This window comes from Mercurialis annua, linkage group LG2 (genome assembly GCF_937616625.2).
Source record: "Mercurialis annua linkage group LG2, ddMerAnnu1.2, whole genome shotgun sequence".
Taxonomy (NCBI): Eukaryota; Viridiplantae; Streptophyta; class Magnoliopsida; order Malpighiales; family Euphorbiaceae; genus Mercurialis; species Mercurialis annua.
Window position 1 is genome coordinate 50,347,671 of NC_065571.1, and position 139,158 is coordinate 50,486,828.

The 139,158-nt window shown below is 34.1% G+C and overlaps 14 protein-coding genes, 1 long non-coding RNA gene, 1 other non-coding gene and 3 pseudogenes across 23 annotated transcripts; 8 read left to right on the forward strand and 11 right to left on the reverse strand.

Moving 5' to 3' along the window:
- The first annotated feature begins 1,870 nt into the window (after nt 1-1,870).
- On the forward strand, nt 1,871-7,707 carry LOC126670451 (uncharacterized). Its single transcript, XM_050364183.2, has 18 exons — nt 1,871-2,032; nt 2,372-2,555; nt 2,633-2,792; nt 3,196-3,332; nt 3,559-3,662; nt 3,775-3,870; nt 4,035-4,128; nt 4,236-4,356; nt 4,446-4,645; nt 4,940-5,028; nt 5,093-5,148; nt 5,358-5,447; nt 5,550-5,649; nt 5,823-5,927; nt 6,547-6,619; nt 6,783-6,946; nt 7,164-7,218; nt 7,316-7,707. Exons 1-18 carry the CDS (start codon nt 2,024-2,026, stop codon nt 7,375-7,377), a joined length of 1,899 nt encoding a protein of 632 aa, XP_050220140.1. The 5' UTR covers nt 1,871-2,023; the 3' UTR covers nt 7,378-7,707.
- Nucleotides 7,708-15,415: 7,708 nt separating this feature from the next.
- LOC126670216 (calcium uptake protein, mitochondrial) lies at nt 15,416-19,304 on the forward strand. The gene is made up of 7 exons (XM_050363894.2): nt 15,416-15,892; nt 15,960-16,027; nt 16,125-16,348; nt 16,446-16,529; nt 16,643-16,856; nt 17,805-18,101; nt 18,562-19,304. The coding sequence occupies exons 1-7, from the start codon at nt 15,421-15,423 to the stop codon at nt 18,775-18,777; spliced, it is 1,575 nt and encodes a 524-aa protein (XP_050219851.1). The 5' UTR covers nt 15,416-15,420; the 3' UTR covers nt 18,778-19,304.
- Nucleotides 19,305-19,707: 403 nt separating this feature from the next.
- LOC126670214 (protein PHOX1-like) lies at nt 19,708-23,448 on the forward strand. Its single transcript, XM_050363892.2, has 3 exons — nt 19,708-22,041; nt 22,138-22,361; nt 23,039-23,448. The coding sequence occupies exons 1-2, from the start codon at nt 20,019-20,021 to the stop codon at nt 22,284-22,286; spliced, it is 2,172 nt and encodes a 723-aa protein (XP_050219849.1). The 5' UTR covers nt 19,708-20,018; the 3' UTR covers nt 22,287-22,361; nt 23,039-23,448.
- Nucleotides 23,449-24,737: 1,289 nt separating this feature from the next.
- LOC126670218 (uncharacterized) lies at nt 24,738-27,699 on the forward strand. 2 transcript variants are annotated; one of them, XM_050363896.2, is made up of 9 exons: nt 24,738-24,939; nt 25,101-25,185; nt 25,288-25,356; nt 25,527-25,639; nt 26,053-26,164; nt 26,241-26,384; nt 26,702-26,876; nt 27,197-27,346; nt 27,509-27,699. In XM_050363896.2, exons 1-8 carry the CDS (start codon nt 24,888-24,890, stop codon nt 27,320-27,322), a joined length of 876 nt encoding a protein of 291 aa, XP_050219853.1. In that variant the 5' UTR covers nt 24,738-24,887; the 3' UTR covers nt 27,323-27,346; nt 27,509-27,699. The 2 variants fall into 2 exon arrangements, with proteins under 2 accessions (XP_050219853.1, XP_050219852.1); XM_050363895.2 differs by lacking the exon at nt 27,509-27,699 and having other exon boundaries at nt 27,197-27,410.
- On the reverse strand, nt 27,429-31,630 carry LOC126670215 (protein TPR3-like). The gene is made up of 16 exons (XM_050363893.2): nt 31,483-31,630; nt 31,147-31,255; nt 30,824-31,003; nt 30,625-30,738; nt 30,265-30,414; nt 30,118-30,185; nt 29,685-29,731; nt 29,475-29,619; nt 29,265-29,374; nt 29,105-29,174; nt 28,929-29,008; nt 28,759-28,854; nt 28,559-28,654; nt 28,273-28,424; nt 27,975-28,191; nt 27,429-27,557 (listed from the first exon to the last, which is right to left on the reverse strand). The coding sequence occupies exons 2-16, from the start codon at nt 31,224-31,226 to the stop codon at nt 27,429-27,431; spliced, it is 1,734 nt and encodes a 577-aa protein (XP_050219850.1). The 5' UTR covers nt 31,227-31,255; nt 31,483-31,630.
- A 4,684-nt stretch (nt 31,631-36,314) lies between these two features.
- LOC130015171 (uncharacterized) lies at nt 36,315-36,959 on the reverse strand. Its single transcript, XM_056104844.1, has 2 exons — nt 36,657-36,959; nt 36,315-36,584 (listed from the first exon to the last, which is right to left on the reverse strand). The coding sequence occupies exons 1-2, from the start codon at nt 36,925-36,927 to the stop codon at nt 36,394-36,396; spliced, it is 462 nt and encodes a 153-aa protein (XP_055960819.1). The 5' UTR covers nt 36,928-36,959; the 3' UTR covers nt 36,315-36,393.
- Nucleotides 36,960-43,841: 6,882 nt separating this feature from the next.
- On the forward strand, nt 43,842-46,919 carry LOC126667989 (heparanase-like protein 3). Of its 2 annotated transcripts, XM_050361152.2 has the most exons (9): nt 43,842-44,468; nt 44,548-44,584; nt 44,867-45,044; nt 45,139-45,287; nt 45,421-45,651; nt 45,740-45,929; nt 46,005-46,130; nt 46,206-46,305; nt 46,391-46,919. In XM_050361152.2, exons 1-9 carry the CDS (start codon nt 44,181-44,183, stop codon nt 46,769-46,771), a joined length of 1,680 nt encoding a protein of 559 aa, XP_050217109.1. In that variant the 5' UTR covers nt 43,842-44,180; the 3' UTR covers nt 46,772-46,919. The 2 variants fall into 2 exon arrangements, with proteins under 2 accessions (XP_050217109.1, XP_050217110.1); XM_050361153.2 differs by lacking the exon at nt 44,548-44,584 and having other exon boundaries at nt 44,384-44,468.
- LOC126667991 (cysteine--tRNA ligase CPS1 homolog, chloroplastic/mitochondrial-like) lies at nt 45,457-56,129 on the reverse strand. Of its 3 annotated transcripts, XR_008790045.1 has the most exons (8): nt 56,037-56,129; nt 55,893-55,924; nt 49,213-49,351; nt 48,215-48,340; nt 47,692-47,895; nt 47,385-47,486; nt 46,605-46,757; nt 45,457-45,992 (listed from the first exon to the last, which is right to left on the reverse strand). XR_008790045.1 is itself a non-coding variant. In XM_056104448.1 (7 exons), the coding sequence occupies exons 1-7, from the start codon at nt 56,124-56,126 to the stop codon at nt 47,152-47,154; spliced, it is 849 nt and encodes a 282-aa protein (XP_055960423.1). In that variant the 5' UTR covers nt 56,127-56,129; the 3' UTR covers nt 46,891-47,151. The 3 variants fall into 3 exon arrangements, 2 of the variants coding, with proteins under 2 accessions (XP_055960423.1, XP_055960424.1); XM_056104448.1 differs by lacking the exons at nt 45,457-45,992; nt 46,605-46,757 and adding an exon at nt 46,891-47,307; XM_056104449.1 differs by lacking the exons at nt 45,457-45,992; nt 46,605-46,757 and adding an exon at nt 46,891-47,314.
- LOC126670798 (small nucleolar RNA R71) lies at nt 53,766-53,872 on the forward strand. Its single transcript, XR_007638795.1, has one exon. It is a non-coding gene; the product is annotated as a small nucleolar RNA R71 (small nucleolar RNA).
- A 151-nt stretch (nt 56,130-56,280) lies between the features above and the next one.
- Nucleotides 56,281-63,656, reverse strand: LOC126667992 (pentatricopeptide repeat-containing protein At1g31430-like; annotated as a pseudogene).
- Nucleotides 63,657-69,178: 5,522 nt separating this feature from the next.
- Nucleotides 69,179-74,725, reverse strand: LOC126667990 (BURP domain-containing protein 9-like). Of its 2 annotated transcripts, none has more exons than XM_050361155.2 (3): nt 74,626-74,725; nt 74,278-74,386; nt 69,179-70,726 (listed from the first exon to the last, which is right to left on the reverse strand). In XM_050361155.2, the coding sequence occupies exons 1-3, from the start codon at nt 74,680-74,682 to the stop codon at nt 69,339-69,341; spliced, it is 1,554 nt and encodes a 517-aa protein (XP_050217112.1). In that variant the 5' UTR covers nt 74,683-74,725; the 3' UTR covers nt 69,179-69,338. The 2 variants fall into 2 exon arrangements, with proteins under 2 accessions (XP_050217112.1, XP_050217111.1); XM_050361154.2 differs by having other exon boundaries at nt 69,179-70,729.
- A 743-nt stretch (nt 74,726-75,468) lies between these two features.
- On the forward strand, nt 75,469-76,887 carry LOC126667993 (uncharacterized). Its single transcript, XR_007638321.2, has 5 exons — nt 75,469-75,562; nt 75,667-75,712; nt 75,802-76,304; nt 76,528-76,571; nt 76,670-76,887. It is a non-coding gene; the product is annotated as an uncharacterized LOC126667993 (long non-coding RNA).
- A 1,564-nt stretch (nt 76,888-78,451) lies between these two features.
- On the forward strand, nt 78,452-79,318 carry LOC126668680 (uncharacterized). Its single transcript, XM_050361865.1, has one exon. It carries the CDS (start codon nt 78,452-78,454, stop codon nt 79,316-79,318), a length of 867 nt encoding a protein of 288 aa, XP_050217822.1.
- An 18,819-nt stretch (nt 79,319-98,137) lies between these two features.
- On the reverse strand, nt 98,138-101,212 carry LOC126668681 (pentatricopeptide repeat-containing protein At1g31430-like; annotated as a pseudogene).
- Nucleotides 101,213-101,933: 721 nt separating this feature from the next.
- Nucleotides 101,934-105,667, reverse strand: LOC126667988 (cysteine--tRNA ligase, chloroplastic/mitochondrial). 3 transcript variants are annotated; one of them, XM_050361151.2, is made up of 9 exons: nt 105,266-105,667; nt 105,118-105,181; nt 104,673-104,834; nt 104,395-104,565; nt 103,604-103,885; nt 103,375-103,500; nt 102,852-103,055; nt 102,523-102,624; nt 101,934-102,419 (listed from the first exon to the last, which is right to left on the reverse strand). In XM_050361151.2, exons 1-9 carry the CDS (start codon nt 105,643-105,645, stop codon nt 102,183-102,185), a joined length of 1,728 nt encoding a protein of 575 aa, XP_050217108.1. In that variant the 5' UTR covers nt 105,646-105,667; the 3' UTR covers nt 101,934-102,182. The 3 variants fall into 3 exon arrangements, with proteins under 3 accessions (XP_050217108.1, XP_055960425.1, XP_055960426.1); XM_056104450.1 differs by having other exon boundaries at nt 105,118-105,185; nt 105,266-105,433; XM_056104451.1 differs by lacking the exon at nt 105,266-105,667 and having other exon boundaries at nt 104,673-104,866; nt 105,118-105,185.
- An 839-nt stretch (nt 105,668-106,506) lies between these two features.
- Nucleotides 106,507-110,185, reverse strand: LOC126670447 (hydroxyproline O-galactosyltransferase HPGT3-like). Its single transcript, XM_050364180.1, has 12 exons — nt 109,840-110,185; nt 109,571-109,634; nt 109,423-109,472; nt 109,127-109,308; nt 108,888-108,948; nt 108,682-108,754; nt 108,276-108,399; nt 108,087-108,174; nt 107,658-107,708; nt 107,500-107,571; nt 106,897-107,009; nt 106,507-106,807 (listed from the first exon to the last, which is right to left on the reverse strand). The coding sequence occupies exons 1-12, from the start codon at nt 109,974-109,976 to the stop codon at nt 106,785-106,787; spliced, it is 1,038 nt and encodes a 345-aa protein (XP_050220137.1). The 5' UTR covers nt 109,977-110,185; the 3' UTR covers nt 106,507-106,784.
- Nucleotides 110,186-110,843: 658 nt separating this feature from the next.
- Nucleotides 110,844-113,418, reverse strand: LOC126670425 (ER membrane protein complex subunit 7 homolog). The gene is made up of 7 exons (XM_050364148.2): nt 113,202-113,418; nt 112,907-112,950; nt 112,568-112,676; nt 112,282-112,345; nt 112,074-112,190; nt 111,882-111,990; nt 110,844-111,231 (listed from the first exon to the last, which is right to left on the reverse strand). The coding sequence occupies exons 1-7, from the start codon at nt 113,297-113,299 to the stop codon at nt 111,140-111,142; spliced, it is 633 nt and encodes a 210-aa protein (XP_050220105.1). The 5' UTR covers nt 113,300-113,418; the 3' UTR covers nt 110,844-111,139.
- A 4,427-nt stretch (nt 113,419-117,845) lies between these two features.
- Nucleotides 117,846-123,928, reverse strand: LOC126668682 (uncharacterized). Its single transcript, XM_050361866.2, has 6 exons — nt 123,316-123,928; nt 122,836-122,879; nt 120,653-120,802; nt 120,545-120,549; nt 120,317-120,444; nt 117,846-118,631 (listed from the first exon to the last, which is right to left on the reverse strand). The coding sequence occupies exons 1-6, from the start codon at nt 123,852-123,854 to the stop codon at nt 117,941-117,943; spliced, it is 1,557 nt and encodes a 518-aa protein (XP_050217823.1). The 5' UTR covers nt 123,855-123,928; the 3' UTR covers nt 117,846-117,940.
- Nucleotides 123,929-125,969: 2,041 nt separating this feature from the next.
- On the reverse strand, nt 125,970-129,142 carry LOC126668683 (dehydration-responsive element-binding protein 1A-like; annotated as a pseudogene).
- Between the last annotated feature and the right edge of the window lie 10,016 nt (nt 129,143-139,158).

Here is a 139,158-nt window from a genome sequence, read left to right on the forward strand (position 1 = left end):
CCACAAAGGTTGGGGGGTTTAGGGATGCTTTTGAAAGGTTGGGGGGTTTACGGAAGGTTAGGGTAAAAGTCGAGGACCGTCGGTGATTATTAGCCTAACTTTTATGTAAGTGAGCATGTAGGCTAGAAATTAAGAGAAAATTAGGATAAATACTCCATTTTTAAAAATAATTTAATTTCTACCTCAATAAAGAAAAGATAAAGAAAATACCTCACTTTTTATTGTTTTTATTTTTTTTACTCTATTATATATTTATATTATAATTATACCTAACTTTTATTATTTTTTATTCTAATCATATTTTATTTACGTACTCTCAAGTGACAATTGTCATTTTTTTCTCTCTCTTTTTCTTCTTCTTCTTCTTCTTCTTCTTCTTCTTCTTTGTTTGGCTTTTTTACACCATTTTTTTTCTTTTTTTTATTTCTTCTCTTCTTCTTCGTTGTCTCTTCATCAGTCTGTCGTCGTTCCACCATCATTCAACCGTCACTCCGCTGTTTTTTTCATATTTGATTTTAGTGATTTTTTTAATTCGTGATGATTAATACGATTTATGTCAACTTTCATATCTAAATAAATTACTCTTTGAATTTTTCAATTTCAAATCTAAAAATCTGCATGAAAAACGATTCTATGATGAAAAAAACAATTTTCTTCACAAAAATAATTTTCTGCAAAAAAATAGCATTTGATTATCACTGCATTATCATAATATGATCATAACACTGCATAAAAAATGATTTTTTATTAGAAAACAACCTCTGATTATCATATGAGTATCACTATATTATAATGTTGTTATAATAGCAATGCAGAAAAAAATATATGCAGAAAATAATGTTAATTATCATATTTCTATCATAACATTATCAATGCCGTTATCATAACATCATCATATGATATTGAGATGATAATGTCATGATAATATATATGATAATGTTATGATAATATCTATAATAATGTATTATAACACAGTTTCTGATTATCATGTCAATATTACTATATTATCATGTCGTTATCATAACACTGCAGTATGATAACTAGATGATAATGAAGTATGATAAGGTTATGATAAAAGTGTGATAGCCTACGTAAAAAATAAATTATAGAAGGATTTATGATAATCAGATGATAATGGAGTAAAATCATAAATATTTTAATATGCAGAGTAAAAATATAAATCTGAAAAAAATATGAGATATTTTCTGTAATTTTTCCATGTTGAAGTAAAAAGAGAAAATATTTTTATTTTTGAGTAAATACCTAAATTTTCTAGAAATTAAAGCCCAAATACTATTGGGTTTTCATAAATTAGTAATGGACCTAGGGGTGTAAACGAGTTGGGCTACTCGTGAGTTACTCGAGATCGACTCGAAAAGAATTCGAGATCGGCTCGAAAAATTCGAGCCGAGCTCGAGCTCTAGCTACTCGAGCTTCATCTCGAGCCGAGCTCGAGTATTAATTGTTGAGGCTCGTGAGGTTCGCGAGTCTAAACGGGCCTAAACGAGCTTGATATTAAAAAATAATAATAATTTTTATTATAATTATATTATATTTTTTAGCTTTAAATTTAAATATATATCATATAAATAGGTCAAATTGTATATCATAAAGTGAAAATAATTAAAATGTATCAAATATGATCATTTTTTAATAATTATTTTTAATTTTATTAAATTCAAGTCGGGCTCGAGCTCGAGCTCGAGTAGTTCGAATATTGCTCGAGCTCGAGCTCGAGCTTAAGAATTTAAGCTCGTTCGAGCTCGAGCTCGAGCCTGCAAAACACACTCGAGCTCGAGCTCGAGCTTGGCAGTACTTGGGCTCGGCCCGGCCCGCCGACTCAACCGAGTGTTAAAATTCCCCTTCTCTATTACCGTCGTCACGGCAGCGTCACTTACCATTCTCACTCTCTTTCTTCTGGTACTTTCTTCGCGCACCGCCGCTCCGTACTCTTCTTCAAAGCAAACCCACAAACTTTGTTTCACTGATTGGAACAAGTGTCGGTTCACGGGCTTGCCTGAAAATGATGGAGGTGAGGAAGTAGTTCAAATTCTTAGTGTTGATAATGATTTTAACTATAGTGAAAATGGGTTTTTAGCAGAGCAATGTCAATATTTTGAATATGATGAGGGTTTTGTTTTTGGTGCTTGTAATGGCATTTGAACCATTGTTTCACTAAAATGAAAGCTTAAAAAATCCTGATAATTATCTACGTGAAACCCCAAATAGACCCAAGTAATTAAATTTTGTTTATACAGCCGATTTTTTTGATAAAATTTAATTTTGGAAGCAGAGCTGTAATAGAAATTGAGGAATCTTTGTTTCAATTCCATAAAAAAATTCTCACTCAATTACTTATCTTCCCTTGCAGTCACATAAAGAGCAGTCTCCCTCACTTGAAGATTGCTTAAAGCTGTTAAAAGGCGAGAGAGACGAGCAACGCCTTGCTGGATTGCTTCTCGTCACCAAATTTTGCAAAGGCGATGACTCTGATTCTCTTCGTCGTGTTTATGACGCTGTCGGCTTTCGCTTTCTTGATAGGCTCTTGAGGACTGGTACTCTCTCTCTTGCTCTAATCTCTTTCACAAGCTTATTTTGGTGTTGTTTGTAATACTTTTTAATTTGTTGGTAGGTATGGGTAAAGGAGCTGAGAATGAGGATGGAGCTAGCAACCGTGATGCGTATTTGCAGTTATCGATTACAGTTCTTGCAGCGTTTTGTCGTGTTCCTGAAATAGCGTCATCAGAAGATATGGCTGTCAAGATTCCTTTGATTCTGGAAATAATGTCCAAGTGAGGTTCCTGGCCTTCAAATCATTCTGAACTAAGTATATAAATTAAGTCAAAAGAAAGGGATAAATGCATATTTAGATAATTACTTTCTCGTCTTCTAACTCCTTATTACTTGATTTTTTTGGATGAAGTATTAGCTTAGCTCGGCAGCTAGAATTTTTCATGTATGAACTAACTCTGTATAGTAAATCTTTCGAGTAATATTTGACATTTTAGACTTTAGTTAAGGCTTTAGATGTAGTATCAGGCAGTGCAATCTTTGCATAAACAACGGTTATTTGGATGACAAAATTAGAAGGTTGTGGTTGATTTTATAAATAATTTGTTTCGATCAATACTTACTTTTATAATGCTGATTTTTCCTATGCCTCTGAGCCTCTGACTAATTTTGGCGCTTTTACAGATCCAATTCACCTATTTTGGAAGAATGCTATGAATTCTTGTATCTGGTAACAGTGTCTTCTGAGCATGGAGCCAGAATCTTGTATGAATCCGGAGGCTTGAAAATCGTAGCTTCCCAAATGTGTTCTCTTCCTGACGGTGAGCTATCTTACTGTTTTGTGTATATTGGATATTATGCATATGCGTTTATTACTTTATGAATAATGTGAATGGTAAATTTTTTTATTGATATTCCATTAATAATATTTATTCTGTTCGGTAACTCTTATGGCGCTTTTACAGCCATTAGTTTTTGAAGAAGATGCAAGTTTTGTAGACCATCTTTGACCTTATAGTGATGCCACACAATGTGAATTTACTGCAGGATGTCAGATGATGGAGCTTGCTATGAAAATAATACAATCTATACTGAATAAAGTACTTCAGGAATCCATTGCCACTGTCAACCCATCAGAGCTGTCAATGGTGGTAAGTTCAAAATTTTGCATGTCACACAAGTGTGTAGTCTACTATTCAGGTTTCTACTTGTTATATTGGGTTATAACATTTGATAATGTTTGTCTGATATTTTCTTTTCCAGGTGGTTGCAATATCAAGACAGTTTGCTGTATTACACAGTCAATTGAAGTTTGACGCACTTCACCTGCTCTCTGGTATCTTCTCATCAAAGTGCTCGGTATGATGTTACTATCCTGATGATGAATTAGAAAGAATGGGGTGGCGGCATTGTAAAATTGATGTAGCCACATGGGACAGGGTAGGGTATAACTTGCTTTTGACATATAGTTATTGATATTTGCTAGTTCTGAAACTCACTTTGATACTTTCTTCTTGTTTTAGCAATCGGTTCAAGATGCACTGCTCACAATTGCTAAAAACAGCTGGCCAGATTACATGCGTGTTGGAATTATGGCTATTTTGCAGAATCGTGTTGGTAAATAAGTCAAATATTATCTTCTTTTAACTAAATTCTGTTTCCAGAGTACATAACTTCAATATTTATTGAAACTTTCCACATTTTATTTTTCCATTTATCCACAGCACCTGGTGAAAAGCTTCACGCCCTTATTTTGGCTGAATCTACTATGTCTATATTGGGGGAAAGCTGGCTTATTGGTCAGTCTAACTTGCCTGATTTACAAGACCCCATGCCGGCTGACAGGTAACAATACATGCAGTTTTTGCGGTCTTTATCTATAGCCCTTTTTTGTTAATGAATTACGATATCATTTTCTTAGCATTCATTTGCAGATGTCTATTGCTTGTCTTGGAGTCATCAAGGGTTGAAATTGCTGTTTTGCTTAATGAGCTAGCCTATTTGAAATATGAAGCCTCCAAGAATATTTCAACTACTGCAGAAACTATATTTTTAAAGCAAAGAAATGTGGCTATTGCTTTTTCATTGGTGGAGAGGATAATCAAATTAGTATCAACGATGGCTGGAAATGAGGGTAAAATAATAGAATTTAACTACGATTCATGTTATTCCTAGCTCTAGTAATTGGCAAGAAAAGCACTGTGATATCTTGATTTTTGCTGAAATTTTTGTTTATGTAAACTTTATATGAATTGGATATCTACGCTCTTCATGCTGAAGCTTCTCTCTTACGCACCACATGTTTGTCACATAAATCTGTTTCTTATCTGATTTTATTCACTTGTATTTTGACACGTGCTTCCGCTCCTTCTGGATTTATCATTATAATCATCCTTAGATATATAACTTTTGGTTAAATCGTGTGCAGGACTCATTGGTGAAAGTACTTTTATAAAGGTGATCAATGGAATTAATGAGACAGTTAACGTAGTGCTAGAGTATCTACAAGATGCAAAGGTAATACTTTTCCTATTGTTAAATGTATTATGCTTCAGTTATATTGACCATTTTAAGTCTACAGGAACATGGGCAAAATAAGGGAAATGATCTTCTCGCTTCAGTTAGGATTGTTGGAAGGTATGTTGTATACTTCCTACTTACTTTATTATGGAGAGTAATCAAGATTTATGTTATTATGAAAAAAGTTATGTGCAGAGAGAGAAAATATTATTCCACATTCCACTCCAGTATTCCGAGGAAATTCTGGAAGCATATTTTATGAACTTCCTGATTCTTCTCGCCTCCTTAAATTTGATTTATTGGATTAATAATTTGGTTTGTAACAGTTATCTTGCTGAAACACCTGATGCGTGCAAAGACAAGGTCAGAGAACTTTTGGGGTATATGCTATCAGTTGAAGCTGAAGATGAACCAAGGTTTGTACTGGGACACTTTTAACATTTTGATAAAATATGCCTTTTTTTTTCCCAATATTTTTATATGCGAATGCTTTGTTACCCTTTTCTTTCAACTGGCAGCCCCTTTTACTCTATATGCTTTTTACTTCCAATGTTGTGTCAAATTACAATGGAGACCGAAGGATGTAAAGCTTTAGTTTCTTCTGGTGGTTATAAAGCTGTAAGTTCTCATCTAATGGTGTCAGTTCAGTTGGTTTTTCATATTGTACCTGATGCGGTTTCTAATTAACTAACTGACCATTTTCCCTCGGCATAGCACTTTGCAATATTTTGTACTCTGACGAGGCAGTAAAGGAGAGTTTATCTTGATCTCTGATTCTTTTCATTTTACAGGTTGTTCAATGCCTAATAAAAATGATTGGACCAAGTCGCTGTACAATTGAAGATAATAGCGGCATCTTTTTGGCATGTGATACAATAATGAGTTTGCTTTTGAAGGTAGATTTTCCTTAGACCATGTTTGGTTTAATGTATGGAACTTAATGGTGATCAAGTTTCATTATAAATTCAATAACCCATGTTTGGTTCACCGTAAATACAATATGTTGTAATCGTTTATATAAGGTTAAAGTTTTTTGTGGTTATTAAACTGTAGATATTTTATAGAAAGAGTTACCATCATTTTATTTGTTACATTTTGTTAACTGAAATTTTATTTCTTCATCCACGGGTGGTTACTATAGCAATTTAGGTCAAAAATTGCTTATATGGCAACGGAAATTTGTGTTGTTATAACCTCCCCTTAAAGTAAAAATGAAAGTTAAATTATCAAAATATAACAATTGAAACGATTGTAAATGTTTTGTAAAAGCCTATATAGTTCAGTAACCACAATTTTTTTAAACCCGTTTAAGTAATTGTATCACATATATAAGTAATTAAATTGCATTCCATTATGGGGAACCAGCAATGGCCTTATTTGTATTATGTTTACAGAGGTGATTACATTACATTACTATGAACCAAACACAGACCTTCGTGTTTAGCAATTTGATACTTTTTGACAATCCAAGATGTTAACAGCTTTTCTTCTTTTCTACATTTTTTCAATCAATAGAGGGAGCAAATACGATTTTCAATGGACGAATCAAGTGCGGTCGATCTTTTAACAGCATTGGGATATTGGGCAGGTACTCGAGTAACATCTTGCCTTTGTCTCGCTTATTTAATATGATTACTGAAATTGGAATTTCATGTGTCTCTCCATGGATTCTATCTTCTGAAAAAAAAAATACCCTTTGTAATTTTTGATACTCTTTAAGTTGTCAATTTCTTTTTCCGGTTGCCCCGCAGAGAATGCTGATGACCTATCTGTTACAACGATGGCTTCAAGTATTTGTGCTCTGATATTTGATTCTACATCAGAGCAGGCTCTTCTCCGTCATTCTAACTTTAACAGCAGCTCTCTTGATAGTCTATCACGGCTCATTGCAAGAAGTCTAGCTTTTCTTAAGCAGGTGATTTGTGAAAATGATAGTTGTTCGAAAAGTAGAGTGCATTTTATGCGTGATGTGCAGAGTAGATTTTGCTATTTTATTTCTTCAATCTATTTTGTAATGTTTGATTGGAGAAATCATTTGCACAATTTTATTCTCTGGCATTGGTTAGAAATCTGTAATTGTCTCATGTTGATGACGTAACTCACGAGTTCCTTCTCCATTGAATTCATTATAGGACATGTCTGATGCTGTTAAATCAGAAATGGATCTTCTTGAGATCGTTAGTTCAGGTTTGTCAGTTAATTCAATATATTGTATGATGAAGTTGTTTGCATTTGCCTAAGATTAATCTTTATGTACAAGATGATTCATTCTAAACTGATGCAGGATTTTCACGGTGGGCTCGTCGGTTTCCACATGTAAAGGAGGCAGTGGAGAGAATTTCATAGCTGATGTGGGATTAGTATTTTAGCCATCTGTAATAAGTTTATAAGTGTTTACACTGGCCCAAAAAGAGCTCATATGGGCTAATTCGGGTTTTTGAGCCCAAAAGCCATCAACTATCCTTTTATTCTTATCTTAACTTAGTAGTTATCTTTTTGTGTCATTATCTTATTTTTAGTCATTATCTTAGTTATTTATCTTAGTATTTATCTAAATAAGAGATTGCATCTCACTAGACTAGGTTTTCTATTTTAGGGTTTGTCCCCTATAAATAGCTAGCTTTAAGTTTGTAATAGTCACAACTCAAATCAATCAAAAAACAAACTTTAAAGCCTTGTGCTTTTCTATCCCCAACCTCCGCGGTTGGTTAATTTAGGAGTAGGAGTAGTTCAAACAATAATCTCGCCTGGGTTTCTTAACCTCCAGATTAATGTTTTAATTTAGATAAATCAACCCTGTTCAACTTTTTGGACCGAACCGGTTAAAGCATCGATCCACACAGTACCCATCTATAAATTCAAAGATTCGAGTTTGGAAATATTTTCCTGCGAACATCTTTTGGCGACTCCACTGGGGACGCGTTTATGGTGAGCACAAAAACCGGAACGATGAAGGAAAGTTACAGGTGCACTTGTTAACATAGCCGAGTCCAAACCGAAGTAGGTCGCACATCGTCAGGCGATTCAAACTCAGGCTTGGAGGCGATCATGACAAAGGGTGACAAGTCAGGGTTACAGTTGCCTGGGGACCTACGCACCCCCCGCTAGAACAATGACCGTCGAGTTACAGCCGCATGGGGACCTACGCACCCCCCGCTGGGACAAAGACCGCCGACCTCGTAGTCAAGCATCCGAACCAAGTACATGAGGAGCAAACAAATGACTATGTCCGCGACCTACCTCCCACTCGCCCCTTAAGGTCACGTGCCGATTTCACAAGTGTGATGAGATAGCCCAAAAATCGGCGGGTACTTGATGGGCGATGCATCAGATGGGTGAGGCCATCAAAACAGTGATGAATGGTCACACGGTCATTCAAAGGGAGATAAAGGTGGATTTTGGTAGTTTAACATGTGTTTATGAAATCATTGGCAAAAATTTTATGAAGGCGACGTATTGTCGAGAATACCAATACAAGGGCCGAGTTTCTCCAAACACTAAATGGACTCGGAGTCCATGGGGTATTGGCCGAGCAAGGGTGACAATCTAAAATTGGACGATCATGGGCGATTACATTGGGTGATTAAATTGGGCGATCTCTCTAAAATTATTGCGAAAGGAAAAGGATGGCGCAATCACGGTGTGCTAAGATTGAGATTTTTACGTCAAATGGGCGATCAAGGTAATTTAAATGAATTCATAGACAAATGTTGCCGATTTATTTAAAGAATTTTAGTGAAATGGTTGGGCCAGTCTATAATTTGTCTCGTCCATGTATGAGTATATATGGGGATCACATGGCCGATCCAAATAATCTTTATTGGTGATGGTATAAATCGGCTGCTTATATATTGTGCTGTGACCAATTAGTGCTACTAGTCAATTATGGTATTGAATTGGAAAATTTAATGACAAATAAGATGGCCATTCAAAATGAAAAGAGTGGACGAATGTTCGTGGATTGACTTTTCATGCAAAGGTGATTGATGAATATGGCTTTTACCATGCAACTTGGCCATTATATTCTATAATAGGTTACATGCTCACGTGATCGCCATGCACCTGGACATTAACCTGTTATCTGATCCAGACATGTTATTAAAGGCTCCAATTGATACAAAAGATATTAATCGCCAACATGACGATTTTTATAAAACCGATTGATTATACGTCATGGCAAAAGAAAATCGGCCGAAGTGAAACATTCAGGATACACGAGAAAAATTCGGTCTAAGCGGCCGATTATTAATAAAAAATTGGGGACTAGTATTACGTGACAAAAATTCAAAGTTGGAAGCACATCGTCAGGCGATTCAAACTCAAACTTGGAAACGATCATGACAAAGGGTGACAAGTCAGGGTTACAGCTGCATGGGGACCTACGCACCCCCCGTTGGGACAATGACTGTCGTGTTACAGCTGCAAAAGGGGACCAATGCACCCCCCGCTGAGACAACGACCGTCGACTTTAAAGTTGGGCATCTGAACCGAGTGCATGAGAAGAAGCCAAATGACTATATCCGCGACCTACCTTTCATTCGCCCCTCAAGGTCACATACCAATTTCATAACCATATGCAGAGGTGATCTAAATCGGCGTACAATTGAAGGACGAGTCAAAATATGCCGATTAAATGACTTAAAGAGAGAGTTCATGGAATTTGTGATATATGTCACAGTTTAAAGTGGAAAACTCGTCGACAAGCAGAGTACAATATTCATGACTGATTAAAGAGTGGAGATTAATTTTTGTCAAATTTACACGGCCAAATTGCGAAGTGGTGTCAGATGGTTATAATCGGCCAAAATGCATTCCTTGGTTAAATCAGAAAAAGTTGTTATGGCTTTCAAGGTCCACTAAGTGTCCACATGTCAAGATGAAAATCTTATGTGATGAAAACAGAGAAGAAAATAAGCATCCTTGACCTTCTAAATAAACAACCGAATAGAAATATCTTGGAAGCAATTTGGATTGATCGGCTACACACATTTACTCACAACTGAATGAAATTGGCCGATTGGATAATTAGTTGTCCATATTCTACATTATGATCGGTCAAACATTTAATTCTCAAATTTTATGACACCAAGACCGATCAATTTTCATATAGTTACAATCGCTCAAGACAAATGCCGATAATTTAATTTAATTTTCGGTTTAGGAGACCGATTATTAAATGATTTATGACATGTGATAAACTACGTCTTTTCACCTTTCTTGACATTCAGCTAAAAAGACGTGGAGGGCATTGTTTACACTGGCCCAAAAAGAGCTCATATGGGCTAATTCGGGTTTTTGAGCCCAAAAGCCATCAACTATCCTTTTATTCTTATCTTAACTTAGTAGTTATCTTTTTGTGTCATTATCTTATTTTTAGTCATTATCTTAGTTATTTATCTTAGTATTTATCTAAATAAGAGATTGCATCTCACTAGACTAGGTTTTCTATTTTAGGGTTTGTCCCCTATAAATAGCTAGCTTTAAGTTTGTAATAGTCACAACTCAAATCAATCAAAAAACAAACTTTAAAGCCCTGTGCTTTTCTATCCCCAACCTCCGCGGTTGGTTAATTTAGGAGTAGGAGTAGTTCAAACAATAATCTCGCCTGGGTTTCTTAACCTCCAGATTAATGTTTTAATTTAGATAAATCAAACCCTGTTCAACTTTTTGGACCGAACCGGTTAAAGCATCGATCCACACAGTACCCATCTATAAATTCAAAGATTCGAGTTTGGAAATATTTTCCTGCGAACAATAAGATAGCTTTTTTTTAATCATAGATTAAAATTATTGTATCTTTTTTGTAAAATATAAAATTAATTTTGTGATATTTTAGTTTTATTTAATCTCCTGAAGTAAAATTATGAATATTTAAATTTAGTAACGTAATACACATTTTTTTTTGGTATGAGCATGGGGTGTCCTAAACGGGTTCCAACTATGAAAGGGCACCTTTAAGCATTCCACATTCAAACCATTCGAGCCGGATAGGTCTCTTGTGGGAGGCAAATCTCTGGCCTCAAATTTAAAACGGCTGCATACATGAGTAATACACATATTTTAGGGGGGTGATTTTTCAAGTTTTTAATATTTATTATTAATTTAGGTACAATACTTGCATGTATGTATATTTTTTAATCAGAAAATAACATTGTAGTCAGAGGCGGCCCATAAATTTTATATAAGATGGGCAAAATTGTATCGAAAATTTATAAGATGAGTGATATAAAAAATTTAAGGTGGCCAGTGTTATAAATTTAAGCTCGTAAAATTATACTACTAAACGTAGCTATTCATATTTTTTTAGTGATTTAAAAAATAAGGTGGTGAATTGCCCACTATAAATTTTTTCTAGGTCCGTCTCTGATTGTAGTGCTCACAGGAAGAAGATGTATGTAAATGGTTTTAAATAATTATCATGTAAATGTTCTCAAACTTTTTTTTTACCGCAATAGATAAATACAAAATGGCAAAGAAAAACAAGGCAATAAAAGAAACATATTAAAACAAGTAAACTAAACTGGAGCCTGCTGAATTTGATATAGCACTGACGCTTTAGTTAATTGAGCCCATTGATGCGCCAGGAAATTGTCGTTGCATGGCATTGGAACCTTGTCGTATTGAAGGATTTTTGGAGATGCCAAATATCATCGCAAATACCCTGACATGATATTATAGATCAATGATGTGCTATAATATTTGAGGTTACTTGGAGTGCATCACCTTCGAAAATGACATTTTTCCAGCCATTCATCAGCGCCCAGTTCATGGCTTCTTTTAATGCCAAAAATTCTAGGATTCCTGGGTCCCAAATGTGTCTAAATGTTGCTGAAAATTTCTGAAGCCGTGCTTGTGTGGCATTTGTAACCACAACACTAATACACTCAAATTTGTACTTATTGTGAATAGCTGTATCATAGTTGAATTTGTAAAACTCTGGTGGGATGGTGGAATTTATGCCGCCAGTGTTATGATTGTGTGTACTGCGGTCATGATTGCTGTTGTCAACACGGATTGCTTCTTGAAACTTGGAAATCTTGCATGGCTGAGGACAAAAGAAGAATGGCCTCTGTGTCTTGCTGTTGAAAAATCTTCTTGTTACTAGACTTCCAAATATGTCACATGATGTAACAAAATTTTGCGATATACTACCCCGAGGGACCTTGTTGTTGGAGATGGTCTGTAATTTCCTTCCACAACATTGAAAATGAAAATATTGCTACAAATGACCTGAAATTTAGAAGGGAAACAAACCATATTTGTATTTTACCAATTCTATTTATGGGGTTCTTACCATTTTATATTTAATTTTTTTGGTCCATCTACTACTATTATTTTGGTTTAGTTGTCCTTTTTTTTTAGGAAGTTTAGTTGTTCTTATTTGGACGAAATTTTGCAAATTCGTCACTCCCGTTAGCGAGAGTGAGAAAAAAAAAACAATTGCATAATTGATGTCCTAAAAAAACTTTTCAAATGAAATTGGTATAGTTTAGAAATTCCTATAGTGAGTTTTATTTATATTTCTTTTAAGTTTTGATAAACAATAATCTGGTACGTGAATGATAAATATCTAATTAATAAAAATGATGTACGAGAACTTGAAATGAGTTTAGCCTTTTTCTTCTTTATCCAAACGAATTAAAACTAGGCATCCGAACAAGTAAAACGGCGTAATACAATGTTATGATATATAGGGGTGTGCATGGATCCTGGATAATTGAGCTAAAAACCGGATTGAAAATATCCAGAACTGAAAAATATCCGTTGACCATTAACTTTTCCCGAACCGAAGCGTATCAAAAATTTTATTGGTATGGTTCTGGATCCTTTATAAATAACCGTACCGAGAACCGAACCGAACCGTACCGAACTTATACTCGAAGAACCGAGATTATATATTATAGGGTTAATTGCAAATTCATACACGAATTTTACCCTAATTTGCAATTACAACATAAATTTTAAAACTTTGCAACGTTAGTAACCAACTTTACACTTTTGGCAAATCGATACACCAAACGCGAAAAACACTAACGTGGACATTATAATATACCGCCATGTGTCGTTGCGTAATTGGTCGGTGTGCCAATTTGCCAAAAAATGAAAGTTGGTTACTGATATTGTCAAGTTTCAAAGTTTATGTTGTAATTGCAAATTAGGGTAAAGTTCGTGTATGCATTTGCAATTAACCCTATATTATATATATATATATATATATATATATATATTATTTTATTTTTAATTTGATTATTATATTTGTATTAACTTTAAATACTAAACATTAAAATTATTTTATAAAATTATATGAATTTATCAAATATTTAATAATTATTCAAAGTATTTTTAAAAAATTGATATGAACAATTTACATATTCATTATTTTTTATTATTGACAAAATTACATAATTTTAACAAAAATGATATAGTTTAAACTTGAAAATAGATAAAAGTATTTTTACAGCTTTCTTTATCTTTTCTAAAATAGTTGACTCAATGTGTTGAGAAACCGTTCATATAATTTGCGTTATTATTAATGAAAATTTTAGCCTTTGAAAAAAAGAGAATGGATAAAAGTATCCTTATCATATAATTAAAAATTTAATTTTAAATCGAACGATAATATACATGTTGTATCCTTTTATTTTATTGGTAATTATTTATTTGTGATAATTGAAAATATATAAAAAAATAAACGAGTAGCTAATTAATTTTAAAAGTCAAAATAATATAGGGAACCGATTTTCGCGCTCCAAAATGTATAACTGCGCTCCAAAATATTTTCATATAGGCTAATATACCCTCATAGAATATCATTACTCATACCGCAACAATCTCGATTCAAGAATTTGAGGCTAATTACATGACCCACACCTTTTGCTTATTTATATACTTTTTTTTTTATTAAAAATGACCCACTAGTTTGTTTTTTCAACCCCTATTACTCTCACACATATTAAAAATATCTTAAATAGAATAAGTATATTTTTTTCATGTTTCTCATTTTTATCTTAAATCTATGATATAGTCTTACATTAATTTTAAATATCAAACCTATTACTATTAAGAATAAAAAAATGCGTTAAAAAAGATTTTCTTTAAGACATCAAAAAATTTAAAAATGACATATAAAATAGGACGGAGGAAGAGAATGTGGCATTTTAATTAAATTCAAATGAATCTTTTAAAATATTTAATTATATTGCATATCAATGTAATATAAAATATTAAAACTAATATTATATAATATGTTCAAAAATAAATAGGCTGTATTTTAAAATGTAGTATAAAATATATTTCTTCGGTCCCAAATTGATAGACTATTTATTTATAATTTTTGTATTTAATTATATGAATCTAAAGTTTATTATTTTATAAACAATTTATTGTTAAAATGAAAAATATAGTTTCAAATCATTATAGTGTTATATTTTATAATTAATGTAAAGTTCAAATCACTAAAAATTAGATTCTCGCTAATGGTAAGTTCACCAAATTTTTTTGATCTAATTAATTATGTACAAAAGAAAATCAAAACTTTAAAAAATCTCAAATGAAGGATTATTGTATACACAAAATTACAGTTTAATTTAACAATATACTAGTTTAGTTAAGAAATAAAATAATATAAAAGACTTATTTCCCATTGTAATAACATAAATGAAAAGTTCATGAAAGATATAAAATTTGGTGAATTGATTGCATTTGAGGGGTGAAACAAAATAAAGGAAATATAGACACCACACCAGCAAGGATACATGAGTCCTTTGACCTAAGTGGCAATATGCCCCCTAAACTTGTAAGCAATGGGCAGTTAACACATAAATTAACTTTGTGGGCAAATCAGTACACGAACTTGGTAATTATGAGCAATTTGCCCCATTTTGACAATTTACCCCTTTAATTTATAAGTAATTGTATCATAAATTGGCAATTTGCCCCCCTAAACTTGTAAGTTAATTTGCTAAAATGGGCTAATTGCCCATAATCACCAAATTCGTGTATTGATTTACCAACAAAATTAATTTATGTGTCAATTGCCCATTGCTTACAAGTTGAATGGGCAAATTACTACTTAAGTCTGAGTCCTTTTGTCAAAATGTGGAGTGTGGTTATAATTTGTTGGAGTGCGAAAATCGCCTCCCAATAATATATTATAATATAATAGAGATCATATTTTAAATAAAACAATATTCATAGTTCTAGTGATATCCGTACCGAACCATTAGAACCGAATTCCCGTACCGAACCGTACCGAAAAATAGAATCTCCAAACCGAATTGAACCGATTATTCGTACGGATTTGGAGATTCAATTTTCGATATCCTAGACTTTTAATTTGGTTTTGGAAATTTGTCAATCCCCGAATCCCCTGAACCGTGCTCACCCCTAATGACAACACGCACGCGTGAATTAACAGTCGTTTCTTCTCTCTTTCCGAAATTCTGTTTTGTTTTTCATCTGTTTCAGTGTGCCCAAACTACCACTAAGAAATTCCCCGCCATCATGTCTCCCACATTACCACATCTCAGCAGATCACAACCGTCCATCCGCCTAATCCAACGCCTCCAATCTCGTCAATACTCCTCCCCTACACAATCCCCCGCTTCTTCTGCTCCTTTGCTCCAAGAACCTCACTCTCATCATCACCGTCAATCCTCCACCATCACCAAATGGCTCACCGGAACCACTTTACTCTCCGGCCTAGGGTTATTCTACTGGCACGCCAATTCGAATAACTACCATGAATTTTTCAACAATTCAGTATTCTCTCTCGCTGAATCTACGGTCAAGGAATGGTTTCATACTTCAACATTCGGCAAAATTTCCTTACCTGATTATAGTTCAAACTTCATCTTCGGAGGTAAGTATTTTTTAATTTTACGGTTTCGTTTAGGTAAGGAACGGTAAATTAAATTGATGATTTGCAGATGCGTATAGGAGAAAAGTTTTCTTTAACTATGAGAAGAGAATTAGGCTACGAAGTCCTCCTGAGAAGGTAATTATTTACTCATTAAGTTAGAATTAATTGATTTTTGAGTTGTAATTTGACTTTTTTTAGGGTTTTGAAAAGTTAACTGTTTACATACAAACAGATTTTTGAGTACTTTGCAACAGTGGAAGGAACAAATGGAGAGTTACTAATGAAAGCAGCAGATTTAATGAGAGCAGTAGTACCTGTTTTCCCTCCATCGGAATCGCACCTTGTTAGAGAAGGTTATTTGAGTGGTGAACGCAGACCTGGTGATCTAAGATGTGCTCCTTCAGAATTTTTTATGTTATTTGATGTTAACTGTGACGGCCATATATCTTTTAAGGAGTAAGTTAATTTGAGAATTGTTTTCAGAGTGAGAAGGTTATTTGAGTGGTGAAAAGAGTAATGAGTAATGACTTCCCTATATCTTTCATTGTAACAGGTATATCTTTTTCGTAACACTACTTAGTATACCAGAATCAAGCTTCTCAGTGGCTTTCAAAATGTTCGATATTGATAACAATGGGTATGTATATTATGAAAACCTTGAACTGTGAGGAATAGAACGTAAGTATAGTTGCATGGGCAAGTTGATCTGTTTGCACTTCTCTTATGTGTTCTGTTTACCTTTTTATGAAGGGAGATTAATATGGAAGAGTTTAAGAAAGTGATGGCTTTAATGCGAGCTAATAATAGACAAGGGGCTGTTCATAGGGATGGACATCGCACTGGGTTAAAAGTCAGCGGTACAGTGGAGGATGGAGGTTTAATGGAGTACTTCTTTGGTAAAGATGGAAAGGGCTGCCTTCATCATGATAAGTTTGTTCAATTTTTGAGAGATTTGGATAATGAGGTAACCCCTCTTTTTTTCCCTCCCTAAATTTAGAAAAGATGCATGCCCAAATGCGCATTGACATTACTGTTGCATACTTTTAGGTGCATAAAAAAATTCAATTGTTGTTCCCTGTGTCTTTCTTAAGTTTCGGAATTCCTGTGGTTGATCATTGTTGTCTATCAACAATCAATGAAATTGAGCAGGAAATAGATACATTAATCCATTAATGAGGCTGTGCTCTTGTTTTTAAGTGACACTAATGCAACATTAGGTAACTGAGCAATAGTTTTGGTCTTTTTTATGGCTTGGTGTATCCATGATGGGTCAATTATGACCGATTTACTACAATGATGAGTAGAATATTAGTGTATATCTGTTAACTTAGATGAAAATTTCTCCTTTGAATTTATATAGTTTGTCGACGTGTTTGCAATCATCCACACAGTGATATGATTTGACAGTTGTCAGTCGGTTTCAAGGAAGTGAAATTAGATAGAAAAATAGAACTTTCCAGTTTTGTGTTGCTATTAGGCATGCTTTTGCATTTTATTGTGGTGGTTGTTCAAATTGGGGTGGACTGCCTAGATTTTAGATTCAGTGGCTGAAAAATATTTTATCCGATTATTATCATTCTCGTTCTCGTCCTATTTTCTAGGGAGTCTTTTGTAATAGGGTAAGTTTCGTGCAGAATATGTTGTTCATCTATAGGAGTGAAAAATGTAGTAATAAGGTAGCCTTCTCTACCCAACCTGTCCAGCTGCATACAACTCCTCCTGTTACCTGTAGGGGCTGGGCTAGGCTTATGACAGTTTGATGTCATTTTGAAATGCTTGTTTTGACTTATGGTATGTACATGCAGTTGAATATGCTGATGTGAAGCATAACTTCATTTTCGGACTTTAACATAACCTAGTTTTATCATGATTCCTAATTTCCTATGTCATGGTTTTGTACCGTTGTTTGCAGATGTTGAGGTTGGAATTTGCCCATTATGACTATAAATCACGAAAAACGATATCTGCAAAGGATTTTGCATTGTCTATGGTCGCTTCTGCTGACTTGAGTCACCTGGATAATTTGATTGATCGGGTTGATGAAGTAAATAATGCAGCAGACCTTAGGGATATACGAATAACATTCCAAGAATTCAAAAAATTTGCAGAATTGCGTAAAAAGTTGCTGCCATTTTCTTTGGCCCTTTTTAGTTATGGGGAAATGAATGGCTTGTTAACAAAGGATGACTTTCAGAGAGCTGCATCCCATGTAAGATTCTTGGCCCTGCTTCATTTGTTAGCTATTTCTTTTTTTGTATTTACACCATGTTCTCTCTCTCAATCTTTGTGTTTATGTATTTTGAGATTTGTATAGATAGTGGTGTAGAGGATTATAAATGGGTAGCATGTTGCACACACCATTTTAACCAGGTTCTGGTGGAGTTTTGGCTCTAGTTAGAGATCATTTTTGTGATGTTACATATTTTTTTAATTTTCTTCATTCAGATTTGGGTTCTAAAGAGAATTTAAATTCTTAAAGAACTGTATAGCAGTCCGAACCCAAATTATCAGGATAAGGAACTGTTTGAGTAGATTTGAATTGACTATAGAGTTTGCATTTATCATCTTTATGAAGTTCCTATGACAAGCTTGCATATTTTGTGTTCTGGAGCCTATTCCAAAATTATATAGCGTTTAACTATTATTCTTGCATGATATTTTTGCTTTAGGTATGCGGCGTCTCACTCACCAACAATGTGGTGGATATCATTTTCCATGTGTTTGACACAAATTCTGATGGACATTTAAGCTTAGATGAGTTCGTAAGAGTCTTGCACAGGCGAGAACGAGACATTGCTCAACCAGCACATTCGGGAGCACTTGGATTTTTGTCGTGCTGCTTTAACTGTTCAAATGACCACTCCCTTGGACGGTTTCTCGGTTAATCTATGTAATTTTACTCAACCCTTGAAGGTTTCAAAGCAAATATGCTACATACATCTAATTCAAACATGTTAGAATCAAGTTCAGGGTGATTTTTACCATCAGAAAATGTGATCAGGAAGTCTTAAAAGCCAGAAAAATCAACAAACGTGCAAAATTATGCAATCGGAGGAGAAGGCACTGCCTGATATGCGGGGATGGAGACCAACAGTCTCTTCATTTGATTTCCACCATAACCTTTTGGTTTTGTTCTGGCAAACATGATACTTACGACAGGAGAAAGTAGCGACACTAATCAAATTACTTGTAATAGTTAGACTTGTAGATTACATCATTATACTCGACAACAGGAAGAGAAGTTCATAAGTTGTATAAAATTTGTATTCATTTTCTTAGTTTAGAAAAAAGTTGTCTGTCTTGTATAAGAACAGTGGAGTGTGTTTAATGTAATATTTTGTGATTGAAGAACGAAGATGACAATTGAACAATCTTGGAGTTTAATACAGTTTCTAAGGTAACATTGACTAAATTGGATTATTCTTATAAGTTGCTGCCTCGCTTTTATTGAATCTTCGACTTAATTTATTTTAATTTAAGAGAGGAATAATACAGGTTGGAATTAGAATGTCTATCTTTTCTTGCCGGTTAAGAGCTGGCCACTAGGTCCCATTGCTGCCATGGCGTGTACAAGGCGCGTATCTTCTTAATTCACATTAAACGACACCGTTGAATGAATTGATTGTATAACTAGATATCCGTTATCTAAAAGGATCAAATTATTCCCCATTTGGATCAATTCAATTGCCATCTTAATTAAGAAAAATGACATTTATAGCTCAACCATAAAGATTCCAAAGAATAAGGCATTTATGCCCTTCAAATTTAGTCTAGCTTTAATGACCAGTTGCCCAAAATGATAGGCCATAGCCAGCCAGCCAGCACCAACCAACCCACCAAAAAGTCACCCGCGTCTGTAAACCACGCTCTCCTATGCGGTAGGTCTTATCATTTCTCCTGAAAAACGTTGACCTTCTTCTTCTCGAAACCCTAATTTAATTTTCTTACATTTCTCTCCACGACAAAAATCCTCCATGAATAAGGTTTTATTATCTGTGTCCATTTTAGTTTGAAAAATTTGTAACAGCTATATATATCTGTACAGGTTCCATTTTCAATATTTTTCTTCTGTTCCAATACCTCATTTTCTTCTGTAATCATTTTTAATCATTTGTAAATTTATCAAATGGGAAAGCCAACCGGGAAAAAGAAGACTAATCTGGCCTCCCCAAGAGCAGGAGATGCTCACCTAAGACAAAGCAAAACGACGACGGATCGAACATCAAAGGCTTTCGATGAAGACACAGCAATTTTCATCAACATGTCGCAAGAACTCAAAGAAGAAGGTAACAAACTATTTCAAAAACGTGACCATGAAGGGGCTCTATTAAAGTATGAGAAAGCTGTCAAATTACTTCCAAGAAACCACATAGATGGTGCTTATATACGTAGTAATATGGCTGCTTGCTATATGCAAATGGGCTTAGGTGAGTACCCTCGTGCTATTAATGAGTGTAATTTAGCTTTAGAGATTTCCCCTAAGTATAGCAAAGCTTTGTTGAAACGAGCCAAGTGTTATGAGGCTTTGAATAGATTAGATTTGGCTTTTAGGGATGTTAGTAGTGTTTTGAGTATGGAGCCGAATAATTTGACGGGGTTGGAGTTGTTGGAGAGTGTTAGGAAGGGTATGGCTGAGAAGGGTGTTGATTTTGATGAGAGGTTGGTTAATTTGGGTGATGAAGAGGAGAACGGTGTTGCGCGGTTGCGGAAGGTGGTGAAGGAGAAGGTGAAGAAGAAGAAAAAGGGGGATAGAACGGTGGAGAAGAAGCCGGAGGAGAAGGAGAAGGAGAAGAGTAGAGTTGTTTTGGAAGAGAAGAAGAAGGTGAATGTTGTTGTTAAGGATAAAGAGATGGTGATGAAAACTAGTAAGGAAGAGAAAGTTGTTACGAAGGATGTTCAAGAGGAGAAGGTGATTGCGAAGACGGTGAAGTTAGTGTTTGGGGAAGATATTAGGTGGGCGCAGTTGCCTTTTAATTGTAGTATTGGTTTGTTGAGGGATATTGTTCGAGATAGGTATCCTGGCTTGAAGGGTGTTCTTGTGAAATATAAGGATCCTGAAGGGGACTTGATTACAATTACTACTACGGAGGAGCTAAGGATGGCTGATTCGTCAGGTGATTCTCAAGGGTCGCTTAGGTTCTATGTTGTTGAAGTTAGTCTTGATCAAGAACCAGCTTATGAGGGGATGAAAATTGAAGAGGTGGTGCATACTACTGATAGGAAGCCGAGTGATACAGTTGAGAATGGAGTAGAGGAAATTGTAGAAGTTGAAAGGGGACCAATTTGTGTTGATGAATGGGTTGTTCAGTTTGCACGGTTATTCAAAAACCATGTTGGGTTTGATTCTGACTCGTATTTGGATCTTCATGAACTAGGGATGAAACTATACTCAGAGGCAATGGAGGACACTGTGACGAGTGTAGAGGCGCAAGAACTTTTTGATATTGCAGCAGATAAGTTCCAAGAAATGGCAGCGTTAGCTTTGTTTAATTGGGGAAATGTTCATTTGTCCCGGGCAAGGAAACGGGTGTTCTTTTCTGAGGAAGGTTCAAGGGAGTCTATACTTGCAATGATTAAGAATGCATATGAGTGGGCCAAAATAGAGTATGCGAAGGCAGGGATGAGATATCATGAAGCTCTGAAAATCAAACCTGACTTCTACGAAAGTTATCTCGCACTTGGTCAGCAACAGTTTGAGCAAGCAAAGCTTTGTTGGTATCATGCTATAGGAAGCAAGTTGGATTTGGAAGCTGGGCCTTCTGAGGAGGTTCTGGATCTTTATAACAAGGCTGAGGACTGTATGGAGAAAGGCATGCAGATGTGGGAAGAGATGGAGGAGCAGCGTCTGAATGGGCTTTCCAAGTTTGACAAATACAAAGAGCAGTTACAGAAATTTGGGCTGGATACGCTATTAAAAGACTTACCTGCTGAAGAAGCTGCAGAGCAGGCAGCCAATATGAGTTCACAAATTTATCTTTTATGGGGTACCATGCTGTATGAGCGGTCCGTTGTTGAATATAGGCTAGAGCTACCAACTTGGGAAGAATGTTTAGAGGTTGCTGTCGAGAAGTTTGAGCTTGCTGGTGCTTCACCAACTGATATAGCTGTTATGATAAAGAACCATTGTTCCAATGAAACGGCACTTGAAGGTAATATACAACCAATAAATGTCCACACACATATGTTATTGTTTAGATATTTGAACACATCAAGATGATAAGCGTTACCTTTTTGCATTTTCACAGGTTTGGGGTTCAAAATTGATGAGATCGTACAGGCATGGAATGAGATGTATGATGTTAAGAGGTGGGAGAGCGGTATTCCATCTTTCAGGCTGGAGCCATTATTTCGTCGGAGGGTTCCAAAACTTCATTCCATGTTGGAGAATGTTTGATTTTTTGTCGCTGGTTGTCGGTTATTCCTTAAGAGCATTGGCAATGCTTCAGTTTTCAAATTCATTTTAATATAGGTAAGACTACAATTCTCAGCTCTTTGTACTTAGGAATCACATTACTATCCATAATTAAGTTTGTTTGACATAATAGAGTTTGGGACCTTTAGGACAACCTAATGGGCATTATAATATTTAGAAGGGGCATTACGTTGTTCACTTGTTATGCTGAGCTATTCTTTTTAATTCAGTCCGTGTCGGTTGATGTTCTCACTCTGGAGTCTGGATAAAGCTTTCAGTTTTGGATGAAGAATCTGAATTGTGATTTTTCATGGGTTGGGTCTGACCTTCTAGAATGCCACTAATAGAGTTGAATTGGGGTGAGAAATCAGAATGATCTTCCAGCCTTTTGAGTCCAGGATCATCTCATCTAGGCGTCCTCTCTATATTAGACGACTTTCAAGATTTTGTATGAGGAGACAATTTTTCTCGAGAGTCAAAACTGTAGCTAGGTATTGAATCCTTGGAATTGATATTACCACGTTAGTTTGTTACTATTCTCAATTTTCCTACTCCCTGTTTCTGTAATCTCTAAGCTGTAATTTAGCATATTTGCCGAGAAAAAAAACTTTTCTTGGCCGTAGCTTACTGTTTTTTTAGAAGGGTCAATATAGTCATTTATGAAACAACAAAAAAGCTCAGATATGCTGTGTTAATGCCGGCTGGACTGACGTTCTGGTTTCCTCTGGTTGCAGGTCATTCTTTTTTTCCTTTGAATTGTTGTGTATTTTGCGATTGTTGTCTGCTTCTGAAGCAAATAGCGGAAGCTTGCGTCGAGCATTGTCAGTTTCGGATTGAAACTGAAAGCTGATTGTCAAAGTGTAAGCAAATAGCGAGTTGTGAAGCTGGTTGGTTTGATACATCAGATTTTTGTTTTGATAGTGTAGTTTACACAGTTGAGAAAGTGAGAATATGATTGATTTGTTCATCCTATAGAATACGTCTGGGTTTGCATGCAGGCTATAGGTTTAGCCTGCCTCTTATAGATTGTTAGCTTTGGCCTTTTCTTTTATAACAATTTGTTGGGTTTGTTGTATCTATCATCTTTGAATGCTCTTTTATCCTACATTTTTTTATATTGAAATACATTAAATTCTTTGTGTAAGGTCAAGTTTGTACTAGCATTTAATTATTTTTCATCATTACAATTTTTTTTTACTCCTATGTGCTATATTGATGAAAAATAATAATAATTTAAGTTTAGAGCAAGTTGGTCTAACATTTATCACAATTCATTTTTTATTTTTTGATAATCGGGGAGGGAGAGTGCTTGTGGGAGGAAATGATTCCACGACCTTGATAGTTACTGTTGAGCGCTTATACCATTTGAGTTATAGCTTGTTAAGTACAATTCATTTATTTTAAGAATGAATGATGCGATTTCTTAATTTTGATAATATAATTAAACCACTCTAGTAGCATTTTTTGATTGTATTGTTAATATATATAAAAATTAAAAATTAAACTATTGATTATTATTTTTAAATAAAGGAGATTAGACTATCGAATAAGATAAAATAAAGAATCAAATTATGAATTATACTTTTAAATTTTAACATAGTTGAGATTAAGAATAGATGGAACAAAAGGAATACAAATATAAATTATGATAAATATGAGGATTGTTTAAAATATTTTTTCTTAATTTTATATCTTAGAGTTCAAACTTCAGATTATAAGGTCCATTTTTGGAAATTTATCGAAATACTGTAAAATTTCTTTGAACAAAGGGTCAACACGCTTTTAAACTTGTGACACGGAGTTATCTAACCCAATTTATATTTTTTTGATCAACTAACCCCAAAACTCTTCATTTTTTGGTCAAATAACCCCATAATTATATTTTTAAAACGCGTAAAATACAAATCGGAGGTTAGGGATGCAAAAAAATAATTAAATACTTTCATAATTGTTGCTATATAATTATCCTAAATATATTTTTTGAAATAAAAATATAAATTATGGAGTTATTTGACCCAAAAATAAATAGTTTTGGGATTAATTGGTTAAAAAAGTATAAATTAGATTAGATGACCTCGTGTTACAAATTTTGGGGGCACGTTGACCCTTTGTTCAAATTTCTTTGTTTGTTAATAAGGTTTAAAAAGTGTTTATCTCATACAACCGTTGCGCCACGTCATTTTTACAACAAGCCAATGAGAGTTTGCGATAGGAGATTTTTTAATTATCATTAATTTTTCCACATGGCTAGCGCATGATTGGTTTGTTGCACGAATGATATGGCGCAATATCCAATAATTATTCTAAAACTAGAGTCTCTAGTAACAAAAAAAACGAAACGTGGCAGAATCTCAGGTATGAGGTCCAGGAGAAAGAATGGAACTGCACTCCACACTGTATAATCCACCAGCATAGCAAATAGAGAATTTTGATTTCTTCATCAGTAGCTCACACTACACACTCCTCTCTATTATTTCATCACAAAATCAAGATTCCTTGTCTTCAATTCAAACTTTAAAAATTCATAATCAAAATCCTCTCAATTCAATCTCAAATTGAAGAATTTTTACAAAGATCGCACAAATGGAGAGAATCAGAAGAGCTTCACATGCCGGTTCATGGTACACCGATAATCGTAAGTCTAATTCTAAATTAGATTATTTTTCCAGCTCAATAGGTAGCACGGACGCGGCGAAACGGTGTTATTTTAAGGTTTCTTATGTAAAATTGAAGTTTCTTGTTCGAAATATTTATTGATCTGTTTTGTAATTGTGTTTTTGTGTTCCATTTTTTCAGCTAAGAAATTGAATGAAGAGCTTGAAGGATGGCTTACCACTGCTGCCTTGGAGAAATCTCCTGATGTTCGAGGTGTTATTGCTCCGTATGTATAATTATCTTCATTATTCAATTTTTATTTTTCGCCTCCATTATATAGATATTTAAATTCCAGTGTATTTCTTTTTGGCGGCTCTGGAACTTTCAGGCATGCAGGTTACTCGTATTCGGGTCGTGCTGCTGCTTATGCTTTTGGAAATATAGACCCTACTAACATGTGTGTTTCCTATCTTCTATTTTCCTTTTTGTTAAAACTGCAGTTTGTTTTCGCCAACTGAAAAGCTGTCGAAAATAGGTTATGTTTTCATGGTTGTTTTTTATTACTACTATTTTATCATTTCAGCTGGGTAATATGTTGCTGACATGTGATACGAAATTTCAATTCAGCTCGCGAATATTCCTGCTTGGTCCTTCTCATCATTACTATACTCCGAAATGTGCTCTTTCAACTGCCACAGTTTACAAGACACCAATAGGGGACTTACCTATTGATTTGGAAGGTACTGGATCAAACAATAAGAGTGAGCTTAGAGATGGATCCCGTTTTTAGACTTACGAAAAAATTATTGGTTTTACTCTTTTGTTGTTTGTACGATTGTTTTATTCTCTTGTATCCTTGAGGAAAGCCTTATAGGGCATTATAATGAATGTGATGTGAGCAGATGGGCTGTCGCTTGCACTCACTCAACCACTTATAATATTTGCCTATAATAGGTGGTAAGATATGGGAATGGCTGCAATAGTGGAATCATGAGTTCCTCAAATGGTGTATGTTAGTTTGCATTGGGTTGATGCCCAGTGCAGAGATATCTAAAATGATTTTTTTCAGAATTAAAGCATTTAATTTAGAATTTATGAATACCTTTTTGATAGTTGTTACGATCAAATTCTTAATCATCTTTGCATCTTTCAGTCATTGAAGAACTGAAAGCTACAGGAAAATTTGAGTTGATGGATCTTCGCGTGGATGAAGCTGAACATAGCATGGAAATGCATTTGCCATATCTTGCTAAAGTTTTTGAAGGGTATATTCTGCTGTATACTTATTTTTTATTTGTTTATTTATTTATCAGTGCTTGATAATTGCTGCTATTCGTGCAGACATCAGGTTAAAGTTGTACCGATATTGGTTGGTGCTGTTAATGCTGATAATGAGGCTATGTATGGAAAGTTGTTAGCAAAATTTGTAGATGATCCAACTAATTTCTTTTCTGTCTCATCAGATTTTTGTCACTGGGGTTCTCGGTATGTCCGGCACTCCCTCTCATATAGATAAATGTATGTCAGTACAGTTTGTTTGTCCTACTTTTCTGTTTACACTCACAAGTGAGGCGGATTGATGAATTGACTTTAGGAGTCCTAGAGTTATACTCCATGTATTTGCTATTATTTGGACTTGACTGTGTCTGATGTATATGTTTCATTTCATGCGTGCAATTTTATGAAGCGCTTCATTCAGCAGTTTGTGCCAACTGCTACCATTTTTTAATGCTTGTCAAAACTATGCATAGTTGTATTTGAATTTTGTACCTGCACATTTTGACTTGATTTTCTCATGTCAGGTTCAATTACATGCACCATGATAAGAAACATGGACCTATATACAAGTCTATCGAGGCACTGGATAAGATGGGTATGGAAATAATCGAAACAGGGGAACCAGATGTATTTAAACAGTATTTGCAGGAATATGACAATACTATTTGTGGACGTCATCCAATTAGTGTTTTCCTACATGTAAGTTCCCAAGTTTAGGAACCTTTTCAATTACTTTGTTATTACCTGTGTAGCACGGACACGGCAAAACAATGTTATTTGAAGGTTTTTATGTTAAAAATGAAGTTTCATGTCCGAAACGCCAATTTCCCATTACGTTTCGTGTCTGAACGAACCAGTTTCATTCTGAAGCCAACTTATTTTTAGCCGCTTTCTCTTTAAGCACATTGTTTATATGTCATCCCAAAAAATAGTCTCAACCTTCTGATTCACACTAATTTTTCAATTTGAGCTAAGAAACTTATACTTTTTGCCTCTCTAATTCTATTGAGCATAATCAGATGTTGAGGCATTGCACGACTAAGATAAAGATAAAGTTCCTTCGCTACGAGCAGTCAAGCCAATGCAAAACAACAAGGGATAGCAGTGTGAGCTATGCATCTGCAGCAGCAAAGGTGGATGCTTGAAGGTGTATTTATAATTCGAATAAGGTTCGTGTTAATTGGATACAGCTCACAATTTGAACTTCTTTGAATTGAATATCTATTGTTTTAACCCGATCACTCACATAGGTCACTGACTCAGACCAACAGTTCCTTGAAATTTTCTCTTTTTGTCTGTCGCCAAAATCTTGATTACGTTTTCATTTGCAGAAACAACCAACAATGTGCCATCCTTGTTGAAACGAATTTGTGGATTTGCCTTGACATTAGAAAAAGACTAGATGATTAGGTACTTCTTCTCAGTAGAATTGAAGCACAAAAAAAACAAAGAACTTACTGCCAGAATCCAAACCGACAAAAGTGGTTTGGTTTGATATTTTTCTAAAAAATTCTGTTTTTCAGTTTGGTTCGATCTTAGGCATGAAAAATTAGTTGAGTTTTAATATGAACCTAACCAACAAATTCGGTTCAGTTCGGTTTGAAATTATATCAAAAAATGGGGTTTTGGTTCGGTTTTGAACATAAAAGATATATAGTTAAGTTTCAGTGCTAAACGAACCAACTTAAAAAGTTGACCGAACAAATTAATTTGGTTTGATATGAATTCCGTTTGATTTTGGAAATTGTTTTTGGTATGATTTGGTTTGGTTTAAACGGAATGCACACCCTTGCTTACCGGTAAATCTCCACCTGCATCAACAACTTTGAAAAGCTCTTCATTGTCCATATCCCATATTTTGATAACATGATCATCACCAGCTGCTAGAAACCGATTCTTTATATCGAACTGCACTACACCTGAAGAATTTTCAAGCAATCCTTTGTATCTTCTCTTTATTGTGCCGATTTTGTTGTCCCATTCAACAAGAAATGATTGTCCACATGAGAAAAGTCTGCATCATTTCAAAAAAATATTATGTCACAACTTAAAATCTGAAACATTTGAATAGTTGTTCAAACCAAGTGAACCGAACCTTTCATGACCAGCATCAGGGCTATATTCAGCAGCAGCGCTATATGCTACTGATGTGCTGACCAGATCAAGATCATTATAAGAAGCTATAGCTCTTTGTATACCATATATCCATGATTTTATACTTCCATCCGCAGCTGTTGAATATAAATCCTGAATAATAATATGAGTAGTTTAATCTCAGATCAAGAAAACATCAAATTGGTGTCCTAAAATTGAACTGGAGGCCGAACTGGTCTGACCGCCGGTTCATTCACCGGTTAATACAATCAAAGAATTATTCTTACAGGGAATCCGTGGATGCTGTGAGAGCAGATAGAATAGACAGGAGCATCATGTCCTTTAAATGTATATATACTCATACCATCACTTGCATCCCATACCTTACACAACATCAGAAAAAAGAAAAAGAAAACCATAAACATGACATTCTCCACAAACCTTGATAGTTTAACATCAGACAGAAAATAATTGAAGAGTAAAAAACCTTTACTGTCTTATCATCTCCGCAAGTAATCGCCAATACTTTCTCGTTATGAGTAAAGAACACAAGGTCATTGACACCACCAACATGAGCATCGATCTAGAAGAAGAGTTTAGTTAATAAAAAAACACTCGGTACGTTCTGTCCATGAGTAATTACAACGAGGTTATTACCTGCACTTGCTGATCGACAATGCAAACGTCATCTTTGAGATAAGAATATATTTGGACTATGTGTTCGGAAAATGCAGCACCTGTTGAAACATAAGCAAGTTAGGTTTATGAAAAATGCAGAATAAGGCTGTGCATTTTACTTGATTGTCTCTGTATCTCACAGTCAATCAACTTACCAAATAAAGAACCTTCAGCGCTCCAAGCAACGCGTTTAACGGAAATGCATGGATTCGTTTGCATAGTTTTCTGTTTAAATATAACCGGTACTGGTTTCAAATTCACGAGTGTAATTGTTTCTGAATCTAGTATAAGATGATGAAGAAGAAGAAGGCGAACCTCGAGTTTCATGGAGCATAATCCAGTCCCCCAAACTTCAAAGTTGCTCGAAAACAACTTTTTCGCAGGTCTAACTTTCCACAAGGTGATTTCTCCCGTAGCAGTTCCAACTGAAGCATCAAACCAGAGACTTGCACGGGTTAATATCATTCATACAAGGCATATTTATCTGATGATAATGGCATAGAATTGTCATTTTGAATTAAAAACCTAGTAAATGAGTTTGTTGAACTGGATGAAACTCCATGCTTGTTGCAGATGAGCCTAAATTCAATCTTATTAAAACTCTCTTAGGAAATTCCGTATTAGTGGTCTTTTTATTCCGAGTGACAGATGACCGAACTCTGTGCACAAGCTGTACGAAAAGAATGGTCAGAAGGAAAAAAACTAACTAACAGTAACTTATGTCATTTAGCATACCTCATTAGGAAACTTTTCAGAAACACCATTGATTTCCTTCAAATTCTCTGTAGTTATGAGTATAGATTAGCAGGATTTTAGTAGAGCTCTGACCGTGATGCGCGATTGGATGAAAGCTTGGAGTTTATGAACATATAGGATCAGAATTCTGGTCTAGAGGCGTTTTTTAATGCTGCCAAACGTCCAAGGGTGTGTATTATACGCTTTAAGGACCATTTTGATGGAAAACGGACCAACGAACAAAGCTCACAGTCACAGCTAATGCTGTGATGTTCGTCGCTTTTTGTTGGCCTGTTTCCTATCAAAATAGGCCTGAAACTTGAATTCATAGAGAAATAAAGTGCGCAGAATTATAAAACGCCATTATATCAGAATTTCGATCCCATTTTGTCATAAACTCCAAGCGGGCATCATTTACAACAGAAATCGTTACCTATTGTACTGTCAGGACAGCTAAGAGATAATGAGATGGATTTGAAATCGTCTGAAGATACTACGTCACTGTCAAATCAAATACTGAAATTAGTTACCGTTACATTTAGGTAAGAATTCGAGCAGCAGGGGAGTCAGAAATATATACCTTTGAGCAACGAGATGGGCGAACCTCTGACTTTGAATTTTAGGAAATTCCAATTTGTCCCTGAAAATGGGATTCTCCTCGATACGTTTCCTGAGCTTATCCATCAACTTTTTCCTTGAAGATTCTGTATTTCTATACTTGGAAGTGATCCTACCCAATTCAACTCACAAAATTACAAATAAGCCCCGCTCACTCGAGAAATTCTTACGCAAACTCCGTCCACCAACACAAATAATGCGTTGTAATATCATTAGTTTTGTATACAACGACGCTATTGACAGAGTCTATATAAGAACTTTTACAAGCTTAAAAATTAACAACATTTGATAAAATCTGAGAATTGCAGAAACAGATCAATACCCTTCCATAGCAACATGAGAACTCCAAAGCTGAGCCGTTTCTCCGAATAAATCCAAATCAAAATCTTTCAAATCATTCCCCAGAATCTCTAAAGCTTTGCTGTTATCATTATTACTGTGAAAAGAACAGAAAATAAATTTCAAACACTCTCATAAAATATAGAAACCAATAAAGATAAACTCCTCATAATTATGCTTACTTGGCCAATGCCTCAAAATATTTATTCTTTGCGATTAACAGAAATATCTTGGTAGATTGCATATTATCATTAAACTTGGTGAAACCAGAAAGATATTTCTCAGCCTCATTCCAATTCCCCTTTTGTATAATTTCCTCAAAATACTTCAAGTTGAAGTAAATCCCACTTTCATGTTCAAGCCTGTAAATCCAATAGCAAGAACACAAATATATTATACCATAAAATTTATGACAGTTTTCCTTTTCCATAAAATCCGTCGTAAAATCCGTCATAAAATGCAGTTCTTTTTAGCGAAAAAGTTGAAAGAAAGTGGGTTTAATTACGTTCTTGCAGCTTCTTTAAAACCTTTCTCCTCAAAGAACTGCATAAGTAGAAAGTAGATATCTTTATCGAGACCACCCATCTCCAAGAATCTGTAAACTGAATAAAACCCTAATCAAGAAAATAATAGGGTTATGATCAGATGACGGAATCAAGAAAATATATTAAAGATTCAACAGAAACATTCATGAAATGATTAAAGATTACACGGAAATGTTAAGGAATTGATCAAGAAACAAATGGTTGATGCAATGAGGGTATTATATTATCAATGCAAATGGAAAGAAATTTCTGATATTAAGAAAATTCCATGCAGAAGAAATGAAGTAACAAGAAACCTGATGAACAAATTGCAGGGTTTCTGAAAATGAAATTGGATTCTAATATTTAGTTTTAGAAGAGAATTCTTTTGTATGAATCTTTATTGTCACTATATTTTACTTTTCTGTTAAATTGTAACTGATAACAGTACTATTGGGAGGGAGTTGTAAATTTATAATATCCGTAATGGCGCTAAAATCGGGTTGATAAGTAGGGGTGCTTATAATGATAAGGCAATGTGTATTTCATTTGGATTTTATATAAGGGCGTTACTCTAGTCAACGAACTTCTGGTCCTCACTAAGGCTCGTTGTCGAAAGAAAGTGGTCCAAAAATTATCAAACCATATTAAATATCCAATTTGTTAATTATTTCTGAAACTACGCCCACAAAATTATAAATTCACATTTAAACCGCGGAACTGTTCCGCGGTCTGGCCTACGTGGCTCCTCGCTGGCCAGTCAGGGAGGAGCCACATAGGAAAGGCAAACCGCGTAACACTTACGCGGTTTGCTTTGCCAACGTGGCAAACCGCGTAAGTGTTACGCGGCTTGCTTTTGTGCAGTCAGGAAATTTAATTTCCTGGCTACACTGATTGGGAGAAAATTCTCCCAATCATTTGATTTATTTTTAATGATTGGGAGGTTTCTCCCAATCATTTTAAAAAAATTTAATTTAATATTTTATTTATTTGAAAATGAAAAAATCTTTGGTTAAAAAAATTGTACGTTTTAATTGTTGAATTTTTTAATTTTAAAACGTTTGAATTAGTTAATTTTTTAACACTCTACAAAAATAAATTTATAAAATACTACAAAATAATTATATTAAGAAATATTCAAATATAATTTATACTTAATAACAATAACATATTTAATAAACTAAAAATTACAAATTAAAAAAGACTACTACATCAGATAATAATGTACAAAGTACACAAAAAAATCACCTAGGAGTCCTATCGTCATATCTGCTAGTGACCGGGAGGTTCGAGCGCAAGTTGTTTCTGTTACGGTTTGCCCGACGGCCTGTATTGATGGTGAGGTAACGTCGACCTGGGCGACCATCACCATCTCCCCCTCCTGCATCGGCGTCCTCGTCGTCGTCTCTGTCGTCACTCTGCTGGTCCTCGGGAATGGCCGTACTCGTCGTTGCTGGTGGCGGGGTAACAAATTCTTATTGTTGGCGGAACATCATAGCCTCCATGCTGTCTAGACCTAACCAACTGCTACCATATGACAGAAAGTCTGTAGTCCCAGGTGTCTGTGGAAGTCCCTGTGAAGCTGGAAAGTCCTGTGTACCCTGTGTAGGCTGATCCCACTGCACCTGAAAAGGAGGCACCGTAGGTGGTACATAAGCAGGCGGCGGTGGAACAAAAGGTGAAGAAGGTCCTGGTGGCACTGGATATGAACATGACCCCCTGAAAATAGTGATGTGCCAAATCCCCGTAAAACTGGCCAGATGAAGAAGGAGGACCCGATGAAAAGGGTGGCGGTGCAGAGCTGGACCCCGCGTAATAGTAATGCCCTCTGAAAGGATGAAAAACCACTGGGGGAGGCATAGGATCGGTCGGACGCTGAGGTGGTGCAGGGGGATGACGCCGCTCTCGCCGTCGATGTCGCAATGTAGTCGGATCTATCGGCGCGTCAGGTATGACTGGTAGTCGATGCGGCGGTATAGAAGGCTCGATAGGGGGCGATGTAACATCACGACGGTCCTCTCTAGTGCCTCTCTGTGTGCTGGCTGCGAACCGCCGAAGCTCAGTGTCAACAGGAGCATCCCTACGTACACGCTCCACAAAATCGGCCTGCAAATAAAGATATAATACGTTAAAAAAAGTAGGACATTAACCCACAATTTGACATTGATTAATTAATTGAAAAACATATAATTTAAGAAAATACCTATGCTCTGAGCTCAGCGCCATGTCGTGTGATCCAGCGACGCGTGACATACCGAAACCAATTCATATACTCGGAATGGTAATGAGGTGGGTCCTGGAGGGGCTGTCCTGAAATTACAAACCGGAGCCTGTCGTCCCACACACGAATGTAGTAAGAGTGTGTCTGGATCCAAGATGAGCTGCTCTTCAGGGTAAGGGTGTGTAGTGAGTGGTCCTGAAGTGGGGCGTCTGGAATACCTTGTTGCAATCCGAACTGCTGCAGAACTCTGTCTGCCTGGTGCCACTCCACAATATGAAAATAGATAAGTGGAACCATGGCCCGCCAAAAAGCGCGCCCATCCAAACAATACGCTGGGAGAGTGTCCAGCATATCATCAGTGTACGGCTGCCAGATAAACTGCATGTGTAAAATATAAGATATTTAGTATTAAAACATTCCCACAATGAGCTATTTAACATACGAGATAATAAAACCAAAACATAATTTCTTACATCTTCGTAGCGAGACGTGTCAAGCCGAACACGGATGTCAGGCAGCGAGTGTCGGGCCGCACGGCTGGCGTTTCTCCGGCCTCCCCATCTGTTATTCAAGAACAACAACACATTAACAGTCAAATTTTAAGAAATAGAATAAAATTAAAAAATATTAAACAACAGTAAAACACACATGTCGCCCAGTGGTAGATGTGGTGAAATAGTGGGATCGGCAAGAGCGGGAGCAATAACTCTAAGTCGGTCCAATGCCCACAACTGCAGTATCCACAACGCCCCGCCCATGTTGCGGCGATTCGTAGACTGCAACGAACATGAGAAAAGCTCGTGATATAAGTAAGCCAGTGTCGCCGATCCCCAGCTGTAGGTTCGAACTGCCGCCAAGTCCTCTAAAAGTGGAAGAATCCGTAACGAAGTCTTTCCACTACCGAGGTCAGTGAAGCACAATCCTGTGATAGCGAGCAAGAGATACGCCCGTGTGTACCGATGAACAAGCCCGTCAGTCGCCTGGTCTAGTAACGCATTGAACTGGGGGAAACACTGTAGGATCCAAGAAGTCCGGACTGTGGAATTTGTAGGGTTAACAGGATATCTGCTCGCAGGAATCCCCAAAACCCTCTCTGTCACTGCAGCCCAATCATGTACACTACCCCCTGTAACAGCATGACCGTCTACTGGTAGTCCGGTCTGAATGGCCACGTCCTCTAGGGTAACCGTGCACTCTCCGCCGGGTAAGTGAAAAGTGTGAGTCTCCGGCCTCCACCTCTCCACAAGGGTTGTGATCACCTGCATGTCGACGCTGTAGTGACGCATAGCAAAACAGCTTACAAATCCAGTAGGCTCGATCATCGACCAAATACGGTGGTCCAACTGAGTGAACGGCAGAACGACGCTCCTTCTAGTCGTACAGCTAGTGCGAGACAGAAATCCCTCGTCAGATCCCTGAAAAAAATAAACATTAAGTTAGTTCAAAAATTTAATTAAGTTGCAAACGTAACTGTTGAAAAAAAAATAAGATGCAAACGTAAGTTACCGTGCCATCCCAGACATCCTGAGAGATATGATCATGCTGTAAAAAACGTAGCGCCGGTCTTTCAGAACCCGGCTGCATGTGATCGTGAGCAGCTGCCATGGCTGCAATTTTTTCAATACAAATTATTAAACAATTAAATCATAATAATATCAAACAATTGTTCACAAATAATATCAAACAATTAATTAAAAATAACTTCATCAATTAAACCGTCAAGTAAATGTGTTACAAGAGTTTGTTATTTAAACTAAATAACTAAACAAACACAAAATAGAATGAGCTGCCAGATTTTCAATTTTAATAGAACATAAATGGAATTACAACATCCTTAGTACATGATAAATGGAAACAGAATCCTCACATCACTGAACTCTAAAAGGACATGAACTAAGGTTATGGACATATGCAAGACATCTTCTACAGTAGTTGCTATTCCGCCTGTCTCTAAATGTCTGGTCCATTTCATTCCGACGCCTACTCTCAACCGGCCTACCCTTCTTTCTCTTCCACTGTCTGTTAGGAACAAATGGAATTTCAGTGGAATTGATCCAACACTTTCGATTCCGTAAGGGTTCAAATGAAACAGAGCTCCACGCTAAGCTTCCATACTCGCATTTGTAATACCATGAAATATAGTCACGGTAGTTCTCTCCGTATTGGTTGCAGGCAGCTATCGCATGGGAGCACGGAATTTTCCACTGTTGAAATTTTCCACAGGTGCATGTCCCGTCCAGTAGACGAACTTGCTGTGTATTGCCACCCTTTTGTCTTACATTGTCGCACTGGGTCAAGACATTGAATACCTTCTGTGCCACGTTGAACTGTGAAGCCGTATGAGTCTTTGACTTATTTTCCCAAGTCTCAATTCTGTGTGCACAGACTGGAGTCCACATGAAACCGGATGCCAACCACATTTTGTAGTCGTTCACATGCTTAATGAATACGGAGTTGACCTTGTTAAATATTGCTTCCAACATGGATGTGATAGGGAGCCCCCGAATGTTCTTTAACATCGCGTTGACCGACTCAGCGTAGTTTGTTGTCATCACACCATGCCGCATTCCAGACGTGTCGCCACTCATGCTCCATTTTATAACATCAAGGCGGTCAAGATACGCATAACCCTCAGGTGAATCCGCCTCTATCAATGACATGTACCGATCTCTTTTATGCTCTTGGTATGACACGTCGATTAATCCGTCAATATTTTCCCATCAACCAAAAATTTATGTATTATATTAAATGACAAGAAAATTATCAGCTTTTTCAGCAAGCTTTTTGAGATATTTTTTCTTGAAGGCGTTGTGGAAGTTGCTCACTAGGTGTCTAATACACCACTTGTGGGTATCACCCGCCCACTCAGGCCCCTTCATGGCACTCATAATACCGGAGCCGCGATCAGATATGATACACACTTTTCGCTCACCCAAAACATACCTCTTCAACATCCTCATGAAATACCTCCAGGATGCGGCAGTTTCCGACTTCACAATGGCAAAAGCTATCGGCATGATGTGATTGTTCCTTCAATTGCAGAAGCAATCAGCAAAGTCATTTCGTATTTTCCATATGTGTGGGTGCCGTCGATGTACACCACAGGCTTGCAATACTGAAAACCCTTCACCACTGGCTCGTAAGTCCAAAACATATGCTTGAAAGTTCTGAATTGTGGATTGTTTTCAATTGGTGTACCTGTGCATACACCGTTATTAGTAATTATTAAATCGAACATATTTTTAATACTCGAAATTTTTAAAAAATTACCGGTAGCATGCCAGACTGTCCTGGGATTAGCAACGGTGACATTCGTCATAAAATTGCAAATCTCCTTGAAAGAGTCGTCCCATTGTCCGAACCTGTTTGCAATGGCCTTTTCCTTGGCATACCAAGTTTTTTTGTATCCAGGCCTAACTCGCAGTTTTTGAAAAATGCCCTCTTGAAGCGTTTTAATCCTAATGTCACGTTGCAGATGCAATTGCGTGTCGGTGTGTTCAGCTATCTGTCGCGCTCTTAAATTGCGATGGTCTTGGTTCATTGATTGGCCGCTGCATTGGTGGGGGCCGTTATATCTTGTTATCATCCAGTCTGTCTCGCCTTTTAAAAGCGACGCACGCAACCTTCAATTGCAAGTGTCATTGTTCACACACACAAGAACTATTGTTTTACCAGTTGTTTGACTGCTCTTGTATTCTTTATTAGCTGCAATGTGATAACTCGTCGCGCATGTCTGGACAGCATACCTCGAACTAAAACCATCCCCAATTCAAACTCTTTGCCAGCTTCCCATATTGCATTTTCTTTAGGCCACAGATTCATATTGACACACATGTCGTCAACATTCTGATGCGTGTACTCATGAGGAAGGCGCGACTCAAAATGATCTGTATTTTGTTCCGACTCACCATCTCCATTCTCACCATGGGTGCCATCTCCATTCTCACCACCGATATCATCATCATCATCATCATCCTCGTTGTCATCAGCAACGACCCCGTAGAAGTATTCTTCTTCCTCATCTTCATCACTAAAATCATCACCATCGTCTACATCCGCACAGTCGTCTACATCCGCACAGTCGTCTACATCCGTACAGTCGTCTACATCCGCACGTACTTGAGATAACGGATTGTACACAATATAAAACTCAAGTACCCTCATTTGTGGCGTCCGCGAAACATTACGCCACATTGCTTCCATGTGAACATCTGTCTCCATAGGAAAACCATCATATTTTTGAAATCTTCCATGTTCATCGAACCGAGACACTCTTAGATAAATCTTCACTATCTCGTCAGCATCCTTCAGCCCAATTACCCTTCAAATTGCGACTTGTAGTTGTGCAAAATTCACTACACTCGTCAGCTCAACCAGTTCTGATTTACCAGAAACATAATCAACTCCACCCGGAGTCGATAATATTGTACCATCCCAATAAATTTTTAGGGCTAGCAGCTCATTTGTCGTCATTACTACATTAAAAAATATAATTTTAACTACATTTTTAGGGCTGACAGCTCATTTTTTAAAATTAATCGTACAATATTTATCACATAATTAAAAAGAGGGTTACTCTCATTTAAAATATAATTCGAATATTCTACATGTCAAATTCAAATTTTTAATAATTAGCCGATTTAAATGTAAATTCGAATATTTTATGTTAACTTTTTTCACAAAGCTACAGTTATAAAAAAATTATATTTTCTCTAAATACTATTAAAAACAAATACCTATTTTTATATTTAATTTTTTAGTATCGAATCTATTTATATGATATAAAACATAAATTGTAATATTTTCACTAATTCCAACCTAATATAAAAATATTCTAAAAATTTCATATATTCGATTTTCTAATTTTAATTTACTCTATTTTACATTTATATAAATTTTATACACATTATTCTAATTTTATTTACACATTAATCTAATTTATTTTATAATATATATTTTTAAAAAAATTAACTAAATCTAACTATATTTATTTAACTGATTACATTTCAAACACTATTTTAATCTAATTACATTTCAAACATCATTTAAATCTAACTACATTCAATAATTAAAAATAACATAAATTTAAAAGACTCACCCGATAATTCCGCCAAAAAATAATATTCCGCCACGAAAAATAATATTCCACCACGAAAACTGACTCCGCAAAATCTTCTTGTCGAGTGAAATTTCTCTTTACTATCTCTACTAATCCGATTTAATAAATTTCTCTCTACTATCTCTACTATCTTTCTATCTCTCTATTTCTCTAAAAAAAATGATTTGAGTGAATGAAATAAGGGGGAACGGATTCCCCCTTATATAGTGGTTGTAGACCGCGATGGAGCCACGTCTGCAGACCGCGGAACACTTCCGCGGTTTACCCCAACCCGCTTAAGTGTTCTGCGGTCTGTGTGGTATAAATTAAGAAAAAACATTAATCTAGGGCTAATTTAAGAAATTTTCTTAATTTTATAAATAAAAACGTCATTAACCCCTGAAATTAAGCATTTCACATTTAAATGTACGAATACGAACTAAACAAAATTAATTAATTAAATCATAATATAATTTTACGTATATATATATGAATCAGTTCAATAATTTTAAATTTTTAATCGAAATCATACATAAATTCATGACTTGTTCACGAACTCCCAATCGAATTTTATATACAAATCAGCTCACGACTTATAATCGAGTTGTGTATATAGTTGAATCAGCCCGCTAGTTTATATGAGATATTCGTAATATAACGAGGCAGACACCACTAAACTCAAGTTCAATATGTTAGAGTTCAAACTCATTTATTTAAACTAACGAATGAGTTCGAACCGAGCTCTTACCTAGTTAAACATTAAACCGCACACGAGTGGCTTGGTTAATTTGTGGCTCTCTGCGCACTACCCTATTAGCACTCTAGTTATGGGCTTTTAATATAGACTGAGCCAACCCAACCAAATCAAAGTCTGCCAACCCATAACAATTAAAGTCCATATCAAAGTAGGAAATGGCAGTTTTGTGTTTTTAGGAACATAAGTACCATTAAAATAGTTTCAAGAAAACAAAAGTTCCATTAAAATAAGAGTTAATTGGACAAAATACGTTTATTACCTAAAGTAATTAGAATAGTACGGTTGAACTTTCTCTTTTTGAGGAATACAATTTCCATCTTTTATTTTTGAGTTTTAGGTTTTCTATTTTTGACATTTACGTTTTCTATTATTGTTTTATTCTACAATCAATCCATTTCTATCTCTAATCTCATATCAATTCTTCATCTTCAATCTCCAAACCCTAGAGATCTCCTCTCCTCTATTCAATCGTCACCAAACCATCGGCGCCGTCGTAAGTTTGCCGCCATCGCCCGCCATCGCCCGCCATCGCCGTTCGTGAAGAGATTGCCTACGTTTCCAGAAAATTACAAATGCTTTTTCCACAGCAGAATCATTAAAAATGGTGAAGGAAATTAGGGTTCATGGGCGGATCCGAAGTTTGATTTCAGTGTAATCCTTTGTTAATGTGAATATTTTGGGTTAATCACATTTTGTGTGTTGTTTAATCCATTTTTTATTTTTCTTTTGTGAACGATGCTGTTGATGAATGGTGGTTCGATTTTTTTGTGTTGCACAGCATGTTGCACTCTAAGTGTTTGAAGAAATGCTTGTGAGAATTGTAATATTTTTTGGGTGTTGGATAACCAATGGTTAACATTGGGTAAACCGTTAGGTAACCTGTAATTTTTGTTTTGAATATATTATTAATAAAATCGTTAGTAAACAGTTGTTGAATTTTATGTTTGTGGTTCGATTTTTTTGTGTTGCACAATATGTTGCACTTTAGGTGTTTAAAGAAATGCTTGTGAGAATTACAATGTTTTTAGATGTTGGGTAACCATTGGTTAATATTGGGTAAACTGTTAGGTAACCTGTAATTTTTATTTTGAATATATCGTTAATAAAATCGTTAGTAAACAGTTGCTGAATTTTATGTTTGTTGCTAGTTAACCAATAATGTACTAATAGTACACCAATGACTTTGTTTTTAGTACCTTGTTGGTTAACAAATGGTTAATCAATAATTTTAGATTTTAAAAAAACGATTTAGGTTTTATTTGACGATTATTCTTGCGGTGATGAAGGCAGAGGGATTTGTAATAGAATTTTCAACTAGTTTAATAAAGATGGAGGTTTGAATTTGTAATAGTTTTGTTTGTTGGTTAACCAACGGTGTTAGTATACCGTTGAATAACCAAAATCGTATTCCTGAGATTAAAAAAGATAATTTTGAGAATAACAAAAGTTATTTTTCAAAAAAAAAAAGTACAGATTGTATTTTTCAAAAACAAACTTTGAGGTAGTATTCTTGAAAATATTTTATCTTTTTTTGGTATTTATCTAAAAAACTCTTAAAATAATGGAACCAATCCCACCCTTCATATATGGTGAATTTTTCCCCAAAAATAAAAAACAAAAATATGGTGAATTTTATTTCGTAATTATTTGGAAAGAAATATTTCAGTTTTTATTTTATTCAAGAACTAATAATGGGTTAATTTTTTGTGATTATTAAATTATCCTAATGTTTATACACAACAATATTCAATTTTTTTTATTTGAGCGTCTAAACATGATCTATATACAATTATGAGCAGTTGAGCAGAAAATAGACATGCCCACTACCCACAAATTATCTTATCTTCCATCAACTCAAATGTGATTATTATTTGCGTGCTTAGCTCACTCCATTTACTATTTTAATGCATTTTTCAATTGAACATAAAACAGGTCAATGCTGATTCATATAATTATTTACGTATGGACTGCAATAATTGTAGATTAATTACTATGATACAGTATTTCTTTGTTGTTTTATGCATGCATGTTGAGACGTGCATACGGTTCAATCTAAATTGAAATACATCAATTTTATAAAAAATAATATTTTCAATCGTACCAAGCCTATTTTGATTAGGTTTGATTTCTTAATTTTATCTAATTTGTTGTTTAGTTTGTATTATAATATGCATAAAAATAAATTTAAGTGTTGTTTACTTTAACCGAGTTTGTTGTGTTCAATTTTTACATACTCCTAATAGTAATGGCAATCTCGTGTTTGTGCTCTCATGAGAGGACAACAAATACGTACTAAACTTCCCCACCAAACTAAAATTAATTTAAACTATTTTTCTCTATTATAATGTTGATAGATTTGAACTTAACAATTTTATATTAGATAAGTGTTTCTCTTATTTCTCCGTTTCAAATTAATTGTCTATTTTTTAAATAATATTTATCTATTTTTAATAAATCACAATCTTTAAAATAAATTTTTATATATTATTTTTATTTAAAATGCATTATTTATTATTATCTAAGAAAAGTGAATTCATAGTATTTAACAAAGGTATAAAAAATAAAAATTAATTTATAAAAAATAAAAATATTAATTATATTTTTAAAATTATGTGAAAATAATAAAATGACTAATAGTTTTGGAATGGATGAAGTATTACATTATATTTCCACTAAAAAAGTAATTCAATTTATTTTTTTGCATAGCATGAGAAAATTGAGCTTATAAGGTTATAGGGATGCCTCCCTTTTTTTATGGAGAATTTCCATCTCCATATTCATTTAATTGATAGGGTTATCCATGAGTTATAACTCAAATGGTATAAGCGTTAGGCAGTAATCTGCTAGGTCGTGGGTTTGATTCCTCCCACAAACGCTCTTCCCTCCCCAATTATCAAAAAATATTGATAGGGGTGATTCCATCTCCATCCTCACGAAATTTTTCATACTTATGAAATTTCCATCTCTGTTTAATTATTAAAAACGGAAGTTTTTAATTTTATTTTTATTTTAAAATTAAAAATCTAAAGTGTTTTAATAATAATTAAGTTTAATGTCCCAAAAAACCTCGATCTTTTAGTCCTTTTTTTTATTTCTGCCGACGTTATAAAATCTCCGATTGTACCAAAATTTATACCTTTGGATTTCAATTGTAATCAATTTATAAATTGGACTCTTTTCCATTCAAAAAAAATTGAAGAAACCCCTTATAAATGACTTATTTAGACTTTTTTCTATTTGATAAGAGAAACTATGAATAAGTTATTTGAATTCTTTCCCATAAAAAAATCAATTTAATACTTGTAGGTACAATTAAAGTGAGCGTGAACTTGATTATAATTGGCGATTTTACAACGTCAGGGTGAAATTAAAAAGAAGTTAAAAGATAGAGATTATTTGGTAGATTAAGCCTAATAAGTAATGTCATTAAAACTGACTACTTGTATCTAAAAAAAACAAATGAACAAAAAAAGCCAAACCTTTGAAAAAATTTCACAAAAGTCCAAATCTTTCAATTTTATTCAATTTGTCTAGAAATGCAGGTTTTTGTTTCAATAATATTCAACTACGTAATTTTACTGATGTGGCACCTACGTGGCGCTGATGTGGCATGCACATCAGCGCCACATAAGTAATACGTAGTTGGACATAATTGAAATAAAATAATATGTTTAAGGGCAAATTGGATAAAATTAAAAAATTTGAATTTTTGTGATATTTTCATGAAAAGTTTGACCTTTTGTAGTTAGTTGGCTAAATAAACTGACTACTTGTAAAAGAAAACCATATCTTTAATTATAAAAAAGAATTGTTATTTTTTATTTTAAAATATGAAATAACATTTTTAATTTTTTAGATTAAAAAAGCTACAAATAAACGCTAAACTAGCATATATATTTATATTTTTTATTTTTGGATCACCATATATTTATATACAATATTATATTTTTATTATTAAATTAATACTAACTGAAATTAAATTGAACAAAAATGTAATTATATAAAAAATATTTAATAATAATATATGTATATATAACAGCTCCCCATGAATACGGGAATGAGGATCTCCGTGGAAAAAACTACAGTTCTCGTCCCCTCTCCATCCCCATGGGTTGGAAATGACCTTCTCTATTCCCGTATTCATGGAGGTAATAAATGGAGGTTTTCCGTCCCGGTAAAGACGAATCCCCATAGAGAACGGAAAATGTCCTCCACGTTATCATACCTAGTTATACCTCATGAATGTACTCAACTAATAAAATAATATCCAGTTGAGCGTAAATAATAATAGCCCATGATTAATATTTAATGACATTCAAATAATTTTTTAATGGTTTCATTAGGGAATAAATGTAGTGGTCATTTTTCCTCAAAAAAAATGTAGTGATTATTTCCTATTGTAATGAATGGGTCTGGTGGAGGGTTTTTCTGCATTTGATTTTGGTTCAGATTAGCAAATAATGGCACTTTCTACATTATTTCTTATTGTAATGAATGGGTCTGGTGGAGGGTTTTTCTAAATTGGATTTTGGTTCAAATGCGCACAAATGAGACTTTGGATAAAGAAGTGAATTTTCTTTAACAATCCTTAACCAATCAAATGTGGCAAATTATTCTCATAATTCCTCCAATAGTGGCTATCCCACTTGTCGACCTACAGCGACACCATTTAGTACTTTTAGCGACGCAAGTTTTCCAGGACGATATTTTCAGATTAAATCTGTCGCCAAATCTGTCGCTAAATCATTAATTAGAAAAGACACTATGCGATCAAAATGGTAAGTTGACTACTACTAATAAGATAAGTAAACTCTCAATATAAAACTCGGAATTTGATTACTTAAACATAACTAAACAATTAACATTAATTTCTATAAATTCATAATATAATATTTTTAAAACCAATGATGATCTTCTTATTTAACAAATTCTGATAAGCATGGCATCCTTACAAGCTGAAACAGAGGCAAAAACAAAGCAAATTAAATTGTTTTGTCTGATGGGTATATTGTTCAGTCTTTTGTTTTTATGTGTTTGGCTAGTTTGGTTGGGTAAAGGCTCGGTTTTTGAGTCGACACAGAGTGTACAAGGTAACGTTTTCATCGATGGAACAGCTTCAGTCGGAACAACTGACGAGGATTTTATTTGTGCTACTTTAGATTGGTGGCCTCCTGATAAATGTGATTATGGAACTTGTAGTTGGGGCACAGCTTCTTTTCTTAATCTTGTAAGTACTCTGGTTTTCTGTTTTTTCTAACTTAGCAGAATCGGACAGGATTTGCTAAGCTTTCGTCGTAAATTTGCAGGATCTTGGGAACCCGATATTGCTAAATGCCATAAAAGGTAAAAGGAAATATCATAGCATGAAATTACGCATACGAAAACAGAATTGGAAATAGAAACAAATATAGCACACTTGTTTTTTAAAAATATAAGAAACGGGAACGCTAAACGTGTAAGTAATGAAAATATAAGAATATATTCATAGGGAGCGAGTTTTCTATTAGAAACGGACCTGAAATGTTTTTCATGAGTTTCATGAAAATGTTTTAGAAACGGAGAAACGCAACTTTCTAAGATTTCCGCACATCATAAAGCAATAACACGGTTCTGATTGTTTTGTAGCTTTCTCGCCGCTGAAAATTAGAATGGGAGGGACTTTACAAGATAAGGTGATATATGAGATTAAAGGCGAACCTTGTACTCCGTTTATCAAGAATAGTTCAGAGATGTTTGGTTTCTCGCAAGGTTGCTTGCCTATGTCTCGATGGGACGAGTTGAACAATTTTTTCAACAAAGCTGGGTGAGTGAAATTATTTTCTCGTTTCAAAGAGTATATTTGAGTAATAGTATCGTATATTAGTATCAACTTTTTGTGTTTTAAATTTTGAATACAGAGCTACTGTTATTTTTGGGTTAAATGCATTAAAAGGCAGAACTATAGCTTCTGATGGTTCTGCTTTTGGAGCTTGGGACTCAAGTAATGCTGTATCCCTTATGCAATACACCGTCAATATGGGGTATAAAATTTACGGCTGGGAGCTAGGTAAGAAATTTCTGTTCTGCTTGTAAGCTATGTTTATGAATTTTTCCGTTCTCCAACATATGAAAACAGTTCTTCCGACAATTCTATTATGATTTTTTTTATTTCAACTGTTTGATCAGCCCGAAATTTTTAGGAAATGAATTAAGTGGCAACGGAGTTGGAACTAGAATTGCGGCAGACCAATATGCATTAGATATAATCACTTTTCAGAACATAGTCGAAAACATTTACAAAGGTTTCAAAAATAAGCCATTGATAATTGCACCGGGAGGTTTCTTTGATGCAAAATGGTTCACAGAATTCATAGACAAGGCGCCTAAATCTCTTCAAGCAGTCACTCAGCACATTTATAATCTCGGTCCAGGTAAAAAAATTGTAATTACACCCTCGTTTAATCTTTTCCGTTAACATAGTTAACAAAGAAGAACGCTTTTGAACTGCTTTACTTATAGGTGTCGATAATCACCTGGTTAACAAGATATTAGATCCTTCCTACCTCGACATTGGCTCCGGGACATTTAGCAGCCTTCAAGAAGTTTTGAAGAGTTCAGGGACGCAAGCCGTTGCCTGGGTAGGCGAGGCAGGAGGGGCTTACAACAGCGGCCGTAATCTTGTTACAAATGCATTTGTATTTAGTTTCTGGTAAGGCGGAGGCGGTATGCATTTTTTTCTTCCAGTCACTAGATCAAAATCCTGACATTGATTCTAATCACACAGGTATTTAGACCAGCTAGGAATGGCGTCGACTTTCAACACGAAAACATACTGTAGACAGACATTGATAGGTGGAAACTATGGCCTACTTAACACCGATACTTTTCTCCCAAATCCTGACTACTATAGGTAATTCTTGCAAGTGAAGTTTTGACAAAAGCACAAATGCATTAGACACTTTAATATAATTTTATATATTTTCAGTGCTCTTCTATGGCACCGTTTGATGGGAACAAATTCACTGTCGACAAGTTTCACAGGAACAAATAAAATGCGTGCTTACGCTCACTGCTCGAAAGCAACTGTAAGTAATTTACTCTATAAGTTAGATTCGTTAGCAAATATATGAACATTCACTTGACTAATACACTCAATATGCATCACTACAGCAAGGAATTACAATTCTCTTAATCAACCTAGACGCTAGCACTACAGTTCAAGTTCACACATCAACCGAACATGTCGGCGGAAATGCCAACTGGACAATGCAAGAATACCAAAGCCGGAGGGAAAAATTTGCTAGAATGTCTAGGGGCTCTAGTTATAAACTTAATGAAAACACAAAGGAAGAGTATCATTTAACAGCAAGGAATGGCGACTTACATAGCCAAACAGTGCTTCTAAATGGGAAAGCACTTGCTGTAACTTCATCCGGAGATATCCCGTCCTTGGAGCCGATAAAAACTAGCCTCTCCGATCCGATAGATGTGACTCCTTTCTCTATTGTATTTGTGCAGATTGCTAATATAACAGTTCCTGCATGTGCATAAGTCGGTAAATAAAAAAATGAGTAACTTCTGCTTCTTCATGTGTAAACATGGTGTCAGCCGCAGACCTGTTCTAAGACACGCCCATGTTCACCCAAAAAAATGTGCTCTTGCAAACGAAATACAATAAATATACAGTTTCTTATTCCAATATAGATAGTCCTATTCTACAGGCATCATCCTGGTTTCTGAAATCAATAAGTTATATGCTCTAATCTTGAGAATAAATAAAAAGTTTGAAGCCATGTGTGTGAAATAAAAAAAACAACTCATTTCGAAGCAATTTGCAGCTCTTGCATTGCAAGAGGAATAGCTGGTCTCCAACTTGTTCCGTCTGGACTGTCCATAAGAGCAATTCCAACATTAGCTAATCATTCCTAATATCAGCCGACAGCCGATCTTTCATAGTCTTTATTCTTTCTAACTTCCATCCTTCCTTCTGCTTTTTGCAATTTATGCTCTTCTGTTAACTTTGCACGCCGCAGTGCTTTTTCTTTCAGTTGCTGCAGAACCTGAGGAAGAAAATATCTTCCACTCAACTTTAAACTAGAGAAAGATTAGCATACAGGGTACACATGTTTGGCCATACTGCAACCGAGGATTATTTTAAGTATACCTCAAAGTAAGTTGTCGGCATCAACCCCAAGATAGATAATGCATTCCCAATAGTTTTTTCAAGAACAGCGAGTGATTCTACTCGCTTAGTCTGTTTCTTTCCCTGAATGGATCAAAATTAACAAGGAATTACACAGAATTCTAGAAGAGGAAAAAGGTGAGATAAATGAATTTTATTTTTCAACTTTGTGATGAAGTGAGATTTGTATTTCAGGTATCTCCAAACGTTAACAACTTCAGGCTCCTGTTTCATGTCCAACTGATAACATTTAATCATAACAGACGAAAATGTATGTATAGCTTGTTACCTTTCGGGTATGTAGCATGTCGTTGATGATTTTTAATGGATCAGACAAAGCAGCCAATAAAACAGGCGTGTGGAGATCATCTGACATTGAGGAGACAGACACATAGTGGAACGTATTTATGCAATTTAAAATTTCAGTTGGGACAGAATCCTTATCAGAAGCTACCTTGTGCAGGCCGATGACAGTTTCACAATCATATAAGGTCTGCAACCAATTGAATGGTAGAAGCAAATAATTTAAAATCTTACAAAAGGCAGATGAGAAGAATTAAGCAAAACATTTCAGCATCTGGTTTGACTAGAATAACAAGATGGCAGAACATATTGAAGGAACACAAAAAACAAGTTCTGAAAATAATTTGAAATTCTAACCGTCTATCGATGGAATCTGAAAACAATATACCTCCAGAATACAGTATCTTATTACCATGAAGCCAAAGCCAAGCAAAACCCAGAGAAAACATGTGTAAAAAGCAGGTGTGTTAAGAGAGGTTGAGTTAAAAGTAGGTTCTACTGTAATATACCTGATAAATGTAAAAAAATATGCGCAGAAGCACTCTCAAGCTGTACACCAGATTAATTGATTGGAGATTGATAGTAAATCCCCAACAAGAAAAGCCGCAAGCCATTGGATGGTACAGATCTATGACCTAAGCAAGGAATTTATACATAAGAATCATGTTCATACAAATACCATTCTAATTATCAAAGCATGCAGATCGAGAACCTAGGAACCATAAACAAGAAAAGAGAAAATCACTAAAAAATGGAATTTCTTTCCCTGCCTGATTGTAAAAAAAAATTCCAAGTGATTTGTACATTTTTTCTGAGTCGACAATGACAAAGCCATTATGTATCCAGTAGCCTATATTACTATCTCTTCATGCAGCACAACTCTGAGCAATCTCATTTTCATAATGGGGGAACACAAGGTCCATTCCACCACCATGGATGTCAAAAGAGTGACCAAGATAAGCAGCACTTATGGCACTGCACTCAATATGCCATCCAGGTTTCCCACGTCCCCATGGACTCTCCCAAAAGGGCTCACCTTCTTTGGTAGACTGAGAAACATATTAAGATATTAAGGAATGATAAATTATTGAATTAAAAACCAACTAGAGAAGGCACTTGATAGGGCATATACAAATAACCTCCTTAAGCATATTTAATTGCTTTGGACAATGATCATAATGACATCCAATTTACATATTTTAGCTAAAAACAATCAGCAAGTCATATATTTAAAAGGCAGGATCTCAAACCCAAGTCTTAACAACCTAAGACCCAAAGTGTAAAGTCTATTACACATCTTGTGGGCAATGTTTCTTCTTTTTTTTGATGAAAAAGAAAGTTGTTCTTACAAACTAGAATACTAGACAATATACCAAAAGAAAAGTCCACACACTAAAGTTAGACAAGTTTCAAGAGGCATAGGCAAATTCAAAATCCGAACATCTTGAAAGATGTGGTCATGAACTGATTTCTTAAAGAGATTACTGAAATCTTTAGGATCACTTACCTTCCACAATGCAAAATCTGCAGGATTATTCTTTCTCGAGTCAACAGCCACTCGCTCACCAGCCCGATTATCTTCTAATTTACTCCCAGATAATTTTCCATACTCAGGAAATCTATCCACTGAGAAGTAGACGTCTCCTTCAATCGCTGATAGCTAAAAATGCAACTCCTGCAAGTATACAGAATGTAATCGTAGCAAACAAGGTCGTATCCACAGAGACAACGGATTAACTATTATTTGTATTAATTATAGCTAAAACAATTATAAATTTGAATTGAATTTGTTTAAACTAATTAACTAAAGTAAATAGAACGACAGAAATTAAGATGTAAAGATAAATTAATAGCGAAGAACACTAGAGTTTCGGGATTTCACTTAATCATAAGATACATTGTCATCTATGGAATTGATGTGATTCAATGACGGTATTCAAAATTGCTTTAGTATTCTCTCGAATCAAGAAAGCCTATTCAATTAAAGTGAGTTTAATTTCTCAATCCAAACCCTAATTTAATCGAATGATGAAGGATTACAACCTATATGTCATACACAAATCCGTAGGTATATCTCTATCCTACGGTAGTTATGCGAATTAATTCTAGATCAGAATTTATGTTTCATCTCTCAATACTTCACATAAATTCTAGATAAAGTTCAATTGACGGCCAAACAATCAAACAACGATAAACACAAGAATTAATTACTGAAAACACGATATTAAACAATCTCTTGCTAATATAAAACTTCAATCCATAAAATAACAATGAATCTCATAATTAAACTACATCCCTAGCTCTAATGTAAAAGTTTAGCTACACATAATCTGAGATTGGAAAGCAAAAACAGAATTAAAAGAGTTCATTGAGTAGAGAATAAGGAAAAACTCTTTGATTCCAGGTTAGATCAATCGTCAGTTGATTCCCTCCTTCGATCGTTAAGAATCCTTGATCCAATCGCCAATTCGGTCTTTTTCCTCCTTGTGGTTGCTTCCAAGGTCTCTGAGTTGTGTAAAAATCGAACCCCAACTTAACTTCTCTTTTTGGCTTTTATAGTCTCCAAGTCTCAAGGAAAACCTAATCAAACCGGACTTAAAATTGCTCTTGACCGGACCTACTGACCGGTTCTACTGGGTAGGTAAAGTCGCAGGTCCGGTCGGCTACAAAAAACTGGCAGAAGGTGGACCTTACCTCTGACCTTTTCTACGGGGCAGGTCCGGCCGTAGGTAAGGTCATTGACCTTACCTCCAGCCTTTTCTACGGGGCAGGTCCGGCTGTAGGTAAGGTCGAGTCCAAAATAGCAAGGCAGTGAGTTGACCTTACCTCCAGCCTTTTCTACTGGGCAGGTCCGGCTGTAGGTAAGGTCGACTCCGAAATAGCGAATTTTGTTGCAATCTTCGGTCCGTTCGGCTTTTTATTACGCATTTGCTTAATCCTAAAGAAAGTTAGCAAATTCCACGAATCAGGGCAATAATCAAACCATAATTTACATAATTTCATAACAATTAAATCACAATATTCTCAACAAAATACGTAAAATTATGGTTTATCAAATTCCCCCACACTTGAGCTTTTGCTTGTCCTCAAGCAAACTGAATTCAGCCCGTATAATAATGCATCAATACACCCATGAATCATATCAAGAGATTTAGTAATCAAAAACCACTTAGAGAAAAGTTAACAACACCAACCAAATTACAAAAATCAATCACTACATACGATGATTAGATGACCTACAAAAACATTAAAGAAAATATCTCAAGTCTTTATTTATTCAAATAATTAAGCTAAACAAATCTAGTAAACTAACATATGAACCAAGATCGAAAAATCATGAGTAAAAAGTATGAAGAAAGTTGCTTGCTCTATTTTTTTCTTTGAGTGCGTTTTACGCTCCATCTCTTTAGTGGGTGCGTTTTACGCTCCATCCCACTCTTATTTTCTTTTCAATTGAACACTCCATCTATTTGAATTGTCATCTAGTTTTTCCACCAAAAATACATCATATAGAAAACTCAAATATCAATGGTGTACTTTGCTAAATCACAAATTCAAGTGGCTATAAGCCCTATTCATAACTTTGACCACTACAAGTTTAAACATTTACGTTTCTTTTGGTCAAAATTAGCGGAATAATAATTTCTTTTATATTTGAGTGATTCAAAAGAATTTTTTTTTCCTTTTTCTGGTGAGTGCGTTTTACGCTCCATCTCACCTTTTTGAAGCAACTATAATTCATACTAATACTCACTCTCATCTATTTTCGATTCAAATGAAAGTCTAAGAGATTTACAAAGGTTAATTAGTTAAATAAAGTTTTAGAATTCAACCAATTTCAATAAAAAAAAACAGCAATTTCAAGTCATTAAACCATCGCACTAGCTACTAACCAAAGATAATTTAAGTTGATAATTGCAAAACCATTCAAAAAGTGATAATTAATTACTTGACTCTAGTGATAATTTAAGGGTAATCGACTCATCAAAGAACGTACAACTAAAAACAATTTGAAGGACAAGCTAAAAACTATCTTAAAAATCAAACAAAAGCATAAAGCCAAATTGACTCTTCCCCCATACTTAATTCGCAGATTGCCCTCAAGATGCATAATAAATGAAAATAAATGCAAGCAATTAGAAAACATAAAACTCCCCTGACTTGTGACGTATTAACTGCGAGAGTTCCTTTATGCTATTGATGCATTGCTGCCACTAAATAAAAGGAGAAAGAGTCTTGTAACCCGCTACGACACTGGAAAAAAAAAACTAAACAACGACAATTATTAAACAAAAGATAAAGAAAATAAAATTGCAAAAGAAAATATTGGGTTGCCTCCCAATTAGCGCTTTGTTTAACGTCTTTAGCTAGACTCATTGATACGCTTCTAATGGCTCCTTGAACGATTCCTGTTCAACATTATGTGAAACAGCATGGTCAATAATATCGACACTAAAACAAGAATCATCAAGTAATGGGTGTTTCATGGCTTTAAGAATATTAAATTCTTCTTTTTCACTCCCCATCCTAAAGGTAAGCTTACCTTTAACAACATCAATCAACACACCTCCTGTAGCTAAAAATGGTCTACCTAAAATCATAGATATATCATTTTCATCCTCTGTTTCTAAGACAAGAAAATCTGCAGGAAAATAAAACTTGCCCACTCGCACAAATAAGTCTTCTACAATGCCTAAAGGGTATTTGATCGATCGATCGGCCAATTGTAGAGACATAGTTGTGGGCTTCATTTCTTTCATGCCAAGCCTATTATAAAGAGATACAGGCATAATATTCACACTAGCACCAAGGTCACACAAACATTTAGAGATAGTGATATCACCAATAACACAAGGAATAGAAAAACTCCCTGGGTCCTTAAGCTTAGGTGGTAGCTTCTTTTGAAGTATGGCACTGCATTCTTCAGTTAAAGCTACGGTGGCGTACTCCTCTAGCTTGTTCTTGTTGGAAACTAGTTCTTTTAAGAACTTGGCATAGGAAGACATCTTAGCAAGGGCCTGCAAAATAGGAATATTAAGCTCAATCTTTTTAAAGGCATTAAGAAAGTGCTGAAAATTATTGCTAGTAGTTTTCTTCTTAAGCCTTTGTGGATATGGAATAGGTGGAACATAAGGTTTGACTGAAGGATCAGCCACCACTTCCTTATCAAGATCATTCCCTTGCTTTACATCGTGCTCACTCTCTTCCTTGTCGTCTCTATCGTTGACAATCTCAATTACTTTCCTGCCTTTGCTTCCCTCTCCTACCCGAGTTTCGCTCCCTAGACTAATGGCCATAACCACCTCTCTTGGATTATTCTCAGTATTACTAGGAAGTTTGCCTTGTTCACGTTCAGCAACAGTTCGTGCCAATTGGCCCAGCTGCAACTCTAATTTGTGAATTGATGCTTGACTTGACTGTGCCAACTGGTCAATTTTCGCATCCATCTTCTTAATAGTGGTATCTTGAGTCGCTAAGAACTGAGATAACATCTCTTCTACCGACAGTTTCCTGTCTGGAATATTCTGTTGTTGAGGTGGGAGAACTTGTCTTTGTTGCTGAAATCCCGGAGGTGGTGCTTGCCTATTCGCTCCTTGATCCCTCCATGAGAAATTTGGGTGGTTGTGCCATCCAGGGTTATAAGTGTTTGAGAAAGGATCATTCTTGACTTGTCTACCCTGGAAGGCTCCCATGAAATTTGCTTCCTCACTGTTTGGTGGTGTCGATCCAATGTTTGCGCACACATTTGCATTGTGTCCAAACATCCCACAAAAGGCGCATGACTCTTGATTGGAAGTATCTCTGTCTACAAGCATCTTGACTTGCTTGGTTAAATCAGCCATTTGTGCTGAGAGATCAGAATGAGAGTTGATTTCATATATTCCTGCCCTTTTTCCTCTGATTGCCTTCTGCCTTGAATTCATTGCCAATTTTTCATAGGTTTTCATGAGTTCTGCAGCTGTGGTATCTCCATAGTAACCTCCAGAAGCTGTGTCAACTAGCGTTTGACAATTAACGTTCAGGCCATCATAGAAAAACTGAGTCAGCAAATTCTCTGGCACTTGATGATGAGGGCATTGAGTTAAGAGCAGCTTAAACCTTTCCCATGCTTCATGAAAAGATTCTGGATCTCGTTGCACAAAGTTGCAAATTTTTGCCCTGAGATCCATGGTCTTTTGTGGTGAGTAGAACCTCAGCATGAATTCATTGTAGACATCCTCCCATGTGAGAAAAACACCTTCTGGTTGGTTCAACAGCCACTGTCTCGCGTCTCCTTTCAGACAATGAGGAAAACACCTCGTCCTTAGCTCATCCTCATTGAGATTGTTCAGCGGTAAAGTCTGCACAATACCATAAAAATCTCTGATAAAGGCTAGTGAGTCTTCAGTAGCCGTTCCATTAAACTGAGGCAGCATATTGAGATGGAAAGTTTTGAGCTCATAGTTCCTTGCTGCTTCACTCAAACGGATACATGACGGGTTAGCAGTAACCGTTGGCCTTTGAATATCACGTAACCTTTGTGCTTGATTGGGATTAGCTAGTTCGTCCATGTTTTCAGCTCTTTCTTGTCTTCTTCTCGCTCTATTTGCACGGCACGTTCGTTCAATCTCTAGATTCAGCTCAAGTATTTCTTCGTTATTAAGACTTTTTGATCGTCTCAATAGCATTCAAAATCCTGAAGATGACAAAGAGAATTGAAAGAAAGAAAAAAAAAACTAAAAGTAAAGACTAAAATTAATAAAATAATAATTAAAAACAACGTTGTCCCCGGCAACGGCGCCAAAAACTTGATAGCTAAAAATGCAACTCCTGCAAGTATACAGAATGTAATCGTAGCAAACAAGGTCGTATCCACAGAGACAACGGATTAACTATTATTTGTATTAATTATAGCTAAAACAATTATAAATTTGAATTGAATTTGTTTAAACTAATTAACTAAAGTAAATAGAACGACAGAAATTAAGATGTAAAGATAAATTAATAGCGAAGAACACTAGAGTTTCGGGATTTCACTTAATCATAAGATACATTGTCATCTATGGAATTGATGTGATTCAATGACGGTATTCAAAATTGCTTTAGTATTCTCTCGAATCAAGAAAGCCTATTCAATTAAAGTGAGTTTAATTTCTCAATCCAAACCCTAATTTAATCGAATGATGAAGGATTACAACCTATATGTCATACACAAATCCGTAGGTATATCTCTATCCTACGGTAGTTATGCGAATTAATTCTAGATCAGAATTTATGTTTCATCTCTCAATACTTCACATAAATTCTAGATAAAGTTCAATTGACGGCCAAACAATCAAACAACGATAAACACAAGAATTAATTACTGAAAACACGATATTAAACAATCTCTTGCTAATATAAAACTTCAATCCATAAAATAACAATGAATCTCATAATTAAACTACATCCCTAGCTCTAATGTAAAAGTTTAGCTACACATAATCTGAGATTGGAAAGCAAAAACAGAATTAAAAGAGTTCATTGAGTAGAGAATAAGGAAAAACTCTTTGATTCCAGGTTAGATCAATCGTCAGTTGATTCCCTCCTTCGATCGTTAAGAATCCTTGATCCAATCGCCAATTCGGTCTTTTTCCTCCTTGTGGTTGCTTCCAAGGTCTCTGAGTTGTGTAAAAATCGAACCCCAACTTAACTTCTCTTTTTGTCTTTTATAGTCTCCAAGTCTCAAGGAAAACCTAATCAAACCGGACTTAAAATTGCTCTTGACCGGACCTACTGACCGGTTCTACTGGGTAGGTAAAGTCGCAGGTCCGGTCGGCTACAAAAAACTGGCAGAAGGTGGACCTTACCTCTGACCTTTTCTACGGGGCAGGTCCGGCCGTAGGTAAGGTCATTGACCTTACCTCCAGCCTTTTCTACGGGGCAGGTCCGGCTGTAGGTAAGGTCGAGTCCAAAATAGCAAGGCAGTGAGTTGACCTTACCTCCAGCCTTTTCTACTGGGCAGGTCCGGCTGTAGGTAAGGTCGACTCCGAAATAGCGAATTTTGTTGCAATCTTCGGTCCGTTCGGCTTTTTATTACGCATTTGCTTAATCCTAAAGAAAGTTAGCAAATTCCACGAATCAGGGCAATAATCAAACCATAATTTACATAATTTCATAACAATTAAATCACAATATTCTCAACAAAATACGTAAAATTATGGTTTATCAATCGCGTATGCACATCCATTATCAAGAATCTGCAAAGAAATCAAGCCAATATATTCATGCACATAAGCCCCAAACACTTAAACATGACAACTCATCTCAGAAATGTTTGACTTTCATATAATAACGGGCAGGAAAATGTACCTGCTTGATCATGTCAATTATGTGAGGTATGTAATCAGACACACGTGGTTCAACAAAAGGGGGCAAGCAATGTAGATACACATACACCATATCATGGTGAAATTCTTTACAGTATCGTCTACTTAAAATGATTGGATCGTCCCCCAATTCTTTTGCTCGAGCAATTATCTACAATAGCAGCTGTTTTCTGTTTCAATGTTTCTGTTTATGTGAAATGAAGAAACCAACAAACTTTGAAGTTTACTGATACTATGAATAGCATTTCTCTTGTTCATCAAAAGTCATATCTTCTCTTTCCATATAATTATTGTCTGAATCTGACAATGGTTTGGCAATTCCATCCAATATTGAAACTATTCCTTTCATTTCAGGATGAGATGGATGCCCCGAAAAAAACTCATGACTGATACCATATACCTCAATTGAGCTACAACCCGGCGTCTTTTTGACTCCAAGATCTTTCATTTTTCTTCTCACCTTTGTCACATCTTCCCATATGTCTGCAAATGCATACATATTGGCAAGAAGAGTATGCACACTGGAATCACTTGATTGAATTTTAGCCAGCTGTTTCGCAATCCGCTCACCCATCTCAATATTCCCATAAATTCTGCAAGCACTAAGCAAAGAGCCATAAAGTTGAACTTTGGCAGCGTTATTACCATCTGGTCTCTTTTCTATTAACTCCTCTGCTTCATCTAGCATTCCAGCTCGACCAAGCAAGTCAACTAGACATCCATAATTTTCTGATTTTGGCTTAATTTGATACAACGTTGTCATAGAATTAAACAACTCGCGACCTTCCTCAACTAATCCTCCATGACTGCAGGCGCTTAAAACACCGATAAATGCAATATCATCTGGTTTAACCCCAGCTTGTTTCATTTGTGTAAAAAATTCAAGTGCCTTGCCTGTTTTCCCGTTTGTAGCAAGCGCACATATGATTGAAGTCCATACGGGTGTATCCTTTATTCGCAATCCAGAAAAAATCTCCAAAGCTTTTTCTATGCACCCACATTTTGCATACTTTCCTATCAAAGCAGTCCCAACAACTGCATCTACAGGAATTCTATTTTCTTCTATGAATCCATGAATCCACTGCCCTTGCTCGATAGCTCCCGTTTGAGCACAGCCTGTTAACAGAGAAACAACTATGAATTTGTCCGGTTTAACTCTTTTAACTTGCATTTCTCTAAAAAGTGCCACTGCCTCGTCAAAACGGTTAAACTGCACATACCCATTAATCATAGCTGTCCAAATAACAACGTCTCGAACTAAACTCCTATGAATCGAACAACCTTTTAGCTTCTTCTAGCTCACCTCTATTTACATACCCGCTTACCATACTAGTCAAACAAATGACATTTTTTGAAGGCATATCTTCAAACATTGCTCGGGCCATACTCAAACACCCACACTTGCAATACATGTCAATCAATGCATTTTCAATAATGGAACTAAACTCAATATTTCCCCTAACATATAAGAATTGAAGAATTTGAGAGATTATAGATTGAAGAAGATGATTATAGAAGGGAATAAAATGAGCTGATTCTCATTAAGAAATAACCGTTGCATCTGTTACACTTTATAGAGAATGTATGTGACACTTGTCACTCATTCATTGAGCTATTAACCTATATGACTTAACAGCTATAATAACTAAAACGACTTTATAAACAGTCGTTTAATATCTAATGAATTAACAGACTTTATAACAAACATAACAAACTCTTATAACTAACTTAATTCTAACTTCTTGAATCTGATATTCTCTAATACCCTCCCTCAAGCTGGAATGTAGATGCTATGTATTCCAAGCTTGTTAAGAATTTCCAAGAATGCAGAAGGAGGTAGAGGTTTTGTGAAAAAATCAGCTAGTTGCTGAGATCCAGAAATAGGAAATAGATGTAATAAACCTGACTGAATTTTTTGCCTTACCACATGACAATCTATGTCTATGTGTTTCGTACGCTCATGAAACACTGGATTATGAGCTATGTGACATGCTGACTGATTGTCACAATAAATCTGAGCAGGAACAGCATTTGTGACTTGTAAATCCTTCAATAAATAATCAATCCATTGAACTTCACATGTTGTATTTGCAAGTGCTCTATACTCTGCTTCTGAACTGGATTTAGAAACTGTTACTTGTTTCTTTGTCTTCCAGGAAATAAGAGCTTCTCCAAGAAAAATACAGTAACCTGTTATTGACTTTCTGGTTTCAGAACAGGTGGCCCAATCAGAGTCTGAAAAACCTTTTAATTTCAAGGTGTTCTTTGCTGGAAAAAAAATTCCTTGCCCTGGTGACTTCTTGAGATATCTTAACACTCTTGATATTGCAGCAAAATGATTCTTTGTTGGGCAGTCTAGGAACTGTGACAGATGTTGTACTGGAAATGTTATATCTGGGCGAGTACTGCATAAATATACCAGCTTGCCTACTAGTCTCCTATATTCAGTTATGTCTGGATGAGGAGCTGAATTATCTTCTTTTGTCAATCTTGTCATTGCTGTCATAGGAGTTGCTGCAGGTTTTGATCCAGTAAAACCAGTCTCCTAAAGTAAATCAACAACATACTTTCGTTGACACAGATTTATACCAGTCTTTGATCTAGCCACTTCTAACCCCAAGAAGAATTTCAAAACACCAAGATCTTTTATTTTGAAAGTTTTATCTAGATAATACTTAACTTCTTGAATCTGACTTTGGTTATTTCCTGCTAGTATTACATCATCAACATAAACTAGCAGGGCTGTAAATGATCCTTGTTGTTTCTTTGTAAATAAAGAAGTATCTGATATTGCTTGTGTAAATCCTTGAGCAATCAATGCCTCAGTCAACTTCACATTCCACTGTCTGCTTGCCTGTTTAAGACCATATAGAGATTTTGTCAATTTACAGACTTGATTTGGTTTTGAAGAAAGCAAACCTGGTGGGACTTGCATGTAGACTTCTTCATTGAGGTCTCCATGTAAGAAAGCATTGTTAATATCCAGCTGTTGCAAGAACCAACCATTTGCAGCTGCCAATGCTAGTAACACTCTAATAGTTGTCATCTTAGCTACAGGTGAAAAAGTATCTGTATAATCTATCCCATTTTGCTGTGTGTACCCCTTAGCAACTAATCTAGCTTTATGTCTTTCAATTGTTCCATCACTATTGTATTTAATTTTAAAAACCCATTTACATCCTATTGGTTCTTTTTGATATGGTAAATCAGTCAAAAACCATGTTTGATTCTGTTCTAAAGCATTTAACTCTTTTTGAATTGCTTCCTGCCAACAAACATGTTTTATTGCCTCGTTATAAGTTTTTGGTTCTATTAAAACATCTGTATTAACAGCAAATACTTTATGACAATTATTTAATTTTGCATAAGATAGAACTTTTGATAATGTATGAGGTGTTGTTCTTGCTTTCTGACTTAAAACACTATCATTTTTAGAAAGCTGACAAACATAATCTCTTAAGTGAACTGGTTCTACAACTCTTCTAGATGACCTTCTAAGAGGAAGATTTGTAACTACTTCTACTGGTTGCACTATATCCTCATTATCATGATTCCTATCTATATTAGTCAAATTATAATCTATATCAGGAACATCAATATATGCAGGCAAAACAACTGATGAAATTGTATCAGACAAAATATTTGAATCTTTAAAAGGAAAAAGATGTTCATAAAATCTAACATCTCTAGAAATTATAACCTGTTTTGTTTGAAGATTAAACAATCTATACCCCTTTGTAATAGCTGGATAACCAATAAAAATACATGGATTAGACCTAGGAGTAAATTTATGTCTTGTATGCAATAATGTTGAAGCATAAACCAAACAACCAAAGACTTTAAGATCATTAAAAACAGGCTGTTTCTTATACAAAATCTCATAAGGTGTCTTATTGTCTATAACAGGAGAAGGTATTCTATTTATAAGAAAAACAGCATGCATAACACAATCTGACCAAAAAGAAATATCAACAGAAGATTGAAACTTCAATGCACGTGCTACATTCAATAAATGTTGATGTTTCCTTTCAACTACTGAATTTTGCTCAGGAGTATATACACATGTGGTTTGATGTATAATTCCTTTTGAACTAAAGAAATCTGACATATTAAATTCCTGTCCATTGTCTGTTCTAATACACTTAATTTTAGCAGAAAACTGATTTTCAACATATGCACAGAAAGTTTGTATCATTCTTCTTGAATCTGATTTTAATTTTAACATAAAAATCCATGTGTATCTACTCTTGTCATCCACAATAGTTAAAAAATATTTGTGACCATATATTGAAACAAATCTTGATGGTCCCCATATGTCTATATGTAATAAATCAAAACAATTATCAACTACTGAATTACTCAAAGGAAAAGCATTCTTTTTCTGTTTTGCTAAATGACAGATTTGACAATGAGAATCAATTGGAACTTTTATTGATGAATCTATACTTTGTAAACATTTAAGTCTTGCATTAGCTAAATGACCAAACCTATAATGCCACAAAGAATCACTACTAACAGAATTCACATAAGAAAATTTTTCAATCTCAGCAGACTTATTAATATCAAATGATGCTTTATCAAGCTGATAAAGACCTTGGACTTTCTCAGCTAATCCAATCATCTTCCAACTCACATAATCCTGTATAATACAAACATTTTTATGCAAAATTATACAATATTCATAATGTGATGTTATTTTACTTGTAGATATTAAATTGAATGCAAAATTAGGAACATATAACACGTTATGCAATTTGAATTTTTCACTAAATACTACTGTGCCTATATGTGTTACTTTTATTTTTTGTGAATTTGGCAAAGTAACACTAACATTATTAACAGGCTTATAGGATGTGAAAAAATTCAAAGAACAAACAATGTGATCTGTTGCTCCTGAATCTATTATCTATAATGCATTATCATGTTTAGACACAAATGAACAAGCAGAAAAATGCATACCTGAATCTTCTGCTGTAGAAGAATAATTTGCAGATACAGTATTAATCTTGACAGAGTTTGCAGAAGCATTATGTTGCAGCATGCCCATAAGTTGCTGATATTGCTCTTGAGTAAACATTGGAACAGAAGTTGTTGCAACATTCTTAGAATTATTTGAGGCAGAAATTTGATTACTATCAAACTCTCTCCTTTCTTTAACATTTGCAGCAGCATCTTCAACATAATAACCTTCATAACCCTGACTTTCATAACCCTGATCTTGATCATTATAACCTTGATCTTTTTCATTACCAATCATAGAATCTCCTACCTGATTAACATATCTAGGCCTAGGAACAAAGCCAGGTGGATAACCATGCTTCTTAAAGCAAATGTCCACAGTATGACCAGAAATACCACAAAAAGTACAAACTGGTTTTTCACTATTAGAATTAGAATAAAATCTTCTTTGTCCTCCCTGTGACCTATGATTATTAGAACTTCCAGAACTACCACTAGCAAAAGACTTATTAGCACCAAAAGACCTATTTCCAGAATTATAAGGAACAAATTTCCTAGCTTGAGTAGCAAAAACAACAGGTTCTGCATTTTGAATTCCAGATTCTATGATTCCTAGTCCTAGCTGTCTCTCATGCTGTAAGGCTAAAGAAAACACTTTATTAATTTTAGGTAAGTGTTCTTTCATCAAAACTTGAGTTCTAATAGCTGCAAAATTTTCATTTAAGCCTTTCAAAAATCTTATAACATAGTCTGCCTCTTGTTGATTCTTAACAGATTTTGAAGCTTCACAAACACACTGAGGATTGCAACTACACACAGGAATCATTCTTAAGTTTGAATATTCATCCCACAATATTTTTAACTGTGTGAAATAATCTGTAACAGAAAGATTATTTTGCCTAAAAACATATATCTCTTCTTGTAAATCAGAAATTCTTACAGCATTACCTTGAGAAAACCTGTCAAACAAATCTTTCCAAACATCAAGGGCAGAATCAACCCACAAAATACTCTGAGCTATGGATGGAGATAAAGATCTGACAATCCAAGAAAGCACCATAGTATTACACCGCTCCCAAATAGGATACATAGAATCTCCTTTAGATGGAACAGCAATACTCCCATCTACAAACTTCAGTTTATTCTTTGACATTAAGCACATTCTCATGGATCTTGACCAAGAATGATAATTTTGCCCATTAAGCAATGGAGAAACAAGAACTAAAGATGGGTTTTCACTTGGATGTAAGTAAAAAGGACTAGAAGGATGATCAAAATCTTGATTAAAAGCCATATTTCTAGGGTTTTTTAGCAGAAATTGAATTGAAAGAAAAATGAATTAAGAACTGAATACAGAAATTGAATTGAACTGAATACAGAAATTGAATTGAAAGAAAAATGAAAATGAATCAAGAACTGAATCAAAGATAGCTTTGATTAGAAAACGAATTTACTAAGAACAAGAATCAAAGATAGCTTTGATTAGAAACGAATCAAGAACTAAATCAAAGATAGCTTTGATTAGATAACAGATTTAATAAGAACAAGAATCAAAGATAGCTTTGATTGAAAATGATTTGTATTAGCTTTGATACCATATAAGAATTGAAGAATTTGAGAGATTATAGATTGAAGAAGATGATTATAGAAGGGAATAAAATGAGCTGATTCTCATTAAGAAATAACCGTTGCATCTGTTACACTTTATAGAGAATGTATGTGACACTTGTCACTCATTCATTGAGCTATTAACCTATATGACTTAACAGCTATAATAACTAAAACGACTTTATAAACAGTCGTTTAATATCTAATGAATTAACAGACTTTATAACAAACATAACAAACTCTTATAACTAACTTAATTCTAACTTCTTGAATCTGATATTCTCTAATATAACATAATCATGAATTTCCTTACCGAGTTCCAATCTTTTCAACGCTGTGCAAGCCGAAAGAGTGCTCACAATAGTAGCTTCATCAGGCATGAAACAACTCTCTTCTCGCATACAACAAAAACCTTTATAGCATCCTCAAATCTTCTACATCGAACGTAACTAGAAATCAACATGTTCCAAGAAACCACGTCTCTCTCAGGCATTTCATCGAACACCTCGGCCATACTATCATTTAAACCTAACTGACCATACATATCAATCAGGGAGTTACAGATATAAGTATCAGAGTCAAGACCAGATTTTGTGACAGCCCCACGTAATTTTTCAGCCGCGAAAACATCTCCCAAGTGAGAAATCGCCTTACATACAAATGGGTAGGTGAAATTATCGGGCGACAGCCCCTCTTCTCTAAGCTTAGAGAAAAAGAAAAGGCATTTTGTATAGCTTCGACTCTTAGCAAAAGCTTTGATCATGAGATTGTAGATAAACAAACCTGGATTCTCTATGTGATTGAAGATTTTCTCGGCATAGTTGAGGTTTCCTTTAGATGGGTCGGTGCAAAAGACTATGAGGGTTTTGAGGGAGAGATTGTCTTGGTGGAGTCCGACCCGGAAGATGTGGGCATGGATTTGTTTGAGATGGGTCATTGATTTGCAGTTTTTAAGAGTGAAAATGCCAGAATTCTTGCTAAGAGGTTTTGCAAAGGAGTAGAATGTGCTTCCATGGCGGGAAATTAACCGCAATAACTGTAATTTGTGCCGTGGATTTTGCACTGTGTTTCGGCGACCATTATTACCGGTTATTAAACTTTTTTTTATCAAAGATAGATATATTGAACCGGTTATTAAACTTGAAAGTGTACGGAAAACGCAAAATAGGTACTATTTTTTTTTGGCCTAATCACTCAAAAACCCCTCACCTTTAAATTTTTTTTCAATTCCACCCCGACGTTGAAAATTTGTCAATTTTACCCACTTTTGAATTTTCCGTTTTCAATTGTACCCCAATATTTTAATTTTTGTTCATTTTTTTATTTAAATGATGAAATCATTCAATTAATTAAGTCTAAACATGAAATTAAATTCTTTTTTATTCAAAAAAGTACAAATAAGTCCTTTATTTTAAAAAACTAACTAAAAACCATAATCAAATTAACACTAATTTAAATTCTTAATTAATTTAACTAAATTTAAATAAATTTTAAAAATATACAATCAATATATGCGAGACATGGAGAATGTTTTAAACAAATTTCCAAACGCAAAAAACGTTAATTTAATTTTTCAGGGTACAATTGAAACACAAAAATGCAAAATAGGGTAAAATTGACAAATTTTCAACGTCAGGGTATGATTGAAAAGGGGCTAAAAGGTCGGGGTTTTTTAAGACATTAGGCCTTTTTTTTTTGTCAAAGATTGAACTTCATTAAATGAAGAAAGATATATATATATATATAAATAGGAAATAACTTCTCAACACTACTGAATAAGCATTCCAAAATAAAATGATGAGAACTGCAAAGCAGTCATCCACAAGGGCTTTTTAGCCACCGAATGGGCCACCCAATTAAAATCTAATTTTCGAAAATCGAAAAACTAGATCACAGATATCAACTAAAACTACTCCAACATTCTTGACACGATGTCTGAAATTAACAACTCCTCCATTGCTGTTGTAGTCCTAGTGCATCCACTGCCAAGGAACCATCGTGCCTATGCCACAATTGAAAAAGCCAAATCGAAGCAAAAATAATAAAACAAATTATTTGCCATTAAAATAGGTCTATAGTTACTTTGTTTTTTTTTTTAAATAAATATTATTTTATCAACTTATCACTATTAAATGAATAGTAATGACATTCATACAATAGTGAAGTAGATAAAATAAATAAACACAAAGTAACTATAGAAACGGCCATGAAAATTAGATTTTGTACTACCGCCATACTAGATAAATTGAATATGGAAACATTACTAAACGATCAAATATCTCAATATTTATTTAAAATATCAAAAGTTGATTATATTATTAATTAGTTTTAGATAAAGGACTAATACATTCTCAAAAAAATAAAGATAAAGGACTGATATAAAATTGAAATAATGTACTTGAATAGTATAGTTGATTAAAATCACGCTATGACAAGTTTATTTTTTAAAAAAAAGAGATAAATATAAATATATATTAATTAAATTTATTTGTATTAAATGAAATTGCCGAGTGGAAATTTCAAATTTGGATTTAAGTGCAAATTGAAAATGGCTAATAAGAATCAAATCTAACCCAAAAGTTTTAACCTTAAAAATAAATTTGTCATTAAACTTATTTTGTTTAATGCTTGCTATCTAGCAAATTCAAAAGGACAAAGTTAATCAATATATATGCACAAAAGTTCTAACAGTAATCATAAAACTAATACTACATAAATATTAATCATCAATTTATAATTGAAATTGAATAGAAAAAGAATAGAAAAGTATTTATCTGTGTAAATGAGAGAAGTGACCATTTTAATATCACACGGTGTTGAATAACTTCATATTCCATCCAAATTTATAATATTGCCAAATATATAAACTTCACTCTTTAAAAGCATCTATTGTGGACTCTTTATAAATACTCTTTATTAAAAAATAAAATATAAATTAATATTTCAATGAATTTTTTATTTTGAAAAAAATAAAAAATAATTTAATTCTTCAAGTTTAAACGGTTAAAATAAATTTCTATTTGTTTCTAAAAAGTCACAAAATATTATTTTTATCATTTCTTTTTTAATTATTTATTTTAAATTATAAAAATTACAATCATTTAAATTTAAGAAGTATTAAATATTTTTTACTTTTAAATTATTTTAAAATACTCTTTAAAATAAAGAAGACCATTTAAGATGCTTTAAAGAGAAAGTGCCAATAAATGATATATAATCACGCCAAATTTATCTTTATACAAAATTTGATACTCCCTCCATTCTGAATTAGTTGTCGCTTTAGAGAGATTTTTTTGTTCCATAATACTTGTCACTTTAGAATACCAAGAAAGCATTTATTACTATTTTTCCACATATATCCCTCATTAATTCATTAGAAGAATACAAAAATACAAATAAAGAGTCATACTAATTAATGTTAACAAGTTTCAAGAAGGCCTAATTTAGTAAAAATACTTATAATTTTAGACATATTTATTGATTTCTTAATTTGTGTGAAAATGGCTAAAGCGACAACTATTTCAGAATGGAGGGAGTACCTTTTATGAAAAGGATTATTGATTATTTCGATCAAAAATAAAAATTTAATTCTAAACAACACAAATCGACAGTATTATGATGGGAAATACGAATTTGCAATGGAAAAGTGGAAATTAAAAGAGAAATGATTGGAAAGTTTAAATGGATAGAATCAAAATTTCTTAAAATGAATATTAAACTTAACAAAATATTTATAAAAATGAGAACTTTCGGTCATATGTTTCTCACTGATTGGGCAAAAATAGATGATAGTCCTTTTATAACATTTCGTTAAATTTAGTATTTATCATATAACAAAAAATTATTTAATATTCATTTTAAAAAAATTTACATAATTAGGTAACCTCCCAAATTTTTTTTTTTTTTTTGCCAAAGATAACAACATATAAATATATAATAAGAAGGTCATCTCATGAAGATGATGAAACCCTCTTGAAATAAAAGAACTAAAAGTGGATTTCGCGGCTACTATTTGAGCCATCCAATTACACATTCATTTAACAAATTAAATACCAATATATGGATAATTTGTTAAACGAACGGTAGCAATTATGAATAATAAACATAAAATAAAAAATGAAAAAATTACTTACAGTTGATAGCGGCTAATGTGCTATAAATATTACCTTGATTTTGTAGAAAAGCAAAAATTGAAATGTTGAGATCATCCAGAGCAACAATCACCATAATAGAATACCTGATTATTTAAATTACGAACAATAATAAAATTAATTCGATCTTACCTGACAGTAGCGGTGTCCAATAAGGTAGCCGAGGAAGGATGTGAGCTAGAGGGGCCATTTGAGAAGCCCCTCTTGCATAAGTAAACGTGATAAAAAAAACTCGCCATATGGGATATAAACACCCATAAAGGGGCGATAAACACCCAATTGGGGATAGAGAGTTAATACGACAAGACAAAAATATTATTTTAATAAATAATCAATAAAACAATGTTTTCCTTTATCTTTTAATTGATTTTTTTTTATTTACATTGCCATACTTGTAAGTTTTATGAAAGCTAATAAATTGCTACTTTGTAAGAACATTAAAAAATATAGAAATTTCAATTTCGTATGAGAATAACTTTTTCAATCAAAATTTTATTTTACATTTTAGAGAACATATTTTATGTAAATTTTAATTGAGTTTTCAAAACTTGTCATATAATAAGCTAAATTGTTAAAATTTAAAATTTGAAATTGTCATTATTACTTTGTATGCACGATAAAGTTGGTGAATTTGAAAAATTATGAATATATAGAAAAAATGAATTGAAACTTTCATAGATAAAAAATATAGAATTCTCTCATGCATAGAAGAAAATAAATATAATTTATCTAATAAAAATAAAAGTATTGTTGTTTCAATTTAAATAATCAACAATATAATTCTCTTATGCCAAGCTTTTGATCTCAGGATTCATAGTAACCAACAGAGTTCAATGAATTGATATGGGAGTTTGTAAGAAAATGGTGATTCTAGTTGTTGAACAGGAATTAATGGGAAAGTTTCATTTGGAACAATTTTGAAAAGCCATCAATGACACTTCAATCATAAAAGATTGTCCATGGCGTTAATAATAATTAATTTTTTACAAAATATAGTGAAAATTGCTTTTGAATTGTTAGTTCCTCCATGGCAGTTAACAGATACAATAAGTAAAAAGGAGTCCATGGAAGCAGTTTTTGGAAGAAGGGGACGGCATAACCGCCGTAGAAGAGGCAGCGATTTATTCCAAAACAAGACATAATGACCGGCATCAAGTTAATATTGATCATTGGTCATTTGATTGTCATCATCAACACTATAATGAATGCATGTGATGATTTTTTTCTCAAAAAGTAATCAAAATTCTTGTATTCAGAGTCTACGATATATACAATAAACAAACCTGTAAATTGACGATGGCGGATGCAGTTTGCGGCAGCGGCAATTCATAAATAGGTAACCTCCCAAATTTAATAGCTAGTAATTACCACTCTTATTAGGGCATCATCATGCAGCTATTTTTTTTTATATCTTGAGCATATTGTAGTCGATGAAGTCAATGTTTAATATTTTAAGAAAGTCACGTGTTTCACTTATTATAGAGACCTAATGGTAAAAAAAAAACAAATCTTTACGACATGTTACAATTATATCCAAACCTTTTAATTTTTGCAATAATATTCAAATTGTATTTTTTTTTGTAATAATACCCAAATTGCATTTTTTTAGCAATAATAGTCAAATTGATGGCTAAATTTGTTGTTTTCAATTAAGATATTAGGCTATTATTATGTTTTGATGTATAATAATATAGTAAAAGTCCCAAAAAAATAGCAAAAAACTCAAAAAATTCACATAAAAAGTGCAATTTGGATATTATTGAAATCAAATGATGCAATTTGGATATTATTAAAAAATTAAAAGGTTTAGATATAATTACAACAAGTCGTAAAGGTTTGTGTTTTTTTTTGCCATTAAGCCTATTATATAATGTTTAAAATTCTCAAGTTTTTAACCTTTTATTTGAGATAGAATTAAGAGAACAAACATCCTTTATTTCGATTTTGAAACTTTCTAAAAGTTATGGAAGTTTTTTCTTTTTATGAATAACATTTTTCTTAAAACGCCATAAGAAATGGGAAAAACCTTCACTATTCAAAGAGGTAACGTCATTGAACGCTCCGACTCAGAAGAAGGAGGGAACAAGTTAAGATATAAAGATACAATCTAGTTTCCTAAACAAATCTAAATCGGAATGAAAAAGATATGGTTATATATTCCAGCTCTTTGTGCATGCAGGTTGTTATGTAAAGAAGCAAAGCTAATGAAAGTTCATTTATCACATACAAGAACATAACTAGAGCACTAATTTATTTATTATATAATTCGATAAGTTAGTCACCGTTTTTTAACGATTTAAATCTTAATACCCTTTCTTCAATATTGGCATAACTCAGTGACCTGTTAAGTTTAATATCTGTTTTTAACCTTTTAGCATGACACTGTTTGCAAACCTTGTGATAGAAATAAGATAATAAACATCCTTTATTTCATTTAGCACATACAAGAACATAACTAGAGCACAAGTTTATTTATTACATAAACAAAAGTTACAGTAGAAAAACACACAAGCTGAGTTAAGAAAACGATAGAGATCACATGGAGAACTTTTTCTCAAGATCCAATCTTAGGCATCTGATGGAAACCAGACCATATGATCAGCTGGAAAGAAATGGCAGACATCGGTCGAGCCAGGCTCAGCACCAAGCTCGCGAAAAGCAGGATGATCACGACTCCATTCGGAAGTATCAAAGTGGCACACCGCAATAGCCTCAATCATGTCTCCATTATCCCCAACCAGTGAAACCTTAAAGCCCTTGGTGTTCGTTGCGCTATGGCAATAAAAGATTGTATAAGGATAAGACATGGGATGGCATCCTACTAGCTTCGGAGCTAAGATCTCTTGAGGTTCTTGAACTACTGTATAATTCTGCACTTTGTTCTTGGATCTCGTCAAATGAGAAGATGTAATAGCCTTGAATCTCTTGGTGTCTAGTCCGAAAGTGCTACCGACAAAATCGAGCATGGCCTCATAAGAAGTAGCGCAAAGCTTGGTTTCCCCCGTCAGCGATTTTCCCTCGCAAAGTGTGATTGCTTCTTCCATTGCTTTTGCTTGAGGAGAGTGAGGCGAGATGGAAAAGAGACGAAGAATGTGTGGAAATTTGTGGGATGAGAATGGATAGGATTCAGCTTGCTCTCTAGGCAACAATGGAGGATCTTTGGCTGAATGGTCGTTATTTAAAGGTGGAAGACTAATGGGTAGTTTATTATTTACCTTTAGATCATTCCTTCTAAAAAAAACAATAAATGGAGAATTACCATCCATTCCATCGCTTCGAAATGACTTTTCTTGTTCATCATTACGGCCATTACGATAACCAAAATAAGGAAATATGTTAGGTTTCGGCTGAAAATCATTAAGAAGTGCCTTTTCTTGTTCATCATTACGGCCATTATGATAACCAAAATAAGGAAATAGGTTAGGTTTCGGCTGAAAATCATTAAGAAGTGCCTTTTCTTGTTCATCATTACGGCCATTATGATAACCAAAATAAGGAAATAGGTTAGGTTTCGGCTGAAAATCGTTAAGAAGTGGCTTTTCTTGTTCATCATTACGGCCATTATGATAACCAAAATAAGGAAATAGGTTAGGTTTCGGCTGAAAATCGTTAAGAAGTGCCTTTTCTTGTTCATCATTACGGCCATTATGATAACCAAAATAAGGAAATAGGTTAGGTTTCGGCTGAAAATCGTTAAGAAGTGCCTTTTCTTGTTCATCATTACGGCCATTATGATAACCAATATAAGGAAATAGGTTAGGTTTCGGCTGAAAATCGTTAAGAAGTGCCTTTTCTTGTTCATCATTACGGCTATTATGATAACCAAAATAAGGAAATAGGTTAGGTTTCGGCTGAAAATCATTAAGAAGTGACTTTTCTTGTTCACCATCACTGCCATATTCTATCTTCCTCTCTTCAAATCCCATATCCCAAAACGCATCCTGACCCCTGATTTCTACTTTAAATTGCAAATACAAGTTCAAAAAGATTTAGTTGGAAGAATAAGAAACATATGAAAATACTCTAAATATCAATTTGTATAGATCTCGCATATAATATATGCAATGGAGATGCTCTAACGTTTGCATTAGCGATATCAATTAACGTCGAAACTGCAAAAAAGTGTAGTTCGGGTAGGAATAATGCTGAGGAAAATTTAAGATTGTGCATGTTTATAATTTTGTTTTCATTTATTAGTCAAAATAAGTTGACGGATAACTAAATTTTAAAATTAGTTAATTTTTTTTGTTGTATTGCTTTAAATTAAAATGCAGTCCACAGAACACAATCTCAAAGGATTTTTGACGGATTAGTTCCTACAAAATATAAAAAATTCCAATTTTGTGCCTGCTTTAAAAAAAATACCAATTTTGTGCCTGTATCCACACAATCCGCATTTTAAAAATGCGGATTGGGTGAGGGATTGATATTAACAGCAATCCGCATTTGAAGAATGCGGATTGTATGTTATTGTATGTTATACAGTTTGGTAAAATATATGATTTCATCTCTAGCTTAAATCAATAGTTTATTAGTTCCTTTTTAGTTTTGTTTTTATTATAAATATGGAATATGGTTAATAATTTTCTCAATTCTTCATTTCTTTAACTTATACAATCTATCTTATAAACTTTTTTTAACTTAACGATCAAATATTCAATTAAACTCAATTACTTATGTATTATTTAAGTGTAAAATTAATTTATAAGTGTCCGAGAAAGTAGGTCGTAATTATAAAAATTTAAAATTTAAATTAGAGAATTTAAATTTTAATAATCGGTTTTAAACAAAACAAATGAAGTTTAGAAGGTAAATATATTAAAAATTAATATATCAAAGTACATCTCTAAATGTAGAGTTAAAAGTTTCGGATAAAATCTCGAAATTAAAATGTCGAAATTTAAAAGTTTCGACATAATATAAAACTATATAAATTAAGATATATATATATATATATATATATATATATATATATATATATATATAAAAAGAGAAAATAACAAGAAAGCAAGAAAAAAGACTCCACTTTTCACACAATGCAATTTTATTAAGTTTGTTTACTTTATTACCATGTATGAGTGTTTTATTTTATCCAACACCACCTTTTTTTATTAACCCACACGTGTCCTACTAAACTCTCATTTAGTATTGTTTTTTTTTAAACCCCCCTTTTCAGCAGGCCTGACGCGCGTCAGGCCTGCTGACGCGTGAAACAGGTGCACCATGCACCTGTTATCACGATTTTTTGGGAAACAGGTGCATGGTGCACCTGTTTCCCATAACACATAAATGAGGACCTTTTTTTCAAAGTTCCTCATACACTTTTTTAAATTATATAATGTATATTTATATATTATATATATATATATATATTTATTTAAATGTTAAATATTTATATTAAATATTTAAAAAAACTTAAATTATTAATTTATTTATATATTTTATAAATATGACGTATTAAAAATATTTTATTTTACATAAAATTTTAGAAATATTAATTTTATGTTTGAGATATTTGAATAGATATTGTCATATTATGTTAAAAATTAAAAAATAATTAAACATATAATTTGATATATCTCGAATTTTTTTAATACATATTCGATACATATACGATACATCTCCAATATATATTTGCTACATCTCTAATATATAATTTAGATCGTTCGGACATTTTGACTAGTTCGATCGGTTTGTTATTATATTTTAAAAGATGGATACATCTCCGATACATATTCAATACATATCGTAATTATACATGATATATATACTTTTCATATTTGATATATAATTTATACATGATAGATATTTTTTCATGTTTTTATACATCTTTCTTAAAATTTTATTATATATATTTTTATACATATTTGATACATTTCAGTTACAAATTTGATATTTTTTTGATACATGTTTTATACATATTTGATACATATCCGATATATATTTGATACATGTTTGATACATATATGATATAATTTGACATTTCTATGTCTCTAATATATTTTTGCTACATATTCGATCATTTAATTCATTTTCTTTATTTTATATACATCTTTTTTTAAGTTTTATTAGATATAGTTTTATTATATGTATTGCATATATACTTTGTATACATATTTGCTACATCTATAATACATAATTTATACATAAAAAATATATTATTCATGTATCGGACACGTGATCAGTATGTATCAATAATGTATCCGGTATATAATTTATAAAATTATATTTTTAAAAATTATATTATTTATATATTTTTAAAATTTAACAAATTTATTTTTCTTCAAATTAAAATTAAAATTTTTAAAATTAAAGTTAAGATTAATATTTTAAAATTAAAGAAATTATTTTATTATTTAAAAAACAAATAATAAAAAAAAACATGTTATGCACCTGCTAATATGAATTTGGGTTATGTGAGCAGTTGCACAAAGCAACTGCTCACGCGTCAGTAGGTCTGACGCACGCGTCAGACCTACTGACGCGCGCTGATGTCAGCGTCCCACGCTGACATCAACGCATGCGGTGTCAGTGTAATTTTTTTCCAAAAGGTGGTAGTCATGAAATAAAACTTAATTTTATTGTAAAGGCTGAAAATGGAGACCAATTTTCTTGTAATTTTGAAAGATTCTCAATAAAAAATACAAAAAAACCGAAAAGAGAAGAGGGGTGGGTATGGTGGGTGAAGAAAGTATAAGGATTAAATTGAATTTTTTTTAATTTTATTTATTTATTATATATCTATATCTTAATTTATATAGTTTTATATTATGTCCAAATTTTTAAATTTCGACATTTTAATTTTGAGGTTTTATCCGAAACTTTTAACTCTACATTTAGAGATGCACTTTGATATATTAATTTTTAATATATTTACCTTCTAAAATTCATTTGTTTCGTTTAAAATCGATTATTAAAATTTAAATTCTCGAATTTAAATTTTAAATTTCTATAACTACGACCTACTTTCTCGGACACCTATAAATTAATTTTACATTTAAATAATACGTAAGTAATTGAGTTTAATTGAATATTTGATTGTTAAGTTAAAAAGAAGTTTATAAGATAAATTGTATAAATTAAAGAAATGAAGGATTGAGAAAATTATTAACCATATTTCATATTTATAATAAAATCAAAACTAAAAAAAAAAACTACTCCTAGTTCAGGCACAAAATTGGAATTTCTTCAGCATTATTCAGGCACAAAATTGGAGTAATAAACTATCGATTTAAGTTAAGAATGAAATTATATATTTTACCAAACCACAATAACATACAATCCTGGTTCAGGCACAAAATTGGTATTTTTTTTTAAAACAGACACAAATTTGGAATTTCTTATGTTTTATAGGAACCAATCCGTCAAAAACCCCAATCTCAAAAGCTTCTAATTGACTTTTTATAATACGCAAAAAGAATCTTTTTTAAAAAAGCAAAACACATAAGGGAATAATGGAAATAAAAACTTAAAAAAAAAAGTTGAAATATATGTTTTGAAACTAACCAGCAGGCTGTTGACGATTTCCAAATTTTCGAGGCATTGGAGTGTTTGGTACTTTGGACCGCAGATAGTTATCATTAGGCATCGAAGCATTACTAACAACTAACATTAACTGCAAATTAAGAGAGAGATTTAAGAATTTAACAAAGGCTCAATAAGCACAGTTAAGCTTATTTTAATTAATACTGAAATGGATTTTAGAATTAGGAAATCTATAAAATAAGTTCTAGTTATATCAATAGAAAATTATAGCCATCTCTAAAATGAAATTAAATTTATAGAAATTCGCTAAATTATCGATGAATAAAATAAATTAACGGAAGAAGAGCGAATATTATTGATGATGCTTACACATAATAAAGCAAATACGGAAAGCAAAGAAAATTTCATTGAAGCAAAGAAGCTCATTAATAAACTTATTTTTTGAATGCATTTCTTCAAAAATCTCACCCTTATTTATAGCAGCAAGCTCTTAGGGTGTTATGGTAATATTCTAAAAAAAAAGACACTGAGCATTTTCTAACGCGTGTTTATCTCATACAACCGTTGCTTTATAATAAGCCAATGATTATTTGTGATATGAAATCTTTTAATTATAAAAAAAAATTAATCCCAACATTTTAGTTTTGTAGCGGTTTAATTCCAACGTTCAAAACATCACCAAACAAATCCCAATCTTTTTTATTTTTGCAATTTACAGCCCCAATCAGTTTTGTCGCGATTTTGTCTCTTTTTTTTAAGCTATTAAGTGCAATAACACGAAAATGTTAGAATTTTATTTGAGATTTTTTTGAAACGTTGGATTTTAATATGTCAATAAATGTATCTAATAAGGCTGCCACGTATGCATAAAGTTACGGGAAAACAGTTCGGACTACAAATTGTAAAAATAAAAAAGATTGAAATTTGTTTCGTAAAATATTAGAATTAAATCGCTATAAAAGTGAAACGTTGATATTTATTTTACAAATACCATTTTAATCATTAATTATTTTTTTATCATTTAATTTGCCTCATAACTAATGCAATATTAGTTTATTATATGGATAATATGGCGTAGCGGTTGTGGTGTAGTATAATTTTCCTTTTATTTTGAAGGCAGTTTCGTAGGGGTGGTTGTATTAAACTCCCCAACAGTTTATATTTGTAAAAATAATCTTCGTATTAGTGACGGGTTTGCAGGGCGGCTGTATTAAACGCCCCTACAGTTTATATTTAAAAAGTAATCTTCGTATTAGTGACGGTTTGCAGGGGCGGTTAATTGATTGTTCAATTCCTGGAACTTGTTGTAAGTAGTTACCTCTAGCCTTGAGTTCAATCTGTTAGTGCATATGTGATTAGCAGTCTTTATTTAAATCAATTAATTCTTAATTAGAACATACTTTTATTTAGTGCAAGATATCAGTGCATATGCGTTAGAAGATAGTCCAAGGTCCAGGTATTTTCATTAACTTCATGCACAAGAAGTTGATTCTATAGATTCTTTTGTTGGTACTTATTTTCTTCCGTCGTCGGGCATTGAACCAGGATTTCCTGGGTGATGATTTGAAAAGCCAGAGCTCACACGTTCCTTATAATGTTGCAGACTTCTCCACTCAGGTATGGTTACTCATGCAGCATAATGTAATGCATTACAAATTTCCAGATTTATTCTATGCATCATAAGTCCAGTAAATGTTTATTATAAAACATATTAACTCTTTCAATGATATGTAGACTTCTATCAGATCGGGGATACAGAGTCACTATGGAATTCTGTCTTAATCAGGGTCTTTCAATGATATTAACTGTTTTTCTTGTTGCTTAATTTCTGTTTATCATGATTGTGAATTCAATTATAGCGCATCTTATAACATCATAGCCGGAAAAGCACCTGTAATTGACGATGCAGAGCAGCAGAAATGAGACGGTTATAACCACGGGACTAGAAAGACGGGCCAGAAACGCCAGTCAACAAAAGGTCCATCACGGCCTCATACAATTCAGGAGCAGAGCGGACCGATTTCACACCATGACATAGACAAAAGAAGGTCTAGTTTAAAAGCTCAATGATTTTAATTCTCTTTTTCATTTTATTTTGATATGCTCTGTTTATGATGCTTGTACAGCAAAGAAGTGAGCTCTTCACAATCTTATGAAACATCGACTGTTGATTTAATAATTGTTGAAATTTGATTTTATTTGTTCATTTTTTATTTTTTTTTCCGGATAAAGTATTTGCTGCTGTATTTCTTTTTTGGTTTCTGGTTGCAGGGAGCTGCTCGTAGTTCGGTTTTTGAACCTGGTAGAGTATGGAAGTAAGCATCTTTAATTTTTTGACTTAATTGAAGTTGGTTTACTTATGTTTTTCTTTGTATATATAATATATTAAGGTGATTGTTTTTGCATTTACCAGAATATTTGTGTGCTTCCTCTGATAGTCATAATTGGATCTCTAGTCACAAACATAGAACGCAGAAGACAACGGAAAATAACACAGAGATTATTTTATCCAGTGAACGATCCTTGAAGCCAAGAAGATAGTTTGCTTCTTTTTCAGTTAATTCATGTATTATGAGTTTCAATTGATTAATTATAAGAATGTTTTAAGCAAAATTAATCAATTTAATTATTCAGCAGTAAATATATGTGTGGTTCTTTGGCTTAATGCAGGTCCGAGATGTTTTAAGTAAATGTTTTTGAATTTTTTTGGCAGTAGAGGCGCCTTCATTTTTCAGAAAGTCCAGACACCTTTATTTTTAAAATTTCCTGATAATAGGGGCGGTTTTAACCGCTCCTACATCTCCGCCCCAAAAAAAACCCTTACCCCGGCAGCCTAAAACCGCCCGCACAGTGTAGGGGCGGGGGTATAAAACGCTGTTACTACTCTACAGAACAAAACAAACTGCCCCTATATATAAATTTTGTTGTAGTGTGTGAGATTTATATTTGAAGGCTTGGCCCAGCTGGCTAAATTTTAATAATATGTGTATGAGGCTGAGGGTTCGACCCTCAACACTCACGGGCAATGTGTCTATTTAAAAAATGTCTAACATTAACCCTCATTAACCCTCTTCAATAATTAGAGTAGGCTATGTTTGACAAAAAAAAAATGTGAGATTCCCATGCTGCATGTGCATGTAATAAAAGCCAATCAATTACTTTTTGATAAGATAATGTCGGATATCTGGGAGGAGAAAATGAATTCTTTGATCAGATAATGTTTTTAAAATTCTGAATACAAAAACGTTATCTTGCCATTATTATGTCGAATTACAAATCAAACACTTGAATTTCTTACTCTATTCATTTTTTTTTTTTATAATTGGGGAGGAGGGAACGTTTGTGAGAGGAATCGAACCCACGATCTAGCAGTTTGCTGCCTAGCGCTTATACCGTTTGAACTTTTAGGTTTTAATTTATTTTCATAAACACCTAAACTTTAGTTTATTATATTAATTAAATAAGCTAACAATCTTACAAATAATTGCCTATGTAGTTTAATTCTTTAAAATCATTGCCGTCTCACTTAAATCTTTATGATTATAAAAAAATGGTACGAAAAAAAATTGACCGTTAACTTTTAAAAAAATCTGATTATTTAAATAAAAAATACAAATAAACTCTTATGACTAAAAATTATAACATTTAATCTCTTAGTCTATAATAAATTCAATTTAATCTTTTTGTCAAAATGAAATAATTATTTTAAAATTTTCAAAATCAATAATTATTATTGTTTTAGTTTAGTAAATTAATAACTGAATTTTAGTGTTTTTAAATTTTTATGTCCTACTTAATAATTAGAAAAATTGATATAATTTCATAAATATTGTCAAATCCCGCCTTATTTAGCACAAGATTAGATGTTATTTAAAACATAATTACTTCAAATCTATGTAATAGTTTCATTTCATATCTTAGTCGAAAAACACATCCTATAAACAATCGAATATTAAAGTAAAACACATTTTTACATATTTATAACTTTATAATATTGTATTTAAAGTAATTATAGTTTCAAAGTTATAGACATATGGTTCAAAACACAGGGGCGGAACTACGTTCAGACTCGGGTAGGCTTGAGCCCGGGCTGCCGTCGGAAGTTCGAAGGTTAGAGGAGTGAGCAATGAAGGCTGGCTTGAAGTTACAGTAGTTTAGCCATGGCTGCCGACTGAATAAAGTGACTTTGAAGAAGATGAAGCGATGCATCCATGACGGCATTCCCACAGGATCAGCACTACATCATAGATTACAGTTACCTCCAGATTGCAAATGGTGTGGAGAGCAGGAAACAGTTCTACATCTTCTTTTCTTATGCCCCTTTACAAGACATATTTGGTTTCAATGCCCTCTGAATTTCAGGTCAACATGGGGAACACATACAAGTTTTGCACAGCATTGGAAAGCAACGATATCACAATTAAAAGAGATTGGCTCCAGCTCTCAAGATATCTCTTTGTACTGCTTCACCTTGTGGCACATTTGGAAAACAAGAAACAATCTCATCTTTAGGGAAGAAGAACCAACAATTGAAGACACAATACGATACATCATAACGGACGCAAATGAATTCGAGCAGTCCCAGATTAAACATCACAGTGTACCTCGACGGAATCAAACCTTCCAGTCACCACAGTCTACTGCCAATATCATACCTTCAGGCTTCATGAAGTTGAACTATGATGCAGCGGTTGACATCCAGAAGAAACGAGGATTTGTTGGAATAATAGCTAAAGATGACCATTCCATCCAAAGAGAAAAAATTTCGGCGCAATTCAGATTTATCTGGGATCCGGGGATTTTGAAAATGCTAGCACTTCGGGAAGCGATGAATTGGGCCATTTCACAACATTGGAAGAAAGTTATTTTTGAAGGTGATGCTCTTCAAGTATCCAACATCATCAACTCGAGGCAGTGTTCTAATGCGGCCTTACAGGGTATTTGTGAAGACATTTGGTATCTACAAAATTCCTTCATTACAACTTCAATCCAATATATCCCTCGTACCCAAAATTCAGAAGCACACAACTGGGTACAAGCAGTGAAACATGGTATCCTTTAATGAGATTTTGAGGGAGCCTATTGCTTCAAGCAGGGGCGGAACTACGCTTAGACTCGGGTAGGCTTGAGCCCGGGCTGCCGTCTGAAAGTGGAAGGACCGGACCGGAGATTTGAAGCGCAGAGATGTGGAAACTTTTCAACCATGACTGAAAAATTGCAGCAGCCCTAGGAAAAAGATGAACAGCAGAGTTGCACTTATCTTTTCTTTTAGGTTTTAAAAGGACCAAACGACTTTTCGTTCGGTCATTTTTTTTAGGCTTAATGGCGTAAAAAATCATAAACTTTAGCGTGTTTTGCAAATTTAACATAAACTTTCAATTTTGGCAAACTAAATCACAAACTTTTGATTTTTTGCAATTTTAGCATCGATCAATTTTCCTTCAAAAAAATAGAGAAAAATGCTGATGTGGATGCCGGAATAGTGGTTATTCCGGTTTACACATCATCATTTTTTTCACGAAAAATTGATCGGTGCTAAAATTGCCAAAAATCAAAAGTTTGTGTATTAATTTGCCAAAATTGAAAGTTTATGTTAAATTTGCAAAACACGCTAAAGTTTGTGATTTTTTACGCAATTAAGCCTTTTTTTAAACAGTTTAGAAGGAAAAAACGACATTTCGTTTTATCCTTCATTTAATCAAAAGCAAAGGGGCCAAACGGCATAAGCTGATCATTCCCGTTTCGACAACACCTAAAAGAATTAACTTCCTTCGTTAAAGTCTACCCTAACCCACTAGTAACCATCAGCCCCTTTTTAATTTTTTTATTAATTTTTTAATTAATGTTTTATTAAATCCATCAATTTTCTACCTACACATTTTTCAATATTTCTAATCTAATTCCAATTTTTTCAACCTAATCTTTTTAATTTTAAATTCTCTTTTAAAATAAAAAAATCTCCAAATTTATAAAAAAGTATATTGTTTAAATTTTATTTAGTAAATTAATGTAGTTTTATATATTTGTAATATTATAAAATAATTTAATTAATATTATTTTTTAGGTCTGAAAAATCAAACAAGTAGTTAGAAATTTAGACTACAACAAGTAAGTATTTTTAATTATTGTCATTTTATTTTGTTGATAAATAACTGATGAATTTTATTATTCGAATATTTTTGTTTATTTAAAAAAAAATTAATAAAAACTAATCAAAATAATACAGTTTAGATTATGGATAAATTTGTTGTTAGAAGAATAAATGTCTTAATGAAAACTATTCAAATTAATTTAGAAGAATATTGTAATATTTACTATTGGCTTTTATTAATATAATCTTATGCAATATGATGTTTTTATATTTATTATATATTTATATGTTGTTAGGGTGTAAATGAGTCGAGTATTTCAGAAGATTGAGATTCACTCGTTTATTTTCGAGTCGAGTCAAGTCGAATATTAAGAAGATTGAGTTTCACTCGTTTATATTTGAGTCGAGTCAGGTCGAGTATTGGAAAGATTGCGATTCACTCGTTTATTTTCTAGTCGAGTTTCGACTTTATGTATCGAGTATTTCTCGAACTTATCGAAAGTTCATTGACTTCACGAGTTTAACCGAGTCTTATTTTTATTTAATAGATTTAAATTAAAACTAATTTATTAATAATTTAATAAAATTTTAAATACTATATTTCTTTAAACATGTAAATAATTTTTATATTTATTTTTACTAACAATATATGAATTAAATGTTTAAAGTTCAAATTAAAATAATAATATATCATTCGTCTACAAAGATTGAAATTGACTCATCTACTAAACGAGCCTTATAAATTCGAGCTCGAGTTAGTTTTATCGAGCCGAGTTTTGAGTAGCTCGCGAGCGCGATTGACTCAGTCGCATACATACTTTAGCCCGGGCTGAAACAAATTTCTGGTTCCGCCACTGGCTTCAAGCTATACGGTTCTGTTTCTTTTTTTCTTGTACTTTGTAATACTTTTCTTAATTAATCTACCTCGGTTAAAAAAAAAAGATGAAGAGCGAAAAAAAAAAGATTTATTTTTAGTTTAAAAGGGCAGATTTGGCCCTTATCTTTTTACTTAAATATTTTTGGCCCCTAACTATTAGTAATGTTAGGAGAGATCAAACGGTTAGAATAGAAAGTCTCAAAATAAAGCAACAGAATCTGTGGCTGAGAATTAATATAGATATTGATGGATCTTATACGAAAAATGAGAAACACATTAGTCAGAGTGTCAGACCTCTCTTTCTTGTTTTTGGTTATATATTTCTTTCTCTTAATAAAGATAATAACTTTATTGTCTTTGTTATTTCATACTTTAACTTAAAAATAAAACGGAATTAGTCCAAAATAAAATGTATCCCACTCAATAAAAAATATGAATCACACTCCCTCTTTAAAAATTATCTAACAATTGTATTATTATTTATTAAAATTTAATTACTATTTTTTATGAAAATTTTTTCTTATAAATTTTTAAGTATATAATATTCTTAATTTGACCTAATATTTAAATATCCAAATAACAATTTTTAAATTTAATCATTATTTTTTTTTAAAATTTTCCGTCTATTTTCCATTATTATTTTAAATTTTCTAATCGAATCTTCTAGCATAATTTTTAATTTTTCTGCCCAACTCTCTAAATTATGTAACCTAAATATTTTCAATACTTTTAATATAAATTCCAGTAATTTTATTCCTTTCTTTATATTTTATTTTTACAAATAATCTAGTTTAAATATTTATTTTAATGTGTAATAACTATTTCAGATTAATTTTGAGGTTATTTAAATTTATTAATCATAGAAAATTAAAAAACTAATTAGACTACAATAATTAAACATTTTCTAATTATTATTATTTTTTTTTTATTTTTTGATAATTGATTTTATTTTATTATAGTTGGTGAATTATATTATCTGGATACTTCTATAAATATTTTTGAAAAATAACTAGATGAAAAATTATTAAAATGAATCAATTTAGGTTTGAATAAATCTATTATTAAAACACTAAAAAATGTCAACTCAAAGTAATTCTATAAAACTTTGAAGCAACTAGATTAATTAGGTTTTATTTAGCCCGGGCTGAACAAAATTGCTGGTTCCGCCACTGTCAAAATATGTCTATACTATAGCAGTAAAATTACTTCATTCTATTATACCCCTATATATTATACCCCTGTTAGACAAGTATTAACTATTTATCACTAAATATTCCTCCGTCTCTATAGAATTGTCCACTTTAAAAAATTGTTTGGTTCCAAAACTCTTGTCCGCTTTTAAAAAATAACAACTTTTACATTCAATTTTCTTATAATATCCCTATTTAAAATTCACTCATGAGTAAATTAAAAGTAAATTGCAAGTTGATCCTATATTAAATAGGCCAAATTCCTAAAAAAGACCAAACCTTTGAAAAAAATTTCATCCAACCCTTTCAATTTTATCCAATTTGTCATAAAATGCATGATTTCGTTTCAATTTTGTCTAAGTCTCAATTTTGAATTGATTTGCATACGTGGCACATATGTGGCGCTGACAAGGCATGCCACACGTATGCGACCTTGGCGAATGCAAGGTAAAAAATCTAAATAAATTCTTAGATTTTTAAAAAATAACATTTTCACCCTCAAACTTTTAATCGTTTCAACTTAAAGATTAAAATATTTACCAATTTTATGTTTATAATTTTTTTAAAACATTTTAACTCTTTTCTTCATTTATTTTATCTATAAATAAATAAAATATATAAATTAAAACTAATTAAATAATTCCACCCCCCACGCATACGACAATTTTTCCGATAATTTTTTTAAAAAATTATTTTTCAAAAATACATTTAATTTTTTTTTCGAGGAGGCTCCTCCTCGGTGAGGAGCAGATCTACTCCTCGTCTGAGGAGCAACAGCTCCTTGCCTGAGGAGCTGCCGCTACCAGAGCTGCTGCTCTTATCAGAATTACTGCTCCTTCGAAGAGGAGAAGCAGTCGCTCCTCCGCTTTGCGAAAAAAAAAATTAAAAAATTATGTAAAAAAATTAGCGCAAAAAAGTTTACTTTTTAAAATTAGTTTGTTTAATTTAATCGAAAAATAGTGTTAGAGGTGGAATGGTCGGAAAAGACAAACGGATTTTAATTATTTTAAAAAAATTAAAAATTAATTTATATTTAAAAATTAATTTTAATTATAATATTAATTATTTAGAGTATTTTTTAAAATTTGAAAAAAAAAATTAAGGTGAAATGATTTAAAGTTTAAGGGTAGATATTTTTTTTTAAAAGTAAGAATTTAAATGGACATTTAACCTATTAACAGATATGGTAGCACATCATGTGGCACGCCATATTAGCGCCACATAAGCATAATCATGTGCCAATTGAGACTTGGACAAAATTGAAACGAAATCATGCATTTCAGGATAAATTGGATAAAATTAAAAAGTTTGAAATTTTATAAATTTTTAAAAAAAAATTAGCCTTTTTTAATTATTTGGCCTATTAAATAAAAATACGATAAGAAAAGTAAGTGAAAATTTATAAAATCCGTAAAAATGATTGTTTTCTCCAAGCAGCCAAGTATTAATTATTTATCACTAAATAATAAATTACAGCAGATAGATCTGACTTCTATTATACCCTTGTCAGATAAAAATTAATTATTTCACCGTAAATAATAAATTATAACCAATGGATGTCTGTAATATTGCCAGATAACGGCTAAGATAAAAACTTGCTAGCATAGAAAAGGACTTGTTCAAGAAGATAAGAACGGGGTTATTTCAGGTTAGTTGACAAACAGCTATCCTACAGCCTTGGTGGATTTTCAAGGACCACAAATTATGGTTGTTACTTGACATTAATGTTCTGTTGCTATGTAAGAAAGCTCTCCAAGCACCTACTTATTTCATAGTCTTTAAAAGGCAATTTAATTTAAGGTCCAGCGCTGGACCTTCTTTAAAGGCAATATAATTTAAAGTCCAGCGTTCAATAGGTCCAGCGCTAAAGGACAAAGGAAATAATAAAAAAAAATGATCTCTAAAAAAAGGTTTTATTATATAACTAAATAAAATCTTTTTTAAGCCCAATTTATATGACTATCTTTTTGAAAAAATTAAAAAAATATTCTATTTTTAAAAATAATATAATTTTCTACCCCAATAAAAAAAAGATATAAAAAATATCTCACCTTTTAATATATTTATTTTTTTACTCTAAAACATGTTTATATTATAATATACCTACTCACTATTATTTTACTCTAAATAACATCTGTCATTTTTCTTCTAGATTTTTCTCGCTTTTTTCTCTCCTTGTCTCTTTCTTCTCTCTTTTTTCTTCTTTGGTTGTTTTTTTCTTCGCCATTTTTTCTTCTTCTTTTATTTTATTTCTTCCTTTCTTCTCTATTTTTATTCTTTTTTTCTTCGTTGTTTCTCTGTCGCTCCGCCATCGTTTCGCCGTCTTTTCATATTTGATTTTAGCAATTTTTTCCTTAATTCGTGGTGATAAATATGATTTATTTTAATTTTCAGATCTAAATAAATTACTCTTGAATTTTTTCAATTTTAAATCTAAAAATCGGCATAAAAAACGATGTTATGATGAAAAAATGAGTTTCTACAAAAAAAACGATTTTTGCAAAAAAAAAAACAGAATCTGATTATCATATGAGTATCACTAGATTATCATGTCGTTATCATAATATTATTATATAACACTGCAGTATGATAACTAGATAATAATGAAGTATGATGAAGTTATGATAATTGGATGATAACGTATGTGAAAATATAATTACAAAAAAATTCATAAAACCAGAGATAATCAGATGATAATTAAATAATGCAATTATGAATAGTATGATAATATGATATCTATATGGAAAAAATACATAAAAATTATAATAACGAGATGATAATGTGAAGATAATAGTATGATAAGATTCTTATTGATAATAAAAATGATAATTGTATGATAATATGATACTTGCATAAAAAAAATTCAGAAAAATTATGATAACGAGATGATAATAATCTGCTACATATGATACTAATAATGGCATGATAATAAGATGACAATAAAATACGATAAATTGATAATTGTATGATAAGGTGAAATTGTAATAAGCATATGATTATGTGTTGGACCATGTGTCTTTCAACCTTATTTTGATATATTCAATCAATTGGCGTTTATTTAAGTCTAACTTATTTCAAGCTTTCTGCAGCGTTTTTCTGATCGTTCCTATGAAATTTTTATTATGAACGATCGTTCAAATTTGTAAACGATCGTTTAAAATATTTCACACAATGTTGTCTCTCCGTTTTCAAGACAGTATAGGGAACGATCGCCTAAACGATCTATAAACGATCGTTCAAAACATAATGAACGGTCGTTTATAATGTTTAAACGATCGTTCACTGGCCAAATTTTCGAATTTTCTCTTGACCGTTATAAGCAAACGATCGTACACTTATTTAAACGATCGTTCAGATTGTTCTGACACTTTATTAATGAAGAATTTTATTGGAAAATAACGGGAAGAAAATGGCTTGAACCAATGGAAATTTGACACATCATCAAGAAGTCTTTAAAGACTTGTTCTAACTCTTTGAGCTAAGTTAGAACAATTAATTGAAAATCTCAAAAGCTCTCAACTAACAAAAACTCTCAAAAACTTATTGTGCATCAATTGTTCATATTGATTGCTTGTTGTTCTAGTTAGTTAGAGCATTTATTGTTTCTATTTGTGGATTATTGATTAAACCTTGTAAAAATCAATTAGTTGTAAGTTAGGGTTTAGCTTTGGAAAAATCCAAGTTGGGTGTTTAGCTTTAAAGCACCATTTTTGTATCTTGTAATCAAGTATTGATTTCTAGTGGAAAATCTCAATGTTTGATTGAGTAGTGGATGTAAGATTGGTGTTTAATCCGAACCACTCTAAAATGTCTTTGTGCCTTCTTCTAAACCCTAACTCCATCACTTTTTTTTCTAATCAAATTTTAATTAGCCATTAAACCTAATTCACCCCCCTCTTAGGTATTTCATTATGTAATATTGTGATAATCATATGATAATATGATAGTAGATGATAATGAAGTATGATAAGGGTATGATAATTGGATGATAACATACGTGAAAATATAATTACAAAACAATTCATGATATCAGTGATAATCAGATGATAATTGAATAATAAAGTTATAATAATATGATACCTATATAGAAAAATTACATTAAAATTATGATAACTAGATGATAATGAAGTATGATAAGTATATGATAATCGGATGATAACGTACGTGAAAATATAATTACAAAAAAATTCATGATATCAGTGATAATCAGATGATAATTAAATAATAAAGTTATTATAATAGTATGATAATATGATACCTCCATAGAAAAAAAACTACATAAATATTGTGATAACGAGATGATAATGTGAAGATAATAATATGATAATATTCTTATTGATAATAAAATGATAATATTCTGACAATATGATACTTGCATGAAAAAAAACTTACAGAAAAATTATGATAATGAGATGATAATAATCTGCTACATACGATACTGACAATGGCATGATGATAAAATTACAATGCAATATGATACATTGATAATTACATTTTAGGTGAGGCTGTGATAATCATATGATAAGCTGATACATTGATAATCCACTACTAAAAAACAGCCATTTAGCGACGGATTTTTCCGTCGCTAAATGGCTAAATTCCGTCGCTAAACGAGCTTAGCGACGGATTAGCGACGGACAACGTCCGTCACTAAATATCCGGTCGCCAATTTTGCAGCGACCAAATAACTTTTTTTTGCGACGGATTTTGCCACAGATTTAAATCCGTCGCAATTTTTTTTTTAAAAAAAATTATTTTTTAATTAAAATCGTAAAATGAAATATTATTTAAACGGTCAACCACCGTCACACATCCACCGGCTATACAACACACACCCGCACTGACCCGCAAATATCGCAAATTTTTCAACTTCCCAGTAGGTCACCCATTATTCACATTACTCCCATCCACTCATCTTTAACTTTGTAGTTTCCCCGCGCGTGACTCCAACTTATAAAGCTCAGATTCTTATTTTATATCTATGTATATTATATTTAAATATAACAAAAAGGTACTCCCGGAATTTACTCCCGTATTATATGAAATAATTATTTTTTCATACTAATTATTTTTAAATAATTATTTTAAATAAAAACAACAAATTATTACTATTACACTTTACTCCCACATTCTAATATAATAATTTTGTTATAAATAATTATTTTATTAATAAATAATTATAATAAATAATTAATTATTTTTAAATAAATAATTATAATGAATAAATAATTATAATAAATAAATAATTATAATAGATAAATAATTATAATAAATAATAAGAACTTGCTAGCATAAAGAAAAGACTTGCTGAAGAAGATATGAACGGGTCATTTCAGCTTAGCTGGCAAACAGTTGCCCTACAGCCTTGGTGGCTTCTCAAGGACCACAAGTTGTTGCTATGTAGAAAGCTCTCCAAGCACCTATTTCATTTTCTTTAAAAGGCAATTCAATTTAAGGTCTAGCGCTAAAGGACAAATGAAATAAAACAAAAAAATTAACATTTAAAAAAAATCACACTTAAGTTCAGCGCTGAACCAATCCAACGTAAAAAGAGCTACACATTTTAATGATCTATTAGGACAAATATAATTTATTATTTGACTTGGTTGCAGTAAAAATAGTTTACACATTCCAAACCACTCTGATGAGTCAAAAAGTGATTTACCCTCTCTTATACATAATTAATTAATATAAATAAATTTAATTATCTAAATGTAAATATTATTTAATATATATTTATTTATTAAAATTTATATACTAAAACTATTGCATAAAAATAAATAAACATTAAAATATTCTAAATTTATTATTATTGAAATTTAACAAAATTATAAATTATAAATTATAATTTTTTTAAATTAATTTTTTTTTAATTTATAATTAAAGTAATTCAACTATTAAATATCTTAACCATTTGAACATATAAATATTCAATTGATCTGTGATTTTCTTTTATTTAATTAAAATTCATTGTTTTTAATTTAATTACTAAAACAGCCTTAAAAAATTAACTCAAATATATGTATTCGATTTAGTTCATTAAAACTGCCTTAAAAAATTAACTCCAATATATGTTTTTTTTATGAAAAAAACAAATTGAAAAACAAATTGAAATTTATCCTTTATAAAAAAAATTACCTTTAAAGATGTTGTCTATGTAGAGGTTTGCTGAATTTTCATCAAAAAAGTTTTTTAATATGTTATCTATTTATATGTAATCTGAATATTTATAGCATAACTTTTTTTTCCGACATCCAATTTAGCTGATTCAAAAAAACCGACTCGAATATCTACAATTTTCATGAAGTAAACATATTCGTATTTATCTTCTAAAAAGAATAAAATTGTTTTAAAATTTTTATATGTATAGAAATATTATGATTTTTCACCATATCACTATAGATGGATGGATAGATAGATAGATAGATAGATATAAATATACACACAATTTGATTAATTATAGAATAACTAGCAAATGAATTGTCTGTAGGTTGCCAAACGAGTTTAGAGTCCATCATATGCATCACAATCATGCATCACATTCACATCTAAGGCTTTTACTTATCCTTATTAGAAAATGAAATAGAGACCACGTCTTTTTAATATGTATAAGACAGTTTTTGGAGTTGCAAGCCTTGGTCTCTATTTATATAAGCTATTATTTAATTAATTAAATTTGAGTCATTATTAAATATTAAATATTTATTTTTAATACAATTATTAATTAAAAAGATTATACTATCATTAACATGAAGTATTTATTATTTTTTTATATATAAAAAGACATGAATACATTATTTTATACTTTTAAAATTTTGAACTTGGTCTATTTAATATCATATTACAATTATTTTTATGTTGATTATTAATATAATTACTCAGTATATTTAGCAGTTTCAATATAACTTAGTGATACGGATCGATCTTAAAGGGTCGCCCGTACTGTTTTTCCTGCACAAGTAACAAGTATAAGCTCAAAGGACCTCAGGCTTGCTCAGCCTGAAAGCCACTCCGATGCTTAAGTCAGAGAGGGTTTTTTGGTAGGTAAATGAGTGTAAGAGTATTTAAGTCTGATTTGTGCTTACCCTTCTCAGCATTCGATGGCTTCCTTTTATAATGAGTTTAAGGCGGTTGTTATCTGGTAAATCGTGGGTTTGTCCCACGATTATTGGTAATGGTGAAGGCACGTTCCCGATTATCCCGGGTAGTGGGTGTCAGGGAACAGTGTGGATGAGGTCGCCTAGATGGCAGACCTGGATGAGTCCGCCCGAGACAGACATGGGCGATGGGAGATTTGGAGACCCGTTGGGCGAGCATAGCATTTGTTAGGCGATGCTTGGAGCTCTGACATTATTAGGGCGGTATCAGAAGTCCCCCCCTATAATCTTGCTAAGTCAAAGACTTGAAGTGCCAATTTTCAAAATTCGAATTTCCGAAATTTTCGAAATGATTTGAATTCCAAACGTTTCCTTCAACGGTTACGAATTTGAAGCGTTTTTCGACTATAAAAGAATGCGACTTTTGGTTTCTCATTGATTATTTCGAGGAGTTTCCTGCTGTCAGGCATTCGAGTGTCTAACTTGGTGTATAAAAGAGGTACTTATTCTTTAATTTAAAATCTTTTACTCTTGATTTTTCTATCTGATTCTCTACTTCTGTTGATTTATTTCTCCAGCCAGACTTTCTTCGAGTTACATAGCACCAGACTTTCTCTTTTAATCAGTAAGTGGCTTAGCTATTTTTGTTTGTCTTCTTGTTTCCTTCTTCTTGTTTGCTTTCAGATAGTATATTTTTAGGATGTCTACATTAAAGGTTTCAGTGTCTTCCCCTTCTTCTTCTTCTTCTTCTGAGAGTTCTGCCAGTGACCCTACCTACCCTGTTCCTCTTGCTACCCTTGTGGAGTTGTCATCTGACGAAGAAGGGTTGTCTCAGAAGGTGATCCCTGATAGTGAGGAGGGTGTTGATGACAGAGGGCCAGAGGGTGAGGCTCCCCTTGAGGATGCTGGTGGAGATGAGGCCGGAGATGGTGAACTGGGCGATGATGAAGGAGATGAGGAGGATTTTGTTTTGAAGAGACGTAAAGTCTCCTCCGGGGTATCTTCTAGTAAGAAAAAACCTTTGTCTGAGTGGCCCATTGTCCTCGGTCAAAGTGCCCTAGTATGGATTAGGGCGAGGTACGAGATTCCCTCCACCATCGGGATCCGGATTCCTTCTGAAGGATCGGCTGTTGACCAAGTCCTAGGTGACGACGAGCAGTTGATTTTTATAGAAGATTTTGAAGCAGGCTTGAGGCTACCCCTTGATGGCTTTACACAGATGGTGTTTGACCATCTTAAAATTCCTTTAGGTCAACTTCACCCTAACGCCCATCGCCATTTGACGGGGATTTTTATTCGTGGGCTCCATCTGAAGAGGTCGGTTGGCTATGAAATTGTCCGGGCGATCTATTCTCTCGGGAGGAAGAAAAGTGATGAGTTCTTCTATCTGCAACCTGGCCGATCTCCCTTTTGTGGCCTTCCCAATTCTTTAAAGCGGTGGAAAGGTTCTTTCGTGATTGCTAAACAGGAAGGGGGTTGGGGCTCCATCCCCAATATATTTTTGGAAGGTCCTAGGAAATTGGACAAGGTTACATTGAGCGAGGATGATCAGAAAACGTTGACTTTGCTCCGGGATGGCGAGAAGGTTCATGTGGTGAAGCTCATTGAACAATATTTTGGCTGGGATCAAGGCGTTGCTTCCAAGAGAAGCAGGAGAGTAATGAGTGGCAAGAAGGGAAAGAAGAAGAAGAAGAATGATGATAAGCAGGAAACCTCGCCTCTCAAAGAGGGCGAGTTTCCTGATGATGGCGAACCACCTCTCTCTTCTCCTCTTAATATTTCTTCTATGCCCCTTAGTCCTTCTGGTACCTTGTTTGTACCATGAAGCTTTTGTTCTCTTTGTGTTCTGATTTTTAGTTCCTGATATTTGTTTATTTTCTTGGAATTCTCAGTGGTTGACTTCAAGGAGCTCCAACAGAAGGTTATGGAGGATAGAAGAGCTCGCCGAGAGAAAGAGGTGCGGGAGAAGGAGGCTCTCGCTCAGGCTGTCTCTGCGAAACTCTCCGAGGCGGGGAAGGGGCCTCAAAAGAAGGGGGGCGATGTTCCTTCCCAGACCGGAAATAAGCTGTCTTCTTCCCAGAAGGATGATGGCTCTGCCCCAACTCCTCCTGTTGCTTCCAGGGTGGTGCTTCCTGGTTTTGCCATTAGGGAGCCTGTTCTGAGTCCTCCTTCCGCTGCTGTTCCCTCTTACACTGGAAAAGGGAAGAACAAGATGGAGGTTCCCTCGAAGGATAAGAAGTCTAAGTCCATTCCTCCTCCTCCTCCAGCTGTGATGACTGCTTCTTCGGGCTCGAAGAGACGAGCTCCTTCCTCTGGGGGCGAGGATGTTGCTGAGGAGGTCCTTCCATGAAGAAGCCGCGGAAGGACGTTATGGTGACTCAGGTCGACCTTATCCTTCAAAAGTATGGGATGGAGGCCACTAGCCGTTGTCCGGCTGTTGCGGCTGACATCTTTAGGGGTTCTTGCTGCCCTTCTGATGTCGATTATTATCTGAGAAGGCCGGACGACGTGCTGATCGACGACTGCTTTACCGGCCTGCTAAGGGTGATTATTTTAGTGCCTTTTTCTCTTTTCCTTCTTCTTTCTCCTTTTTTTTTATTAACGTTACTTTATTTTGTTTCTAGGCCGGCTTCGCCATCCGCCAATACTGCTCAAACCGTCTGAATGACGAGGATGTTCTGGCTAAGCTGAGGGCGGAGTACAAGCTTTTGAAGGGGAAGCATGACTCTCTTAAAGCTGAGCACGGCGGATGTGCTCCTAAGCAAACCTCTCTTCGCGCCGATGTGGATCGGTTGTCGAAAGAAAGGGAGAGTGCTGTCAAGCAGTAGCAGGCGCTATCTGCTGAGGTCGCCCGCCTTAAAAAGGAGAACAAGAGTTTATCTGCGGAGGTGGTGATCAAGGGGAGTGATTATGAGGAGCTGAAAAAGGAATTTGACACCACTGTCCTGGCTCTTACTGAGAAGGTGTCTGCTGCTGAGAAGAAGCTTTATTTGAAGCGGGGTCGAATGACTCGTGAGAAGGAAAGGCGTCGCCGCAATACCGCCCAGCTGGCCAACGATCTGACTGATTTTACTGAGGCTATTGTGGGTACTTACTTAGAACGTCATCCTGATGGTGACGTTGACTTTTTGTACGGCTTTCCTTCTGGGGTCAACAGTGAGAGCGAGCCGGATTCCCCTGAAGACTTGTTTGTTTCCATCAAGTCTGAAAATGGTGGAGGTGCTGCTGAGGAAGCCAAGCAGTCTGCCCAAGGGGCCCAGGAACCTGCCAAGGCTGGCGAGAAGCCTCTTGTTCCCGGTTTGGGAGGTAGTCCTGAGGAGAAGGACTTCGGTTTGATTATTTCTTCTGAGCGCCCTTTTGCTGCTCTGGAGTTATTGGATAGGCCCTCTGATTTGGATTCTATTCTTCCCGAGGCCGATCCTCTAAGTCTAGCCGACGTCCCTTCTCCTTCCCGGTCCGGCAACATTGTTGTCGCTGCTTCTTCAGTTGCGGGAAATTCGCAGGAAGCATTATCTGACCCCGCTGCTTCCGAGGTTGTTAAGGGAGCTCTCCCTGAGAAGACTGAGGATGTGAAGCTTTAGGAGCCCCTTCCCCCCCCCCCCTTTTTTTGTTATGTACTTTGTACATTTGTATATTTTCTTTTGTTAGGAATTTTATTTTCCTTTGTAATTTTTTGTGGGGCATTTACCCTCTTTTTAATATATATCTTTTTTGCCTTCTTTATTTTTGAGATAGCTAGTTTCTATGTTCTTTTTATTTTAGGCGATATATATTTTGACTGTGTATTTTCCTTTTTTGGGAATGAACTCGTCAGTTCTCCTCTTTGAAAATATTTTAAATAGTCAGTAATTATGGTAAAGAGACGATATCTGTGGAAATTCCTTGTCCGAGCAAGGGTAAATTAAAATACTTGCATAAATTCAAATACAATACCGTGATGAAATATCACTTGTAGAAATTGAAACACAATGCTGTGATTAAACATCACTTGGAGGAATTGAAATACAATATTGAAACTAACATCGCTTGACTAATTATGTTAATTCTTAAGGAATAACTAATCATGTCGGATGGTGACCCATTGTCACTAAATTTTCCTCAAGTTGTTGGCGTTCCATGTCCTTGGTATGATTCTTCCCATGGAGTTAGTGAGTTTAAATGTTCCTTCTTTAATGACCTCGCTGATGGTGTAAGGTCCTTCCCAGTTTGGCTGCAGTTTTCCGCTTCCTGCTTCTCCTTTTTTGACTTCGGTTTTTCGCATGACGAGGTCGCCTAGTTTGAATTTTCTTTTCTTCACATGGCTGTTGAAATGTTTGGCCATCTTTTGTCTGTAGGCTTCCATCCTGATGTCTGATCTGTTGATTTTTTCAACCAGGAGATCCAGATTGTTCCTGAGCTCTTCTTCGTTTTCTTCTAGGTTTAGCTGGTTGTCTTCTGTCCTTGGCGTGGGTGCGCCGATCTCTACAGGAATTACAGCCTCCGTTCCATAGGCTAGGGCGAACGGAGTTTCGCCCGTTGATTCTCTAGGGGTGGTACGGTAGTTCCATAGGACGCTGTAGAGTTCTTCTACCCATCTTCCTTTGCACTCGTCTAGTCTTTTTTTTAGTCCGGCCAGTAGGATTCTGTTGGCCACTTCGGTTTGCCCATTTGATTGTGGATGGTAAACCGAAGTGAACCTTAGGTCGATCTGATACTCGGCACAAAACTTTCTAAACTTTGCTGAGTCGAACTGCTTTCCGTTGTCTGTGATCAGCACCTTCGGTATTCCAAACCTGCACAAGATAGATCTAAAGAAAAAGTTAGTTATGCGTTGTTGGGTGATTTTTGCCAGTGGTTCTGCCTCTATCCACTTGGTGAAGTGGTCAATTGCCACTACCAGGAACTTCCGTTGTCCTGTGGCCAAAGGGAGAGGTCCCAGGATGTCCATACCCCACTGGGCGAACGGCCATGCACTGCCGATGGGTTTCATTTCTGAAGCTTGCTTTCTTGGTACCAAGGCATGTTGCTGGCAAGGCCAGCATCCCCTTACTAGCGTTGTAGCTTGTTCTTTCATCGTGGGCCAATAATAGCCTTGTAGCAGTGCTTTCCTGACCAGTGTTGATGCTCCGTCATGTGCTCCGCAGGTCCCCTCATGTAATTCTTTCATGATGTACTCTCCTTCTTCTTTGTATGATGGCCAGCAGGTCTGTGGACAGCTTCTTTTGAGGGATGCATGCTACGAATCTAGCCTGGAAAAGTCCTGAGAATTGTTTGAACGTCAGCACCGATCCTGGCTTTAAACTCTGGTACCATTCCTGCGCCAGACCTTTTAAGGTAGTAGGAAAAAGTTTGCATAGTACGTGATCTAAGTTTGTCTGAACATTGATCACCGCTTGGAATTTGTGAATATGGCTCTTGGGACAGCCTGTTCCATCGTATGATTCCAAATTTGGAGGGTATCTGAACTTTGTAGGGAACTCGTGAGAGATGATGAAATCTGCAAGTGGTGAGTCACTTCGAAGAGAGATGTCTACGTCTTCACATCTTATTCCAAGCCTGCTCATGACTTGGCGGACTTTTTCCTCCAGATGCTCTTCTCCGCCTTTGAGGGTGTGTTGTTCCTCCATCCAACGTTCTTCGTCTGGAATTACTATGGGGGCGTTTTGTTTCTTTGCGGAATTTTCCGGGGCACCTTCCTCTCGCATCAGTTCTTTTCCCTTGTCTATGGTTGACGTTGACTTCTGTACTGGTGATTTCACTGATCCCTGCTCTGGCGATTTTAACGAGATACTCTGTTTGATGTCTTTGAGTAGACTGGTGATTTCTAGGAAAGCCTTGAACATTGCTTGGTTGTTGATTGGCTCTTCATCAGGTGCTATGGCTATTGGAGGTATCGTCTGTCTTATCGCCAGGGGGTCGCTGGTTTCTCCTTCTTCGCTGGTTGGGGGGAACAGATTTAGGGCCGGTGGTTCTGTTTCCCTGTCTTCTCTGTTGGTAGCTGGTAGAGTATTATCTCGTAGGGGATCCATTCTTGAAAAAGCAAATTCTGAAAAAGTATCTAAAAGGAACGACGAAACTAATAAGTTCCACGCTCACCGCACCAAATGATACGGATCGATCTTAAAGGGTCGCCCGTACTGTTTTTCCTGCACAAGTAATAAGTATAAGCTCAAAGGACCTCAGGCTTGCTCAGCCTGAAAGCCACTCCGATGCTTAAGTCAGAGAGGGTTTTTTGGTAGGTAAATGAGTGTAAGAGTATTTAAGTCTGATTTGTGCTTACCCTTCTCAGCATTCGATGGCTTCCTTTTATAATGAGTTTAAGGCGGTTGTTATCTGGTAAATCGTGGGTTTGTCCCACGATTATTGGTAATGGTGAAGGCACGTTCCCGATTATCCCGGGTAGTGGGTGTCAGGGAACAGTGTGGATGAGGTCGCCTAGATGGCAGACCTGGATGAGTCCGCCCGAGACAGACATGGGCGATGGGAGATTTGGAGACCCGTTGGGCGAGCATAGCATTTGTTAGGCGATGCTTGGAGCTCTGACATTATTAGGGCGGTATCACTTAGAAAGATACGTGCTAATGTAACAAAACTTTTAATTAATTTAATATTAATTATACAATACATTATTATAATCAATGACGGGAGAAGGAGAGGCATGTGAGGGTCATGACCTCCTCCAAATTTTCAAAATTAGCAAGATTAGCACTAATTTTTTTAATATTTTATAATTTAACCCCCCCTAATTTTTAAGATTGCCTACTTCATATATTATATATTGCAATTTGGCCTTTCTTATGTTGAAATCCTAGCTCCGTCACTGGATATAATTGTAATGTAATAAATTTAGTTAATATAATAATTTATAAATAAATATTATTGATGTTAATTAAATTTTAAAATTAAAATATTAGATTTATTTATAACAAAAATTTAAAATAATTTAATATTGATTATAAAAAAATAAATCGGTATAATTTTAATCAATTTAACTAAAATATACATTGACGAGTCACATTACGAGTCACGTAAATTTTAAGTAATGCGAAACTAGTAATTTAAAATTCATGCAGACACATTACACATACACAAAAAAAGGACAGCCAACAATCCGAACGTGTATACACAGATTATAAATAAAAAGGAAAAGGAAAAGTGATACCTATAAACTCCATGACCAAAACATGAGGTCTCAAAAGAGATAGAATTGGTCATTAATTTTGGCCGCCTTATATTCTGCAACTTAAAATAAAATAAAATAGAAAAACATTACAGCATACTACAGTAGCAAAAGGCCATGTACGTAAGACTACGTGAGAAAGTCAAATTCCATGCAAATTCCTCAACTAATAATCTTTAAAACAAATTACAAGAGAATTATTCTATGTAAAAAGATTATGGACATTATAATTTTTTATATTCAATTTAAATAAAATTTATGTTTAATTATATTAAATTTAAATTTAAATATATTTTATTTTTATTAATTTATAATAAAATTGTTTTATCCAAATAATTATACAATATTTAATTTCTCCATAATTTTCTTTCAATTCAAAATTTATTATTTTCAAGTATACTTAATAATAATTGTTGATATATTCATCTATTAAATAACTACGAAATAGATAGAAACATAGTCTGACTATATATGCCATGGATAAAATTGCCCTTGAACATTTTTTTATCTTTTTTTAGAATTGAACATTTATATATGTATCTACTTTGTATCTATTGTATACTTGAATAATAAAAATTATCACTAAATAAATTTGAAAAAAATAAATTTTGAATTAATCAAAATTATGGAAAAATTAAACGCATGTTGAATTATCCTTTTTATTAATTTATAATAATCTATTTTAACCTAATAATTCAACACGTGTTCAATTTTTCCATAATTTTTATTTAACCGAAATTTATTACTTTCAATTTCACTCGCTAATAATTGGTAGCTATTCAAGCGAAAGAAAGGGGATATAAGTATATTTTCGAAAATTAGTCTAAGTATTTTTATCATAACTCGCTTTTTCGACATCGGATTAACTGATTCAGACGTAAGTTAACTCGAATACCTACAATTTTCATGAAGACGTCCGATCCGGATTCAACCTGGAAAAGGTACGAAATTTCCCTTGAAGATGCTGTATGTGTGCATTTTTGTGAAATCTGCCTGTACGCAGTCCGAGTATGTAATTCATAAATCATTTTTCCGACGTCGGATTTCATCGATTCAAACGTCTGTGGAAAGTTTCATGTCTAACTGATAATATTTAATCATAACAGAAGAAAATGTATGTACAACTTATCTTTCATGTATGTAGCATGTCGCTGATGATTTTGAATGGATCAGATAACGCAGCCAACAAATCAGGCGTGTGGAGATCATCTGACATTGAGGAGACGGACACATTGTAGAACGTATTTATGCAATCTAACATTTCAAAAGCTACCTTGTGCGGGTTGATGACAGTTTCACAATCATATAAGTTCTGTAACCAATTGAAATTTAATGGCAGAATCAAATAATTTAAAATCTAACAAAAGGCAGATGAGAAAAATTAAGCAAAACATTTCAGCTTCCGGTTTGACTAGAATAAGAATGCAGCATCTTATTACCATGAAGCCAAAGCCAAGAGAGGTTGAGTTAAAAATTAAGCATATTTAATTGCTTTGGACAATGATCATTAATGACATCCAATTTACAAATTTAAGCTAAAAACAATTAGCAAGTCATATAATTAAAAGGCAAGATCTCCAACCCAAGTCTTAACAATATCACAGTATCGTCTGCTTAAACTAATTGGATCTTCCCCCAATTCTTTTGCGCGAGCAATTATCTACAATAGCTGCCGTTTTCTGTTTCAATGTTTCTGTTTATGTGGAGCGAAGAAACCAACAAACTTTGAAGTTTACTGATACTATGAATAGCATTTCACTTGTTCATCAAAAGTCATATCTTCTCTTTCCATATAATTATTGTCTGAATCTGACAATGGTTTGGCAATTCCATCCAATATTGAAACTATTTCTTTCATTTCAGGATGAGAAGGATGCCCCGAAAAAAACTCATGACTGATACCATATACCTCAATTGAGCTACAACCCGGCGTCTTTTTGACTCCAGGATCTTTCATTTTCCTTCTCACCTTTGTCACATCTTCCCATCTGTCTGCAAATGCATACATATTGGCAAGAAGAGTATGCACACTGGAATCACTTGATTGAATTGTAGCCAGCTATTTCGCAATCCGCTCACCCATCTCAACATTCCCATAAATTCTGCAAGCACTAAGCAAAGAGCCATAAAGTTGAACTGTGGCAGCGTTATTACCATCTGGTCTCTTTTCTGTTATCTAGCATTCCAGCTCGACCAAGCAAGTCAACTAGACATCCATAATGTTCTGATTTTGGCCTAAATTGATACAAAATTGTCATAGAATTGAACAACTCGCGACCTTCGTCAACTTATCCTCCATGACGGCAGGCGCTTAAAACACCGATAAATGCAATATCATCTGGTTTAATTCCAGCTTGTTTCATTTGTGTAAAACATTCAAGTGCCTTGCTTGTTTTCCCGTTTGTAGCAAGCGCACATATGATTGAGGTCCATACGGGTGTATCCTTTATTCGCAATCCAGAAAAAATCTCCAAAGCTTTTTCTATGCACCCACATTTTGCATACATTTCTATCAAAGCAGTGGCAACAACTGCATCTACAGGAATTCTGTTTTCCTCTATGAATCCATGAATCCAGTGCCCTTGCTCGATAGCTCCTGTTTGAGCACAGCCTGTTAACTGAGAAACAACTATAGATTTGTCTGGTTTAACTCTTTTAACTAGCATTTCTCTAAAAAGTGCCACTGCCTCGTCAAAACGGTTAAACTGCACATACCCATTAATCATAGCTGTCCAAATAACAACATCTCGAACTGAACTCCTATCGAACAACCTTCTAGCTTCTTCTAGCTCACCTCTGTTTGCATAACCGCTTACCATACTAGTCAAACAAATGAAATTTTTTGAAGGCATATCTTTAAACATTGCTCGGGCTATACTCAAAAAGCCACACTTGCAATACATGTCAATCAATGCATTTCCAATAATAGGAGTAAACTCAATATTTTCCCAACATAATCATGAATTTCCTTACCGAGTTCCAATCTTTTTAATGCTGTGCAAGCCGAAAGAGTGCGCACAATAGTAGCTTCATCAGGCATGAAACAACTCTCTTCTCGCATACGACAAAAAACGTTTACAGCATCCACAAATCTTCTACATCTGACGTAACTAGAAACCATCACTTTCCAAGAAACCACATCTCTTTGAGGCATTTCATCAAACACCTTGGCCATACTATCAATTAAACCAAACTGGCCATACATATCAATTAGGGAGTTACAGACATAAGGATCAAACTGAAGACCAGATTTTGTGACAACTCCACACAATTTTTCAGTCGCGAAAACATCTCCCAAGTGAGCAATCGCCTTACAAACAAATGGGTAGGTGAAATTATCAGGCGACAGCCCCTCTTCTCTCAGCTTAGAGAAAAAGAAAAGACATTTTGTATAGCTTCGACTCTTAGCAAAAGCTTTGATCATGAGATTGTAGATAAACAAACCTGGATTCTCTATGTGATTGAAGATTTTCTCAGCATAGTTGAGGTTTCCTTTAGTTGGGTCAGTGCAGAAGATTATGAGGGTTTTGAGGGAGAGATTGTCTTGGTGGAGTCCGACCCGGAAGATGTGGGCATGGATTTGTTTGAGACGGGTCATTGATTTGTAGTTTTTAGGAGTGAAATCCTTGCTAAGCGGTTCTGCAAAGGAGCAGAATGTGCTTCCATGGCGGGAAATTAACGTAATTTGTGTTGTGGATTTTGCATTGTGTTTCGGCGAACCACTCTTATTACACGGACCCTTACGCTCAGCCCACAAAACTAAAAGAAGCTTACACTGTAGTGTTCGTTAAATCCCACTCCAGCTCCAATATGCTTCAATTATTTTCTCGACACTGCATACAGATTTTTAAAGAATGCATACTGATTGTTTTTATAACAAAGGGTTAACGCGCCCCCTAAACTTGTGTCACGGAGTCATCTAACCCAATTTATACTTTTTTGAGCAAATAACTCCAAAACTCTTCATTTTCGGGTCAAGTAACCCCATAATTGTATTTTTAAAACGCGTAAAATACAAATCGGAGGTAAGGGATGCAAAAAAGTAATTAGATACTTCCCTAATTGTTACGATAAAATTATCCTAAATCTGTTTTTTTAAAATAAAAATATAAATTATGGGGTTATTTGACCCAAAAATGAAGAGTTTTGGGGTTAGTTGCTCAAAAAAGTATAAATTGGGTTAGATGACCCTGTGTCACAAGTTCAGTGGCGCGTTGACCCTTTGTTCATTGTTTTTAAATATCAGGGGATTGTTATAAGGTACCCCAAAAGTTAGGGGCTGTGTTGGATTATTAACCGTTTGGTTACGACTGCAATGCATTTTAGCATTTAAATATATTAAAAATTATTATTTTTTATTTCTAAAAAATATATATGATATATTTATATAGTTTGGATTTTTAGGTTTCTTAAAATTTATAACCAAACCAACCAATTTTTTTATAAAAATTACTATAATATAAAAATCAGACTTGCCATTTTTAGTTTAGTTCGATTCAATTTTTCGATCAATGTGGTTCCCTGAACACCCCCAGTTGACATACTCTTATAATAGAACGTTTAAAAAATAAAATTACTACTATAAATTTGTAAAAATAGCATAAGTTTTTTTATACTAACAAAAAATTCATACTCTTTCAATTTTTTTTTAAATTAAATATTCCAATTTAATTATTATAAAAAAAATTAGTTCTTAATTATCTTGAAAGTAAAGAATAGTCTTACGCTCACTGCACGAAAGCAACTGTGAGGAATGTACTCTACAAGTTAGATTGACAAGCAAATAAATGAGTGTTCACTTGACTAATACACTAAATTTGCATCATTACAGCAAGGAATTGCAACTCTCTTAATCAACCTAGACGCTAACACTACAGATCAAGTTCACATATCAACGGAACATGTCGGAAATGTCACGTGGACAATGCAAGAATACCAAAGCCGGAGGGAAAAATTTGCAAGAATGTCTGGGGGATCTAGTTATAAAGTTAATGAGAACACAAAAGAAGAGTATCATTTAACAGCTAAGAATGGCGACTTACATGGCCAAACAGTGCTTCTAAACGGGAAAGTACTTGCCGTAACTTCATCCAGAGATATCCGATGCTTGGAGCCTAAAAAAAACTAGCCTCTCCAATCCGATAAATGTGACTCCTTTCTCTATTGTATTTGTGCAGATTGCTAATATAACAGTTCCTGCCTGTGCATAAGTCCGTAAATAAAGAAAAGAGTAATTTCTGCTGCTTCATGTGTAAACATGGTGTCAGACGCAAAACTGTTCTATAACACGTTACAAAAATTTCTTACACCCATGTTCACCCAAAAAATGTGCTCTTGCAAATGAAATACAATAAATATACAGTTCCTTGTTCCAATATAGATAGTCCTATTCTACAGGCATCATCCTGGTTTCTGAAACTAATTTCTTGTGTTTCATCAAGAAGTTATATGCTCTAATCTTGAGAATAAATTAAAAAATTCAAGCCATGTGTGTGAAATAAAAGAAAACAACTCATTTTGAAGCAGTTTGCAGCTCTTGCATTGCAAGAGGAATAGCTGGTCTCCAACTTGTTCCGTCCGGACTGTCCATAAGAGCAATTCCAACATTAGATAAATCCTTCCTAATATCATCCGATCTTTCATAGTCTTTGTTCTTTCTAGCTTCCGTCCTTTCTTCTATTTTTTGCAATATATGCTCTTCTGTTAACTTTGCACGCCTCAGTGCTATTTCTTTCAGTTGCTGCAGAACCTGAGAAAGAAATATCTTCCACTCAACTTTAAACTAGACAAAGATTAGCATACAGGGTACACATGTTTGGCCATACTGCAACCGAGGATTATTTTAAGTCTACCTCACAGTAAGTTGTCGGCATCAACCCCAAGACAGATAATGCATTCCCAATAGTTTTTTCAAGAACAGCGAGTGATTCTATTCGCTTAGTCTGTTTCTTTCCCTGAATGGATCAAAAATTAACAAGGAGTTACACAGAATTCTAGAAGAGGAAAAAGGTGAGAGAGTATGAGGATCAGATAAATTGAATGAATTTTATTTTTCAATTTCGTGATGAAATAAGATTTGTATTTCAGGTATCTCCAAATATTAACAACTTCAGGCTCCAATTTCATGTCCAAGTGATAACATTTAATCATAACAGAGGAAAATGTATGTACAGCTTGTTACCTTTCGGGTATGTAGCATGTCGTTGATGATTTTTAATGGATCAGACAAAGCAGCCAACAAAACAGGCGTGTGGAGATCATCTGACATTGAGGAGACAGACACATTGTGGAACGTATTTATGCAATCTAAAGTTTCAGGTGGGACAGAATCCGTATCAAAAGCTACCTTGTGCAGGCCAATGACAGTTTCACAATCATATAAGGTCTGCAACCAATTGAATGGTAGAAATCAAATAATTTAAAATCTAACAAAAGGCAGATGAGAAGAATTAAGCAAAACATTTCAGCTTCTGGTTTGACTAGAATAACAAGATGGCAGAACATACTGGAGGAGCACATAAAACAAGTTCTGAAAATAATTTGAAATTCTACCGGTGTATTAATGGAATCTGAAAACTATATACCTCCAGAATGCAGGATCTTGTTACCATGAAGCCAAAGAGAAGCAAAAACCAGAGAAAACGTGTGCGAAAAAGATAGTGTGTTAAGAGACGTTGAGTTAAAAGTAGGCTCTACTTTGATACCTGATAAATGTAAAAAATACGCTCAGAAGCACTCTCAAGCTGTACAACAGAGTAGTTGATTGGAGAACGATAATGAGTCCCCAACAAGAAAAGCCTCAAAGCCAATGGATGGTACAGATCTATGACCTACGCAAGGAATTTAGACATTATTTATCAAAGCATGCAAACTGAGAACCTAGGAGCCATAAACAAGAAAAGAGAAAATCACTAAGAAACTGAATTCCTTTACCTGCCTGATTGTAAAAAAATTTCCAAGTGATTTGGACATTTTTTCCGAGTCGACAGTGACGAAGCCATTATGTATCCAGTAGCCTATATTACTATCTCTGCATGCAGCACAACTCTGAGCAATCTCATTTTCATGGTGGGGGAACACAAGGTCCATTCCACCACCATGAATGTCAAAAGAGTGACCAAGATAAGCAGCACTCATTGCACTGCACTCAATATGCCATCCAGGTCTTCCACGTCCCCATGGACTCTCCCAATAGGGCTCACCTTCTTTGGTAGACTGAGAAGCATATTAGGAAATTAAGGAATAATAAATTCTTGAACAAAAAACTAACTGCAGAAAGCATTTTCCTTTCAATTTTCTTCCTTGTCTTTTCCAAAAATAGATATATAGTCCACTTTACAGGGCATATACACCCATATTTAATTGCTTTGGACAATGATCATAATATTAATGACACTGTAATTACATATTTAAGCTAAACAAAATTAGCAAGTCATATAGTTAAGAGGCAAGATCTCCAACCTAAGCCTTAGCAATCTAATGAAAGCCCCAAATTTTGAAATCTATTACACATCTTGTGGGCAATGTTTGTTCTTCTTTTATGATGGAAAAAAAATTGTTTTTACAAACTAGAATACTAGACAATATACCAAAAGAAAATTCAGCACAAACTAAAGTTAGACAAGTTTCAAGAGGCATAGGCAATTTCAAAATCCGAACATCTTGAAAGTTGTGGTCATGAACTGATTTCTTAAAGAGATTACTGAAATCTTAGGATCACTTACCTTCCACAATGCAAAATCTGCAGGATTATTCTTTCTTGAGTCAACAGCCACCCGCTCACCAGCCCGATTATCTTCTAATCTCCTCCCAGATAATTTTCCATACTCGGGAAATCTATCTACCGAGAAGTACACATCCCCGCCAACCGTGTATGCACATCCATTATCAAGAATCTACAAAGAAATCAAGCCTAGATATTGACGCACACAAGCCCCAAACACTTAAACATGACAACTCATAAATGTTTGACTTTCATATTGTAAGAGGCATGAAAATGTACCTGCTTGATCATGTCAATAATTTGAGGTATGTGATCAGACACACGTGGTTCAACAAAAGGGCGCAAGCAATGAAGATACACCATATCACGATGAAATTCTTCACAGTATCGTCTGCTTAAACTAATTGGATCTTCCCCCAATTCTTTTGCTCGAGCAATTATCTACATAATTTGAAAATTGCAACTCAGCTATCCTGTCATATCAATATAAAAAAAAAACCGTCGGCATCCAAGCATAATAGCATCAATTACTAATCATAATAAACCTTAGTTGAATTGCGTGAAGACTATAATAATCATTGGGATAAACTTACAAATTAATACAAAACTTTAGATTTATCTAATACTTATGCCAAGCTACTTAAGCTACAAATGTACAATTGAACTCACTTTTACAAATTAAATTATAAAAAGAAAAACAGGAAAAAATAGGTAAAACACAAACCTTATCATCAACATCAGTGAAATTTCGTACATAGCGAACATCATAGCCCAAATGTTTTAAATATCTGCCTAATTCAACAATCACAAAATCCTAATTAGCAAAATAAAAAAATTAACAGATATAATCTGAAGAATTAGAAGTTAGGAACCTGTAGAGAACATCGAAGGTGACATAAACGCGCGCATGGCCAATATGGCTAAGATCGTAAGCGGTTACACCGCAAACGTACATTCCAATTTTACCCTCAATTTGAGGTTTAAACAGCTCCTTTTTTTTACTCATTGTGTTAAACAGCCACAGCTCCGTTGACGGAGTTGCTGTTCCGTCATGAGAAGCGCCGTTAATAATGGGATTAGATGAGCTTAGAGAGCTGAATAGGCGACAGCTGATTGTTCTTTTTCTGGTGGCGGAGGAGAATGTTCGAGAAGTGAGTTTAGTTGGACGGAGAAGCGAGCGTAATGGCAGTGGTGGTGGCGGAGATAACCGTATGGTGGTTAGTGGTTTATAGCACTTCAGTAGACTTCCCATTTTGCTAATGTTTATTATTGCTTCCTGCTGTTTCCACTTTATATACTTCTCTTTAATTTTAAAAAAATTGGACAAAAATGAAAATATTTTTAATTTAATCCGTTTTTTAGTTACTTGATAGAAGATAATTAAATTTGTGAAATAGTGCAATAAACATTGTTTAAAAATTCTAAAAAAGAACATTCCTTAAAAATTGATTAATTAAACTAGACTTTTTTTTTTTGATAATTGGGGAGGGGAGAGCGCTTGTGGGAGGAATCGAACCCACGACCTAGCAGTTTGCTGCCTAGCGCTTATACCAAAATTAATTAAACTATCTAATGTGCAACTCTCTTTTCTCCAAATTATATTATTGGTCTAAATTTTACAAGTATACTGTATTAATTATTTTAACTTTTTAACATCTGAATTTTATTTATTTAAAATATTTTTTAAATTTTTACAATATATATTAAACCAATACTCTTAGCCGTTTTTCGATAACCGCACCACTAAAACTTCCAAAACAAATTCAAATTTAAAATTTACGTATACAATTTGCTATTTTATTTCTATATAAACAAATATATCATTTGTACACGTATTAATTATTTTTTTGCTGATATGATAATAATTTTTTTTACCATATTACAAGGCATTGATCGAAATACAACTAAAATACTTGATTGATGTATGTTTTTAAAGAAATAGATTAAAAGTTGTTAAACAGAAATAAAAGATTTATAAAAATTTCAACACCATTTATTTATTTATTTTCTAATACTAATCTCGACTTAAAACCCGACTCCAAATTTATGATATTATATGCTATGAATTTCTCTTAAGCATGCCGTTTTCTTTCTCGCTGCTCGTATTTGTAAATATCACAAACATAAGGCTCGGAATATATAGGAAAAAGATATCATATTTAGCTTGTACATTTATCAAAGCAGTTACAAGCCACATACTTGGAGTTCACCGTGTGTTTAGACTGTGTATATCCTAAAAAAAATTATTGCGGCCAACCGTCTAAGAATCTAAAAGAATCATCTACTGATCCTACTGAATGCGCACTCTACTGTACATTGTGAACTCAATGTATAAATTCCCACCCCGTTGATCTCAAACAGCAAGGTAAATGTTTCTGTCCTCGTCTCTCATCATGCTACAGAGCAGACTTTATCTGCAAGAAAAAATGGGAATTCAATACAAAAAGAAGGAAAATAACAATAGGTCCGACCCATCAAACTGGCAAAATGGGAGCAAGTTGACCTTGTTTAATGCTGCTGCAGCATAAACGATTATCGTCTATATAGGTTGCTTGAAGACCCATCATCCAAGATCCCACAGATATATCGTCGTGAGCATACATCTTTAGAGATGCACTGTAAATAAAATGTGATAAAAGCATTAATATGCAGAGTGTTTTTGATGTCTATGATAAGGAGCAACCCAAGAAATACTGTTGCATAGGGGTATGCATTTTTTTTTTGGTTTAGTTTGTACTAAAGCTTAACTAAACTGTCCAAAACCGAAAACTATTTTTTTTATATATTATCAAACCAAACCGAACAGAATTGTTGGTTCAATTAGATTATTCGTTTAGTTTGATGTTTACACGCCCTACTGTTGCGTGAAATTGTTGAACCTCAGGACCTACACAAGAACTCTAACAGTTTTTCTAATCAAATTTATGGATTTCAACTGTTTTATCCTGCAGCTTTCTGCATGCATTAGCTTGCAAATAGGCCACAATACAGTGAGGATATAAAGGCTCTCATTATCAGCTGAGTTGCAGTTAACATTACCACCAAATTTATTGCAACGTTTTGACTCAAAACCAAAACCTGCCTAGTTGTATTAACTATAGCTAACCTGTTTATGTTGATATACTGGGCCAGATTTTTTGAGAGTATGAGAAGTGCACCAGATGCATGTCGGAAATATCTGAAACAAAATAAAAATATGGTCAGATTTCATATTGTGGCCATTCCAACAGCAATAGTTATAAATATAGACACAATGGCACTTACGATTTCTCATCCCCGAATTTCCACCAGTCAGGCTCATACCATTGCTGTCCCCTGAATATTAATACAGGTTTAGAAACTCAAAACATAATTCGTTAAGACCAGAGGAAGTAAACATTTGTCCTAAGCCACATATAATGACATTTTAGACAAATCTGAAATGACAAATCAGAATTTAAGAGCCAAATGCATAGTGATCATATGAGGATTAGCAAGTAATTACATGTTATATATGAAACAGAAACATTGGAGCTACATAAAGGGTTCAAAAATATGTTAGGAGAATGAGCTTCAGTTGAATCCTAATTAGCAGTTGAATCCTAATTAGCTTGTCAATTACAATAGGATATGTCCATATGAGCACAAAATACGTAAACCAAAATAGATAGGCAGTCACAGTTAGACTGAGCCAACATATTATAAAGCACATACTCTTCAGTTACCACATCTCCTGACTTCATGCACCCAATATAAGCACTATCTTGACCGCGGCGACGTTCAAGAAGTTCAATTAAGCTCTCTGTTACAGAAGAAAGACAACCAATAAAAGAAAGTTCTACACAATAATAAGTATGCAAAATAATGCTTCAGTAGGAGCATAAATGAGAATTGAGGTGATACCAAGATCCAGATTTATATTGTCATCAACTTTCACGTAAAATTCTGCATCCCAATTTTGTACTGCAGTGCTAAAGAAGAATTTTGCTTTCTTCGGAAATTCTTCTTGTGCCTCCTCATGACCATCCTGATGATACAATAAGAAGTGCACTCAGGGACATTGATTTAAATGTTGATGAAGTTCACATAGGAAATGAAATGTTTTGCATCAACTGTTAAGTAAATCAGATCTAGTATTCATTATTCCTTTTAATAGTTGAGTCTAGTTTTCATCTACTATCTTTCCACTAGGAAATAAAAGAAAGAAGAGTGTGAAAATATCCATCCAGAAGCAATCAATTAATTGTGTGCAAGAAAATATGAGATGACATACAGTTTAAATTTAAAAGCATAAAATTCCATCACCTACAAGTATTAAAAAATCCTTTGTTGAGCTGTTTTCCTCATCAATATTACGATCTAAGCTATCACCTCGATTAGCACTGCCAGTTTCAAACAAATAAAGTTACTATGAAGCCCATTGCATTATATGATTTCATCAAGCACAATGTAAGAAACCAAGTGAATTGATAAGTTAAGGAAAACATGTTTAAACTTTAAAGTAAGAGGGAAAACCTTCGGCCAATTACAAAACGTATCACTACTCCTCTTTCCTCGAGTTTTTTCAAAGCATCACCTACATGAAAAACAAGCAGCTAAACTAATGAGAAAAACTTAATTGATATGGGACAGGATAGCCATAACTCATTATAAACTGAGGGTCCGATCATAAGAGATGCTAACCAAATTCAGCATTTACAAGTAATGAAAATTTCTTGATAAATGAATGCTGAAAGTTGGTAATCCTAACTGACCTCTAGGCATCCACGACCCTCTAAACACATTTCGCTTTAACCGACTGCCAAATCCAGTATACACTCCAATAACCGCTAGAAGCTTTTTACTTGAAGAATGAGGTAACTGATGCTTGAGATAACCTTGACTTTTTGCCAATGTCATTTCCATTTCAGCCTCGACAATCCTCCTCTCCAGATCTCTACAAATCATTGTACCATTACATTACTAATAATACTATAAAAAAAAAAAGACGAACCTATGTTCCAAATTTCCAATTCATAAAATAAAATTCCGATGAGAAAAGTTAACCTACTTGCATCCTAAAACAGTTAGCTTATCTTCAACGGTAAGAACCTTAGGTCTCTGCCAGCAATAACCAAAAAAAAACAAAAACAAAATTAAACATAAGAAAATAACTGACACCAATTAAGAACAAATTAATCTAGAAAATATTAGCAAACCTGAGCTGCATTCAACTTAAGAAGATTAGATAGTAACGTTCTGTTTTCCGCATCTTGCCACAATCTGTTAATTTCTCCAGAAAATTAATAACGGAACTTAATAAACATTTATTACTCAGCAGATAAATTGGAAGTATCTAAATTATCACTTCCGGTGAGCTCAAATCAGAGTCAATCAACAAAAATCAAGTCAGCAATCTATAGATTTTCCGTGAATCACGATTCGACATTTATGAAATGAAGTGAGAAATGATCGGAAAACGACGAACCGTCCGGCAACGTAAAGCCAAGCGACGCAAGAGAAGAAGGCCATGAAAATGGAGGATTTGGAGCTCTGTAAAGGCTTGGATCTCCATCGCCGATCAGATTTCGATGAAGTTGAGGTGGTTGTAGGTAGAGTATCCATCACCTGCCACCTACTATATACTGATTATACCAAATTAGACGTCGTATACATGTATGTGTGTGTGTGGGCTGATAAATAATTGTAATCTGCTGACAGAGAGAGTAGTGTGGGAGAGAATATAGGAAGATTTGGATATAAAAATTGCAGAAAATCTGTATCGGATATCAGTTTTTAATGAGTTTCCGTTGATAGAGCGACGGAGAGAAGAGCAGTTATGTTATTACTTTAAATAAAGGTAATGGGCCTGCAGGTAACGTTTAGGCTCAGTAGTGGACCTTGGGGGTCTAACACTCAACTTCTAGTAAATGCTGCTGCTGCTGCTGCTGCTAGTTTACAAGAGTGAGACGGGGGGTATAGCCTAGCCTAGCCTAGCCGAATTTTGGAATGCTCAAATTTGACTCTGGCAGTCCATTCGATTAACATCGACACGAGTGGAACTCGAATTTGAACTACTCGAATTAATTATCGACTTGAGTTCAAGCTTCAAAATGCTCGATTCATTAAGCTCGTGAGCCTAATCAATTTTTTTTTTAAAATTTATTCTTTCAACCTATATAGTTATTTATACCAACATTAAATCTTGAATTTTATATTAAAATTTAATTTTTAAATATTTATACAAATATTCAAGTCGAACTCGAGTCTCAGATATTTTAACGAGTTCGAAATCCACGCTCTTAAAACAAAACTCGATCGAGTTCGAGTCCAATTCTGAAAGAGTTCGCTAGCGTTTCAACTCGACTCGATCACACATCTGCTTAAACTCATTTGTTTATATCAAAAGAGCCAAGCTTTCTATGAACTCATATTTTGTTCATTTAAGTGGTAAACAACTCATAAACAATTTCTACACAAACTGAACAGTAGTAATTTTAAGTTCCGGTCATTGAAACAAATAAAATAAATCAAACTCAAACTTGATTCAATTTAATTTTGGTATATAAACTTCTGATTCATAATCTAACATTGCGAGTAAAGCCGTTCTTGTACGATTAGCATCTTCTGGGCTACCAAAATAAAATTAAACTGTATGCTGATGAAAAAAAATTGTGTGCCTGAACATTCAATTGAACACCGGTAAAGCTACTAAATAGCAATGATGCTGAATCTTCAGCTCCACAGCTGAAGTGGATTGCCCCAATTAGACTGAAGGTTTGTCTCTATCAACTTCTCTGAGATCCTGGCAATAAGCTTGCCAGGGAAGGAACCCCTTGGCTCCTCATTTCTTCTTGTGCCCGTCTCATTTCCTCGGGATCTTTTTCCATAGCAACAACATGGTAATATTATCAGAGAAATAATAGCAAAATAAACAGCAAATGCATAACTGGAAGCTACTAGGCCCAATGGTAAAACTGGCGAGTGCATGCAAGATTTTGACGATGAAAATAAACATAAATTTCAAAACATTGATCCATGATGCATCCGTAAAAGGAATAGCTGTTAGGTCTTTTCAAACTCTTGAATGATGATATAAAGAATATAATTATCTATGAGTTGTTTAGTTATTATGGAAAATTTCAGAAATGCAGCTGAGAAAAGTCATATTGATCCGGATAGTGCATAACTAAGGCATGACTTAGAAACAAGAAATGCCCATGAATGAATAAGTTAAACCAACGAGAAATTTTTCAGTAGAGTCTGTCCACCATGTCATCTGTGGACAAAGCCAATTACGTTATAGCATATCATTAAATTTGTAACAATGAACGGATTACATTATTGCCATCATTTTAATGACGTGATATAACGTGATTCACTCTGTCCACAAATGACGTGATGAATAGAATCCACCTAAGAATTTCTCTAAACAAACCTCTGAGCCAAATCACCGGTGAACTAATAATTTAAATCTAGTGCAAATCCATGAATGAACATAAAAGCTATGACAACAAATAGAGTACTCACCCATGTTTTCCATCATTTTTGGCATAATAAACATCACAACCAGCATAAATCCCACCATAAGACCCATTGGGCTTTTAACAAGAGACATTATGGAGAAGGGTTCTCTAATCTGTAAGACAATAATATATTAGATGAAGATAAATAATTCATAAACTAATCAGCTACTAAAGTAGATATGAATGAAGAACCAACCTCATAATATTGTTCTTCTCTCATTGGCTCCAATACAAGCTCATTCAGGCCTCTTCTGGTCTCTGTCAATGCTGCCTGAACCTTGCCAGGGAATCTGGCACTAACATCAACTCGAACCTAAACATAAGAAAGAAACTTATATAGAGAAATCCAAAGCACAAATAGTTCAATATCAAAGAAACTCCAATATTAAGAATGAAAACCTTACTGGAGAAAAGAAATAGCCGATTGCAGCTACTTCAATCAAATGAGTCCCAGCTGCAACATTATAGCTTTTACAGCACAAGTCAAGGATTACTGATGTCTCCGATCAAAATGCCTACTAGCATTGTCATTCCTCCAATATTAACAATGATAATGCATATAGTTGAATTTGATTACCAATGGAAGAGAAATTAAAAGAAATTCAAGGGGAAGTGCAAGTGTTTGGACAACAAAAGGAAAAAAACAAATAAATAATCATGCAAATGGGGAAACATGAAACAGTAGGATACAATGAAAAATATCCATCGGGTCTCAAAAAAGTGATATTTTGGCCACCGTTGAGTATAACTTTGACATTTGATAGTTTTCCAGGAATACCAAATCCATTTGCACCCAAACCTGTTACAATTAAATTTATCAATTATCAGATAGGAAAAACTTAAACTAACAACAATTCATAAATCGAGTTGACACGGGGAGATTGATATTATCAATGTTCTGAACTAGTTATCTTTCTTTTTCAGTTAGATTTTTCTACAGCTGAATGAAATATCACAAGCTCATAACTAATAAAACAGAATAATAAGCACATCTAATCAAAATTCCAAATTAAAAATATAGAACTGTACCTCCGATCTTTACTCGACCGTTAATGCTGTGTCCATCGATAGACCTGGAAAAGGAACAATTGGCTCAACAGAATTCTCACATCCAGTGAATTTTAAAACCCTAAAGTTACTATTTCGTAAATACTTTCATTCAATTCAAGCAAAAAGCTAACCACATTAACTAAGAATTCAAAAAACAGTACAAGTAAAGAAAAAAGTATAAATATAACCTGAAATCGGAAAAATTGAATTAACAACAACTTGAAATAGAATTAATGAAGTTACAATTGATGAAATTGAAGATGAAGAAACAAACCCTGACGAAATTGCAAGTGCCGGAGCGGAAAGAATAAGGCACAATTGTGTGAGAATTATGAGAAGGAGCGGTTTTGATGGGAAGATTGTGGACGCCATTAGAGTAACAAAGCAGCACAGACTCGGGAGAACTGGACTCGATCTATGCGACCTCTTCTCGTCGTTTGTTTTTCTATTTGCTTTATTTTTGACGATGTTGCGTCACTTTAAAAAAATTATTTTGTTTTACTTAATTTTCTTCAAGAATGAAGTGCTTCTATTTACAAGGGTTAATCGATAAAAAAAAAGTTATTCCAATTAGAAATACAAACTTTAAAGTTTAAACTTTAGTGATATCAAATATAAGTACAGCCAACCCTTTAATAATTAATACTAAGATGGATCAAATTTTTATTAATTATTAAAATTATTAATTTATTAAATTTGTATAGAAAAATTATAAAAATATAAAATATATTTCAAAACATATATATTCGTAGATCTGATATTAATATTATATTATAAAAGAACAAACTAAATACACTTCACAATCACTCAATCCAAAAGAAATAATTTTGTTTTCAGTTCAAAAAATATCAACTTGATATTGAACTAAAAAATAATAAACAAAGAATCACTTTCACCTCCGAACTTGCATCAAAATATCAAAAAAGTTCAAAGCTGGAAAAAGGGATCACTTATACCCTAAACTTATGTAAAACGGGTCAAAAAAACCCCTCCCCACACTCACCCAAGAGAGTGTAATACACTCTCCGGTTTTCCATAGTGGTTTTGTTGCCCAAGGTGGTTTTTGATAGAAAAAAGTTTAAAATGGTCATAATATTTTTAAACATTATAAATTAAGATCTAATAATAAAAAAAATAAAATTTAATCCCTATTATTCTAAAATCTTAAATAACAAATTAACCCTCTAATTTTTAATATATAACAAATTAATCCCCAAATTTTAAAATCTGAATTACCTAATTAACCCTCAAAATTAAAATATCAACAAGTTAACCCTAATTTTTTAATATACACAAAAACAATTAATTTTTTTTTAAAAATGCAGACCCGCGGGTCACAGATCCTCAGGTGAGGATCTGTTTCGGCGCCGGAGGAGCCTCCGCTCCTCCATCTGAGGAGCGGAGGCTCCTCGTTTTTCCGAGGAGCGGAGGCTCCTCGTTTTTCCGAGGAGCGGAGGCTCCTCGGTTTTCCGAGGAGCCACTGCTCCTCTGATGGAGGAGCAGATCTGCTCCTCCATCTGAGGAGCAGATCTGCTCCTCCATCTGAGGAGCGGTGGCTCCTCGATTTTCCGAGGAGCCTCTGCTCCTCCGATGAGGATCAGAGGCTCCTCATCGGAAAACATGAGGAGCTGCTGCTCCTCTGAAAAACGAGGAGCAGCAGCTCCAAAAAAAATTAATTCTTTTGAGTAATTTTCTTTATTAATTTAATTAGTGTTAAATTGTAATTAATTAGTAATTAAGTATGATTAGTTAGTGTTGATTATGATTAATTAGAGATTGGTTTAAATCTCACTCTCCAATTAGAGCGTCACGTCAGCAAAGGGGCTTTTTTGATCCGGTTTACACAAGTTCAGGGTATAAGTGATCCGGTTTTCCAGCTTTGGACTTTTTTGATACTTTGACGCAAGATGAGGGGTGAAAATGATCCTTTGTTCAAAAAATAATTATCAAGAAGTTGTATGCATTAAGTACAATAACTTTTAATATCTTTTTGTACTAGAGATGCTTCACTTGCTTTTATTTATTCATCTAATAACTTTCCTTAAAATTTTCTCAAACGAAAAAGAAAGTCATAATTTGATGCTATTTCAGCTTCCACCTTATGAATTAAGATTAATGTTGTTCCAAATAAATCATCAATTGTTATATATTTCCTTAGAAAAATCTATCTAATAATTAATATTCCTATAAAATAAATTTTAAATTTTATTAATTATTAAATAATAGAATTATTAATTATCTGACGTGGAACGAAGTTGGTTTCCTTAATTTTCTATTTATTATTAGAATTATTAATTTATTAAATATTAACTATTAGAGGGTCGACTGTACTACTTTTCAATTTAAAACACTAAATAATTGTATTTATATAAAATATTAACATGTATACTAAAATATACAATATTTCGACGTTTTCATTGGTATTTTATTCAAAACATTCTTTAGTAATTTCATTTATAAAAAAAATAATAATACATATTTCATTTACTTCTAAAGTGTGGCATCTTTTCAAATGATAATTTTTTATTTATAATTAGTGAAACAATATGACATCAAATCGAGTTGTAACTCAAATGGTATTGGATAATAAATTATTAAGGTTACTGGTGGGTAGTGACGGATACAAACTTTATTTGTAGGGAGGTCCAAATTAAAATATATATAGAGTATACTTTTAAATAAAAAATATAAATTAATAATATTTTATTTTTTAAAAAAATTAATATAAATATATCATAAAATTCTATTTTGATCTTTCGACTTGTAAAATTGCTGCATAATAATTTTATAATATTTTTAATGAAAATAATGTATCTTTTTTCACAACGTTTCAATGAACAAGGGTAACAATACAAATAAAATTGTACATATTTTATAATGCTATTCTCTAACCAATTGTAATATTTATTAAATTAAAATGCAATAAATTTACGTTTTCGAACCTCGTATATCCTTTGAAGACACCTATGCTGACAATTTTAATATAGATCTTTTAAGAAATAATTAAGCTATACAAATTTGATCTCTCAAATTGTGTGGATAGCTAATTATATTAGGTTGTAATTTTGTATTGTTGGATGGATTTTTTAAAATTGACCCTAACAGTATCTTTTTATATGATTTGAGCAGTGTATTAACTTAATGATGTTGAGTTTTTTAACACTTGATTTTTTTGTAAAATTATTTTATATCTAAAAATAAAAATTCATATCATGTACATAAAAAGTAAGAAATTTACTCCAGTTATTTTTTTCAATTAAAAAAATATTTATTTAATTGTAACAATCAAATAATTAAAAGAACAAAAAATACATTATATATTGCTTCTAATAATATTGTTTGGACTTATAAAATAATATTGAAAAGGAAAGACTAAAAAGATAATAAGTTAATTTTCTACCATCAGCCAATATATTTTGAAGATTATCCAAATTAGACCCAGAAAATATAGATCGCTTGAATTATTTAATGTAGATCGCCGTCTACGGCACAGACCATCGTTGGAGAAGTTGATGTCGTTGGCATTACCGTTGTGGTATCAGAGTTAGAGGATGGTACAGTAGTGCGTGTTGGCGGCTTGAGCACGGCGGAAAGATTTCGGCGTCGAGATGAAGGAGAAAAAGAGGATATCAGAGTTGATGATGAGACAGACAAAGAACGATCTTCAATGGAGAAAGATTAAGGAAGAAAATTATACAAATATAAACTAACGTTGTATACCAATGAGCTATAGCTCAATTGCCATAAGCGCTAAGCAGCAAACTGCTAGGTCGTGGGTTCGTTTCCTCCCACAAGCACTCCCCCTTCCCCAAATTATCAAAATAAAATAAAATAACGATGTATTGGAAATTATACAAATAGGATACTAAAAATATATATACCAAATTTATATCCACCATTTTTCAAAGTATACTATCTTTTCTTTTATAATTGGGGAGGGGAGAGCGCTTGTGGGAGGATTTGAACCCACGACTTTGGCATTTACTGCCCAGCGCTTATACCATTTGAGCTACAACTCGTTGGTAAACTATACTAAAATTAAAATAACATTATATTAAAAGTAGACACATCAACTGAAAATAAGCTTATTTTTTCCACTTTAAGTGAAAATTCAAAATAAATTGAAAGTAAACCGAAGACAAATCAAAAGTAAATCAAAAGTGAAGTTCATTTTCACCATATTTTACACCCAAAATGTTAATCTATTATTTAGAGTAATACTATTTAACCCACATTAACCCACCTTATTGTATCACATGATGTGGCAACGTACGAGCGGATTAATTTAAAAAAATAATTAAATTATATACTTTTGGATAGAAATTGAGCAAAAAAAAACGTGTCATGTAAGACGGTACACCAAGATAGGTTAAAATATCATTTTCCTATTATTTTTCTCACCTAACGCATTCCTCATTAAATTTCATGGGAACATGCAAAATTCATAAGGATTTGTGTACTAATATATTCACATTGAATTTGATACAATTTGACAGTCTATATCCATTTAACAACAAAATTACAATATATACAAAATTACATGACCGGAAATATTATTAATTAAGCATGTAGAGGAGAGATTCTACATTTCAGTGATAACCTATACACACTCCAATTGTTCCTCTATTTGTTGGCGGAACTAACTAGCAAAGGTAAAGGTAATAATGAACAGAAGTTTATAAATAGTTTTATGAACAGCACGTAGAAAGCTAGATTTGCAATTATTTTAAAAAAAATAGGGCAGTTGTCTAAGAAGCCCTAAGAAATATCTATACCATTATAAATATCTGATGGGTCGTTTTCTGTTGGAGTTGACATCAGCTTACATAGTCCAAATTTAGGGCTTGGCTTCAAAATGAAGTGAGGGTTGTAAGAATTGAGGCCAGTCATTCAAGCAGATGTTAGTATAGCCACACAATTAAAATAACTACTTTTCCCATACTATTCAAAAACACTGAGTACTGTACAGTGAGCTTGTTTTTTAATCTGATTCATATTTATAATATATAGCAATTATATGGAAAAACTCCATAATGACTCATCCGCTGCATATGTTTCTACCTCCTCCCTGCTATCGGCAAGGCATGGAGGCGGAGACAAAAGCATCGCTTTCGCCATATCTGTTAACAATCCCGGCATTCCGAAAACCGCCTCTTCGTCCATATAAACCACATTTTCCGACACACCCGAGTTTCTGGACTCGTCTGCTTCTGTCTCTATTGGCTCAAACGCTTTTGCTGCTTCGGCTGCCGCCTTTTGAATATCTTTGGCATCACTGGAAGCTGGAATCGGCAGCCGCCACGACGAGTCAGCGAAATTCAAGCAAGCAGCTCGTCCTCTGAGTGCTAAAGCAGCAACGTCATGAGCTCGAGCTGCCATTTCGGCTGTTGCGAAAGTGCCTAACCAAATTCTTGATTTCTTGTTAGGCTCTCGTACTTCGCAAACCCACTTCCCGGAGTTCCTGAGACGAACTCCGCGGAAAACAGGATGTCTTGTCTCTTTAAACTTCTTTCGGCCGGCACGTTTCTTGGGATTACTGGAAGCTAATATGTGTTGTTCTTCATCGGAAATTAAGGATGATAAAGAAACTAAATTAGGGAAGTCAAGCGATGACGATGACCAAAGAGAATGATCCATTTTTAGGAAAGAATTGTGATAAATGAAATAACATATCTTGGTTTTATTTATATAAAAAAATAACACGCTATCTTACTTCACTTATTAGTATATTACTTAATTATTTGGGAGACTGTGGGCTTCCTTCCTTTTTAACGTGTCTTTTTCCAATTTTAAATTGTAGTAGTACTTTACTAGTAGATAATGTAAAAGTTTATGATAATGAACATATATTTTAACCAACAGAGATTCATTATTTTTGGTCTCTTTATAACTTAGTCATAAACATCTTGTTAGGAGCTGGTTATTAACTGCCGTTTTTTCTTTCTTGGTCTCTTTTTAGAATATATTTTAGAAATCTTCTTTCTATCCTCTGTTTTAATCTCTAGGTCATGGCAGTTCGATTTAGGAACGTGCAGTGTGTTCTGGATTTGTTGAATAAAATTTTAAATAGTTGGGGAGGTATTGCTGGAAGGATACTTAGAGATATTGATTGTGATGACTATGGGGATGACCGTTCAACATAAACTCGAGAGAACTAGACTCGATCTAATCGACCTCTTCTCGTCGTTCTTTTTCTATTTGCTTTATTTTTGACGATGTTGCATCACATTAACACGATTCTTTACCAATGGGTTTTAACTCAAATGGTATAAGCGCTGACAGCAAACTGCTAGGTCGTGAGTTCGATTCCTTCCACAAGCGCTTCCCCCTCCCCAAATTATAAAAAAAACACGATTCTTTTGTTTTTATTTAATTTTAATTAATAATCAATATGAGGTGCTTCTTTTAATATAATTTTAAAGGTTGATTGAAAGAAAAGGAGTGTTTTACAAATTAGAAATACAAACTTGAAACTTGAGTAATATCAAATATAAACTACTTATATTTTTAGTCTAAAACACTAATAAATTTTCAATAAAATATATTTTGTATTTCAACATTCATATTGATATATATTTTAAAAAACACAATTTTAGCAATTTGATTTATAAAAAAAATTAATTTGTATTTCACATTATTAATATTTAAGTATGTAATAATAGAAACCCAATTTCACATAGTAATATAACGAATGGAGTCCTATAGGATTTGTCCATTGAAGCGGAAATAAGTTAAAGATGAGAATCAACTCGCTAATAGAACCTAAACTAAGTGAGACCGAGTCCTATTTGACTCGTCCATTTAGAATAGAGACCATACAGATTCGCCTAAAAAGCAATAAACCAAACCTCATAGGGTTCAGTAAACAGATCTGATATAGATCTTATTCGAAGATATAGAATCGTAATACAATTCAATTACAATATCGATAAACTCAGAGATTCTAAAAGATTCAGATTTTTTAGAAGATTAGAAATACATTTCTATTTCGAATTGTATTCCTATTTAAGAGCTTACTCTTATTTAGGAGTTATATTATTATTCAGACTCATATCTTAAATAGAAATCTCTTTCCTATTCCGATTTTACAATGTATTCCTTCATGACCACTATAAAAGGAGATTGAGGTATGCCTATACACACACATGACTACAATTACAACAATATATACTCTTTTAAGCTCAATACTGATTTAAGAATCGAAGTGTTCATCGGATAACCACCATCCGATCAGCAATCTTACCCTTATTTTGTAGGTTTAACCCGTTGAGAAGACATACTCCATCCATTGGCGCCGTTTGTGGAAAAATCTTGACAAACTGCGATCGAATGAGCTTTTCTGTGAACCAAACAAATTTTTATTGAAGGATGATCTCTGACGGGACTGACCCCAAGAACAAACAACCGGCGGGAACGAATAACTCAGGTCTAATGACCACCGGAAAAAAGAAAGAAATCCAGAAAAATGAAATAATGCCAAAAATGATAGCAACAAAAGTCTCTTCGAAGAAACTCTTCTAGAGAGCAAAGAAGTAAAAAATCAAGATAGAATAAAAGCATCACCTTCATCAAGAACAATTCATATGATAAAAGGAAGAGTAGCGAGCAGTTACCTACAAGACCTTACCAATTAAAGAGATTCTAAATCACGACATCAAAGAAAAAGATTGTGAACCTAAAGGCCATGTGCTGAAACTAGAGTTGGGCAAAGAGATAAAAGTTAACTTAAGGGTCGACATATCCTAAAATTCAAAGAAGAAATTGTAGCAGTTTTAAAGGCTAGCGCATGAACATTCGCCTCAAAAGTCTTAGAAATTATTAGGATTAACCCGCATATCATAACCCATGAACTTAATGCAGACAAAAATGCAACACCTGTGAAGCAAAAGAAAAGAAAATCTCAGTAGATAATAAAAAATAATCGTCGATGAAGTAGAAAAGTTAATGAAAGCGGAATTCATCATATAAGTCCATTACCCCGAGTCGACAACCAATCTAGTAATTGTAAAAAGGCAAATGGAAAAAACCGGATGTGTGTAGACTATACCGATCTAAACAAGGCATGTTCAAAAGACAGATAAATCCGCTACCAAACAAAGATCAGCTTGTAATCTCAACTGCAGGACACGCCGTGTATAGCTTGGTAGAGGCTTCTCAAGGCTATAACCAAATCCTAATGAAGGAAGAAGATCAAGGAAAAACGTTGTTCATCGCCGATGGGGGAACATATTGCTATAACGATATGCCATTTGGCTTGAAAAATGATGGTGCAACATACCAAAAGCTCATGAACATTATGTTCAAAGATGAAATTAGGAAAAGAGTCTAGGTGTATGTAGACGACTTGATAATGAAAAGCGAAAAGATAGAAACTCACGCAAGAGATGTGAAAGAAACATTCAAAATTCTAATCAAGTACATGATGAATTACTCAATCCGAAAAAATGCATATTCAGAGTTAAAGGAGGAAAATTTCTAGGGTTCATGATATCAAAGAGAGGAATCGAGGCGAACCTCGAAAAAATCAGAGCCATAATGAACATAATACCCCCAAAAGATATCAATGAAATTCAAAAGCTAAATAGGCGAGCTATTGCCCTCTGAAGATTTATGTTCCGCTCGCCGAAAAGATATCTGTCTTTTTTCAAGGCCTTTAAAGGCTCTCAGAAATTCAAATGGAATGAAGAGTGTCAAGAAATATTCAATGAGCTAAATAGATTCTTAACTTCTTCGCCTCTCCTAAGCCGACCAATACCAAAAGAGATTTTATACTTGTATATTTGTGCGAGAAAGAAAATATTCAGAACTGTCATATGTCCGTTAGTGACTGGCCAATTTAGCACTAGCGTATTAGGTCCGATGATTCACATTGGCTAATCACTAACGGACACGTCATTTTAGGTTCGAAAGGTACGATGTGAATTTTTTTATAACGTTATACCTCCACTGAAAAAAAAAGTTCATTAAGGTCTAAATTTAAAACCAAACCAAATGTGAGGGTCCAACATGTTTATTTAACTGATGTTATAATTAGAAAAAAAACTATTTTTCTCAGTTAAATTAAATCATTAATAAAAATATCAAATTAATTAAATAATTTTTGGGCCACCTCACTACGGCTACCGCCTCCACATTCGGCCTCCATTGTTTTCCGGCCACCACTGTCCTCAAGAATAGTTTTTTTTGTTTTAATTATAACATTAAACACTATTTAAAATATATGTTAAAATATAAAGTATTGATTTGATTTTTTTGTGAATGAAAAAGAGGTCAATTTAATGGAATTAAATATTCGAAGATGGTAATTTAATTAGTTCAAATCGTGATTTTACAATGTGAGGGTGAAATCGAAGAAAGGCGGAAGGTTGAGGGTTTTAAAGACATTAGGGGGTGTTTGTTTCAGCTTTTTGGTGGAGTTTTTGGCTTTTGCTTTTCAAAAACTCGACCAAAGTGTTTGGTGAGAATTTTTCAAAACTTTTTGGAGCTTTTTGAACCTCCAACAACTGCTGTTTGAAAAGCTCCATTTTGGAATTTTTTGCCAACAGCTGATAGCTGTTTCATTATTTAGTTTATTAGAATATACCAATTTTATAATATATTAAATTATTTTTAAATACTCTAATCATTTATAAATTATATAAAATTATTTTATTTTTATTATAATAACTATAATTTAATTATTTTTTAAAAAATTTATTATAAATTTATCAAAAATATATCTAAATAAATTTAAACTATATATTGCTTTTTATAAAAAAAAATTATTAATATTTTTATTAAATAATATATGATATAATATATTCATAATCTAATAAATAAAAACAAAAATTATGCCCTTTACGGTCATTTTATATATAAACAGCTACAGCTAATTAAATTTCACCAAACACTTATGGTCTATCAGCTACCAGCCAACAGCTTACAGCTATCAGCAACAGCTAACAGCCACCAGCTACAAAAAACAGCTGAACGAAACAGGCCCTAAATTTTTTGGTTTTGAATGTTTAGAGTATGAGTAGTCTATGTCTAATTAAAATATAGAGTTAAAGAGCTGGAATTTAAAAATACTTGCTCAATAGTACTGTGGGGTCAGAGGGTGTATTAAATATCTTAAACGTTATAAATATCTGATGGGTCGTTTTCTGTTGGAGCCAATCTTAGCTTAGATAGTCCAAATTCAGGGGCTTGGCTTTGATTTAAAGTGAGGTTTGCAACTTGCAATAGTTTTGGCCAATCATTCAAGCAGATGGCAGTATAGCCACACACTTAGAATAATTACTTTGTTGTTGCCATAATTGTCAAAAACATCGAGTATGGTATAGTTAACTTGCTTCTTAATCTTTCCCTTTTCTGATTCATATATATATATATATATATACACAAGCAATTATATGGAAAAACTCCATAATAATGACACATCCGCCGCATATGTTTCTACCTCCTCCCTGTCATCGGCAAGGCATGCAGGCGGAGACAAAAGCATTGCTTCGGCCATATCTGATAACAATCCCGGCATCCCAAAAACTGCCTCTTCGTCCATATAAACCACATTTTCCGACACACCCGAGTTTTTCGACTCGTCTGCTTCGATCTCTATTGGCTCAAATGCCTTTGCTGCTTCGCCCGCCGCCTTTTGAATATCTTTGGCATCACTGGAAGCTGGAATCGGCAGCCGCCATGACGAGTCAGCGAAATTCAAGCAAGCAGATCGTCCTCTGAGTGCTAAAGCAGCAACGTCATGAGCTCGAGCTGCCATTTCGGCTGTTGCGAAAGTGCCTAACCAGATTCTTGATTTCTTGTTAGGCTCGCGGACTTCGCAAACCCACTTCCCGGAATTCCTGAGACGAACTCCGCGGAAAACAGGATGTCTCGTCTCTTTAAACTTCTTTCGGCCGGCGCGTTTCTTGGGATTACTGGAAGCTAGCATGTGTTGTTCTTCATCGGAAGATAAAGATACTATATTAGGGAAGTCAAGCGATGACGATGGCCAAAGAGAATGGTCCATTTTTAGGAAAGAATGGTGGTAAATGAAATAACATATCTTGCTTTTATTTATATAAAAAAATAACACGCTATCTTACTTCACTTATTAGTATTGGGAGACTGTGGGCTTCCTTTTCTTACGTGTCTTTTTCCTATTTTAAAACCTAGTACAATTTACTAGAAGACAGCGGAAAAGTTAATGAAAATGAATAAATATTTTAACCAACGGAGGTTCATTTTTTTGTCTCTTTATAACTTACTCCTAATAGGAGCTGGTTATTAACTGCCGTTTTGTTTTTCTTAAAGGTTTCTGCCAGGAATTAACAGCTGATCCTGATGAACTTATTGATTCTGAATTGATTCTGAATACAGTGAAGGATAAGTAGAGATGAACCAGATCTTTTTTGAAAACTTCTTTTCATTTGGATGATCATGTTTGTAGCATATATGGTTGTTACATTAATTGGAAATCCACTTAAAATATACTACACTAAAAATCTATTTTAAATTAATATACTATATTTGAGTTGTGGGGTGATAGACACTGAGTATCTAAAAAATTGCCATATTTTTTTTTGGTGATTTTAATTTTTTTTTTCAATTTGGTTACTGAATTTTAAATTTAGTTTGATGGAGGTATCTTTTGCTTCTAATTTTCTTGTAGAAGCCGTTATCCATGCCATGATTCTTCAATAAAATTTGAACAAAAGAATTGGGAGAGTACCTCTGATTTGCAGGACGCCAGAGAAACATATCATGGTCTGATTGAGAACGAATAGCTGCTGCATGATTAATCTAGCTATAAAGTGAACAGCTGATTATGAGAGTTGCTACTGATCTTTAAGCCAAAAATCATGTTAAAATCTGATTTGATTACCGTTTTCCAAGTGAAAATTGACTATTACTTTGGAACAAATTTCAATTTGTTTTAACTCTACGCCAAATAGTCAACACTCAACAGTTTAGCATTGCTCACTGACATTAAATCAAACCAGATTTGATTAATATGGAAACCTGCCGATGAGAGCAGATTTCCTTTTCAATGAGCTAGGTGATTAGTGAAATTCTGAATTAGGGGATGAAAATGATTCAGCCTAAAGCTATTCTTGGATAGAAGCATACCAAGATACCTAATTTGAAGTTTAATTATTCAGTTTAGAATCCAACTTTTTTGAAAGTTAATCCGACTTCAAAGCAGCAAAGAGCACATAGTAGATTTCTCACCATTTCCAAATTATTTCGAACAAATAATAAAGTATCATCGGCAAACTGAAGCGTAGAAAAAGATTCATGATAGCCTATGATATTGACTCCTTGAATAAGGCCTAAAATCATAACCATTAAATAGTACAGTTTGAATAATTTTCTTCAAGCATCTGAATTGATATATTTTTCCTGCAAATGATCTATCAATGCATTGCAAAGTGCAATGTGCGCATGTTTGTTCTACATCTGTCTATGTCGAACAATTTTTTTTGCAAATCGAGTACTATCATCTATTACTATTTCAACTTGCGGTATTTCTCCTTCCACTAGTCTGAATTACTGCATATAAATCACATTCATCCTCAATAATCATCATATTGTGCATTATTATGCATATTGTCATTATGTCAATGTAATACATCTTTTTTCCAAAAACGGGTTGGTCTTACAATAATTACATATCATGCTTGTAGAATTCCAAATGCTCGCTCATCATCTAATTTTCTACACGCTTCTTCTTTTACGTCAAAATCAGTGTTACCATAATTCGTTTTTAGCTTGGAGTACCACGAATTGGAACGTGCGTTCCAATTCGCGGTACTCTGGAGTTCCAGAAACGCTTTGGTACGCGTACTGGAACTCCATGTGAAGAGTTCCATGATTGTTTAAAAAGTTGCAGAAGTAAGGTGAAGAAGAAGGTGTTAAAGCGGCTGTGTTGCTGAATTCAAGTATTAATCTCTAGGGTTTTCTTATCTTGGGCTTATGGGCTTATTAATAATCAGTTTTTACAGCCACCCACCTTATAACAAATATAAAACACTAACGTTAATAATAGATAGCTGTCAACTTGAATTCAATTTTCAGAATTCAAAGAGTTTCTCTACAACCAAAACACATCTAATTAATGCTAAAAAAATTGAAAGACACTTATCAATAACTTAAATTACTATATAAAACATAGCATGAATAACACGATAATAACTTACCTTCTCTGCTTCCTAAAATTTATTTAACTAGTATCAAAATCTATGTACATTCTTTGAATTTTACGTAAATATATGTGAAGCGTTCCGAACAAGAGTGGTTCAACGTACCGCACAAAAAAAAAACGTACCAACTAATCCTACCCCCAACGTACCATAAAAAAATAAACTAACGTATTTCGTTCCCGTTCCCGTTCCACGACCCGAAGCGCACCGCGTTCCGGGTAACACTGGTCAAAATATTTGTCTTTCGCGAAGTATGCGGTTCGTGGATAATTTGTACAGTAGTAGATCATTTTGGATTTATAGAACCAGCTGAGTAGTGGTTTACACATTAATAGTTGGGGTAATTTCTAAAAAAATCACAAACTTTACACGGAGTTTCATTTTAATCATGGCCTTTAAAAGTTGTCATTTAAAGGCACGAACTTTCATTTTATTTCAAATCTATCACCAAAGTAAAATTCGGTGTATTTTATCTGACTAAAAATTGCTAATCCTAGATATTCTAACTGAAAGATAATAAGATTTGATGTTGATTAATAAGTTGGCTCTTTCATTGATGGTTTAGTGAAGAATTTAGTAAATACAAATACACTGAAATGATGAATTTGAAACAATATGAAAGTTCGTGCCTTTAAATGGCAACTTTTAAAGGTCATGATTAAAACGAAACTTCGTGTAAAGTTCATGATTTTTTTAGAAATTAACCCTTAATAGTTTGCCAGATTATTAAATTATTTTACATTTAATATCTTATGGTTAATTATCTAATATTAGTTTGATATTCTATTTTAAAGTTAGTTTGGTTGTAATGTTTGTTTAATATTTGTTTTTATGTTTAATATAATGTACTTTTAACATTTTAAATGAAAATATCATATTATTTAAATTTAATGTTTTTTTTATCAAAATATTTATTAAATTTATTTATTATAATTTGTTAAAAAATAGTTTGGATCAAATTGTTAACAATATGACTTTTATCTGATGAGAACTTGGACCAAATTGAATATTTTGAAAGCTAACAATATAAAGATATATTTGTTTGAATAATACAAATTTATTTTAAAATTTTTACTCTTCATAAACATTAAGATAGAATTCCATATTAGAGTATTAGAATTGTGAATGGTGTGGTTATTAACATAGGAGTGTTATTAGGTCTTAAGCTCAACTTAGATAGTCCAAAAAGTGGGGCTTGGCTTTAATTAAATACTATTTTAACATTATAAATATCTGATCAGTTATTCTGTGTTAAAGTTAACATCAGCTTAGATTGTCCAAATTTAGGGACTTGGCTTCAATTAAAAGTATAGATGCCAATCATTCAGCAGATGGTAGTATAGCCACACAATTCGAATAATTGTTGCCATATTAGTCAATAACATTGAGTATGGTATAGTGAACTTGTTTCTTAATCTTTCCTTTTTCTGATTCATATTGTTTATATAGCCAAAAACTCCATAATAATGACACATCCAGCACATATGTTTCTACCTCCTTCCTGTAATCAGAGACGGAGACAAGGTAGGGCTAGGCAGTCCCTGGACCCTACCTCAAAAATAAAAAATTACTTTAAAAGAATTTAATAAATAAATAAATTATATATCCTTCATCTTAAATTTTTAATAATTAGATTTTATAGTGTATATTTTTGTGGTATTATATTTAATTTTTTTTCGTATTAATTAGTATTACACACATGAGTTTAGGTCCGAAATATTATTTTTTATCTAAAAGAAAACTCAAATATAAGAGGAAAATAATATTTATTTAAAACTCATGAGTAAACAATATTTCAGACGAAATCTCACGTAGATAATACTCACTCCGTCCTAAATTAATAGACCCTATTTCAAGTTTATTTATGGTCTAGTTACTTAAAAACCACCCACCTCGTTACATTTTTTCATTTATATCATGAATTAGGAAAATTTTCAATTGTACCATATTTTTATTTTTTATGTTTCATCTCTACCCTAATGAGTTGAATTGACCTATTTTCTTTTGAAAAAGAGTTTAAATTAATCCTTTATTTTTAACCTATATTCTAATAAAATGTTAATATTAATCATTTATATATCTTTTTTTTAATATTTTCATCTTTAAATTAATTAAATTATCAAAACTTTTACTTTTGGGGTACAAACGAAACATAAAAATCAAAAATAGGGTACAATTGAAAATTTTCCTAGGTCATGGTATAAACGAAAATAAGTTATAAGGTGAGTGGTTTTTAAGTAATTAGGCCTTTATTTATAGGCATTAGATATTTACTTTACTAAGTAATTGTAAACATACTCACATTAATTATAGGAAATATTTTGAAAAGATTATAAAAATTACAAAAAGATAAAAATTACCACTATATTAACGCAAATATGATATTTTTTTCATATACTAATTCTTTTATCTATAGAATTTAAATTTTTAATACCCATATTTATCTTAAACTGCCTATCAATTTAGAACGGAGGAAATATAAATTAATTTTTTTCATCAAATTGTGCCCTACCTGAAATTTTAATTTGACTTCATCACTGCTTGTAGTCGGCAAGGCATGGAGGCGGACAAAAAAGCATCGCTTTTTCCACATCTGTTAACAATCCCGCATCCCATAAACTGCCTCTTAATCCATATAAAACACATTTTTCGACACACCCGAGTTTTTGGACTCGTTTGCTGCCATTTCTATTGACTCAAACGCCTTAATTTGCTGCTTCGGCTGCTCCCTTTTGAATATCCTTGGCATCAGCCGAAGCTTGAATTGGCAGCCGCCACGACGAGTCAGCAGAATTCAAGCAAGCATATCGTCCTCTGAGGGCTAAAGCAACAATGTCATGAGCTCGAGCTGCCATTTCGGCTGTTGCGAAAGTGCCTAACCAAATTCTTGATTTTTTGTTAGGCTCTCGGACTTCGCAAACCCACTTCCCGGAATCCTCAGACGAACTCTGCGAAAAATAGGGTGTTTAGTCTCTCTAAACTTCTTACGGCCGGCACATTTCTTGGTGATAACATTAATGGAAAAATCAAACACCATTAATTTAAGAGAAAATTGTAGAAAAAGAATGGAAGCTAATATTAAATTACAAAATCTTCACCCAACAAAATAAAACAGTGCTCTCTCTCTCTCTCTCTATATATATATACACACTAAAATAAGTAAGAAAAACTATCATACTACCCTTACATAATAATAAATGATGGATACCGAATCCTACTGAAAGTATAATGGAGCCGAGTTGCAGGAGATCCACTCTCAGGCGACACCGGACTCCCCCTGAAGACGGAAAGATATGAAGGAGATACCGAATCTCTAAGATTCGGTAACACACTAATAAAGACCGAATCCCACATGATCCGCCAAGAGCGCGTCAGGTCCGGGATTCGGTAAACGACTAAATATGGAAATCTTGTCCTATTTGGACACAAACACTACATATGGAAGGATAAGCTCTACTTTAGGAAGATAAGACTATTTAGGAAGACGTTCCTAAATAGGACTCTTATCAGATTAAGGTAGATCTCGACAAATCAGGAGAATCCTTGCGATACGGCCGAATCCCTACAAAGTAGGATTCACCTGCCTAATACAACTCTACTAGGTATATTCGACTACTATAAAAGGAGCATGAGGTATGCCTAGAATCACAATTACATTCATATACTCAAAACGTTGCTCAAAGCTCTAAACTGACTTTAGCATCGGAGAGTTAATCGGACAACCACCGTCCGGTTAGCTTCTACCCTGTTTTGCAGGTTCACTCACCGGTTCAGAAGGCAGACTCCATCAATTGGCGCCGTCTGTGGGAAAAGCTTAACTAAACTTCAAAAGAAGGGGCTTTTCTGAACTCAAAAACAAATCTCATTGAAGAAGATGACTTCTGAAAGAGTAAACCTGAAAGACAAACAACCAATGGACCCAAAAAGCACTCCGGAGATAATCAACATGACGGAAGACGGGCTTCTCAACTCCGGGGAAAAAAGCAACACCGGAGGGCTCTCTTTCTCAACACCCCAGTACCAAACTAATCCAATAAGAGGAAGCATCCCAATTGCTTTCAACCTAAGCACTGAAGAACAAGCACCAAATGCAGCGGCACAAGATCCACACAGCGAAATGCTGAAAAAGATACTAGAATCTGTACAGGCAAATCTTGACAGATTGGCTAATGAGGCCAAAAGAACAAACGACAGGCACGAAGAAACTATGAGAATGCTAAGGGAAAACTTCAGCCCTACAGCTCCCAGAAGAAGAGAAAGAACAGGAAATGCAAACCCAGGCCGACGGGAGACAAGGGCAGAAAACAACAAAAGCAAGGAACCTCGGACCAGAGGAAACGAAGAGAGGAACGAAGCAAGGAACCAGCGAGAAAAGGAAACCAGCGAAGAGGAAAGTCCTGACAGAGAAAAATCTAACGAGGAATCACCGGAGGCACCCAGAAATGAGCACAACCAGGAGGACGCCCGAAGCGGTCTGAATACGAAAAGAGACGAACGAAGGGAGAAGGAAAAAGAAGACGCCCCACCAAGGAGTAAGCGACAAGAAAGAGATGCAGGGAAAGAACAAAATAAGAAAAAACACCAAGAAGGAGAGGGCGAATCGTCAGAGACACCCCAAAAAAGCAAAGCCACATATGTGGTGGAAGAAGATTTAGAAGAGAAGATCGCCAAAGCGCTCAAAAAACTAAAATCTGAAGAATTGGACATAGAGGACCTCAGGTTGAAAGGATCACCCCTCTCGCCCGAGATCATGGAGGAAACCATCCCGTACAGCATGAAGCTGCCGACCTTGCCAATTTTCAATGGGGAAGGAGACCCCCGAGACCATACCTCTAGGTTCACAGCGACCATGGGGCTACTCAGCGTATCGGACGCCATCCTTTGCAGGGTTTTCCCTACCACGCTCACGGGCACAGCCCAGAGATGGTATAACAAATTAAAACCAGGCTCGATCAAAAGCTTCGCTTCGCTTTCAACAGAATTCCTCAACAGATATCTCACAAACATCCCAGCTAAAACCACTACCAGTATCCTAAGAGCCTGTATCCAAGAAGAAGGAGAAACCCTGCGAAGCTACATCGAACGATTCAACAAGCAAGCTATGAAGATAGACAACCTGAACGTCGACATGGCGACAGAAGCATTGCGAGACGGGACGCGATTCGGAAAGCTGGTGGACAAGCTGCTAGTCAATAAACCCACAACTTTCTCGAACTTAATGGGCATAGCTCAGAAATACTTCGAGTTAGACGAAGGGCGAAGGGCGATTCGCGGAAAGGAAGCAAAAGGAAAAGAATCAAAAGAGAGATCCAGAGAAAAAACCAAGTCCAAACCTGATGACAGGAGAGGAAGACCCGAAGAAAGCAGACGATTCGCCCCCCAGACAAGATATGAATCGAGATACGATCCCAGAGATGATGAGAATAACTTCACTCCATTAAACACCAGCCGAACTAATGTCCTCATGTGGATCAAAGAAAACATCAAAAACGTGGTATGGCCACCCAAAATGAAAGCAGAAGCAAGAGACACCAGAAAGTACTGCAAATTTCACGACGATTACGGACACGAAACGGATAGCTGCAGAGACTTAAAGGTCGAGATCGAAAGAATGATCGACACAGGAGAACTGAGGAAATTTGTGGCCCGAAAAGAGAAGAGCAATGACAAGGGAGAAAAAAGAAACAGAGAAGACAAGCCAAAAGAAAAGGAAGACGAGCGCCCATCCAAAATTCTGGGAACCATACACATGATTAATGGTGGAGGGCATAGTAGCTCCACGATCAGGAGGAAGCAGAGGAAGGAAATAATGAATATACGAGAAACTCACATGCCGCCAGTGATCTTCGATGTAGAAGACTATGAACACGTCAAAGCACCTCACAACGATGCTTTGGTAGTGACTACTATCATTGTAAATTGGAACATGGAGCGGATCCTTATCGACGAAGGAAGTGCAGTAAACCTCATGACAAATGCAGCATACAAAATGTTGGGAGGAACAGCGTCAAGGTTACGCCGAGTCCCAATTCCGCTATCAGGACTCGGTGGACCCTCCATCACCCCGCTGGGAGCAGTCACCTTGGAAGTAATAATCGGCCCAGAAAGAGGAATGAACAAGAAAATCATGTCACTATTTAACATAGTGGACATGGAATTGACATATAATGCCATCCTAGGAAGACCTTTCCTCCATGACTCGGCAGCGGTAACCAGCATCAGAGCACTGGCAATGAAGGTACCGACTGAAAAGGGAGTAGTGACGCTGAGAGGAGACCAAGGAATAGCCAAGAAGTGCTATGATGAGTCAGTGGTGGATCTCCAAGAAAACAAGACCGAAAAGAAGGAAGAATAGGAATGAAAAACGACCCATCATCGGTAACGACTCTCCGTCCTACCAGATGGCGTCAAATCTATCTTTAATGCTTTGTATGCCATCTTTTTATCAATAAAAATTCAATTTCGCTACCATCTGATTAGCCAGACGAACCAATAAAGAAATAAAAATCAAGAACAGCCACGAATGATTAAATCAAAGACGAAAGAAGAAAAAATAAATTAAAGATCAAACTCAAGAAAAGCTAAAAGCCAAGAAAATGAGTTTAAATTAACTCAAAGCAAAATCGCCGAACCAGGCAAATCGCCACGAAAGGCTGAGAGCCAAGAAAATGAGTTTAAATTAACTCAAAGCAAAATAGCCGAACCAGGCAGATCGCCACGAAAGGCTAAAAATGAGTTTAGATTAACTCAGAAAAGGCGAATCGCCAAAAAAGAGTTTAGATTAACTCGAAACAAAAACAAAAATAAAAAGAGTTTAGATTAACTCTACAAAAAGCAACGCCAAGAACAGGGTTTAGAATAACCCTCGAGGCAAGACAAGTACATAAAGATAAGGCAAAAGCACATTTCGAAGAAAAACGAAGAAAATATATTCATAAATTGCGAATTACAAAAAGCAAAATTAATACATCAGCAAATACAATCAAAAGAAAACTACTAAACACGGTCTTTAGAAATCTTGACGAGGAGATCACGGGCGATGGCCTGGGGATCCAACCCGTTAACCCCAGAAAGATCAATATTGGGATTCTGCTCCAGAAGCTTCTTCCCAATCGCAAGGCGATACTCGCTTATCAGAGCAGAGTAAAAAGCCTTCGTATCTAGCAGACGGATATGAAGACCTTCAACCTCCGATCTGAGACTATCCCTCTCCCCACCAACAAGGGAATTGATCCGAATGAGCTCCTCAATCTCTTGAGTCAAATCATCGGTCTTTTTCTCAATCACTTTCACTTGGCGATCATTAATCGCATCCTGCGCCTTGAGCTGCGCCAGAAGGGAATCATGCTCTTCCAAAGAGGCCTTCAATTTCGCCCTTTCAGACTCAGAAGTCGCCAAAAGAGCAGACAGACGCTCGACCTCCTCCTCGGCACACTGTCGGCGGTCGTTCAATACCAGAACAGATTGAAGAGCCTACACACACCAGAAATAATCAAATAAGAAAACAACTGAATACAAAAAACATATTATACTCAAGAAAGAAAGCACTTACAGAGAAACCATGAAAACAAGCCAGATCGGAAAGCTCCTGACCCGGCCTACCACAGAACCACGTGACATCATCAGGAATCGCCAAAGTCCGGATATATTCCGCTAGCACTCTCGGATTCAGCAAACTGGCAGGATCCTGACCTTCGACCCATTGAACCAAGTCTGGAGCAGAAGAAGAGCTTCCAGGAAAACTCTCCCTCGTTGGAGAATCATCGCCAACTCGACGTCTTTTTCTAGACGGAGAATCCGGGTCTCGACCTAGATAAATCTCTCCCGAATCAGCAACAACAGGCCCCTCTGAGGCCACACCCCCAACTCCCCCCGAAACGATAGATGATGCTAGAGGGGGAAGTAGTGACGGAATCGCCTCGTCACCGACTGGAACAGCCGAGTCATCACCATCATCATCATTTATAACAATAACCTCAGGCAACGCTACCTCGGCGGGAGCTAGGAGGATATCAACAGGAGCCCCATCCACGACAATGTCGCCAGGAATAACGTTCGCGATAGGAACGTCAGGACCACCCATCGGAACGTCCAAATCTACTTGAAATCCGGAAAGGAAATCGTCAGAAGAAGAAGACATCCTACAAAAGAAACATTAAAAAGAACTTAAGCAAATTAATATACCTTGAACAAAAGAGTAGCAAAGATCCGCCAAGCCTCGAGGAGGATCCTCCAAAGGAAACCTAAGACCAGCAGCAAATTGCTCTTCAAAAAGAACCGCCCTACAAGAAGACCCGGGAGAGTCAGACGCAGCCATATCGGCACCGGGTAATATTACCCTGTAATCAAAAGGAAAACTATACTTAAAATAGATATCTAAGACTTCATCCCTACGAAGCTTCGATCGGGTAAAAGCCATAGCAGCGCAAGCATCTTCCACTCGACTAAGAGGCATCCTAGAACAGGGAATCACAAACATAAACACAAAATAAGGATCAAACGAAAAATATATTGAAGAACACGTTGAAGAACACATCAAATAACAACAAATACAGAAGAAATTTCCAGAATATAAAGCATGGAAAATATACAAAGAAGAAAGCCATATTAACATCCAAACGACGAAAGAAAACATACCTGGAAAATCTGGAGAAAACAAATCACGAAGAATCAAATAATCAAACGAAGAACGAAAAGGAAATAGCTACAAGAAATGAGAGTAAATTCGAAAAGCAAAGTAAGAGGGAAAAGAAGAAATGCGAAGAGATTAAATACAAAACGCTTTTGAATCATTAACCGTTTAATGCCGACACGTGGCAACACAGAATCTTACTAAAAGAAGAAACGTCACCCACAAACATATGAAACGACTCGCCCGGAATACAAAGCGACTCGCCCGTATAAAAGAACTCAGCTCCAAAAGAGCTAAAATCCACTAAGGCATAAATGCCAAACTACTTCAGCTCACTTGCGGGGGGGCTAATGATGGATACCGAATCCTACTGAAAGTATAATGGAGCCGAGTTGCAGGAGATCCACTCTCAGGCGACACCGGACTCCCCCTGAAGACGGAAAGATATGAAGGAGATACCGAATCTCTAAGATTCGGTAACACACTAATAAAGACCGAATCCCACATGATCCGCCAAGAGCGCGTCAGGTCCGGGATTCGGTAAACGACTAAATATGGAAATCTTGTCCTATTTGGACACAAACACTACATATGGAAGGATAAGCTCTACTTTAGGAAGATAAGACTATTTAGGAAGACGTTCCTAAATAGGACTCTTATCAGATTAAGGTAGATCTCGACAAATCAGGAGAATCCTTGCGATACGGCCGAATCCCTACAAAGTAGGATTCACCTGCCTAATACAACTCTACTAGGTATATTCGACTACTATAAAAGGAGCATGAGGTATGCCTAGAATCACAATTACATTCATATACTCAAAACGTTGCTCAAAGCTCTAAACTGACTTTAGCATCAGAGAGTTAATCGGACAACCACCGTCCGGTTAGCTTCTACCCTGTTTTGCAGGTTCACTCACCGGTTCAGAAGGCAGACTCCATCAATAAACATAATAATCTATTCAATAGTGGCATAGTCTAAGGTCCAGCGTTGGGCCCGTCCAGCACTAAAAAACAAATATAATAAGATAAAAAATTTACCTCTAGAAAATTGAGGTTACAAGTAACAAAATATATATTATCGGACCCACATAAAAAATAACAGAAAAATTACTCCACTTCCACTTGCCTTTTTATTAATTCATTTATATAACTGAATTACTCCACTGTTCTTTTTCTTTTTCTATGTATATAACTTACATACAATATTTATCATTATTAACACATATCTAACTTATTAAAATTAAAATACTCTACAAAAATTAATTAAAGTTAAAATTATTCTTTTAATATTTAATTGTTGAATATAAAAAAATTTAACTATGTTAAATTTTATTAGATAAAACAATGCATAATATGAATAAAATAATTAATAAATTAATAAAAGTAATATTAATTTAGATTTGGTGTAGATTTCACCATGACTTCAACATGCACCAACTTGAAGGGCACTTTCGTCCATATTCACGGTCGAATCTGAATCGGACGTCTTCATGAAAGTTGTAGGTATTTAAGTTACCTTTTCATGAATGTTTTAATCGATGAAATCCAACGTCGGAAAAACGATTTTTGAATTAGTACATGCATATGTCAAAAGGATGCACACATGCAGCAGTTTCAAAGGCACTTTCGTCCCTTTTTCATGTCGAATCCGGATCGGACGTCCTCATGAAAGTTGTAGGTATTCGAGTTACCTTTCCATGGACGTTTTAATCGATGAAATCCGACGTCAAAAAACGATTTATAAATTAAATACTGGGACTGGGTACATGCAGATTTCATAAAACTGCACATATGCAGCAGCTTCATGAAAGTTGTAACTTTCCAGGGACGTTTGATTCAATGAAATCCGACGTCGGGAGAAAGAGTTATGATATAAATACTAAATCTGAATATATTTAGATTTCACCATGATATACACATGCAGCAGCTTCAAGGCACCTTTCATCCATGTTCCAGGTCGAATAAGTATTGTATTTCTTCATGAACATTGTAGGTATTCGAGTTACCTTTCCATGGACGTTTGAATCGATGAAATCCAACGTCGAAAAAACGATTTATGAATTAAATACTAGGACTGGGTACATGCAGATTTCACAAAACTGCACACATGCAGCAGCTTTAAGGGAACTTTCATCCATTTTTCAGGTTGAATCCGGATTGGACATCTTCATGAAAGTTGCAGGTATTCGAGTTAACTTTCCACGGACGCCTGAATCAGTTAAATCCGACTTCGGAAAAGTAAGTTTTGATAAAACTACTCATGCTGGTTTTCAAAATTATACTTTTATACTCTTTCTTTCGCCTGAATAGCTACCGATTATTAATAAGTTAAATTCGAGGTCGGGAAAAACAGTTATGGCATAAATAGCCGGGATGGTTTAAAAAATTCTTCTACTTTTTGTAAAAAGAGCTGGATATATACGGATATAGACAGGTGTAACATTTTGATATACAGGATAGTCCGAGCGATAGTGCGTAAATTTGTCCATGTCTCTACACATTCAGCAGCATTAAGGGACATTTCGTCCCTTTTAGAGGACGAATTCGGACCGGACATTTTCATAAAAGTTGTAAGTATTCAAGTTAGCTTTCCAGGGATGTTTGCATCAATGAAATCCGATGTTGAAATAACGAGTTATGACATAAATACATAATCTGAATATATATAGATTTCAGCATGATATACACATGCAGCAGCTTCAAGGAACCTTTTGTCCATGTTCTAGGTCGAATCCGGATTAGATGTCTTCATGAAATATGTAGGTATTCGAGTTAAATTTCCATGTACGTTTGAATCGATGAAGTTGGACGTCGGAAAAATGACTTACGAATTAAATACTCGGACTACATAAATGCAGATTTCACAAAACTGCACACATGCAGCAGCTTAAAGGGAACTTTCGTCCCTTTTCCAGATTGAATCCGGATCGTACATCTTCATAAAAGTTGTAGGTATTCGAGTTACCTTTACATGGACGTTTGAATCAGTTAAATCAGATGTCGGAAAAGAGAGTCATGATAATAATACTCAGGCTAGTTTTTGAAAATATACTTCTATCCCTTTTTCTATCGCCTGAATAGCTACCGATTATTAGTAAGTAAACTTGAAAATAATAAATTTCAGCTAAAGAAAAAATCGTGGAGAAATTGAACGCGTAATGAATTATTCGGATGAAATAGATTATTATAAATTAATATAAAGGAGATATATTTAAATTGAAAAATTTGGAATAATCAAACTTACATTTCTCTTATGTTGAATATAAATATTTATAAACCGTTAGCATATTTATATTCAATTTAAGTAAAATATATGTTTAATTATTTTTAATTTCAATTTAAATATACATCATTTTTAATAATTTTTAATAAATTATTTTATCTGAATAATTCAATACGCATTCAATTTTTCTATGATTTTGATTTAATTTAAAATTTATTTATTTCAAGTTTATTTAGTTGTAATTGTTGGATATAGCAGAGTTAGAGCATGTAATGGATCATCCACGAATAAAAGAAAGATTTTATTAGAAGGAGACTATTTAATATTTTTTATGTCATACTTATGGTACAATACTCTTAAGCGCCAATTTTTCACATTTGCATGCCTATTCTGTTACATTTTTACTATTTAGTATATACTGCTTAAATTAATTAATTTTTTTCCTATCATAATATCTAATACTACTAATTAAGAATATTTTTCTGATTGTCAAATCAATTAAATCGGATTTTATTATTCTCTTAAATTATCACTAAATAAATTTAAGGGTTAATGTCATAAAACTTTACACATTTTCTCATTTTAATCATGTAGTTTAAATTTTCTTAATTTCATGCAGGAACTATCACTTTTTCTCAAATTCATGCACGTTGCTGAGGTGTCACGGCTCCATTGGTGTAATCGCTGAGGTGGAGGTCATTTTACACCAATGAATGAGTGCCACCTCAGCACCGTGCATGAATTTGAGAAAAAGAGGTAGTTCGTGCATGAAAATGAGAAAATTTAAACTGCGTGATTAAAATGAGAAAACATGTAAAGTTCGTGATTTTTTTGACATTAACCCTAAATTTAAAATATACACACACACACACACATATATGATTACAGGCTGATGTAAAATTGTATCTACAAGCTATTCCATAGATAGTCCATATAAAGCTGTCAGAAATACTGTAAATAACAAAAACATTTATTAATAAATATTTATGTTTAAATAATTAAATTTATTTATATTAATTAATTATTAATTATATATGAGAGAATATAGTCACTCTTTTTATTTATGAAAATGAAATTGTAACTATTAAAATATGTAGATTATTTTTACTTTAACTAATTCAACAAGTAGCAAGTAACTTTTGTCTTATTAGGTCATCATAATACTTAGTCAATATTAAGTTAAATGGGTCCAGCGC

What these genes read in the sequence shown, in the direction of transcription:
- LOC126670451 (XM_050364183.2), top strand. An exon ending in ATTCTGGAAATAATGTCCAA is followed by an intron (nt 2,793 to 3,195) that starts GTGAGGTTCCTG and finishes GCGCTTTTACAG; the next exon opens with ATCCAATTCACCTATTTTGG. An exon ending in TCTTGAGATCGTTAGTTCAG is followed by an intron (nt 7,219 to 7,315) that starts GTTTGTCAGTTA and finishes AAACTGATGCAG; the next exon opens with GATTTTCACGGTGGGCTCGT.
- LOC126670216 (XM_050363894.2), top strand. Translation starts at nt 15,421, where the DNA reads ATGACAACACGCACGCGTGAATTAACAGTCGTTTCTTCTCTCTTTCCG. An exon ending in TTCAAACTTCATCTTCGGAG is followed by an intron (nt 15,893 to 15,959) that starts GTAAGTATTTTT and finishes GATGATTTGCAG; the next exon opens with ATGCGTATAGGAGAAAAGTT. An exon ending in TACGAAGTCCTCCTGAGAAG is followed by an intron (nt 16,028 to 16,124) that starts GTAATTATTTAC and finishes ACATACAAACAG; the next exon opens with ATTTTTGAGTACTTTGCAAC.
- LOC126670214 (XM_050363892.2), top strand. Translation starts at nt 20,019, where the DNA reads ATGGGAAAGCCAACCGGGAAAAAGAAGACTAATCTGGCCTCCCCAAGA. An exon ending in CAATGAAACGGCACTTGAAG is followed by an intron (nt 22,042 to 22,137) that starts GTAATATACAAC and finishes GCATTTTCACAG; the next exon opens with GTTTGGGGTTCAAAATTGAT.
- LOC126670218 (XM_050363896.2), top strand. Translation starts at nt 24,888, where the DNA reads ATGGAGAGAATCAGAAGAGCTTCACATGCCGGTTCATGGTACACCGAT. An exon ending in TTCATGGTACACCGATAATC is followed by an intron (nt 24,940 to 25,100) that starts GTAAGTCTAATT and finishes CCATTTTTTCAG; the next exon opens with CTAAGAAATTGAATGAAGAG. An exon ending in TTTTGTCACTGGGGTTCTCG is followed by an intron (nt 26,385 to 26,701) that starts GTATGTCCGGCA and finishes TTCTCATGTCAG; the next exon opens with GTTCAATTACATGCACCATG.
- LOC126670215 (XM_050363893.2), bottom strand. Translation starts at nt 31,226, where the DNA reads ATGGGTGGTCTCGATAAAGATATCTACTTTCTACTTATGCAGTTCTTT. An exon ending in ACAGCATCCACGGATTCCCT is followed by an intron (nt 28,425 to 28,558) that starts GTAAGAATAATT and finishes ATTATTATTCAG; the next exon opens with GATTTATATTCAACAGCTGC. An exon ending in ATGCAGGTGGAGATTTACCG is followed by an intron (nt 27,558 to 27,974) that starts GTAAGCAAGGGT and finishes TCTAATGTCAAG; the next exon opens with GCAAATCCACAAATTCGTTT.
- LOC130015171 (XM_056104844.1), bottom strand. Translation starts at nt 36,927, where the DNA reads ATGAACCAAGACCATCGCAATTTAAGAGCGCGACAGATAGCTGAACAC. An exon ending in GACAGTCTGGCATGCTACCG is followed by an intron (nt 36,585 to 36,656) that starts GTAATTTTTTAA and finishes GTGTATGCACAG; the next exon opens with GTACACCAATTGAAAACAAT.
- LOC126667989 (XM_050361152.2), top strand. Translation starts at nt 44,181, where the DNA reads ATGGCATCCTTACAAGCTGAAACAGAGGCAAAAACAAAGCAAATTAAA. An exon ending in CATTTATAATCTCGGTCCAG is followed by an intron (nt 45,652 to 45,739) that starts GTAAAAAAATTG and finishes CTTTACTTATAG; the next exon opens with GTGTCGATAATCACCTGGTT. An exon ending in GCATTTGTATTTAGTTTCTG is followed by an intron (nt 45,930 to 46,004) that starts GTAAGGCGGAGG and finishes CTAATCACACAG; the next exon opens with GTATTTAGACCAGCTAGGAA.
- LOC126667991 (XM_056104448.1), bottom strand. Translation starts at nt 56,126, where the DNA reads ATGGTGTATGTGTATCTACATTGCTTGCCCCCTTTTGTTGAACCACGT. An exon ending in TAATTGACATGATCAAGCAG is followed by an intron (nt 55,925 to 56,036) that starts GTACATTTTCCT and finishes ATTTCTTTGCAG; the next exon opens with ATTCTTGATAATGGATGTGC. An exon ending in ACATGCTACATACCCGAAAG is followed by an intron (nt 47,487 to 47,691) that starts GTAACAAGCTAT and finishes TGATCCATTCAG; the next exon opens with GGAAAGAAACAGACTAAGCG.
- LOC126667990 (XM_050361154.2), bottom strand. Translation starts at nt 74,682, where the DNA reads ATGAGCTTCTTTGCTTCAATGAAATTTTCTTTGCTTTCCGTATTTGCT. An exon ending in CCGTATTTGCTTTATTATGT is followed by an intron (nt 74,387 to 74,625) that starts GTAAGCATCATC and finishes CTTAATTTGCAG; the next exon opens with TTAATGTTAGTTGTTAGTAA. An exon ending in AAATCGTCAACAGCCTGCTG is followed by an intron (nt 70,730 to 74,277) that starts GTTAGTTTCAAA and finishes TGCAATTTAAAG; the next exon opens with TAGAAATCAGGGGTCAGGAT.
- LOC126668680 (XM_050361865.1), top strand. Translation starts at nt 78,452, where the DNA reads ATGAAGCGATGCATCCATGACGGCATTCCCACAGGATCAGCACTACAT.
- LOC126667988 (XM_050361151.2), bottom strand. Translation starts at nt 105,645, where the DNA reads ATGGGAAGTCTACTGAAGTGCTATAAACCACTAACCACCATACGGTTA. An exon ending in ATTTTTTTACAATCAGGCAG is followed by an intron (nt 103,501 to 103,603) that starts GTAAAGGAATTC and finishes TTCCTTGCGTAG; the next exon opens with GTCATAGATCTGTACCATCC. An exon ending in TGCCGACAACTTACTGTGAG is followed by an intron (nt 102,420 to 102,522) that starts GTAGACTTAAAA and finishes TTTCTTTCTCAG; the next exon opens with GTTCTGCAGCAACTGAAAGA.
- LOC126670447 (XM_050364180.1), bottom strand. Translation starts at nt 109,976, where the DNA reads ATGGATACTCTACCTACAACCACCTCAACTTCATCGAAATCTGATCGG. An exon ending in CTAACTGTTTTAGGATGCAA is followed by an intron (nt 109,309 to 109,422) that starts GTAGGTTAACTT and finishes AATGATTTGTAG; the next exon opens with AGATCTGGAGAGGAGGATTG. An exon ending in AGGGTCGTGGATGCCTAGAG is followed by an intron (nt 108,949 to 109,126) that starts GTCAGTTAGGAT and finishes TTTTTCATGTAG; the next exon opens with GTGATGCTTTGAAAAAACTC.
- LOC126670425 (XM_050364148.2), bottom strand. Translation starts at nt 113,299, where the DNA reads ATGGCGTCCACAATCTTCCCATCAAAACCGCTCCTTCTCATAATTCTC. An exon ending in GCACTTGCAATTTCGTCAGG is followed by an intron (nt 112,951 to 113,201) that starts GTTTGTTTCTTC and finishes TTCCTTTTCCAG; the next exon opens with GTCTATCGATGGACACAGCA. An exon ending in GAGAAGAACAATATTATGAG is followed by an intron (nt 111,991 to 112,073) that starts GTTGGTTCTTCA and finishes ATTGTCTTACAG; the next exon opens with ATTAGAGAACCCTTCTCCAT.
- LOC126668682 (XM_050361866.2), bottom strand. Translation starts at nt 123,854, where the DNA reads ATGCTAGCTTCCAGTAATCCCAAGAAACGCGCCGGCCGAAAGAAGTTT. An exon ending in TAGCTGTAAGCTGTTGGCTG is followed by an intron (nt 120,803 to 122,835) that starts GTAGCTGATAGA and finishes TTTGCTTCACAG; the next exon opens with GTGTTGCATTTTTGTCTGCA. An exon ending in GCCGGTTGTTTGTTCTTGGG is followed by an intron (nt 118,632 to 120,316) that starts GTCAGTCCCGTC and finishes GAAGTAAGATAG; the next exon opens with CGTGTTATTTTTTTATATAA.